This window comes from Humulus lupulus, chromosome 1, assembly GCF_963169125.1.
Source record: "Humulus lupulus chromosome 1, drHumLupu1.1, whole genome shotgun sequence".
NCBI lineage: Eukaryota > Viridiplantae > Streptophyta > Magnoliopsida > Rosales > Cannabaceae > Humulus > Humulus lupulus.
In genome coordinates this window covers 236064813-236208991 of record NC_084793.1, presented here as the reverse complement: position 1 = coordinate 236208991, position 144179 = coordinate 236064813, and the positions used below count along the sequence as shown (strand labels likewise).

The window sequence follows — 144179 nt, the reverse complement described above, 5'->3', positions numbered from 1 at the left end:
AGACACCTCAGGAGGAAGAAGATATGAGAAAGTATCAATATGCTTCAGCGGTTGGGAGTCTAATGTATGATATGTTGTGTACTAGGCCCGACATATGTTATGCAGCTGGGCTTGTTAGTCATTATCAATCAAATCCTGGTTTGGAACACTAGATTGCAGTAAAGCACATTATCAAGTATCTTAGGAGAACGAGAGATTATATGCTTGTATATTCGGGGGTGAGCTAAAGCCCACTGGATACACTGATTCTAATTTCCAATCAGACAAAGACAGTCGAAAGTTGAAATCTGGGTTAGTGTTCACTCTTGGTGGATGAGCTATTGTCTAGAGAAGCATTAAACAATCCAGCACAGCTGACTCAACCATGGAAGCCGAATACATAGCGGCTTGTGAAGCAGCTAAGGAAGTGATTTGGTTGAGGAAGTTCTACACTGATCTGGAAGTAGTTCCAGATATGGATAAGCCACTAATCCTGTATTGTGATAACAGTGGAGTAGTAGCTAATTCCAAAGAACTGAGAAGCCACAAGAGAGGAAATCATATAGAAAGGAAATATCATCTAGTAAGAGAGATTGTACACCGAGTTGATGTGACTTTTATGAAGATAGCATCGGAACAGAACATGGCTGACCCGTATACCAAGACACTTCCTGCAAAGTCGTTCATGGGTCACATGCACAATATGAGATTAAGGGAGATGTCTCACTTGCTTTGAGGGCAAGTGGGAGATTGTTAGGATTAATGCCCTAAAAGCATGTAAAGACATTTGATTGGTTTTAAATAAAAGTACAATTTTATTATATTTGAATGTTATAATTATTGTTTGAATTAATTATATGATAATATTAAGAAAATTCACTATTCATTCATGAGAATATGATCTTGTATTAGTACGAGAGAATTAAGATCATGTATAATGAATAAATAGTCAGTAACATATTAAAGTATGAAATCTTTAATGAATGGTTACTAGTATGGTTTGCTAAGCATACGAGATGCGATTGATCTAGATTCAGATCACTGATGTGGATATACATCTTAGTAAATGTGTTTGTATATAATAGAGATTATATATGACATGGCCGATGAGAATTAATTATCTTTATAAATGTAGCGCACCAATTTTTTTTTATTTGATTAATTATGTGCTTTAATTTTTTTTTATTAATTGTTAAGTGTTAGGAAATCAGTTTTATTATTGTTTGAAATATTTGGTAGAAATTGTGTAAATATAATTGTTAATTATTTTATTTATTTATTAATTTAATTTGTGAATAAAATGAGTTTTGATTGAATGCACCAACATGCATGGTAGGTAGAGATGCACCTTAGCAATTTGAGTGTGTGCATGTGCATGGTTGCATAGTGTGTATGCAATAGTTTTCTAGACATTAGTTTCCTTTTATTGGTTTATTTTTCTTTAATTAAGGGATTTAAAAATAAAATAAAAAGAAGGAGAAATAAAGAGAGAAGGCTCTAGAAGGCTTGTGTTCACACAAAAAAAAATTTGGGAAACAAATGATGAGAAGGGATAGAGTTGTCATTTTTGAATTCTCGTAACCCTAGAGCTAGCCTCAGTAAAATGGGTATAACTTAGGTTGCGAATATCCAATTTAAACAAAACTGGTACTGTTAGAAAGATAATGAAATTATCTTCATTGTTTGTGAATAGAATTTTTCCTAAAACATAACAGAAACGGGTCAAAACCCAGATCCAAGTCGAAGGACCCTAGAGTTACGAGAATAGCATAATTTCCTTTATTAGCCATGGATAGCCAAGGAAGACAAGAGAGGAATTAGTGTGCTGTCAATTATTAAATGGATTGATTGGTTGAGTATAATTCTTAATTGATTTATATGTTTGGTTTAGGGAAAATAAAGGAAAATGATAATTACCTTTTCCTTAGCTAGGTTTTGGTGATTGGGGCATTTAAATAGAAAATAAGAAAGAGCTTGAAGGCTCATTTGGCTTGGTGGCTGCCGTGTGCTTAGAGAGAAGGGAGAGAAGAAGAACATGAAGGAGAAGAGAAGGAGAAGAAAGAAGAGGCCAAGGCTAGGGATCCTAAGGTATGGGTTAAGGTTCATGGCATTACATTTTGTTTCCTCTACATCTTGATTCTAAGCAAGGCAAAACGATGGTGATGATAGGTTTGGATTTTGTTGCAAGAGGATTGGAGGCTAGGGTTCTAAATATCTAGGGTAAGTATTTGGGTTCATAGTGATGTTAATTTCTACCTCTTCTTGAATCTAAGATCATTTTTTTTCTTTTCTTTATGTGGGTTTCGAAACCCTAGGCTTGAACAAGTGGTGGCCATAGTTTGGGTTCTTGTCACTATTGTGTCCTTGAGTTCTAGCAAGAGAGGTAATGATAACCTTTTTGTCTTATGGTTGTTGTTCTTATCTTTTGGTTATTGTTGTTTTGAGAATATTGTTTATGAATGATGGTATATTGTTTTGTTCTCTTTTGATTTGTTGGTTGATTGATATTATGGATTTTGGGTTGAAGGGTTGTTTTGTTTGATGCATGAAGGGTTTGGCCTTGGGTGTGTGGTGTATATAGGCAAGCATGAATAGAAATTTTTGGTTATACATGAAATAAAAAAAATCTTATGGTTATGTTTTCATGGTTGTTTTGAATCAAATGGTTTATGTAATAAGATTGCAAGGATGGTAATGGATACATGCTAGGGTATGAGTTTTGGATTTCTTGATTGAGGCTTGAAGGTTTCGGCTTGAGAAGCATGAATTAAAAATGAATTTTATGATGAATTATGCTTGCTAATTTTTTATGTATAATTGGTGAGTAAATTGGTAAGACAATGATTTGCATGCATAATTTGATGTCTCTAATGAAATATTGATTTTATGTAAATAAAATGGTGTTTTATTTCACATTTAAAATGTCATTTTACTCAATTAATACCTACATTTTTTTATATATATTTTATGAAGAAAATATAGTTTTTAATCAAAGTTTATGATTTTTGAGTGATTAAATAGTTGTTGGAAGTTTTGATTAAAAATAAGAAATGTCCATTAAATGAAATAAATAATGTGAGTATATTGAATAAGTTATTTCCCTAAGTTATGTATATGTTAAATTGATATTTTTAAAATGTAACCATGAATTTTCACATTATTATTAAGTGCAGTTTTTCTTTATTTTTAATAAAAAAAATGTTTGGGTTTAAATTCACTTATGATTTTTAAACAAAATAACTAGTTGCTGAAAGTTTATGTTATTGAGTTAAATATAATTATTTTGTTTAAAAGTAATGGGTTTACACTTACATAAATTAAGTCTTAAATTATACATGTAACACCCTGCTAATTAGGGTCCGTTACCCTGTGTGTTTAAAATTAGTGTTGGATTTGCTAAACGAGTCATTTGGACTAAACATGTGATTAAGCCACTAAGGGTTCAAGTATTTAAAATTTTGGTCAAGTCATAAACATTTTCATTAAACAAAAACTTTGGTCTTTACATGGGATCCCAAAATACAAGTTTAAAAGTCGGTTACAATTCCAAGTTTACAAAATAAGTCGACTTAGGCAGCAAAACTGGATCCAACCCTAGCTTCCTTGAAATCTCTCGGCTGTGGTGGTCGAGCAAAATGCATATGTACACGTCACTGCTATCGCTCTCCAACTCATGTCTGGCCAAGTTTCTCCTTACCCTTACCTGCACCACAAAGCACCCGTGAGCCAAAAGACTTAGCAAGAAAACATATTCACACAATTCACGGAATAATACAACAGGCTTAGCAGTAATAATTGGAACTAAGCATAAACAATATTCAGATTAGCAACCATAGGTTGTACAAGTATGTGTTTCACTCCCTTTTTATTCTTATGGCATCCGAGCCGTTCAAGTGCTTGGTGCACTCCTAAGGTGGCTCAGCCATAGCGGCCTGCGCTCAACGCACGTAATGCTGGTCTCAGCTCATAAGCCGAGTCTTGTAGATCCTCGACTTATAAGTCGAGCCTCAAAGACCCTTGACTTATAAGTCGAGCCTCGAAGACCCTCGACTTATAAGTCGAGCCCCTTAAATCAAGTATGCCCTCGACTAGTAAGTCGATCCTTAACCAAATACAACAACAAGTCCTCGACTTATAAACCAAGCTTCCTAGCCATAGCAGACAATCACATAATATGTTTATCACACATACAGGTGCAATGCATTGTAATACATTAAAACATATTTACACAGGCATAATCATGATCATGCGTATTTACAGGGTCAACGTCCAAATCAAGATTATGTTCAGCATTCGGGATAAGCCCTAATCATGGACATCATATTTTGGGTGCAATTTTCTTACCTTTGGTCCAAGTGCAAGCTACCAATGAACAACCCTTGAATACGATCCCTGATCCGAGCCCCTAGCGACGACCTAGTCACAACCATGATAAAGAATCCCGTCAAAATGAGTGAATAAAGGCTTCCAGACCGAGTCCTAGCCTCAGGGACATCAAATTCCACTAAACTGGGTAGTAGGACCGATCTTTAGCCCTTAGGGTTGAGTTCCCGCACTCAAAAACCCTCTCGGGGTTCAAAACCCCTTAAGCACCGCAGCCCCATGCCCCAACGCCGTGACCTACCCAAAGTCAGAGGCTCAGCCTCCCATTTTACTAAACACGCACTGCGACGCTGTCTAACAGGCGTCGCGACGCGCCCTCACGACAAAGCCTTCCTTGACTCCCTGGGTTCAAGAGGGTCGTGACCCGACCCCTTCGAACCCAGAATTCTTGGGTTTTTTCTTCAACCAAACCCAACCAAAATCATTTCAAAACAACCTAAAACCTCAATTCAATTCCCATAACCAATTTAACACCTCTCCAGCAATGAAACCTAACTCATAACTTAATTGAAAACTCATAAAAATCCAAAATTCAATCTTCAAACCCTCTCACATGCAAACTCTAAACTTTCTACAGAACAACAGAATTGACATAAAGAAACTCGAGTTCATATCCTTACCTCTGAGATATTTTCACCCTTTAGCTAATCCCCAAGTTCAACAAGTCTAACTCTTCAATTTCCTAAGCTTTGTTCCTTCAATTTTCTCAAAGTTCTCAAGCTACCAAGGAGAGAGAGAGCTACGGGAGAGAGAGAGAGAGAGAGAGAGAGAGAGAGAGAGAGAGAGAGAGAGAGAGTTTTCTTCTTTCTTTCTTTCTTTCTTTCTTTTTGAATGGTTCTAAGGTTCCAGCTGCCTAAACCAAACATATCCCCTTTTTGCCAAAAAGTCCAAAATGCCCTTATAACTAACTTAGATCCTCTAGTGACCTTAAGGGCAATTCCATCAATTGCCATTTCTCGTAAATCCTCGAGTGTTCCTCTAAATCCCCAGCTACCTCAGAATAATAATCATTTAATCTCTCATTACCCGATAAATCCCGGTAATGTACTAAATTACCAAAATACCCCTAGGCTCACCCCAAGCCGGGTATTTAATCCCCGTTGTGACTTTTCCGCTAACTTGCTCACCAGGATCGCCTCACGTCGAGTAACCCAAATATATCCACATAATAGTGTGATCTCAATCACACACATGCATATTTACAATTATACCCTCAATGGTTCAAATTACTAAAATGCCCTTCTTATAAGAAACGGACCCACACACATATTTAATATTTCTAAACATACAAGCAAAGTTATATTATAATATAATTCACATAATGACATGCTCATACCATATTAGCACATAATTAAAATAATTCTTGCCTCTCGGCCCCCTAATCCAGGCACTAGGCCATATTAGGGAATTTAGGATGTTACAATACAAGTGAAAATATATTTTTCCCGCACTTAAAATTATATTTTCTCACACTTAATCTTGTAATTTTATTAATTTAGAATAAAATGTTATTTTCTAAAGGAACCATGAAATTTTATAAGTATTTCTAAATAATTACAAGTTTTATTGTTTCTAAGAAATTTAAAATAATAAATGAAGATATTATTTTATGAGAAATTTAGAGAGGTTAAATGAATTATTTTAATCAACTTTGAGACTTAAATAAATAATGGTAAAAAAGAATATGTTGCTGAATTTTTACTTGAAGATGTTAGAAATGAGTATGTAGAAATTATCGTTTTAAGCGTCACTTATTAACAACGCTCCCATGTATGCATGTCGCATGCAAATATACTTTTACATTCAAATATATGCCTATTATTCAAACATATAATTTTTACTTTGTAACCATGAATGGATAATAGGTAGAATTTGCATTATTCTTTTATGATTTTATGAGAAAATGTGCATGTTTAGAATTAATAGACAATTTGCACCATGTGTGCATGGCCCATGCACACATGGGGTATATGTGTTGGGCACAAGAATTTACATGTGATTCTAAAGAGAAATATTTGATAATGATTATAGGCTCGTTGTGAAGTTTTTCTCATTTTGCTTTGCTCGGACTTGAGGTAAGGAAGTTAGATAGAATTTTTATATTTATGCTATGAAACGGTAAGGTTGGTTTGTATGAGGATAAAGATATGCTATGTATGATGATGTACCATGTGATATGAAGTATGGAATGCTATTTTGAGGTGATATAATGAATTTGATGAATCATGTATTTCCTTTGTGTTGATATGACTGGATTGCATGTATTTTGTATGTTGTATTGATAACTCTACAAAATAGAGTTATTTTACCACATTTTTAATGCTAATTATTGTTTAGTCTTTGAGTTTTTAAGTAACTTATTAAGTTTTTAAGTAATTTTGAATTTATTAGTCTTATTGTAATTGTTTAGATTTTTATATGTTTTTATAGATATTTTATTATAATATATTGTACTTTAATTATTTGAATTAGTGCTGTTAGATTGAAAGTTAAAAAATGTGATTTAATTGAACTTAATTTCCAAAGTAAATTAAATTTTAATTAATATTTTCATGAACTTAATATGATTTATTTTATAATTGAAAATATTTGATTATAATTTAATGTTTATTTATTTTGTAGGATGTGCTTTGCATTTTCTTATGCTTGAAAATAAAGAAGGAAAAGTGGTATTTTTGAGAAATTAAAAAGCCAGCCCTGCTGCCCAGCCAGGCCCGCTGTAACGACCCAAATTTACTAATAAGACCTAAGGGCCTTGACTAGTGTGCCGGGAGGGCATAATTGGATTATATGTGATTTAATGATTTAAAAGCATGTTATATGACTATTTGAATATTTGTGATGCATGACTATGTGTATTAGTATGCATGTAGGCCCTGATTAGGTTAGAAGGGCATAATCGTAATTTTGGCCCGTTGAGGGCATAACTGTATATATATGTGATAAACTGTCGAGACCACATTATTATGTGGATATATCTGTAATCTGTGACTCGAGACGATCCTAGTGAGCAGTTTAGAGAAAAAGTCACGACGGGGATTTATACCCGGCCCGGGGCGAGCTTGGGGGTATTTATGGGAATTTAGAGAATATATTGGGGTCAATTTTGAAATTGAGTAATATGATTGGTGATTAGTTAGGTATCGGGAAGTAAGTGGTAAATATTAGAGACACTCGAGGAATTAGCGAGAATTTGGTGAAATGACCAAAATGCCCCTAGGTGGATTAAAAGGCTTAGGAAATATGGGAGGGTATTGTGGTCATTTGGCTTACAAGAGATAAATGCTATTAGGCTTTATACTTAGTGGATTGTGTAGAAAGGGCTGGAATTCTGAAGGAAAGAAAAGAAAGAAGAGAAGGAAAAAGGGAAATTGGGAGTCTTTTTCTCTTTCATTCGGTTGGAGGTCTTTTCTCCATTTCTTGAGGTTTCTTGGAGCAAAACTCAGAGGGAGTCTAGGAAGGAGCTTGAGGCTAAGGTCTTTGGTATGGTTTGAGAAATTGGCAGGGGATACTCATCATTTGAGGTAAGGTTCAAGGTAGTTTTCAGTTTCTAGTTCTTGGTGTTGTTGTGGATTTTGAGCTGAGTTTTGGTGGGGAATTCTAGGGAAATTGAAGTTGAGCTTTGAGGAGGTGAAGGCAAAGCTAGTGAGGAGGATAACCTAGGCTAAGCTCATCCAGCAAAGGTAAGGAATTCTAGTTCAAGTTCTGTGGTTTCAGCTACTGTTTTGTTAAGTTTCTGAGCTTTAGGTTCAGCTATGGTGAATTCTTTGTTTAAGGATGCATGTGATTGAGTTATGTGTGGTTGGGATGTTTGGGATGAGTGGATGATGTTGGTAGACTTGTTTTTATGTTTGGTTGAAGTTTGTTTTTAGGTTCTGTTTGTAGCGCTGTAGCGCTGTAGCTCCCTCCAAAGAGCGTTGTAGCACTACCCTGTTTCTAGCAAAGGGTTTTTGGGTTATTTTCAAGGGTTTTTGCCCGGGGTTTCGGGGTTTGGTTCCACCACCCCGTTTGGTGGAATTAGAGCTTTCTAAGGGCTCGGGATTGGTCCTGAGGCTAGGTTTTGGACTTGAGGTTTGGTGATGGTTCTGATCTATGGTTGTGACTAGGTGTGCGCTAGGGCTCAAGAGGAATCGTTCTTGAGGATCAATTGAACAAAGCTAGTGAATCTAAAGGTAAGAAAATTGCACCCGGTTATGTGTTTATGATGGGACTAAGTGCTCTCGATATCTGTATAATGTCATATATGGTATTACGCCATGGGACATGTGATAAGCGGCCTAAGGGTGCCGTAAATTATACTTGCGCACAGGGCGCGACTCGGCCACTGGTAGCCGAGGACAGCTTAATATTCACTGAGCTCGGTTTAAGAGTGCCGGAGTCAGTGGGATAAATAGAGGGTGTGGCTTAAGGGCATTAACTCTAGTTATCATATGTGGATTGATTGTTGATATGAAGTGATATACTTGGTATGCTGAATACTTGATTAACATGAATGCTTAAACTGTTGAGTACATGCTTATGTGATATGAGTTATCTGATTGTCTATTGAATGATTGTGCTCCGTTATTGTGTTTTCTTGCTGGGCCTTGGCTCACGGGTGCTTCGTGGTGCAGGTAAAGGCAAAGGCAAGTTGGACCAATCCTAAGATGGAGGTCTGCGGGGTTGAATGTACATAGTCAGCTGTTCGGCCACCACGGCCGAGGAGTGGAACAGGATGGGATATGCTTAACTGTCTGTTTTGCCTTAGTATGGCTAATCACTGTATTTAAATCTTGAATCTTTTGTAGACAGTCTTAAACTTATTACTTTTGGGATCCCATGTAAATAGAAAATGATTATTTATAAGAAATGTAGCTTTTGAGACCAAAATATTTTAACCCATAGTTCAACTATAGTTTCAGTAACACGTTCTAAACTAAATGACTTGATTAGCAAGTCTTGCACCTTTATAAACACACAGTGTAATGGTCTTGGCTATCCAGGGCGTTACAACTTGGTATCAGAGCGTCCTAGATTTAAGGGTTCCTAAAGACTGGCTCGACATGTACATTCTCTACGAAAGCCAAGATCGACTCAGGGTTTGGTAAATTGTGTATACATGATTATGTGTTTAAATGATCTGAATGAAATATGATTGTTGATATCTGCTTGATTAATAGGGAGCATGAGATACTGATAGGGCCTGGCCCTTGACTATTGCATGATGGTGTTGAGTCATGCTTATCAGCACTGCTATGCATGTTAATGAATATATGGATGAATATTTAGATGAATTGTTATAACTTGATTGCTTGTGAATGATTGGAGTTCCAGTGATGGATCATGAAAGGATTATTACCCTGTCATCATAGTCTGATTGCCGAGTCGTTGATTACAGATTGACTTTGATAATTATGCGTCCAAGAAAATATACACGACTAGCTGGTAGGTTTGAGACTAGAGATGATGATCAGGGCCAGACCCCTCCGCCAGTCCCTAAGAACTGGCAGCAGCTTATGGCAGACATGCAGGCTCGGCTACAGAGCCAAGATGAACAGATCTGAATTCTGCGGCAGCAAGCTCCATCAGGGAGTGTTGCCCCTATTATGCCACCTGCATTGGTACCCGTTGTACAGCCAGTAGAGGTTGGGAATAGATGGGAGCCGTTGTATGAGTGGTTCAGGAAGCAGCAACCCCCGATCTTTGAGTGAGGACTTGATCCACTGAAGGCTGAACAGTGGATGACCATGATTACTACCATTATGGACTTTATGAGGGTAGAGGGTTATGACAGAGTGGCCTGCGCCACATATATGTTGAGAGAGGATGCCCGAATCTGGTGGGAGGTGGCATCACAGACCAGGGATGTTACTGCTTTGACTTGGGAAGGATTTAAGGACCTATTCATTCAGAAGTATTATAATGTTGCCATTAGGGCAGCGAAGATAAATGAGTTCATGGGGTTGGTTCAGGGCAGCATGACAATCACAGAATATGCCCTAAAGTTCGATAGACTTGCGAAGTTTGCACCAGACCTTGTGCCTATTGATGCAGCTAGGCAAGATAGATTCATTAGAGGGCTTAATGCTATGATAGCCCGAGACGTGAGGATTACCACAGTACCTGGAGGGACAACTTATGCCCAGGCTGTGGAGAAGGCTCTTACCACCAAGGAAGTAGAAAATAAGATCTGGAGAGAGAGTGCAGCAAGGCAGGAAGGCCGCAGGCCGGTGCCTCCATATTCTGGTTCTGGTAGGGGCGGAGGCCCCAGTGATTTGAAGAGGAAGACCCCTGATGCTTCGACTGTTCCTGGTCCTGATAGGAGAGGTCGGGGTGCTTAGGGTGGCCGTCAGGGAGGCGGTGATGCATGGAGGACTTATCCTGAGTGCACGAGGTACAGAAGACGCCATCCGGGCGAATGTCAGGCTAAGGCATGTTATGTGTGCGGGGTGGTGGGACACCTCAAGAAAGATTGCCCGACAGTGAAGAAGGGAGATGCGGGGAAGGTGGACAGCTTGACTCCAGCTCGAGTGTTCACCCTAACGCAGGCGGAGGCCGAGGTTAGTCCCTCGGTAGTGACAGGTCAACTTTCTAGTGCTGGCACTTCCTTTACTGTATTGATTGAATCTGGTGCTACACATTCGTTTGTTTCCAGTAGGGTGATTGATAGACTGTGTAGACCTAGTGAGTATTGTACTTCAGGGTTTGGGACTATTTTGCCTACAGAGGAGCTGGTAGTATCTAGGAGATGGATTAGAGCATTGCCAGTGATAGTTGATGGTAGAGAGTTGTCAGTAGATTTGATTGAGCTGAGTATGGAGGACTTTGATATGATTTTGGGTATGGATTGGCTGGTTAGATATGGAGCTACTATTGACTGCAGGAAGAAGATGGTGACTTTTGAGCCAGAGGGCGAGGATCCCTTTGTTTTTGTGGGAGCGATGTGTGGACCCCGCGTACCCTGGATATCAGCGCTGAGAGCCAGAGATCTTTTACAAGGAGGGTGTATAGGTTTTCTGGCTAGTGTGGTGGATACCACTAGGGTTTCGCCAGTAGGACCGGAAGAGACTAGATTGGTTTGCGAGTTCGTGGATGTGTTCCCTGAGGACTTGCCGGGGTTGCCGCCGCGTAGAGAGATTCAGTTTGTCATTGAGTTGGCGCTGGGGACATAGCCAGTGTCGAGGGCACCATATATGATGGCACCAGCATAATTGAAAGAATTGAAGATACAGTTGCTGGAGCTTCTAGATTTGGGGTTCATCAGGCCTAGTTACTCGCCATGGGGTGCTCCAGATTTGTCTGTGAAGAAGAAGGACGGGACTTTGAGAATGTGCATAGACTACAGGGAATTGAACAAGTTGACTATCAAGAATAAGTTCCCCTTACCAAGGATTGACGACTTGTTCGATCAGCTGCAGGGTAAGACGGTGTTCTCAAAGATTGATCTTCGATTTGGTTATCACCAGCTTAGGATCAAGGACGAGGACATACCGAAGACAACCTTCCGAACGAGGTATGGGCACTATGAGTTTCTGGTCATGTCGTTTGGTTTGACCAATGCCCCAACATCCTTCATGGACCTAATGAACAGGGTGCTCAAGGACTTTCTGGATCAATTTGTTATTGTCTTCATCGACGACATCTTAGTGTATTCCAGTTCATAGGTAGAGCACGAGCTTCATCTTCGACATGTTCTTCAGAGGTTGAGGGAGCATCAGTTGTACGCCAAGTTTAAGAAATGTGAATTTTGGCTACCAAAAGTGACATTCCTTGGACATATCGTGGGTGCAGATGGGATTAAGGTTGATCCATCTAAGGTGAAGGCAGTTAGGGATTGGCCGAGGCCAAGGAACGCCTCGGAGGTGCGGAGTTTTCTTGGTCTAGCGGGTTATTACAGACGGTTTGTGGAGGGCTTCTCAAAGATAGCGGCACCGATGACAGAATTGACACGGAAGAATTTGAAGTTTATCTGGTCGGACAAGTGTGAAGACATTTTCCAAGAGCTGAAGCGACGACTTATTTCTGCGCCTGTGTTGAGTCTTCCTTCGGGGGAAGGGAAGTTTGTAGTCTATTGCAATGCATCGAGGTTGGGTTTAGGTTGTGTGTTGATTCAGAATGAGAAGGTCATAGCTTATGCATCACGACAGTTGAAGGAGTATGAGCAGCGGTATCCTACCCATGATTTGGAGTTAGCGGCGGTGGTATTCGCACTGAAGATTTGGCGACATTATCTGTATGGGGAGAAGTGCGAGGTATACATTGACCATAAGAGTCTAAAATATTTCTTTACACAGAAGGGCCTGAACATGAGACAGAGGTGTTGGCTAGAGTTGATGAAAGATTATGATTGTGATATTCTTTACCACCTGGGGAAAGCCAACGTAGTAGCGGATGCATTAAGCCGGAGGGGCCCAGCTCAGTTATATAGTTCCACCCGGATCTCGAGAGAGTTAGCTAATGAGATGGTCAGAGCGGGAATAGATTTGGTAGTGGGCCGGTTGGCCAATATTACTCTGCAGTCGACCCTTTTAGAGCATATTAAAGAGGGACAGTTGTAGACGCTCAGTTATAGGAGGTTAGAGAGAATGTCTTAGCGGGAGTAGCTAAGGACTATTCTATTTATGAGATTGGTTTACTTTGGTATCAGGGGCGGATTTGTGTTCCAACTGATGAGGGGATCAGACGAGAGATACTGGATGAGTCTCATACGACGCCGTACTCACTTCATCCGGGTACCATAAAGATGTACCAGGATCTACGGGCATTATATTGGTGGCCCGGGATGAAGAAGGATGTTGTGGAGTACGTAGCCAAATGTTTAACCTGTCAGCAGGTGAAAGATGAGCATCCGCGACCGGCAGGGTTGCTTCAGCCTTTGGGTATTCCCGAGTGGAAATGGGAGGATATTACGATGGATTTTGCGGGAGGTTTACCAAGGACTGTAGGGCTTCATGACTCGGTGTGGGTGATAGTGGACAGGTACACCAAGTCAGCCCATTTTCTTCCAGTGAAGTCGACATATACTGTGGATCAGTATGCTGAGTTGTATGTGAGGGAGATCGTACGTCTCCATGGAGTTCCTAAGTCTATAGTGTCAGACCGGGATCCTATCTTTACTTCTAAGTTTTGGGGAGGTTTGCAGAACGCTATGGGAACTCAGTTGAAGTTCAGCACAACCTTTCATCCTCAGATTGATGGACAGTCTGAGAGGACGATTAAGGTATTGGAAGATATGCTTAGAGCGTGTGTGATCGACTTTGAAGGGTCATGGAGTAAGTATCTCCCGTTGATTGAATTTTCGTATAACAATAGTTACCAATCAACAGTTGGAGTGGCTCCCTATGAGATGTTATATGGGAGGAAGTGCAGATCACCCATTCACTGGGATGAGATGGGTGAGAGAAAATATTTGGGGCCAGATATGGTTCAAAGGACAAGCAAAGATATAGAGAAGATCCGAGCTAGGATGCTCACCTCACAGATCAGACATAAAAGCTAGGCTGATCCTAAGTGTAGGGACGTGGAGTTCCAGGTTGGGGACCATGTGTTTCTTCGAGTTTCACCATTGCGAGGGGTGAGGAGATTTGGAAAGAAGGGCAAGCTAAGCCCTAGGTTCATTGGACCTTTTGAGATCCTGGAAATGGTCGGTCAGATGGCTTACAGGTTGGCCTTGCCACCATAATTGTCAGGAGTCCATGACGTATTCCATGTTTCTATGCTCCAGAAGTACGTCTTTGATGTGACTCATGTGTTGAGGTATGAAGACTTGGAATTGCAGTCAGACCTAGCTTATGAAGAGCAACAGGTTCAGATCTTGGATCGGAAAGATAAAGTACTACGGAATAAGACGATTCCTCTTGTCAAGGTATTGTGGAGGAATATTAGGGTCGAGGAAGCGACCCGGGAGCTTGAGACAGCAATGCGGGATCAGTATCCCGAGTTATTCAGGTAAATTTTGAGGACGAAATTCTCATTAGGAGGGGATAGTTGTAACGACCCAAATTTACTAATAAGGCCTAAGGGCCTTGATTAGTGTGTTGGGAGGGCATAATTGGATTATATGTGATTTAATGATTTAAAATCATGTTATATGACTATTTGAATATTTGTGATGCATGACTATGTGTATTAGTATGCATGTAGGCCCTGATTAGGTTAGAAGGGCATAATTGTAATTTTGGCCCGTTGAGGGCATAACTGTATATATATGTGATAAACTGTCGAGACCACATTATTATGTGGATATATCTGTAATCTGTGACTCGAGACGATCCTAGTGAGCAGTTTAGCGAAAAACTCATGGCGAGGATTTATACCCGGCTTGGGGTGAGCCTGGGGATATTTCTGGGAATTTAGAGAATATATTGGGGTCAATTTTGACATTGAGGAATATAATTGGTGATTAGTTAGGTATCGGGAAGTAAGCGGTAAATATTAGACACTCGAGGAATTAGCGAATAGGGTGAAATGACCAAAATGCCCCTAGGTGGATTAAAAGGCTTAGGAAATATGGGAGGGTATTGTGGTCATTTGGCTTACAAGAGATAAATGCTATTAGGCTTTATACTTAGTGGATTGTGTAGAAATGGCTGGAATTCTGAAGGAAAGAAAAGAAAGAAGAGAAGGAAAAAGGGAAATTGGGAGTCTTTTTCTCTTTCATTCGGTTGGAGTCTTTTCTCCATTTCTTGAGGTTTCTTGGAGCAAAACTCAGAGGGATTCTAGGCAGGAGCTGGAGGCTAAGGTCTTTGGTCTGGTTTGAGGAATTGGCAGGGGATACTCATCATTTGAGGCATGGTTCAAGGTAGTTTTCAGTTTCTAGTTCTTGGTGTTGTTGTGGATTTTGAGCTGAGTTTTGGTGGGGAATTCTAGGGCAATTGAAGCTGAGCTTTGAGGAGGTGAATTCCAAGCTAGTGAGGAGGATAACCTAGGCTAAGCTCATCCAGCAAAGGTAAGGAATTCTAGTTCAAGTTCTGTGGTTTCAGCTACTGTTTTGTTAAGTTTCTGAGCTTTAGGTTCAGCTATGGTGAATTCTTTGTTTAGGGATGCATGTGATTGAGTTATGTGTGGTTGGGATGTTTGGGATGAGTGGAGGATGTTGGTAGACTTGTTTTTATGTTTGGTTGAAGTTTGAAAGAGTTTTGGTAAGGTTTGGCTTGGGGAAAATCGAAGGAGGAAAAATGCTGGAGTTGCTGTGCTGTGACTAGCGCTACAACGCTAGTCACTGGGCGCTGTAGCGCTAGGCTGAGTGTTCTGGGACGTGTTTAGGTTCTTTTTGTAGTGCTATAGCGCCCTCCAAAGAGCGTTGTAGCACTACCCTGTTTCCAGCAAAGGGTTTTTGGGTTATTTTTAAGGGATTTTGCCCGGGGGTTCGGGGTTTGGTTCCACCACCCTGTTTGGTTGAATTAAAGCTTCCTGAGGGCTCGGGATTGGTCCCGAGGCTAGGTTTTGGACTTGAGGTTTGGTTATGTGTATGATCTATGGTTGTGACTAGGTGTGTGCTAGGGCTCAAGAGGGATCGTGCTTGAGGATCACTTGAACAAACCTAGCGAATCTAAAGGTAAGAAAACTGCACCGGGTTATGTGTTTATGATGGGACTAAGTGCTCTCGATATCTGTATAATGTCATAGATGGTATTACGCCATGGGACATGTGATAAGCGGCCTAAGGGTGCCATAAATTATACATGCGCACAGGGCGCGGCTCGGCCACTGGTAGCCAAGGACAGCTTAATATTCACTGAGCTCGGTTTAAGCGGGCCGGAGTCGGTGGGATTCATAGAGGGTGCGGCTTAAGGGCATTAACCCTAGTTATCATATGTGGATTGATTATTGATATGAAGTGATATACTTGGTATGATGAATACTTGATTAACATGAATGCTTAAACTGTTGAGTACATGCTTATGCGATATGAGTTATCTGATTGTCTATTGAATGATTGTGCTCTGTTATTGTGTTTTCTTGCTGGGCCTTGGCTCACGGGTGCTTCGTGGTGCAGGTAAAGGCAAAGGCAAGTTGGACCAATCCTGAGATGGAGGTCTACGGGGTTGAATGTACATAGTCAGCTGTTCGGCCACCACGGCCGAGGAGTGGAACAGGATGGGATATGCTTAACTGTCTGTTTTGCCTTAGTATGGCTAATCACTGTATTTAAATCTTGAATCTTTTGTACACAGTCTTAAACTTATTACTTTTGGGATCCCATGTAAATAGAAAATGATTATTTATAAGAAATGCATCTTTTGAGACCAAAATCTTTTAACCCATAGTTCAACTATAGTTTCAGTAACACGTTCTGAACTAAATGACTTGATTAGCAAGTCTTGCACCTTTATAAACACACGGTGTAACTGTAATGCCCTGGTTACCCCAGAACAGTTACGGTGAACGGTGAACCGGAAATTTGACCCGCTACCCGAGTCCTTTGGTTAAAAACGTGATCTAAGTGTTGTTATCAGGTTAAGGTGGAAAACCAGTAAAAAGGAAAGGGTACTTTTCATTAAGTAAATAAACTGCTCATGAGCCTTTCAAAATGTTTACAAGTAGTTTGTAATACAAAAGAGTTGATATAGTTCCAAATATACAATTCCCGCCGGCCTAAGCGGCAAAAATAGGGTAAACCCCTAGTCCCTCTGAGAACTCCTTGACCGTGGCGGTCAAGCGGCCCTGTATGTACATCACATTGCCCAAGCTCTCCACTCAAGGCTGGCCAAGCTTTTCCTTTCCTTTACCTGCACCACATAGCACCCATGAGCCAAGGCCCAGCAAGAAAACATAATAAAACATGATATAATATCATCAACGATCGTAATAACCATTCAGGACTATTAGTCCAACAAATTGGTGACAATAGCCAAAAATCACAATAACGAGCAACGCTCCCTCTAGCCATGTGACGGTAGGGTCACCAGGGCTTAACTGATAAGTGATTCTCTCATATAATCGATCAGGACAGGTGCATGGTGATTAGTCACCAACATAACCTTCCTCACGACTCTAGAGTCGAAGCTATGGACAACGTCCCTTAGCCACGTGACTAACGGTCACCGGGGTCGTATACCTTGGCTATAGACATCTGGTCGTAGACCAGACAAGCGCTTATAAGTTCATCGACCTTAGGGCTGGTCCTGCATTAATGCCATAGAGCCATTCAATGCGTGATCATCGACTTTAGAGTCGGTCCCTGACTAGTCAGTGTCTCAAACAGGTAATCAGCATTCATTAGCACTTAATATGCAATCCACGTTCACATATATCAACCAACATGTCTCAATATCAAACCATGCATGTCATATACCTGTACAGGGTGCAACTGTATTCATACACTGTTTTCTTACCTCAAGTTCGAGCGAGCAATATGATAAAGACGACCCCTGAGAACGATCGATCCTTTAGTTCCTTAGCGGTTACCTAATCACAACCAATTATAACCTCCATTAATGAGAATCCATAATAATAAGGTCTTAACCTAAGCACCACCCTCGGGACCTCGAAACATGCCCACACAGTGAGTAGAATCGATCCCGGGCCTTAAGGATTGAAACCCCAAGTCAAAAACCCTTAAAAACACTCAAAACGGGGTTTGGAAGGAACAGGGTAGCGCTACAGCGCTCAACCCCTAGCGCCACAGCGCTCTACTCAGAACCTCCCAAAAGCCAAAAAGCCTCCTGAGGAGCGCTATAGCGCCCTAGGGTGGGCGCTGTAGCGCTACCTCCAGCCCAAAACACCCCTGAACCGACCTTCTTCATCTCCTTCATTTCTAACTCGATCTCCAATCTTCCAAAGCCTATTCTTGATGCCAAATAAACCCAAAAACCATCCCAACACATCCCAAACATCACAAGCATGGGAACCCTAGCCAAAACCCCCAACAAAAACCATGAATTCACCCTAGTAAACTCAGCTACAGAACAAAACTAAAATAGAGCAAACCAAAGAAAACCATGGTTAGAAACTTACCCAAAGCTTGGATTATGGTGGTCTTCAATAGTGGAACACACTCCCAAACTTCCAAGGCTTGCTTCCCAAGCTAGAATCCTCAAAGTTGGCTCAAAAACCACAAAGAAAAATGAAGAAAAGAAGGTACGGGAGAACTCCTTTTTGCATACTCTGTTTTCACTACTTTCTTCAGCCAACAAGTGATATATCTATCCTAGGGGTGAAATGTCCATTTTACCCCTATGTCAATTAATGGTTTCTAAAGACTCCCAAGGGCATTTTTGGTACTTTCCTCCTAACTCGTTAATCATAATTAACGCTCTCCAATTCCCGCTATTCTCAAAAATCATAAACACCAATAATTCACCTCCCGTTACCCTTTATCTCTCGGTAACGCTCTAACCATCAAAATCACCCCGAGACTCAACCCAAGTCCCGACACTTAAACCTGTTGTGACTAAACCGCTAATCAATAATCTACGATCGTCTCATGTCGAACAGCTCAAACAAACCCACATCATAATGTGGTCTCAACATATATCACCGACATGCATACAATTAACATTATATTATAATATAATTCTCATAAACATGCATAAACACATTAAATGGCATAATTAAACAATTATGGCCCTCCCGGCCTACAAATCCAGCCGTTAAACCACATTAGGGAATCCGGGGCATTACAGTAACGGTCTTGGCTATCCAGGGCGTTACACCCGCGCCACCTGCCAGGCCCGAAGCCCCTTCAGTCAGCCCAGCCCGCCTGCTCCCAGCCAGCCCATGCCTCTAGCCAGCCCAACTGCTCCAACTATCCCACTTGCCACCAGCCGCCAACTAGCCACCTTCCCCTTATCCTTGAGCCCAACTTGTCCCTTTGTCCCCTTATCCCTTTGTCCAAAAATAAAAAATTTTTACCCAACTTTTCTACAACTTTTTTTTTACCCAAAATCATCATCACCCCTACAATTTACCCCTACTTGCCATATTATTATTAATTTAATTAATTTAAATTGATTATTTTAATAATCTCATTTTGGCTATAAATATGTAATCTCAAGACCATATTGGGGTGCTTAATTTTTGGAGTAACCATCATCTTTTCTACCATTTCTCTCTACCATTCTCTCTTTCATTTTAGTGTTTTTCAAGAGCATTTTCAAGTATGTATTTTATTTATTTATAATTTCTATTCTAGTTATGTGCTTCTAATCTTTTTCATAAGATTATTAAGATCATGATGAAGCAACTTGTAACTAGATAATATTTATGTTGTATATTGATTTTCCTTGTAGTGCAACAAAATTTATGGATTTTTCTACTTCATATATGTCTTTCATCTTTAATACCTCATATTTTGGATTGTTAGATAATATTGCACTTTGTTCTTCATTTTCCAAAACATAATATTCTTTGTGTAAGATGTGTCATTAAATTGTACACATCCAATGCTTAGAACAAAAATATTATGTTTTACCTTATAAATAATGTTATTTGATTTTTTTTTGTTTCATTAGGTTGATTCACATTAAATACTTTGAAATTATATTTTTTTTTGAAAAGTAAAGAAAAATCCTATCTTTTTAGAAATAATTTGTGCGTAAAGGTATAAATCTATTTGGAAAATGATAGTTTGACTTACTTTAACTATCACTAAAACTTGGGAATCAATATACTAATAAGTATTGTTATCCAAAAAACAGGCACGGGTGACGTGGCAGGCGTTTTTAAATACGTGGCTGACACCTGGCAGAGTTCTGTTCGACCATCGACCAGTAAGATCCTCCTGGCGTAGCGTTTGAGGTTTCCTTACGACCAGCATGGTCGTACACTCCGCATATTTCAAGATGATCTTGGGGAAATCATAATCAATTCTGAGAATATCTCCGATGATTCTTGATTATCCGATTAATTAGGAGAGAATATCTGTAACAAATAAATGTAATCCTCCTTGAGCCTATAAATAGAGAGAAATAGCTCAAAGGAGGGACTTTTTTTGGCTTTTGGTTAATTAAAGTTATACACTTACAAGAGAATTAGAGCTATTGTATTACGATTGTATTGTTTATCTCTCTCAGGTTTGTGAAACTCAGGGAACCCTAGTTCTTTGATCACTCCTTTGACATCTCATATCAATAATAGCTTAAGTGGACGTAGGTCATTACCAGTTCTTGGGGCCGAACCACTATAATTTATTGTGTTCTTTACTGTTTTTGTCATTACATCCATTCCAACACATCTATCCACATCAAGCGTTTTGACTCCGTGTCAGTTGACCAAAACAAGGGTCAACATTCTGGTGCTTTCGTTGAGAGCTTGATACGAAATTATTGAAGCAGTAATGGCGAAAACAACAAAGAAGACTGGGCAGGCGGCTGGCGCTGCACCATCTCAACCGCCTCCTCCTCCAAACATGGCTGAAAATGAGCCACATTTGGAATTTGATGAGGAGGAACTGGATTCTGAGACGCTAAGGAATACCCTGGGGGTATTGCAAGATGAACTGGCCAATCTGAGGGCCAGCCAAGAAAGTGTTGCGGAGATTATGGCCCGGCAGCAACAAGAGATTGAGCGACAACGCCAGGAACTGAGTGAAAGACAGGCAGAGATGGACCGTCGTCAGAGGGAGGCCTTGGCAGCCCTCGAAGCAACCCTGCAATTGCCTAGGAATCAGGCTGCACCTGCCTCACAGCCTGATCAACCCGCAAGTGGACCGCCCCAAAGGGGTCCCAATCCTAGCTCGCCGATCCAGCCATCGAGCCCCCAAAGGCCCGAGCAACCACCAATGCCTCAGGATGATGTCTCGCCAAGGGATCCTGAAGCGCAGCCTCCATCCCAGGTTGGTCGGGGCAATCCCTTGTGGCCAAGGCAGAATAGGGCCGAGCAGCAGCTCCGCAGTCCTAGACGCCATAGGGGCGAAGAGCTGAACCCACCGAGTAGAGGGCAGCGTCCTTCTGGTAACAGAAGGAACTCAGAGATAAGCTCTGCAGTCCGGGGCCCCCCACGGCATGACAATGCACGGGGACCTACCGAACAACACAGGCCACCCTCTAACGCTCGGGAAGTTCCAGCCCGAGGAGGCAACCGAGGGGACGGCAGATCCCACCATAGCCAATCAAGATTCAGAGATGGCCATGGTTACAATGAGGCCGACTCAGGCAGAGGAAATGCCGGTTGGAGAAAGGAAGAGAGAGGTGGGGGCAGAAGCCCACCACCTAGGGAAGACCAACCCGAGAGACGTTGGTATCTCATGTCAACAAGTTTGAGTTACAGATGGACATTCAGAAAGTGCCCGAAGACGCTAGGTGCATGATCTTTCCTGCAACACTTTCTGATGCTGCACAGGAGTGGTTTTTCATTTTCCCTCCTGCAAGTATTGTTTCTTGGGAGATGTTCGTAAAGGAATTTTACGGACAATTCTATGTGGGTCGTGTGCACCTAATTGAGGTGAATCAGCTGGTAGAGATACGCCAGCAAGAAGGAGAGCCACAGAAGGATTACGTCCAGCGCTTTAAGCGAGCAGCAGCAGGAGCCAAAACAGTGGGAGATGAGGGCAAGATGATGGACCTAACTGCAGGAGTTAGGCGTCGTATTCCTTTGTGGAGTAGCCTCAGAAAGCATGGAGTTAAGACTACTCAAGAATTCTTGGATCAAGCTGATCGGTACATCAAGCTCGAGGATGCCATTGCCAGCGAGGGAAAGCCCCCAGGCAAAGATAAGGGGACTGCCGAACCCGCCAAAGCCGCCAATGGGTAAAAACCCAATGGCAAGAATGGGGGGAAGAGGTCCCATAGTGAACCTTCCACCTCCGAGAATAAGCGCGCTAAGGGCAACTGTTACGAACCACAGTTCACTAACTACACTGCCCTTATCGAGTCTCGAGGAGAGGTGTATCAGGCCATGAGTTCCAGTGTGCCTTACAAAAGACCCGCTCCCATTCGAAAGGATATTTCGAGGAGAGATACTACAAAGTTCTGTCGTTATCATAACGACTACGGACACGATACAAATGAGTGCAACCAGCTAAAGGATGAAATCGAGTTCCTTATCAGACAAGGACAGTTGAGGAGATACGTACGGGCCTCGGGAACTTCCCAAGGAGAGGCTCCAGGTGGCAACAAGCAGGCGCCCGCATGCCAACGTTTGCCACCTTTGCAGCCTGATCTCGTAGCTGGCACTTTACTCACCATCTGTGGAGGCCCGCACCTTGTGGGAAGCAGCGGAAAGGCAAGGGAACGATATGCTTGGACCCTACGCCACGACTAGGACATCGAGATGATGACTGTGGAGGACTGGGCATCAAAGAAGGCTCGGTCAGAGGATGGTGAAATAACCTTCTCTGATAGCGACGCCCAGCATGTCCGGTTCCCACATTCCGATCCGCTGGTCGTGGATGTTCAAATTGCCAACATGATGGTGAAGAAAGTGCTAGTCGATACAGGAAGTTCAGTAAACATCCTGTACAAGTCTTCGCTGGAACGCATGAAGTTGTCTGTCAAGGACTTGGAGCCCTGCAACCAAACAATTTACGGCTTCTCTGGTGAGGGACTCGCCCCAACGGGATCAATCAGACTTTCGGTAACAGCAGGTACAACGCCTGCTACCAGGACATTACTCGCTACTTTCATAGTAGTGGATTGTCCTTCGGCATACAATGCTTTAATCGGAAGGCCCGTACTGGTTGACCTTCGGGCCGTCACCTCAGTATGGCACCTGGCCATGAAATTCCCGACAGACGTAGGGGTAGGACGCATGTTGGGAAATCAGAGGGAAGCAAGGGAGTGCTACAATGCCTCAGTCACGAAGGCAAAGAAGGGAACGTCGAAGAGCACTCCCCCAGAGAGGTTGCAAATGGCCATTGATATACAAGCCCAATCCGGTGATGGAGTCACCAAATAGGGTGTTGCCCAAAGTGAGGATAGAGATTTAGATCCTCGCTTTGGGGATTTTGAGGAAGATGTTGGACCCGTTGAGGACCTTGAAGAGGTCCAACTTGACGAAAAAGATCCGACCAGAGTTGTAAAGGTCAGTAAAAATTTAGAAGCAACAACGAAGCACGCACTGGTGGAATTTTTGAGAAAGAACCAGGAAGTTTTTGCCTGGTCACATAAAGACATGGCTGGGATAGATCCTGCGGTCATTAGACATGTCCTGAACGTTGACAAAAGTTTTCCACCCATGCAACAGAAAAGAAGTTTGCTCGATAAGGACAGATTGAAAGCCTTAAAAGAGGAAGTTGAAAGACTGAAGGAGAATGGGTTCATCAGGGTGGCGTTTTATCCATCATGGGTCTCTAATCCAGTATTGGTTCCCAAGCCTAACGGCAAATGGCGAACCTGTGTGGATTTCACAGACCTTAATAAAGCCTACCCAAAAGATTGCTTCCCACTCCCAAGGATCGACCAGCTGGTCGATGCAACTGCAGGACATGAGATCCTCTCTTTCATGGATGCATACTCAGGATACAATCAGATTAGTGTGCATCCCCCTGACAAGGATCACACTAGCTTTTGGACCGATACAGGGTTATACTGTTATAAAGTAATGCCCTTCGGACTGAAAAACGCTGGTGTGACTTACCAGTGATTGGTTAACCACATGTTTAAGGAGTTGATCGGAGTAAACATGGAGGTGTACGTGGATGACATGCTGGTAAAGTCAAAGAAGGCAGAAGGACATGTGAAGGATTTACAGGAGTGTTGTAATGTTTTGAACAAATATCAGATGGAGCTAAATCCTCTCAAATGTTCCTTCGGAGTAGGATCAGGGAAATTTTTGGGGTTCATTGTCAATTCAAGAGGAATCGAGGCCAACCCCGAAAAGATCAAAGCCCTGATCGACATGAAATTACCGGTGAAAATCAAGGATGTGCAAAGTTTAACTAGAAGGATTGCCGCACTCAGTAGATTTATTTCAAAGTCGACATATAAATGCGTCCCTTTCTTTAATCTACTTAGAGGCAACAAGAAGTTCGAGTGGACTGGAGACTGCGAACAGGCTTTCCAAGCCTTAAAAGCCCACATGGCACAGCCTCATGTTTTTATCAAAGCCTATAGATGGAGAAACTTTGTTCATTTACCTGGCGATCACCGAATATGCTGCTAGTGAGGTGCTAGTACAAGAAGAAGAAGGCATACAAAAGGCAGTTTATTATGTTAGAAAGAGGCTAATCGGGGCCGAATTGAGGTATCCTCCCATCGAAAGATTAGCCTATTGCTTAATTTTGGCCTCAAGGAAGTTACGTCCTTACTTCCAAGCCCATCCCATCACAGTCTTAACTGACCAGCCCCTTCGGCAAGTTCTACAAAAACTGGAGGCAGCTGGACATTTGTTAAAATGGGCAGTCGAACTCGGACAATTCGATATCGCATATTCACCGCGAGCAGCAATAAAAGGACAAGTCTTGGTTGATCTTATCGATGAATTCACTGAGCTCCCAGACAAGGAGCAGTGCAAAAAACCTAGTGCGCCTGAGCCCCAAGTTGAAGCTCCTTCGTGGAAGTTATTCACGGAGGGATCGTCCAACGAATCTCATGCAAGAGCAGGAGTGATATTGATAACGCCAGAAGGGCATCGATTTGACTGCACTATTAGGTTCAATTTCACCGCTTCAAACAATGAAGCCGAGTATGAAGCACTCCTCTCTGGGCTAAGGTTGGCCAAAGACATGAGTATAAAAGTGCTGGATATTTACAGTGATTCACAACTGGTAGTGAATCAGGTCTTAGGGGAATATCAAGCACGAGGCCTGAAAATGATGGCCTATCTGAACAAAACCAAAGATCTGTTGGCGTAATTCGAGAAGTATACCCTCCAGCAAATACTCTGAGATCAGAACTCAAACGCAGATGCCTTAGCAAAACTCGTGAGTGCTAAGGATGCTGACACTTTAAATATAGTGCCAGTTGAACGGCTACGCGAGCCGAGCATACGAGCAGATGAAGAAAATATGGAGATCCAGTTAGAAGATACATGGATGGCACCGTACTTGGAGTATCTCACGAATGGTGTACTACCAGCAGATAGAAACAAAGCAAGGACTCTGCAAAGACAGGCTGCTAGGTACATACTAGTCGATGGTGTTCTGTACCGAAGAGGATACTCCATGCCATTGCTCAGATGCATTACACCAGAAAAGGCCAAAGAGCTGATGAAGGAGGTACATGAAGGCTTCTGTGGGGATCACGCTGGGGGGCAGAGCTTATCGAAGAAGATTCTGAGGCAGGGTTATTTCTGGCCGACTATGAACGAAGACTCAATAGAGTTTGTGCGAAAATGTGATAAGTGTAAGAGGTTTTCCAAGATCCCACGCACAGCTCCCAACGAATTAAAGCAGATGCAAAGTTCATGGCCCTTAACAATATTGGGTATCGATTTAATTGGATCCTTGCCAACGGGAAAGGGTGGAGTAAAATACGCGGTTGTAGCAGTCGACTACTTCACCAAATGGGCCGAAGCAGAGCCACTCGCTATCATAACGACAAAGAAAGTTCTTGGCTTCGTCATCAAGAACATTGTTTGTCGATATGGATTGCCTCGGAAGATTTTCTCAGACAACGACACCCAGTTTGACAGCGACCTATTCACAGACTTCTGCGAAAGACATGGAATCGTCAAGAGCTTTTCTTCAGTCGCGCATCCACAAGCAAATGGGCAAGTCGAAGCAGTGAATAAAACACTTAAGGATACCCTGAAGAAAAGGCTTGAAGAAGCTAAAGGAGCATGGCTAGAACAGCTGCCTGAAGTACTCTGGTCGTATAGAACTTCTCATCGAACAGCAATGGGTCATACCCCGTTTTCCTTAGCATACGGGTATGAGGCCATGTTGCCAGTCGAGTTAGATCCGCCCTCACATCGAAGAATCACATACGACCAAGACCAGAATAACCAACTGTTGATGGAGTCCCTAGACTCGCTTGAGGAGAAACGAGAAAAAGCCCAGCTCTGAGTGGCTGCGTACCAGCAAAAAATCGCCCGGTATTTTAACTCAAAAGTAAAAGAAAGAAAATTTGACGTCGGAGACCTAGTACTTCAACTAGTTTTCTTGAACACCCGCGACCCGGCTGCTGGAGTACTCGAACCAAACTGGGAAGGACCTTACCAGATTGAAGAAGTCCTTCATCCAAGCACATACAAACTTGCACGCTTAAATGGAGATCTCATTCCGCGCTATTGGAATGGAGAACACCTGCGCAAGTATTATCAATAAATAGTCCTTCTTAAAGGACTGGCTTGTATTATTTTTTACTTTTTACAAGTTTTGAAAAAGGGTTAGTCATGTCATATGGCTAATCTCTTATAACTGTAAGATCTTTTTAAAAGATCACTCGTAAAGACATGTTTAGTCCATTTTAATACGAGAATTATAAGGGACTGTGCGTAGCCAGTCATTCTTGCCAAACCTTTGTAAATTTTTTACAAGTATTTGTTCATTACGTGTGTTGTTTTGCTGTATTATAAGTGTTGCATTTTATACCGAGCAGTAATGTTCGTACAGGTCGTGGTCAAGGCAAGTGACCAAGGACCTAAAGCTCCTCAGTCACTTGGGGGGCATATAAGGTACATCGATAGCAAAGCATACCATGATGTATGTAAACACATGAAAAAAATAAGTGAAAGCATGCTACGGTACTTAGAGTATTTTTCAAATTTTATATTTTGTTAAATCAAGCCAAAGTACTATGCTAAGTTCGGTCATGCGAACAGATGTTATAATAAGCATAAATATTATAATATCAAAGGGAATTCTTTTACACCGCAAGCAGTACTGCTTGGATGTAATTGTTCAAAAGTAAAAGGAAAATATGCTGCCCATGCAGCAAAATTAAAAAGAAATCAGTCTTTACATCACGACCCGTAAGTCGTGTAATTAAAGAAAAACAAAAGAAAAAACCTCATGGAGCTTGAGGAGCAGGAGGATCCTGTGGAGCATTCTGGTCGACCACATCCCCGGCAGCTTCTCCTCCCTCCACTCCGGCGGCCGGCAGAATGTTTGGGGAAGCAGGGACCCTAGCTCTCTCTTCGGCAGCCAACCGAGCAGTGCAGCGAGCTAGCTCGGCCATCCTAGCATCCTTTGGAAGGTAACTGAAATTGGCACTTTGGTTGTGTTTCCAAAAATCGTAGAAACATCGAAGTGTGGCGTTCTTATACCTCTCCAGGTCCTTGGCATTGGTAAGCTTAAGCTGCTCCACCTGGCTTTGAAGGACAGCAATGGTCGTGTCCTTAGCAAGATGCTCCTCCCTAAGTTTTTTGACTTCACGCCATTGGATTCGGCTGGACTCCTGGTAATCATCCCTCTGCTTCCTGGTAATTTCCAGAGAAGCTTTCTTCTCTGCCAGCTCTGCCACTAAGGCATCCTTCTGCTGGGTGACCACCTCCAGCTCCCCAGCATACCTAGCCTCCGCGGCTTGAAGCTCCTCAATAACCTTCGCCCGAGATTGCTCGATGCTGGCACCAGCGCGAGTGCGAGCAGCGGTCATTGTCAGCATGGCCTGCAATCAAAGAATAAGATTTAGGCTATCTTACAAGAAGGAAAAATAAAACCCAAGATCGCAAAAAGAGAAAGAGTGCTTACACTGGCCACTTCATTAAGAACCCTGTTGAGGATCTGATCGACCCCCATGTTTTCAGCCTCAACCATTGCCTCCATGCAACGATCGTGCTTCAGGATATGAGCGAGGCGATCCTTAGCTGATCGCAGGGAGCGGCTCGAGAGTTTGGCCCCAGGAAGTTCGGCTTGTTGGGCCTGTTCTTTTGGAGCCACGGGCGAAGGATTTGTGGCAGCAGGCGGGGTCTCCTTATCAGCAGGAGCGGATGGTTGAGCAGAAGGTTGGCCAGAGGGCCCATCCTTTGGAGGATCAGTTGCTTGACTCTTCTTGGCTGAAGGTGCTTGGCTAGACTTGCCATCTTGTCTTCTGGCCGATTTCCTCCTTCGGACCAGGGGAACCTCCTCCTCCTCCTCCTAAGTGTTGTACAGGTCGAAAATGTTTGCGGAGGCCATGTCTGCAGAAAGAGATAAACAGGCAGATAGTAAGCCAAAAATAGATGACAAATTATGGCACATCAGAAAAGAAGTAAGGAAAGTCACAAAGTCCAATACCCGAGCTACTACTACTTGTCGCTACACTACTGACTCTACTAGTCATACACTCACTCTCTGGCACGAAGAAGTCTGGCCCTAGATTTGGAGTATACGTAAAATTTTCGTCCCTGTCAAATAAGTGATAAGGAATTGGCAAGCTATTTAAAAGAGAAATAACAATACCATTTTCGTCTGAAGACTCATCCAAGTCTACGACAGTCTCTGCTGCCTTTTGTTTCCCCTTCCCTTGGGGGGCAGAAGGCCTTTCTGCTGAGGGGGCGCCAGTTGGTTCCCTGATCATAACCCCAGTCAGTCTCCTTCGAGGAGGGGACACTGGGGGTTGTTGCTCGGGATGCCCCTCGGCAGTGGCGTCTGCCACCGCGGGTTCCCTCATTTCCTGATGAAGGGTCAGGAGGCCAGACAGCCTCAAGTTTTCATCAGTGACCAGAGACTTAACGCTTTTTTCAGCATCAGTCATCTGGGCCAGTGCGTTGGACCTCAACACCATGGTCCTGAAAGGCACAAGATACTTTAGAGAAGTACAAAGAAATTTGCTAAGTAAAAGTAGCGACCAGTGGAAAAGGACATTTACCTCCTCGAGCGAAGGCCAAGTTGTTTGTAGTCATGTCGGGCGTGAGGAAATACTCCTGGCTGTATTTCCCCACGTTGGAGATGTGGGTGGTGTCACTCAGGAATGTTCGGTTTGTTTCTTGGTGACAAAAATGAAAAGAGCCCGTCCCAAACTGTTGAGGGTTGGACTTAAGGTCAAAAAGGAAGTTGACCTCGTGAGGAGTAGGCTCTGGCCATTTTTTAAGTTTGTAAAGGATATAGAGTGCAGCGAGCATCCTATATCCATTTGGAGTAATTTGAAAGGGGGCAACACTGAAGTAGTTTGCCACCCCCTGATAGAACGGATGTAGAGGAAGGGTAGCCCCCGCCTCTATGTGGTACCTCGACCAGGCGCTGTAGACGCCCCCAGGCAAGTTAGCCCTTTGGTCAGCAGCGAGAATCTTGAGATTGACCCCAGTGAGAGGATACTACCTAAGATAATTAGCAAGCATCCTGGGGGTCACCTGGCTGAGGGGAGAAAGATACCACTCGACATCAGGAAGGTTTGAATGCCGAGGGCGAGCCCTGACCTGAATGCGAGGGTCCGGGGAAATGTTTTCTCGACCACTGGTCGAGGGAACCCTAGCCTGCGAATCAGGCTGGGCAAGAGGATTTGGATTGTTTGCAGGGTTTGGTTTCTTTTTTCCAGGAGATTTAGAATGGGCCATTTTAGGTGGGGATGGTTGAGGTCTGGAAGAAGAAAGTCTTGAGAATGGAATCTCGTGAACACGCTGAGCCGGATGTTCTTCACCTTCAAGCAGTTGTGCAAGAAGATCGTCTTCGATTGGCCGCTCACCTCCCCACAAATCTGGCATTAAAATCTGCGAACAGAAAAATGGGGAGGTGAGGATGGAGAGTCTAGAAAGTTGGTTAGAATAACGCTGGTTGTGTATAAAAGTCAAACTTTTATACAACAACATTCTAACAAAAAACTATTTTTTTCACACGAACAGTTTGAAAAACAGATCAAAAAGTGAAAGTAAAAAGTTTTTTGAAAAAGCTTTTTCAACTCCTTTAAGGGCGGGAAAAACTCAGTTTTTCAACTAGCATAAAAATCGAATTTTTACTTCGGTTTTACGTCCTAAATTTATGATCTCGATTATCAAACTGATTCATAACTCCGAAGTGGCCAAGAAACATCATCCTATCTAGCATGACCCGATAAATCCCCTACTTTCATGCATCTCAAACCAAGAACACAGACAACGCCAGAACTTAACAGTTAACTCACAGCGGCATGCATAGCGAAAATAAAGAGTAGAAAGGTTCTAAAACTTACCAAGCAAGGATCGTGGAGGTTTGAAGGAATTTCAAGCATAGACGAACGGACGGCTAGTTCTTGAAATGCTGAAAGATGATCTTCAGAGAGAATGAAGGTTCTGATTTAGGGTTTCTTGAAAGAGAAATAACTTGCGTAAAAAGACAAAGAAGGCTCTGAGAAGGCTATATATATTTTGTCTGTGGCATGAAAGAAGAAGTAATCATCAGTTTCCTCTTTTCGAAGCATGGGGAAGGGTGATAGCTGCCAACAGGTTACTTGGGAACCGAAAAGCCGTGAATAGACAGGGGTAGGTCACTTTTTCCAAGAATGCACGAACTACTCTGACAGATCTGGTGGGGTAATCGAAGAGTCGTTTTCCTTAAAGTTTATTTATTGTTGGTCATAATAAATAAACTTAGGGGGCAAATGTTATCCAAAAAATAGGCACGGGTGACGTGGCAAGCATTTTTAAACACGTGGCTGACACCTGGCAAAGTTCTGTTCGACCATCGACCAGTAAGATCCTCCTGGCGTAGCGTTTGAGGTTTCCTTACGACCAGCATGGTCGTACACTCCGCATATTTCAAGATGTTCTTGGGGAAATCATAATCAATTCCGAGATTATCTCCGATGATTCTTGATTATCCGATTAATTAGGAGAGAATATCTGTAATAAATTCATGTAATCCTCCTTGAGCCTATAAATAGAGAGAAATAGCTCAAAGGAGGGACTTTTTTTTGCTTTTGGTTAATTGAAGTTATACACTTACGAGAGAATTAGAGCTATTGTATTACGATTGTATTGTTTATCTCTCTCAAGTTTGTGAAACTTAGGGAACCTTAGTTCTTTGATCACTCCTTTGAGATCTCATATCAATAATAGCTTAAGTGGACGTAGGTCATTACCAGTTCTTGGGGCCGAACCACTATAATTTATTGTGTTCTTTACTGTTTTTGTCATTACATCCATTCTAACACATCTATCCACATCAAGCGTTTTGACTCCGTGTCAGTTGACCAAAACAAGGGTCAACAAGTATTATTAAACTTACATTTTGTGGATTCTAGTATCTTAATAATCTTTCTTTTACAACTTATTTTCAAATCATAATTGGTTTATTTTTATTCTCTTAAATAACTTTACTTTAAATATTTTATTTTATGTTCATGACATTAAATCTCATCAATCTTTGGAGCTAGGTTAGAATTTATTAATTTTGGTTTAAAATAGTTTTCTTTTTTATTTTAGACAACTCATTTGGGTTCGACCTCGTGCTTACACAAACACTATACTTCATATATGATTCGTGCGCTTGCGAGTTATAAATATTTAAAAAATTCCCATTTTTGGTCCATCATGTATGAATAAGCAAATGGTTTTTAGCATGTTGAACATGACACAACAAAGGGGTTACTAAGGATATAAGACGTAACCCGAGTTACTAAGGTATGATGTAACATATAGGGTGGACGCGCTGAGGTTATTCAAGGACCGGAGCCTCCTATTTACCTCAAGATGTGACATGGACAAGAGAGAGGGCCATGTTCACAAGGATGTGATGAATGATGTTTGAATATGATGATGATGATGATGATGATGATTAAATATATTAATGATGTGTGAATATGATGATGATGTATGATGATGACGTTTATGAATGATGTATAATGATGACTTTTAAGTATGATGTATGATGATGTATGGATATGATGTTTGTAACGCCCTGGATAGCCAAGACCGTTACACTGTGTGTTTATAAAAGTGCTAGACTTGCTAACCAAGTCATTTAGTTAAAATCGTGTTACTGAAACTATAATGTACTAGGGTTAAAAGATTTTGTCCTAAAAGTCACATTTCTTATATATAACATTTCCTGTTTACACGGGATCCCAAAATAATAGGTTTAAAGCCATTTACAAAAGATTCACGATCTAAATACGATATTAGCCATACTAAGGCAAAATAGACAGTTCAGTGATCCCTATCCTGATCCACTCCTCGGCCAAAGTGACCGAACAGCTGGCTATGCACATTCAGCCCCACAACTCTCCATCTCAGGACTGGTCTAACTTGCCTTTGCCTTTACCTGCACCACGTAGCACCCGTGAGCCAAGGCCCATCAAGAAAACACAATAACAGAGCATAAGCAATCAACAGATAATCCAATATCTCATATTGCATAAACATGTTCTCAATCATATAAACATTCAGAATAACCAAGTATTTAGCATATTAACATATCAACTCGTATCATATATCAATTTACAAATGATAACTAGGGTTAGCGCCCTCAGGCCGCACCCTCTGTTATCCCACTGACTCCGACCCGCTTAAACCGAGCTCAGTGAATATTAAGCTGTCCTTGGCTACCAGTGGCCAAGCCGCGCCCTGTGCACAAATATTGTGTATGGCACCCTTAGGCCGCTATGACATGTCCCATGGCATAATACCACCAATGACATTATACAGATATCGAGATCACTTAGTCCCATCACAAACATATAACCGGGTGTAGTTTTCTTACCTTTAGATTTGCTAGCTTTGTTCACTTGATTCCTTGAGCACGATCCCTCCCGAGCCTTAGCGCTCACCTAACCACAATCATAGGCCAAATTCATCATCAACCCTCAAGTCCAAAACCTAGCCTTGGGACCAATTCTGAGCCCTCGGGAAGCTCCAATTCCACCAAACATGGTGGTGGAATCGAACCCCGAACCTTTGGTCAAAAACCCTTGTAAATAACCCTAAAATCCCTTTCTGGAAACAGGGCAGCGCTACAACGCTCTAAGGAGGGTGCTACAGCGCTACAAGCAGAACCAAAATCCCCCAGAAAGCATGGCCTAGCGCTACAGCGCCCAAAGGCTAGCGCTGTAGCGCTAGTCACAGACAGTCAACATCACATTTTCCCTTCCTGCGATTTTCCCGAGCCAAACTTGACCAAAACTTCTCCAAACCTTCACCAAACTCAAAAGCAAGCTTATTAACACACTCCACTCATCCCAAGCATCCTAAATACTCAAAACCCAATCACATGCATCCCTAATCTCAAAATTCACCATAGTTGACCCTAAACTCAGAAACTCAGCATAAACTAGTCAAAACATCAAAGTTTAAAGCTTAGAATTTATACCTTTGATGGAAATTCGATTTCAAGTTAACTTCCTGACCTCCTTAGCTTTTTTTTTCCCCAGTTCCTTGGCTTGAATTCCCCTAAAATTCCCATCAACTCAACTTAGACACCATAGCTTAAACCAGCCAAACCAGAAACTGAAAACTCTAAAAGCTTACTTCAAATATTGGTGTGTTCCTGCTAATCCTTTGCCAGCCCTTCAAGCTTAGCTTAGTACTCTTGTTGCTCAGCCTAACCTAGCTCCCTTCTGAGTCTTGCTCCAAGAAAATTGAAGAGAAATGGTGAGAGAGCCACAAACCGACCCTTTGGAAAAACTGCTCTGTTTTCTCTCTTTTCTTTTTCTTCCTTTTCCTTCTTTTCTTCCTTTCCACAACCTTCTACCTTTTTCTATAATTCCCACTAAGTATAAAGCCTCAACATACTTATCGTTGAGAAGCCAATTGACCATAATGCCCTCCCTTTTAATCTAAATCCTTTAATCCACTTAGGGGCATTTTGGTCATTTTACCCAATTCCCGCTAATTCCTCGAGTGTCACTAATATTTTCCGCTTAATTCTCGATACCTAACTAATCTCCAATTATATTCCTTAATACCAAATAATTGCCAATATATTACCTACGCTCCTAGAAATACCCCCTGGCTCGCCTCGAGCTGGGTATAAATCCCCGCCATGACTTTTTCGCTAATCTGCTCACTAGGATCGTCTCGAATCACAGGTCACATATATATCCACATAATAATGTGGTCTCAAAAATTATCGCATATATATATATATAAACAGTTATGCCCGCAATGGGCCAAAATTATGATTATGCCCTTCTCTCCTAATCAGGGCCTACATGCATACTAATACACCTAATCATGCATCATAAATATACAAATAACCATATAAACATGCTTTTCACATAATCATGCATTTTACTCATTTAAATCACACATAATTCCCATTATGCCCTCCAGGCACACTAATTAAGTCCCTTAAGCCTTATTAGCGAATTTGGGTTGTTACAATGTTGTATGAGTCTTATGATGTGATTATGTTATTTGTTATGTTTTCTTTGTATGCTGCTTGTACTTCCTTATTGAGCTTTTAGCTCACCCCCTTACTTTCCCCTTTCAGGTAATAAATCGGGTTTCTTTTTCGCACGCGCAGTGATGTGAGGAGTTCTGACGTCATAGTATGTATGGCGTGGGGGTATCCTATGGATGAATAAACGATCAACTTAAACGCCAGATTTTAAAGAATGATGTTATGGACTTAAATTTTAAAACTATCAATGAGACTTAAACTTTATTTATTTTAAACGTTGCATAAGTACTCTTATTTTTATTTTAAACAATTGGGCCCAACTTGCATGTTTTATCAAGACCCCACTAGATTTCATATGTTAAGTGGTTTTTCTCTATAATTTTATGAGTATGGATACATTTGCAAAGTAGTAGTTTAGGGCGTTTTAAAATAAACTTGTTGTTGACATAAAGATTTAATTCTTATCATAATAGATGATCATTTGTAGATTAGTCTAAATTTGGAGTATTCATGAACTCTTGTTTCTGTTTATTGGATATTTTGATTCACTTGTTAAGGTCTCTTAGAATAATGAGGCTAATGGCTTTTGTTTTGGAGATTCAATATCATGGATGGTTGAGAACATGAATTACAATATTGGAATCCATGCTTTCCTAACAGATCAAATATTGATTTCCTTAAGGGCTAATTCTGGAACTTAATAGTTATTGAGCTCAAATCTATAATTAGATTATAGATTAATTATTCTCTAGTGAATTAATGGTACTTAAGCATCAAGAGGTAATTAAAAGGGTAAAACGGTAATTTTGACCAGATGTTATTAACGAACCAATAACAAAGGACAAAACTATATATATTGATGATATCAATGGACTACAAGAGAAAACTTTGTAAATATAATTCTATAAATACTTAGAGTGCAATTCCATATTTATAGTGGAGTAATCATGGAATTAATAAATAAGATTATTAGATTAAAGAGTTTGATTAATAACCTGGTTCATTGGAGCTTCGTATTATAGGTCCATGGTCCCCAGATCACCTTTGTCCTACACTGTCAAAGGTAAGGATGTCAAAAAAAAGATTTGTAGAGACAATGACTAAATTGCAAAGGTATTAATTTTCTAGGGCAAGGAAATAATTATGTGATAATTATGGGTAATTGATTAATTGTGAATTAATTAATTATTTAACTATGTAGTTTTTATTTTGAAAAACTATAAGTTAAAATTAATATTAATCTTGTTTGGATTAATATAAAGAGAGAGAATAATAAATATCTTATTTAGAATATGATATTTATTTATTTAATTTAAAACTCATATTTTAAGATAAAGTTAATTTTGAATTAACTGATATTTATGTTGCTATAAATATATTGCCTTAAAAGTTGATTAAATAAACAAATGAGAAAATTAGGGAAACCTTAATAGGGCTGGGCGACACACACTGTACAGTATAGTGTGTGGTGCCTAACTCAAATATTTTAATCCCTGGTATTTGAATTTTAAATTTCAAATAAATCTGTTTAATCAGTTATTTAATTATTCTTTTTAAATATGATTTAAATAAATAATTAAATATAAATATCATATCAGTTTTAATTTGAATTTTATTTTAATAAAATAAAGATTATTTAATTAGATTAAATAATTTTATATAAGTCTGATAGTACGCGACTTTCAGAATAGGTCTTTCATTATTTTTATGAGATTAAAAATATAGACTCTCTCTCTCTAAAGAGATAATTTTCTCTAAACCTGAAAACTATTCTAAACCTCTTCTCTCAGTCTAACCTCTATCTAGATCTCATGTGTTGAGTACATCTAGAGAGTCACATAAATCAACCTTTTGAATCCTACGTGCCCACACACGTCCTTGTGTGTTTGAGGATTGGTCTGGAAGATCAATGCGTGAAATTTCAGATTACTGGATCGGAAGATTGTTGATTTTATACAAAAAGATTCATGGACACTTGATAGGCTACAAGAGGTAATCCCTGATCTGTTTTGTATGTGATTTAATATTCACATATGTATATGATCCTGACTGGTATTAATATTTATTAAAATGGGTTCATATATTTCGCTGTGCACCTTTGATTTGATCATTTAATACCAACAAGGAGTTGTTCCAGTCCGCTGAGTAATGTAAGTTTCTTTACTTTACTCTGTTTTGTATCAATTTCATAGGAGTATGTTCTATGAATTTACATGTTTGTTTGATAATATGTAAATTACATGAAAATAAACAAAGATCATGTTATATGTATTTCCCATAGAATATTTATCCAACATATTAGATCATTCATGTATATATAACATTGTTCATTATCATATCACAATGTTATAAATATGCATCATATTTGTAGAGATTCATTATATATGACTATGTTCAACCCAAAATTTAAAATTTAAATATGAACACATGAATGAATATCTTCGATAATATCAGTTTTCATTTGCAATAAAGATGGTATTTGAGGACCATATATTTGTTGCATTCTTGTTACATGTTCTTTAATATTCGCATCAAGTGATCATATACACAATAATTCTTTATGCATATGAAATACTTTGGAAATTCTCTACTCATAATCTAATTTATGAACAAACAATATATTTTATAACCCTCAATCTAATAGTTTGCTCTTCAATAATTGTATGATATAATCACAAGCTCTTCAGAAGACTTTTACGAAATATAAATTATAAATTCATATTGCATAAACAATCTTACTTGTAATTACAAATAATTATTCACCTAGATGTCTTTAATCTATACAAAAATATCGTTGTTATATAATGCATGTGACTTTGAATTTATATCTCTTAAGACATGCTAAATTGTTATGGAATTTTTTCGGTAAGGCATATTTCAAATTCTCATATTACTAGTAGCTCCAAATAAATTTTTTGTTGCAACGTTTATGTGACACATATCAATTCTTGTAAAACATATATACTCCAGGCTATAGTCAAATATTTATTATATTTTCTGATAACAATATGTATATGCCTTTATTTTAATCAATCTATTGACTATGTAAATTTTGTACAATAATTCATTTGTGTACAAATATACAAATTTCTCATTAGAATTACATTTTCTTGTACAAATATTTATTTGTACCGTTGTAGGTTTTACTTCATTTTATGTGAGTAAATTTTATACTACCTGTATTGCGTTATATGATTTTGGCCAAAATTATATGCACGTCAATAATTCTTGACGAGTTTAATATCATGATCCTTGTTATTTCTTATTAGTTTATTGCATATGCAAACATTTAATATTTTCGAAAATAATTCATAATATGATAATTTCCTCCTATATTGACATAACTTATAGAGATCTCATTATTTTCAACATACTTGTCAAACATATATATTATTTATGAGTACCTATATAACCACTTCAAGGGCTTCAATGATTATCAACTTTGTTGTGTCTATAACTTCTTTAGGGAGTCTCTTCTAGAGCACCATTTTTATTTATTGTTCAAATTATCAAATACTTTATAATATTAAGGTATCTTCATGAGTACTTCTTGCTTACTACATCTTTAGGATGAACCAAATGGACATTTGGTGTCATAATTTCTACTTTGTTCACTTATGCTTCAAGCGTTACTAAACTCATTCTGACTCAATTTAAATAATATTGATTTGCAGTTGTCATACATATATGTATGATTTTATCATTTTGAACTTCTGGTTCTTATTTTGTGCAAGGATCATTTTTTTAAAACATTCATCGATCCAACTGCATTTCTCTCCCCTTGATCGAGAGAATTTTTAAAAAATTAATATAACATGTAGGGATTTTAATATATCACAATAAATCAATATTTTTTCAAACCCATATATATTATTGAGTCATTGAACTTCAAGTTAAATAAATCACAATTATGAACTTATTTCATTATCAAGAATGAGTCATATATATGTATAATTAGATATATACAAACTTATAATTTTTGTAAGTCCATGATCATATGATCCTATTACATTGATAAGAAATTTTGCAATAAAAATCCAACAATGATTCAAGAAAAAAAAAATGAAATATAATTCAACGTTCGTTATCAAAATATAATATAATTTTTTTTCTCATACGTACAAATAAATAACTATATATAGCAAAATGCAAAATAATTTTCAGAAGAAATATAATTTCAACTTATAAAAAATTATGAAAATGTTGAGAGATGAATACACTAACATTCTAATTAGCTGTTTTAGAATTTATACATGTAGTAAGAAATTTAACAATAAAATTGCATAAGTTAAAATATTGTTGGAAAATAAAATATTTGAAAACTAGTTTAAATATACATATTTTTCTTTTTAAAAGTTCAATATATTCAAATTTGTTTCCACTTCCTATGTGCAAAATATTGCAATGACCCAACTATTTCCGAGACATTGGACCATTAAAACTACTAGACATAGCTACTACTTTGAAAATAACATACATAAGAAATAATCACGACTTTATTAAAACTCCAAAATAAATATTGTGCAAATTACAATATAAAATATAAAATGTGTTATGGGTACCTATTGTTTAATAAAGCATAAAAACATAGCTTTAAATCAATTGTTCAAAAACTAAATGCGGAATTACAAAAGAAACATAATTCAAAAGACTAAAATAAACGTCATCCTCGATCGACACGCAGTCCACTCAGTCCATTCATCCTCAACACACAAGCCAAGCCACCAAGAATCATTCCGCCTCCGTATCTCTTTTCCTGCATCACACTAAAAATAAAGGAGTGAGCCTAATGCCCAGCAAGGAAAACCTACTAACAATCATATAACATAAAACATAAACATAAGACTATATCAAAAACATATACTATAAAACATATATCATAACTCTAACCCATGATCATGGTAATCTTGGGGTTTGCTATCTAAGCAACTATAAGCCCCAAGCAACATAAAAACATTGGGGTTTGCTAGCTAAACAACTATAAGCCTCAAGTGGCATAAAAGCATTGAGGTTTGCTAGCTAAGCAACTATAAGCCTAAGGACTACAAGACATATTCACATATATATATATAACATAACATATCATAACTTAAACATATTATAACATAACATAACATATAAGCATATAAAATCTATCCTATTTTCCTTACCACAACCGGGATATTTGAGAACAAGAGCGGGATTAGAACACTCCTAAAACCAAAAGTAAGAATGGTGAGTTTCTAAAGAAAAGAGATGAAAAGAAAACTAAACCATCAATGAAGAAACTTACCGATAAGAACCTTAAATCAAAGAACTTAAAACCTAACCACAAAACCATAAACAGAAGTTAGGATATGAAAGAAACTTAAGGAAAACTAAGGAATCATAAAGAATAGAACTTATGAATAATATTACCTTGGATGAACTAGAACCGATCTACACCGCAATATCAAAATCACACTTTATCTCACTACCCAAGTGTTTATAAAGCTTAAAATGATAAAGCTTATATCCCAAAACCCAAGTGTATCTCTCTATAGAAATCCTAGCAGCTTGGAGGCTCTGAACACAGCTTGAAGAATGAAGAAAATGGTTGAGTGCTAGGTCCTATTTATAGAGTTCAAGGAATGTAAATATCTCCTTTTTGGCTTGAATAAAATAATGAATATTAAATGAAAAATATTTGAATATTTGATCAACAGCTGCTTAAGACTTGGTCAAAAACGTTCAGAGGCAAGTCAAGAGGTTAAGGGATGAATCAAGCTCGGATTCCTCGGAGTTCAAAAAACTACACCTAGGGCCGATATATCGCCCACCCTAGGCGATATATCGCCTGACCCTATATCCCGAGTGTTCATGGTTTCGTTCGTGCGAAGTTAACGTGTTTTCTGTATCTCCCGTTTGGCGATATATCGCCCCTATAACTACGATATGTCGGCATATGTAGATATTTTAAACGCATTTTTGCACAAATTTAGGATAATTAGAGTTGATTAATCAGCTTTGACTGAGTAATACGTGATTCCAGCAGGTTCTGGAAGGTTCTAGAGCTTCTAGATACTTCTATTATTGAATTATCCATTTAAAATGCTTAAATCCTCAAATAAACAAGATTGTGACAAGTGTCATGCTCTTAAAATTATATCTAAACCTTAGATTATAATTAAAATATTTCTATGACCAAAATCCACGAAATGTAAAATACTACAAATTACTACTAACTACTATCTAGCTAGCTAAGTAAACATTCTGGGACCCTACAATTCTCCCCTACTACAAAGAATTTCATCCCCGAAATTTACTTACCAAACAATTCTGGATACCGAGCTTGCATGTCCTCCTCCAACTCCCACGTTGCCTCCCGTTCAGAACAATTACTCCATAGGACCTTGACTATCAGAAAACTCTTGGACCGTAATTCCTTCATCCCTCTATCTAGGATGCTAACCGGTCGTTCCTCGTAACTCAAGTCTTTCTGGAGTGCTATCATATCATACTTGAGGACGTGAGATGGGTCTGACACATATCTACGCAACATCAAGATGTGGAACACATTATGGCTATCTGCTAGAGCTGGTGGTAGGGCTAATCTATATGCAACTGCTCCCACTTTGTCCAATATCTCAAAAGGACCTATAAACCTGGGACTAAGCTTGCCTTTCTTCCCAAACCGCTTCACACCTTTCATAGGAGATATCTTTAAAAAGACTTGATCTCCAACCTTGAATTCCACATCACGCCGCTTGGCATCCGCATAACTTTTCTGATGGCTCTGAGCAGTGAGCATACACTTTCTAATCAGCACTACTGCATCCTGAGCTTCTCTAACAGCTTCGGGTCCAAGAAGTTGCCTTTCTCCTACCTCGTCCCAATGTAACGGTGATCGACACTTCCTTCCATAAAGTAAATCATAAGGTGCCATCCCGATTGTTGACTAGTAGCTATTGTTGTAGGAGAATTCTATTAGCGGCAAATACTTACTCCATGATCCTCCGAAATCAAGTACACAAGCGCGCAACATATCTTCTAAAATCTGTATGGTACGGTCGGACTGACCATCTGTCTAAGGATGAAATGTTGTACTAAGACTTAACATGGTACCCATGGCTTGCTGCAAGCTTCCCCAAAATTTCGATGTAAACACCGATCCTCTATCGGATACTATTATCTTAGGGATTCCATGCAATCTGACTATCTCTTGAACATAAATGTCTACGTACTGATCTGTTGTTTATGTAGTCTTGACAGGTAGGAAATAAGCTGACTTGGTTAGTCTATCTATTACTACCTAAGCCGAGTCGTGCTGCTTATTTGTTCGTGGCAAACCCGTCACGAAATCCATGGCTATGTCGTCCCATTTCCATTCTGGAATACTAAGTGGTTGCAATAAGCCTACAAGCCGCTGATGTTCTGTTTTCACTTGCTGGCACACTAAGCATTTAGACACATACTCCGCTATATCTTTCTTCATTCCTGGCCACCAATATAATGCTTTAAGGTCGTGAGTCATCTTGGTCGACCCTGGGTGAACTGAGTATGGGGTATTGTGCGCTTCTTCTAAAATCTTCATCTTAATCCCTTGATCATTCGGCACGCATACCCGATCTTTATACCTCAAGAACCCCTGTCCTGATATCGAGAAATCTGTGGCCTTGCCTTCCTTAACTGCATCCATATGCGCTACTAATGTGTCATCATGCCCTTGCCCTATTCGTATCTCTTCTAAAAGACTTGAATGGATGGACAAGATAGCCAACTTACCAATGACTACTTCTATTCCAGCAATGATCAGCTCCTACTGTAGCGACTTTTCTATTCCAGCTAACGTTGCTAGACTTCCATAACTCTTTCTACTTAGCGCATCAGCAACTACGTTTGCCTTTCTCGGGTGGTATAGGATTTCATAGTCATAATCCTTTACTAGTTCTAACCATCCGCGCTGCCTCATGTTAAGCTCCTTTTGAGTGAAGAAATACTTTAAGCTTTTGTGGTCCGTATAAATATCACACCGTTCTCCATAAAGATAATGGCGCCAGATTTTCAATGCAAAGACCACCGCTGCCAACTCCATATCGTGCGTTGGATAGTGTTGCTCATACTCCTTTAGTTGTCTTGAGGCGTAGGCTATTACTTTGTCATTTTGCATCAGCACACAACCCAACCCTTGCTTCGATGCATCGCAGTAGAATACAAACTTGTCATTGGGTGTCGGCACACAAAGTACTGGTGTGAGCATAGCTTATCCTTAAGCAACTGAAAGCTCTCTTCACACTTATCAGTCCAGTTGAATCTTTGTTGTTTCCAGGTCAGGTTGGTAAGCGGAGTGGCTATCTTAGAAAAACCCTCTACGAACCTCCGATAATAGCCTGCTAGTCCCATAAAACTTCTAACCTCTGACGTGTTCTTAGGTCTTGGCCAATCCTTCACAGCCTCTACCTTAGATGGGTCTATAGGAACTCCTTCCTTGGATACAATGTGGCCGAGGAACGCAACTTGCAAAAGCCAAAATTCACACTTCTTGAACTTGGCATAAAGTTGATTCTCCTTTAGTCGTAACAAGATCAACCTTAAATGTTCCTCATGCTCGTCTTCGTCCTTTGAGTACACCAAAATATCGTCGATGAATACTACGACAAATTTGTCTAAATAATCCTTGAGGACCTTATTCATTAAATCCATAAACGCGGCTGGAGCATTGGTAAGACGGGAAGACATAACTAGAAACTCATAATGCCCATAATGAGTTCTAAAAGCTGTCTTAGGAATATCCTCTTCCCGTACCTTGAGCTGGTGATACCCAGACCGTAGATTAATCTTTGAGAACACGACCGCTCCTTGGAGTTGATTAAACAAATCGTCAATCCGGGGTAGCGGGTATTTATTCTTAATTGTCACCTTATTCAGCTCGCGGTAATCTATACACATCCGCATGCTTCCGTCCTTCTTCTTCACAAATAGAACCGGTGCTCCACATGGCGAATGACTTGGTCTAATGAAACCCAAATCCAAGAGTTCTTGTAGCTGCATCTTTAACTCCTTGAGTTCGGTAGGTGCCATCCGGTATGGTGCCTTGGATATAGGCTCGGTTCCTGGTACTAGTACAATTGTGAAGTAAATTTCCTGAGTCGATGGCAACCCTGGTAAGTCCCGGATCATTTCAGACTTTCCGAGATTGATTCAGGAACATTCGAGAAAAAACCTTTCCTTCTTAGTTCCCGACCAAGGCTCTTGGGATCTCCATTGATCCCAGAACTAGGTCCGGAGGGGACTTCTCCAAGTAGTTTTAGGAGAAACCCCTATACCTTAACAAATTTTCTTGGGTTTTGGTGCTAACTGCTTGGTTTTTTTTTTCCTTTATTGTCCCCAGATTCCTGATCATGAGTCACGATGTCACTCTTCACCCAAAGGATTTTGTACAATCGAGCCCCATCGTCCTGGAAGGGTGCAAGCCTCCCACGGGCAACACATGGGAAATGGACGGTGAGAAAAATGAGTTCTGGAACTACTGGATGCTGGACACCTTGGAGAAGTACTTGGGAGTAGAATCGACTCCCAGACTCTTCTACAACCAGCTGGCCTGGAAGGAAGAGAAGGCCAGCACCAGCGTGGGCGAGTTCGAGGCTTGGAGAGTAGGCCATATAAATGCGGGAGCGTATTCATAACTACTTCGCGCAATTCCTAAAGTTCATGAGAATCGTGCCGTTCCAACTCCTGCCCCAGGCCTACAAGTTGTTCACGAGGTGGTGCGTCTAAGGAGATCTGGCGCCCACCCCCGTGGAGGTGTTGTATTTTTACAAGCTGGAGCCGCAGCTTAATGTCAAAGACAAGACCCGGGATGACTTCTTCAGAATGAAGCCACGCGGTAACTATCAAACTCCCTATAGCACCTGGAAGCACCCTCCGGATGTCAGACACTACTGGTTCATGACATTCGAGTTCCCCCTGGAGAAAAACCCCATGCTGGTGCTGGACTTCCAGTGCGTGGGTAAGTTGTTTTCCCCCTTGATTCTTTTGGTTTTCCTTTTATTTTGTCTGTCTCCCACTCACATTCCTGGGAAACAGGACCGTACGCCCAGAATCTCCTCACCAAATCAATCCTAGACCAGAAGAAGTACTACGCCACCCTTAGCGCCGATGAGTTTGACGTGGGGGGCTTTGTGACCACATACAATCTCTGGCTGGTTGGGATGCTTGTCGCCAACCAGACAATAGAGGCCCCTAGCCTCCAAGGGCTACAATGTGAGAGGGATCCCACCCTGAGGGAGGAGTTTTCCCTCGTGCATATCGAGGCTGTGGAGGCCGCGGCCAGGGCGGACGCGGAGAAGAGGAAGAAAGAGCAGGCCTGCCAAGCGGAGAGGGTCGCGTCCGAAGAGCTGGACGCCCTTATCGAGGGGGCTCATCCTAATACTGGGGCTCCCGGAGCCAGCATCTTGAGGCAAGGTAATTCACCTTTGCTTTTAACTTATGCTCCTCAGTTTGAGGACTTAGTTAGGGATAGGCAAATGTACCGAGACTACCTGATCGGGGCCATCAGAGAAGTGGGGCTTCCATGCCCCATTGTCCTGGATACACTAACCCTCATGTATTCGTCTGGGTTCTTATAGTACGGTAATTTTCTGGACCTGGACGGCATGGGGGATCACATTCATTCCTTCGCCCTAAGGGAGTTAAGTCATGTCCGTTCTTAGATAAGGGTTCGTCCAGGAGGACTTTAGACCTTGATATTTTCTTTAATTTTTGACTCCCGTCCCCCTTCATACGCTTTGCTGATTAATTTCTCCATTTATTTTAGGTGATCCAAAAATGTCTAACCCCGTGGCCAAGATGAAAGAGATGATCGAGGCCAGGGCGGCCGTGGCCAAGGCGTTGGCGAAGAAAATCGCCAAGGGCCCGACCGTGAAAAAGGTCATGTAGGTGGTGCTCGGGGGTTCTAGGCCAGTCCCAGATGTTTCTGAGAGGGCTTCAGCTGTGAGTTCATCCCCAGTAGCGCACACCGAAATGATCCCGCCCCAAGCTGCTTCTCTCTGAGTTATTAACTTGGATCAGGAGCCATCTGGAAGGGCAAAGAAGAGGGCAGCGGGCTCTGTCACCATAGGATCCCTGAAGCGGGCCAATAGGGTCGGGACCAAGGATCCTGCCTTGGCCGAGGAGCACTCCTCAGGGGAGAGCCTGATCATTATGCAACAACTCCTAGATGCACCCAGGCTATTTGTCAACCCAGCTCTTCCTGAGGAAGGGGATTTGCTCCTCCAGGAGGAGAGGACGAAGATGGTGTTCCGAGCTTTGGACGAAGGCCGGGACAAACGAGATGAGGTGTACCGGGCCCTGACCATCTAGCGGAAGGTGGAATTTTCCAATCGTTCAGAGGCTTTCAATGCTCCCCAACCTATTGTGGACAGACTGGTAGCCGAGACCGAGTTTTGACCTAAGCTGGGCCAGGACACAGCTCTGTTGGCTGCAAATTTGCTGGCTCAGGTGGGAAATACCATGTCTACCCTCCAATTGAAGTGGTACGCTTCCTTGGCCAGCTAAGATGTACTGTTCATCTCCCAGGTGCGTGTGAGCTTTTACTTTACCATACTTATTACTTGTATATTTTCTAACTTTGGTTTGTTCCAGGATGCCCTGTTGGCTCATAGGAACGCGGATCTGGTGGCCGAGATGGCGATGAAGCTGGAGACGACCCAGATGGAGTTGGAGGGGGCCCTGAACCAGCGGGAAGCTGCTAAGGAGGTCCTGGCCAAGGAAGTTTCTCGGATCAAGGTTGACTGCGAGGAGGCTGCCTGTATTCAAGCTCAGCACGAGGAAGCTTTGTTCAGGAAGGACGCTAACCATAAGAAGTTTGTCGATAGCTTGGAGGCGGAGTTTGTTCGTGTTTGAGGCTCAGAGGCATCAATAAAGGTCCTCCTGGAAGCAGCTGAGGCCCAATCTCGCCAAGATCAGGAGAAGGTTGCAGCCCTCAAGTCCCAGGTTTAGGCCCTGTACAACCTTCTTCAGCTCGAGGTAAATCAAAACGATGAGGTTCGCTAAGAAAATGAGCAGGTCGATGCTTTGCTGGAGGCCACTTTCGATGAGGCCCTTTACATGGCCTGGATCCAGGACAAGGACATGAACCTCCGCATTTATCCCGATCCAGCCGTGAAGAGAGCTGAGTTTGAGGCTAAGGAGAAAGCTGATGCGAAGCTTTCGGCCGGGGACGAGCAAGACGAAGCCTAGGCCTGGGCCTTTAAGTTGTAATCAGGGCTTCTTTTTTGTTTATATTTGTATCACTTTTGTGGACGTGGATGTGTCCAAGACAATTTTTCTTGTTTTCTTTTTTATATATTTATTTTCCAAATCAAGGCGAAGCCTAGGCCTGGGCCTTTAAGTTGTAATTAGGGCTTCTTTTTTGTTTATATTTGTATCACTTTTGTGGATGCGGATGCGTCCAAGAGAAATTTTCTTGTTTGATTTTTTATATATTGATTTTATTTCTTACACAACGTTTTCCCTTTTTTATTCGTTTATTTTTCCTCCAAAATTTCCCTAAGTTTTTTTACCACTTTGCATGAACATGAGTCGAATGTTTGGTCCCGGTTCCAACGGCTAGGTCAACTAGAGAAAGGTTGTAGAAGGCATTTAGCCTGTCTGGGGACCTGTGTTCGGGTCTTGATGGCCTGGACCGTTAAAGATTCCTTTTGGATACGACTTAATTAGTTAACTCGCTTCAATCCTGACGTTCAGGTTCCAACGGCTTGGACCGCTAGGGAGTTATTAACAATCGTCAAATTTATTTGTCCTGAATTTGATGTTCAAGTTCCAACAGTCTGGACCATCAGAGATTAGTTGATTAGCTTATTTCGAACCTAGGGGTCAGGTTCCAACAACATGGGCCATTTATAAGTCTAATTTTAAACAACTTAGACCTAAGACTCACGTTCCAATGGTTCTGGGCCATTATAGAGGAGACATGAACAAGGATTCGGTTACTTGAGACCACACTGGGTCAATCATTTTTTAGGTATTTTGTACTCCTGGACCGTGTATGTCCGAGTTAGGACTGGATTTGAGCCATACATCCTATTGGGTTTTATACCCCCCAGACCATGTATGTCCGGGTTAGGACTGGGCCTGAGCCTTGTGTCCTGTTGGGTTTTGTACCCCTCGGACCATGTATGTCCGGGTTAGGACTGGGCCTGAGCCTTGCGTCCTGTTGGGTTTTGTACCCCCGGAGCATGTATGTTCAGGTTAGGACTGGGCTTGAGCCTTGCGTGCTGTTGGGTTTTGTACCCCACCGAGCCATGTATATCCGGGTTAGGAATGGGCCTAAGCCTTGCGTCCTGTTGGGTATTGTTGGGTTTTGCTACCCCCAGTCTATACGGTCCAGAACAAAATTAAACTTTACGTTTTGCATCCTGTTTTGTTTTTATTCCTGGACTTGTTCGTATGGATGGTCATACCCCCCAAGTGATCGAAGATTGTAGTCTTGGGTCACTTGTCATAAAAAGAACAAAGACGGACGCGAACTTTCATTTCCTTACAATATTTCTTTATGATGTTTTGTACACACCACTTTTATTAAGTAAGAAATCGCCCTAGGGCGTACATCGTTTACCAGAAAAATTAATAACAGAATCAGGCCTTCCCATCTACTGATAGTACTGGTGGAGGTGTTATGCGTTCCAGGCCCTTGGGACCTCTGTTCCGTCTAGTCGCCTTAAGCGATACGTTCCCGGACATACTTCATTTTGGATTTCGTAGGGTCCTTCCCAGTTTGGTCCTAGAACCCCCACTCTCAGATCTTGGGTTGCAGGGAAGACTCTTCTAAGGACTAGCTCACCGGTTTCAAATTTTTGACTTTTAACTTTAGAGCTAAAGTGCCTAGCGATCTTTCCATGATACATCTTTAGCTAAACCTGAGATTCTTCCCAAATCTCTTCAATAAGATCTAAGGATTCTTGGAGTAAGGCGTGTTCTGGATGGGATCATACGTGTCTCGTCTGTGAGACAGGACTGTTGTCTCCACTCGGATGATCGTTTCACATCCGTATACCATTGAGTAGGGAGTATGTCTGGTAGATGTTCTTTTTGTGGTTGGGTATGCCCATAGGACGCGGGGCAATTCTTCCGACCACTTGCTCTTGCAGGCTTGAAGCTTTTTCTTTAATTTCCCCTTCAAAATCTTGTTCACGGCCTCTGTTTGCCCATTTGCTTGAGGTCTGGCAACCGCGAAGAAGCTTTTGGTGATGCCATGTCTTTCACAAAAGTCAGTGAAGTTGACGTTGTCAAATTGCTTCCTGTTGTCGGACACGGTTTTGTGAGGGAGGCCGTATTGGCATACAATTTTGTTGATGACGAAGTCCAAGGCCTTTTTGGAGGTGATGGTGCTCATTGGTTCCGCCTCGACCCACTTGGTGTAGTAGTCGACAGCCACGATGGCATACTTTACACCACATTTCCTGGTCGGGAGTGATCCTACCAAATCGATTCCCCACACTGCAAAGGGCCAGGGACTGGTCATCAGGGTTATTTCTGTTGGAGGGGCTTGCGGGATCTTCGCGTACCTTTTGGCAGTGTTCGCACTTGCGGACGTAATCAACATAATCCTTCTTCATCATTGGCCAAAAATATCCTTGCCTTAGGATTTTCTTGGACAAGTTGAGTCCGGCTGTGTGATCTCTACAGAAACCTTCGTGCACTTCGTGCATGATTGCACTCATTTCCGTCCCGGACACACATCAGAGATATGGCATGGATAACCCCCTATGATATAGTTTGCCATCTGTCATGACGTATCTAGGAGCTTGATACTGAAGCTTCCTGGCGGCCGCCCTATCCACGAGCAACCCCTCGTGGTTAATTAGTGGATGAGAGGGCCCATCCAGGACGTGGAGTAATCTATGGCGTTGATTGCGAGGGTCTGATTACTAGGTGCGGGAAGATGGTTGATCGGGACAAGCCCTGAGAGTTCAGCTTCAACTTTCGTGGCCAACTTTGTCAATGTGTCTGCAAACACAATTTGTTCCCTGGGGATTTGGCAGATGAGATATTTATTGAAGGATTGGAGTAACTCCCAGGCTCACATCACATAGGCGGCCATCCTTTCCCCCTTTTTTTGGTATTCCCCTGAAATTTGCCTGAACACCAATTGGGAGTCGTTGTAGACTTCTATACTTGCTGCCCCTACCTCCCGAGCCAGACATAATCTGGTTAACATGGCTTCGTGCTCGGCCTCGTTGTTCGACTCTTCAAACTGGAAGCGTAGGGCACTCTGCAACTGATATCCTTGGGGGGATATTAAGATGATCTCGACCCCGGCCCCATTTTCATTTGAGGCTCCGTCCACAAATGCATGACGGGTTCTTCATCTTCAGTGATCCCGGTATACTCCATGATGAACTCGGCTAGGGCTTACCCCTTGATGGAAACCCTGGGGACATATGCAATGTCGAACTGACTAAGCTCCATGGCCCACTTCAGGAGTCTTCCCGATGATTTCGGTTTTTGTAATACTTGCCACAGGGGATGGTTCGTCAATACCTTTATGGTGTGGGCCTGAAAGTAAGGTCTCAGCTTTCGGGACACAATCAGTAAGAAAAATGTTAATTTCTCGATTAACGGGTATCTGGACTCCGTGCCCAACAACCTTTTGCTCACGTAATAGACCGGGAGATGGACATTTCCCTCTTCTGCACTAGTGCGGCACTGATGGCGTGCTCAGTCACGACTAGATATAGGTATAACGGCTCTCCATCCACTGGCTTCGACAAGATTAGCGCTTGGGCAAGATGTTCCTTCAACTTCTAGAAGGCCTCTTCACATTCATCCATCCATTCGAACCTTTGGCTTCTGCGAAGGATATTGAAGAACGGTATGCACTTGTCCGTGGACTTCGAGACAAAACGACTTAGGGACACTATTCTTCTCGTCAAGCTCTGAACGTCTTTATGCTTCCATGGTGAGGGCATTTCGATCAGTGCTTTGATATTGTCTGGGTTGGCTTCTCTTCCTCGTGAACTTACTATGAAGCCCAAGAACTTTCCGGATGCCACGCCAAAGGTGCACTTCCTGGGGTTCAACTTCATCCTATACTTCCGAATGATGGCAAATGCCTCTGCCAGATCATCAGCGTGTCCCTCAGAGGTCTTGGACTTGACCAGCATGTCATCTATGTAAACCTCCATGTTCCTTCCCAATTGGGTCCAGAACATCCTGTTGACTAGCCTCTAATAAGTGCTCCGACGTTTTTGAGCCTGAAGGGCGTGACAATGTAGCATTACACACCCTTGTCTGTCTGGAAGTTGGTGTATTCATGGTCTACTATGTGCATTGAGATTTGGTTATAGCCGGAGTAGGCGTTCATGAAATCAACACTTTGTACCCGGATGTTGCATCTATCATTTGATCGATCCAGGGCAGAGGGAAACAATCTTTGGGACAGGCCTTGTTAAGGTCAGTGAAGTTGATGCAAGTTCTCCACGTCTCGTTTGGCTTTGGTACCAACACCGGATTGGCCAGCCAAACGGGATAAAAGGCATCCTGAATGAAGTTAATTGAGGACAACTTCTCAACTTCCAATTTTAGGGCCTCGACCCTCTCTGCCCCTAGAGGTCTCCGCTTCTACCAGACTGGAGTTGCATTCACGTCAATGTTCAGGGCGTAACATTTGACGTTGCAGTTGATTCCGATCATGTCTGAGTGGGGCCAGGCCAACACATTCTAGTTCTTTTTTACTCAGGCGACAATAGCAGCCCTAACTTCTGAGTTCAAGTTTCTCCTGACTTGGATTACTTTGGTCGGGTCGCTGTCACTGATACACACCTCTTTTACCTCCTCCATGGGTTCAAGTGCCCTGTCTGCTCCTATTCGTGGATCCAATTCATCTTCCTCTAGGACCATCCTCCGTGCCGGTTGTGGGGGCAGGATTGGATAAGCATTCTCTTCCTCAAGAGGATCTTTGCAGACCATGTAAATTGGTCGGGCAAAGATGTGATAACATTTCCAGGCGCTCTTCTGATCTCCTCGGACTGTTCCATCCTTCCATTGTCGCAAGGGAATTTCATGCAGAGGTGGCAGATGGAGGTGATGGCGCTGAAATCGACCAGTGCGGGACGACCAAAAATAATGTTGTAAGCAGTGGGGCAATCCACCACTACGAACGTGCAAAACTTGAATGAGCCCTGAATCTCATTCTCCAATGTTACGGGTAGTTGGATCTTCCCCATGGGGAGTTGTGAATCTCCATTGAAGTCGTAGATCTGCATTGGACATAAGGCCAGATTTGCCTCGGTCAATCCAATTGCAATGAAGGCCGCCTTGAACAACACATTGACGGAGCTTCCGTCATCTACCAACACTCTGGACACCATTCCGTTGACGATTTGGGCATCGATGACCAAAGGATCATGGTGCGGGAAGTGGATGTTCCGGGCATCCTCTTTCATGAACGTGATGGGTAAGTTCATCAACTTAGGGCATTGTGCCAGAGTCTGAACCAAGGCGCATACCTCGTGGTCGTGGTCGAGTTCACTAAGGTAGTGTATCTGATCATTCCGTAGGGGTGCGGGTCCGGAAGGATAGGGCATTCTGGGCCTGGGTGCTTGCACAATCGGGGCCCCCTGAGGGGCTTGTCCTCCCGAACCTATGGCGTACCCTCCTTGGGGAGGTTGTCCGAGGGCAACTGGCAGTCCCGGAACTCCCACTGGCAGTCTGACCCATTGGTGGAGATGCCCTAACTTGATCAGATTTTCTATTTCGTCTTTCATTTGACGACATTCCTCGGTCGTATGACCCACGTCCTTTTGATAGTCATACCTTTTGTTGGTGTCCCTTGAGTTATTTCCACCTTTGAACATGAGGGTAGGTTTCTCGTAATAGACCGTACTCTTTGTCGCCAGATATATGTTCTCCCTCCACCAGGTTGGTATATTCTGTATATTGGGGTTCGTAACCCCTTATCCCTTTTTGGAGGGCTCGGATCGGTTCTGTCCTTTGCTCGATATTTTCCCCTGGGAGGGGTTCACGCTCGCCTTCGTTCCCCCAACTTGAGACGGTTGGGCTCCGCCTGGGGCAGCGCTGTATTCGATTGGCGCCATGCCGTACCTGAAGAATGGGGCAGATTGTGCTGATGCATACCTCGATGAAGAGGGACCATAGACCGTCGGGGTCACGAAGGTCATTCCATGAGTGCCAATTGATCCTGGCACCGCCGGGGGTATCCGATAATGGTTTGTGGGATACTACATACCATATCAGGGAAAGGTCTGGGCACTCGATTGGGAGGTCGGCTACCACTTGAAAGCTTTGATTCGGGCCTCCTCCCAGTTGATAAAACCTTGTGCATCCTGATGAATTCTTTGAGGGTGGTCACCTTGCTGCGTTACATATCGTCCTAGAGTGGGGATCCGGCCCTGATCCCGGCCTGGAGAGACACCAGGCGCTGTCCATCGTCCACTTTGATTTTTGACGTTTCTTCCGTGAAGCGCTGGATATGGGCCCTGTGGGTCTCTGTAGGATGTATCTTGACATTCGCAAGTGTGTTGATCTACATATCTATCCTCATGACGACCACAAATTGTTTGTGAAAAGCTGATTGCAATCCAGACCAGGACTGGATTGATCCTGGTTTAATTCTTTTCCACCACTCCTCTGCGGGTCCAGCTAGAGTGATTGAAAAGCATAGGCATTTATCGTTGTCGCAGACGTCAGCTACAATCATCAAGCAGTTGTAGCGGGACAAGTGGTCCCTGGGGTCTGCGTTCCCAGTGTAGGCAGGTAGATTCGACATTTTGAACCCTTTTGGTAGCACCACATCTAGGATGTGTTTAGCGCATGGCTCTTTTTCCTCCTCTTCGGAATCGGAGCCTCCTCCTTCTTGTTTCCGGACCAAGCGGTCCGTAACCTTCTTTAATGCAGCCAAATGTTACATGAACTGTTTGCCCATTCCATCATCCATGGGGACTCTTTCGTTCCTCCTATCGTTGAGGTTATTCCTCATATCGCCCCCTCGGGGGAAAATCTTCTACTTGCAAGCCTGTTCCTTCCGGGCATTTAGGCCATCACGCAAGTCTATCCAAGAATTATCGTCTTCCGAACTGATGACTTCTGGATCTTCTGCGCGCTGGTGTCCTCTGTGATCCTTGTTCACTGAGGCACTGGGATGAAAAGGTTGTTCCCGCTTGATCTGTCTAGGGACAGTCCAGGGTTTGGCACCCTGCGGGCGCTTCCCTTGTGGATTGATTGGATGATCCCGTCCTAAGATAGGACGCATCCGTTCTTTCCTAGGGAGCTGCCCTGGGTTCGCCTCGATTTTTGGAACAGGATGAGTTTTTCCTCTGTGGGTTTGCTTTTCCCACAGGATCAGCCATCTTGGCTTTTCCTTTTTCTTGAGCCAGATTCGATGGGTCGTCTCCACGATGTGGTCTCGGAGGAGGGATTGGGCTTGTGTTCTTAGGCGCGCCGGTCCTAACTGGTGGGGCCGGCGGTTGCATTCTTGGAATCATAAAGGTTTGAGGGTTAGCTGCCAATCCTTGGGCAGAAATGAAGGCCTGAAGAGCCAGGAGGGACTCTTGCATTTGGCAAGTGGCCTCTTTCTGTTCAGCTATCCTGACCTCTTGATCCAGGACTTGTTGTCTCAGACGGACCACTTTTGGGTCCTCCTGTTCGGGATTCATCTCTTCTTCACGGTTAACAGGATCTTCAGCATTGTGATCCTGGTATTCCCCTTCTTTTTCTTCGTCTCCCTCATAGTAACCCTCCTCGTAGTCAGCCCCGTCCTCAAAATTTTGGGAATCGTTGGGTAGAGGCATTTGATAAGGTGTATCCTCAGGTTGGTCCTAAGGGAAAGGTTGGTTGGGAAATGGTTCCTCATTGCCTTGCTGTTGTTGTTGAGTAGGATCGAATACAGTGTGCCTGGTGTTCACCATTGTTGCAGACGTTCAAGATCCTTTCAAGCTTTCTTCAGCTCTCAATGAAAGCACCAAAATGTTTACCGAGTTTTTCAGAAACTATAATTATGAGAAGTAAGAGAGCTAAAAAGAAGGGATTGAAGATAAACAAACAAAGTTTTTATGTGGTTGGGGCTTTAATGAGCCTTAGTCCATGAGTTTATTGTATTAGAGCTTAGAAAGCTTTTACAATGGAGTTTTCTGCAAGTCTGAGTAGAGTAATTGCTTACAAGAGAAAATTCGGGGATCCATTCTACAGTGCACAACTGGTCCTATTTATAGGCAGTTGGACGCAATGGGCTTAGGTCGGACTAATCCGAGCCCAATAGGGATATAATCATGGTTTGCTCGCTAATGGAGGCTTAATACAAAGGACTTTGCTAAATAATACACATTAATCAGGGCCCATTGGGCTGGCTTGCGCATAACCAAGCTTTACAACTGACAGCGGTACGTAGCCTCAGACTGGTCCGCGTGGGCTTCTAAGAAGATCCTGGGGACAGGATCCGCCAGAGTAGTGGCAGTACTGTTCCCCAATAATGGCGTACATTCCGTATGTAACCTCTTCTGGAAGTTAGTTGAGGAGACCAAGCTCTGTGTTTATCGAGAATGTGTCAGCATCAGGGAAGTTCAATCCTGCCCACTCGGATGCCAGATCCGGGTTCATTTACTAATGTCTCGGTCCGTTTACCAAGACCCTGGTTCGTTTACCAAAGCTTGGGTTTATTTTCTAACATCCCAGTCCATTCTCAGATTGTTGAGCCCACCACCCTTACTCGCATCCCGGATGATGGCATTAGGTTGGAACCAGGAAGATGAGTTGGGTCTGCACCTTGGTCCCGATTCCCTCGTTATGGTGGCGCCCATCGTACAATGTTGGGCTTACTAACGATTGGACCACTAGGACTTTCTTCTTCCTTTTCCATTGGGCTTTGGCTGGGCCTTTGATCTCTTCGAGAGAGCCCACGGACCCATTATGTCGTGCCACACATCCAGGGGAAAAACGGGGATAACACTTTGTATTTCACAAAAAATTTCAGTATATACATAACCACCATAAGTTTCATTTCCTTTTATACTAGAGAATGAAACGATTTCAATATCCTTCAAATCATATAATAGCACTAATTCTTTAGGAATCATAAGTCTCCATTCAATTTTTGTAATATATTATGTTCAACAACATTATATTTCACCATTTTCTCTATTCAATGGTGTGTGAGCTTAAAAACACAATTGTTTTTTCAAATATAAACAACTTCATCATTAATTCAAGTTAATACACGATGATAATAATCATATTTGTTATAGTCAAATAGATATACTCATAATATAAATATATCATTTTTTTTTCTTCATCTTTTTCCAACAAGTGGTCAAATTTATTAATGAAATAAATCATTCATTCTTATGACTTAATATATTATATAAATTTATATGTATTATATATATATTATATTTAAATGTACGATTGTTACATATATGATAAGTCATTTCTTATCACATTCACATTTAGATGGAAATTGTACAATTGGTACATAAAAATATATTTCACTTTAGCTATCAATTGTGTTAAGGTTTCATTAGGAACCTTTTCAAATAATCTTTGTAGCTTTTCCAAAAATTTGTGGAATATTTGAGTATCTTTCACTTCAGGGAATAATATTGAAAAGATAGTACTTGCTTTTTAGCAAGAAAAATTACATATATGATAATATGACTAATATATGAATCTTAAAATAAAGTTTTATTTTCTATCATTCTCTTCAAGGAATGATGTTTAAATATTTTAAATGTCAACAACATTGAAATATTTGTTAACTTCTTCATTATACAATTCAATAATCAAAGGTATTTTTACTGGATCAATTTGCCTTTTTCTTCAATTATATTTTAATTATTTCATATTTTGATGTTTTGATGTAATTTTCTAAAAATTAATTTTGAGACTTCAAAAACCAGTCTCCTATTGCATCAATCATAAAACATTTTAATATTTTTTTAGTTGTATTCATAGATGTAATATTATTGACAATTATGAAATAATCACTTTAAGAAATATTTGCTAAAATATCACAAATCTTTAGCAATTATATTTATTTTTCAATATTGTCAAAAAACAAAAATATATATATTTATCTTTAATAATAAATATCTTAATTAATAATTATAATGATTAATATCACTTTTGCATAATCTTCGGGATATATGCAAAATCTTATATCAATAATCTATAATAATTTTTTTTTTCAATATGTCATAAATATTGAACTTTACTACATCTAATAGAGTAAATGGTGGCTAAAATACTAAATGTTTTCAAAAAGTTGCATTTTTATACCCAATCTTTCTTTTGGCGGTAAATATACTCAATGTCTTCAAAATTTTGCACTTTTATACCCAAACTTTTTTTTGGCAGTAAATATACTCAATGTTTTTAAAATATTACACTTTTAAACCTTTTTTTTTTATTATTTTGATAAATAATAAGAAAGTGAAGAAAAATATAAAATTTTAATTGTTTTTTAAGTTTAATTTAAAATGATTTAAAATAATTAAAAACTTATATATTTTCATCAATTTAAAATATATATTTTTTTAAAAAAGTAAAGGAAAAATATAAGTTTAATTATTTTGATTAATTTTACTAATCTTAATTTTTTTATTATTTTGAAAGTGAAAATAATTTAAAATTTTAAAAATAACGAAAATTCTATATTTTTCATTTACTTTCTTATTATTTCTCAAAATAATTTTAAAAATAGGTAAAAAAAGTGCAACTTTTTAAAAATATTATATATATTTATCGCAAAAAAAAAAGTTTGGGAATAAAAGTTTTACATTTTGATGACATTAAATATATTTATCGCAAAAAAAAAGATTGGGTATAAAAGTACAACATTTTAAAAATATTTGGTATTTTAGCCGCCATTTACTCTTTCTAATATAAACATTGTAAATAACTATAATATTAACACATACATATAGATATAATCATATTTATGATAATAAGTAGTTAAACCATCTCATACTATTATAATGGTGAAATAATAACTCACATATACAAGTTTTATTATCAAAATATATAGTACATACCTTTGCAACAAAAGAGTTTTACCTCAATGAAATATGACGATTAGAAACCTGATAATGAAGTTTGATATCAACACAAGATAGTGATTGAAGACTGAATCATCAAGTTTAGATTTCAACGAATGATCATGGCTAAAGACACATGATAAAATTTTGAACCTACAAACAATAATAGTTAGAGAATCGTGCTGATAACGTGTTATAAAACTTTTAAGATAAAAAAAAATAGACAGAGTAATAGAAAGAGAGAGAGAGTGAAACTCTTATACAAATAAATATATTCTAAGATAATCAAGTAAGTAACACAAATACAATTAAGAATTAATGTTAATATTTAATTTTGGGTAACTTGGTGATCTCTATTATGATAGACATCCATATATATAATATTTATAATAATACCGAATAAATTATTATTTTTATAATATTTTGTGGTATAACTTACTGAAGGATTGACTATTGAAAATTAAAATATGATACGATTATTATACTTATTAGAAATTTAAATTTAAACTCTATATGAAATACGTAACACTATGTCATTAATACATAAGTTGTTTATCAAATTATGCAACGCACAATTATGATATGAATTTCCAAAGAGTTTAATGCCTAAGACTACCCTGTTCATTTTTTATTTTTTTTTGCTAGAACCCTATTCAATTTAACATAATTATTTATGTAGAGAATTTAAGAACCCTTGAAAATTTGGGTAAAATTAAGAGCACTAGGATTTCAAGTTATGCCAAAGTAAAACTTAATTTTCATAAAAAAAAAAAAGAACTCCATTTTACTAATTGTAAACTTTGTTATTTAAGCTGGATTTACTATGGTGAAGCACAAATAATGAAAGGCAAAATTAAAATCTAACTAGATACATTATCATTTAAAAAAAAACAAAATAAATAGATACATTATCAAATTGATATGCAAATTAATATACATGTATATATATATAAATATATATATCTTCTATATAATTAGTGTGTAATAAGTGTGTAGATAACGAAAATTCTTAATTTTAACGATTTTTTATTTTTGAATGTTAACTTTAACGGAATATTCTTATATTTAACAGAATATTATTATATTTAACGGTAGTTTGTAAACACTTAAACTTAAATAATTAAAAAAAATTAAAATATGATATTTTTGAGATATTTTACAATGATAATTATTTGAAAAATAATAAATAATTAAACAAATTAAAATATGATATTTTTGAGATATTTTACAATAATAATTATTTAAAAATAATAAAATCATACGTTTTATAACTTAAATAAAATTTAATTAAACTTAAATTCACTCATTAGAATAATATCATATTAAATATATAATATAATCTACTATCAATTAGCAACAAATTGCTTTTTTAAAAAAACTAGCAAGAAACTTTGTTACACCCAGATTTCAAGATAAGAGGTTATGACCCCAAAAACTGGGCTCGTCAGGTGTGAGCTCGAAATGTATGAAAACATCATATGGTCCAGCCGTAAAACCTCTGAAGAAAAACAACGATCTCGAAGATGAGTAACCTTGAATATTCTCTGAGCTCATGATGGGCAACGGCATGACACTTAAATATATTTTTCATCAATTGCCTTCAGGCGGGATAGCCCGAGCTCGGGTAGCGCAAGCTCGGGTGTGACAGCCTCGTCAATACCTACCTATCGCGAGCATAACGTGAAATTGGGTGACAAGTTCGTGACTGACCCATAAGTCTTGACAGATTCAATGCCGGTTGCTGATCTCGAAGACCTGATGAATCACCTAGGATAGCCCATTATGTGTGAACATGTTTATTGTTGTGTAATCCCAATATTTAAGGGATATCATTTAATCTGTTATCTATTCCCGACCTTCATGGGACGTTTCTGTGTATATAGGAGATAATGCATTTAATATCATTATTTCAATTGATTTACAGAATATCTTCCCGAAATATGTGGGAAATGATTTCTGCGACATTCTCTATAAATAGAGAAGGAATCACCACTTGCCGATTTCTGATTTCTGGAGAGAAAACTTTGGGTAATTCATCTTTGAAGAATTTCCAGAAAACTCCCAAGTCTTAATAATATAGACTCGTGGACTAAGCAGATTAACTACTGAACCACGTAAAAATCCTCTTGTTTTTCTTCATCATTCATTCGCTTCATTGTTTAATTGTTTAATTTCTCTACAATTTAAGTTGACGAAAAACAGCGTCAACCGTTTGGTGCTTGCATTGAGAGTTGTTAAACAGTACGTGCGTGAGTCTGTTCAGTCAAAGAACCTCCCAAATCAACAATGGCAGCAGAAGATCCCAATGTTCCTGAGGAGGAAATTTTAGATGAAGCTGTCTACCCCCGACGCCCTGGAAAGCAGCCCATGGTGAACTCGGACCCTGATGAGAGGAGTGGTTCATCCGATTCTCGGGGGCCACCAGCCCCTAGGGATGAAGAGGACATGTACTACAATCCTGAACAATATGTCCCGATAGTGGAACTCGAAAATCATCAACTGCGAAAGCATTTGGCAAAGGCCAAGAAGCGCAATGAAGAGCTAGCCAGACTAGCTGCTGAGGCGCAGGCGGCTCAGGTCCCACCTCCGCCAGAGGATCAGGCTCCGCCTCCGCAGGACGTTCATGTTCCGCCACGTAGGCCTCGAGGGCGGCCACGCAAAAATGCTGCCACCCGAAGAGTGGAGCGACCTCAGCTGCCAGCAGAACAGCCTGCTCCGCCGAGAACCCAGAGAAGTAACCGGGCTGTAGGTCCTGCCAACCCAACTGCGGAGGCACCGGCCGGAGTAGGGAATAACCGAGCCCCCTTGGAGGCTCAGACCCAAAATCCTGGTACCGCGTAGAATGTTATAGAACCTGGTCGGGAGAACTCAAGACCTTCCAGGCCCCGTAATGGATGACAGCCACCATCACCAATAAGGCACCCACCATCGTGAATAAGGTATCCTTCACCAACTACTCAGAGGAACACACAACCGACCCATGGTGATAAGGAAAGGCGATCTGGGCGAAGGCGTGGAAATGGGGAGACTGCTAGGGAGCATAGAGGTACCCAACCCAGGAGAAGCCAAATGTCTCGGTCTCACACTATTGAGATGAGGCAACCGGCAAGGAACCCATCTCGAAACAACCGCGCAATGATCCATGTCAGTGAAGGCTTGGAAGACACTAGATCGGTCAGTATGTATGACCAGGGATGTAGAAATACTCGGAATCGAAGGGATCGCCCAGATTTACGAGAACACTTGAACTATAATCGGGGGAATGATAATCCGTCGAATCAAGATCTGAGAGATCATCTCAATTGACGCAAGAACCCCGTATCGAGGCGCGAAGCTGGGGTTGTGATCAACGATAACCAGTTCCCACTGCTTCAAGTCAGAACCCCCGTGGATCCAGTCCAAGAAAGGATTGAACAGCTGGAAAGAGCATTCTGGATCTTACAAAATGAACAAGGTCGGGATCGGGACGAAGAGTTCGACGAAGAACTCGAACCCTTCGCCCCTCATATTTCCAGTACCCCATTTCCTCAGGGATTCAGAATTCCTCATGTCCCACCATTTGATGGGAATTCAGATCCATACAGTCATTTAAGTACGTTCAACGCAATCATGCGAGCCAGTAATGTGGGCTACGAGCTCAGATGCATGCTGTTTCCAATCTCGCTCACGGGACAAGCAAAAAACTGGTTTGAAACGTATAAGAGGCATTCAATTGATTCTTGGGATCAATTATCTAGGGATTTCAAGAAGCAATTCAAATCCATGGTCGGAATTAGGCCCGAGGCATCTGCCTTGACCAATGTCTGACAGCAGCCGAATGAAACATTGAAAAGTTACCTCACAAGGTTTAATTTGGAAGTCGCCTGAGCACGTGATGTGGACGACAGCGGCCATTTAATGGCTGTTTGTGCTGGAGTAATGCCTAGAAGTCCTCTCTGGGAGGATATGCAGAGGAAGCCTGTAAGGTCCTTAACTGAGTTCAATCGACGAGCTCAGAGGTTTGTTAATGTAGAAGAGGCGAGGTCAGCATTAAATATGACCTCTCAACCCATAACTACAACAACAAACACAAACTCTGCCTCGACCTCGGTGGATCCTACGACCTCAAAACCCCCCGGGGACAACCCTTCTAAAAGGAAGAAGAATGAAGGGAATAACCCCGAGGTGGAAGGAGGAAAGAAGAAGAAAGGGGAAAGATATTTCTCCGTATACAAAGTGTATACCGAGCTCAACGAGTCTCGAGAGAATATCTACCTAGCTAATGAAAACCAGGTCCCTTTCAAACGCCCTGACCCCATGAGGAACCAAAAAGCGAAAAGAGACTCTAGCAAGTACTGCAGATTCCATAGAGATATAGGACATACAACTGATGAGTGCCGGCAATTAAAAGATGAGATTGAAGGCCTGATCTTGAGGGGATATTTTAGAAAGTATGTTAGGAATTAAAATCCCAATCCGACTTCCACCAGCCAGAGGCTAGTAGTAGCACCACCTACCCAGAACAACAACTCCCGAGTAAGGGAAGACGAACGACCCCCTCCGATTGATGGAGAAGATGTTATAACCATCTTGGGGGGGCCACATATTGCAGGACTGGGCGGGAACGCCCAGAAAAGATATGTGAATGAGCTGAAAACAGGTGACGGGTCTCCTTACGAACCCGACCCTAGAGCTCCAAAACACTAAAGGGTTGAATCTCAACCCATAACTTTTACTGAGGATGATGCGTCTCATGTACAATTCCCTCACAATGACCCGCTGGTCATCACCCTTCAGCTCATGAATAAGAGAGTACACAGAGTCCTGATTGATAACGGGAGCTCAGTAAATATCCTTTATAAGGCCACCTTAGAAAAGATGGGACTTGCGCTTCGCGACCTAAAGGCCTGTGCAATGACGTTGTACGGTTTTTCAGGAGAAGGGATTGCCTGTGTGGGATCCATCGAACTCCCCATGACCTTGGGAGACTTCCCAGCCTCGACAACCAAGATGATGGAGTTTGTAGAAGTGGATCTTCCATCGGCCTACAACGTACTGATCGAGAGACCCATCCTAGTAGGGCTGGGGGCAATGTCGTCTGTTAGGCACCTGGCCATCAAGTTCTCAACTTCTAGTGGCATCAGGACGCTAAAAGGGGACCAGCTCGCAGGGAGGGAATGTTATAGCATTTTCGTTAGAGGAAAGAAACAGACAAGTGCACAAACACTTGTCATAATTCAGAATAAGGATGTGACAGTCTTTGAGATAGAAGAAGAAATTGATCCGAGAATAGAAGAAATAGCTGATCTCGAGCCGTTAGAAGAGCTCGAAGAGGTCAAGTTCGAAGAAGTTGACCCCCCGAGAACTGTGAAGGTGGGGAAAAACCTTCTGGAAGAAACAAAATAGCAATTAATTTGCTTTTTGAAAAAGAACCAGGATGTTTTCTCGTGGTCACATTCGGACATGGTAGGGATAAGTCCGAATGTGATACGCCACGCTCTTAATATTGACAAGAGCTTCTCCCCGAAGCAGCAAAAACGAAGACTCCTAGATGACGACAGGAAGAAGGCCCTGAAGGAAGAGGTCGACAGGTTAAAGGAAAATCGATTCATACGAGATGCCTTTTACCTGGACTGGGTCGCTAACCCGGTGCTAGTTCCAAAACCTAACGGAACATGGCGAACATGTATTGATTACTCAGACCTCAATAAAGCATGTCTTAAGGACTGCTTCCCCCTGCCTCGGATCGACTAGCTCGTAGATGCCACAGCTGAGCCTGGACTTATGTCGTTCATGGACGCTTATTCTGGATATAACCAGGTTGCCATGCATGCCCCGGACCAAGAGCATATGAGTTTTGTGACAGATAAAGGACTATATTGCTACAATGTTATACCGTTCGGACTCAAGAATGTTGGAGCCACTTACCAACGGCTTGTAAACATGATGTTCTCTGAACAGATAGGTAATAACATTGAAGTTTATGTTGATGATATGTTAGTTAAATTTAAACATAACAATAACCATGTGGACGACCTTGAAGAATGCTTTGCCATGCTATGGAAGTACAACATGAAGCTCAACCCCCAGAATCGTTCTTTTGGAGTATCGTCGGGGAAGTTCCTAGGTTTCATTGTAAATGCTCGGGGAATAGAGGCAAATCCTGACAAGATCCAAGCATTAATTGACATGCCCTCACCTCAAAAGCATAAGGATGTCCAGAGTTTGACTGGATGGATGGCGGCATTGAGTGGAGGGAAGTTGTTCGAAAAGAAAAATCTATGGACCGCTGTCTTCCATTTTTCAACCTTTTGAGAGGGGGAAAAAATTCGAATGGACAGAGGAATGCGAGTTGGCATTTCAGGAGCTCAAAAAGCACCTCACGGAACCTCCTATCTTGTCGATACCTATCACAGGAGAAATTTTGTACCTATATCTCGCTACAACCGAGCACGCCATTAGCGCCGTGCTCGTCCGAGAAGAACAGAAGGTGCAAAAGCCAGTATACTATGTCAGCAAAAGGTTACTGGGGGCAGAATCGAGATACCCTTAATAGAGAAGTTGACTCTCAGCCGAATCCACTCATCTCAAAAGCTCCGACCCTACTTCCAAGCGCACCCTATCCATGTGATGATCGACCAACCACTACGACAAGTCTTGCCCAAGCCAGAAGCCTCGGGCCGATTGTTAAAATGGGTTGTTAAGCTTGGGCAATTCGAGATCACTTATCATCCGAGGACAACCATAAAAGGACAGGCCCTGGCAGACTTCATAGCGGAATGCACTGGAATGACTGACAATGAAGTTATAACCCTAGCCCATGAGCTGTGGAAACTTTATGTCGATGGGTCTTCCAACGAAAACGGATCGGGGTAGGAATAATACTGATCACCCCAACTGGAAGTCAATTTCACTCCGCTTTGAGATTTCATTTCAAAGCTTCAAACAATGAGGCTGAATACGAAGCTCTACTGGCAGGACTTCGAATAGCCAAGGAACTCAAGGCTAAGGCGATACATTGCTACAGTGACTCCCAGTTGGTAGTCAACCAAATTTTAGGGGAATACCAAGCTCGTGGGACAAGAATGGCTGCATATTTAGAAAAAGCAAAAGTAGCTCTCGAACATTTTGAATTCTACACAGCAGAGCAGGTTCCCCGAGAACAAAATTCGAATGCAGACGCCCTAGCCAGGCTTGCCACATCCACCGAGGTCGACGAGCTGAGTATTGTGCCAATTGAGCATCTATCAAAGCCCAGTATAAGCGAGCCCAAATAGGAAGATGTCTGCATGATTAACTTTGAGCCAACCTGGATGACCCCAATAGTTGAGTACCTTGAAACCGACATTCTCCCAGCAGAACGGAACAAGGCCTGAAAACTGATGTATCAGATTCCCAGGTACACTATTGTGGAAGGAAGGCTATATCGAAGAGGATATTCTATGCCACTACTCTGATGTGTGACTCCACCCGAGGCTAAGAAGATCCTAGAAGAGATACATGAAGGATTCTATGGGGACCACACTAGGGGGCATAGCCTATCTAAGAAAATTATACGCCAAGGGTACTTTTGGCCCACTATCAAACCAGACTCATTTGATTACGTCAAGAGATGCGATAAGTGTCAACGGTTTGCCACAATCCCACGAGCTCCACCTTCTGAGCTAACTATGATGACCTCCCCATGGCCATCGCGATATGGGGAATTGACCTCATAGGCTCGTTGCCAATAGGCAAAGGCGGAGTTAAGTACATAGTAGTCGCGGTAGATTACTTTATGAAGTGGACCGAGGCTGAACCTCTGGCAACAATTACATCAAAGAAATTCTTGGACTTTGTGGTGAAAAATATAATCTGCCAATATGGAATGCCAAGGAAGATAGTATCGGATAATGGTACTCAGTTCGATATCGAACTGTTTACCAACTTTTGTGAGAAAATGGGATTATAAAGAATTTCTCCTCTGTGGCCCATCCCCAAGCGAATGGCCAAGTCGAGGCTGTGAATAAAACCCTGAAGAGTTCTATGAAGAATAAATTGGAAGAAGCCAAGGGAAAATGGCCCGAAGAATTGCCCCAAGTCTTGTGGGCATATCGGACCACAACACGTACTTCAACAGGACATACCCCTTTTTCTCTGGCGTATGGATGCGAGGCTATGCTACCAATTGAGGTCAAAATACCCACCATTTTTAGCAACGCTTATGATCAAGCCTCGAACCAATCCCAGCTCGAAGTAAGTCTAGACCTGATCGAAGAAAGATGGGACAAGGCTCAACTAAAAAATGCAGCATATCAGCAGCGAGCTGCCCGGTATTTTAATAAAAAGGTTCGAGACAAAAAATTCAGTTTGGGAGACTTGGTGCTAAGGCGTGTGTTCTTAGCTACGTGGGACCCGACTGCTGGCGTGCTCGGGCCTAATTGGGAAGGACCTTATCAGATCGAATCGATTATCCGACCTAGCATCTACAAATTGGCAAGATTGAACGGGGATTTGGTACCACAAGCATGGAATGGCGAGCATCTACGACCTTACTATCAATAGTGTAGGAATGATGTCACCTGTAACCGTGCTTGTTTTTCTTTACTATTCTTCTGTTAATAAATTGTTCAATTCCGAATAAAGTTCATTTTCATCTCAATATGCTGTATTTTTGCAAACTCTCTTAATTTAATAACCTATGGTCACACTCATAGGATATTAAGGGGGAATTAGTGGTATATATCCCGTAAGCTTGAAAAAAAAAAGAAATAGCATACACGAAAATAATAAAAGTGTTTGGATTTAACCAAATACGCGAGCTAAGATAGTTTGGACATAACCAAACTATTAAAGAATAAAAGTGTTTGGATTTAACCAAATACGCGAGCTAAGATAGTTTGGACATAACCAAACTATTAAAGAATAAAAGTTTTTGGATTTAACCAAATACGCGAGCTAAGATAGTTTGGACATAACCAAACTATTAAAGAATAAAAGTGTTCGGATTTAACCAAATACGCGAGCTAAGATAGTTTGGACATAACCAAACTATTAAAGAATATAAGTGTTTGGATTCAACCAAATACGCGAGCTAAGATAGTTTGGACATTACCAAACTATTAAAAAATAACCAGATTATTAAAAGGAAAGTATTTGGATATAACCAAATACGCAAGCAAAAATAATTTGGACATAAAAAGTAAAGTATTTGGATATAACCAAATGCACGAGCCAAGGTAATTTGGATGTAACCAAATGCGTGATCAAGATATAACTAGATCAAAAATGTATAACTATATGGATTACGAACCAAAAACATGACCTAAATAGGTTTGGAACAAACCAGCTAAAACTAATCGACAGAAAGTTGGAATATAAATAAACCTACTTCAAGTTAAGTCGAGATCGAAGTTGGAATATTTTTCAAAAAGATAGTTTTGACCTCATAACTTTGGGGAGCTACCCGAGGACGAGGGAAAGTAACTAGAAAAGCAGGATATAACTAAACCACCTACATTACATACCATATAAGTACTTTTTAGTGCATGGTAAAAGTAAGTTTCGACATTGATAAGTAATGAGATCGGATACGGATACATCGAGTAAACTGTGCATGAATGCATTAAATCTCGAGCTTAAATCCACCACGTGTTTGTATGAATAAACAAAGATAAGGACACTTAATATAAATTGCTTAAAATATTTCCACTTAAGAAATGTAAAGAAAAAATATTAAAGTAAAGTCAAATATTGTATTATAAATATCATAAGAAAATATCTCTTTTACGAGCTATAAATTGTCTTAGCCCCAAGGGCATAAAAAACAAAAGATAAAAACTATTATAAAGGTTTCAAAGGGACGCAGCCCCGGATCGAGATTTAGGAGGAAGGATCACCCTCCTTAGCCTTCTCAGCATCCTCCTTAGCCTTCTCTGCCTCCTCCTGAGCAGCCTCCTCCACTTCAAGCCGAGCTTGCCATTTGGCCACAAGCTCCTCCTCAAAAGAGTCTAGGAAGCTGGTATCGAGATCGGCATTGCTGGCCCAGATCCTGTACATGGCCAGGTCAACTGCTCGGTCCTTCCTCTGCTTGAACTCTTTGAGGAGACGAGTTTTTTCCTCCTCCATTATCTCGAAGGTGGCCTTTTTCTCCTCCTCAAGATTGGCATTGATCTTCTAAAGCTCCTCAAGCCTGGCATTCAGCTTCTCGAGCTCTGCTATCCTGGACTTCATCTGCTCAGCCTCAGCCTTAGCCTCCAGTTTTGATTTTTTTTGGCTTTAAACTCGTCTGGGAGCTTGAGCTGAAAATCCCTCGCCTCCTTAGCATATGACATGCTCGAATGGATCTCGTTGTTCAGCTTGTAATTTAGCTGAGCAAATGCAGTAAGGGACTGACACACAAACAAATCAAGTTAGAACATACACCAAACACAACAACAACGATAATAAGGTGAGAGAAGTTACCGCAGCAGTGAGCTCGGCACTCTTGTCATAAAGAGTGGTGCAGTCCCGAGCATTTTTCAAGAACTTCCACTGAGGAGCCTCGAAGCTGCTAATGCTCTGGCCTACCCAAGTCAGGACGTCCGAGCCTAGTGTAGCCCCATGGGTCCTAGCATCATTGTCGACAACATACTCATCAACATGAGTAGAAATCGACAACAGACGTCCTTTGGACGTTGGTTTCTTTGGAAGAGGGCCGAGCTTGGGGAGAATCTTGACGGCAGGAGGTAGAGGAGGAGCATTTGTGGTGGACACATTAACTTGGGAGGTGGGACCCACAGCTGGGCTCGTAGCAATGGGAGTTAGGGGAGGAGGAGTCTTCTTGGTCCTCTTAGAAACCTTAGTAGGTCGATCAGACTTCTGGGAGGCTATCAGGCGCTTGCTCTTCTTAGCCCCCTCACCCATGGCGAGCACGGTCTCGAGATCAGAATCCATAGTGCCTGCATAATCACACCACATTATAAGAAATTTCAAGACACAAAAAGTTAGCATAATGCAGACAGTCAAGGAATAAAAGGACAAGTAACGAGGAACCTAACTGGAACTCTCCCTGAGCTCATGCTCGGCGACCACGTAATTCCCCCATCTTTGGAAGAGGCAGGGGAAGTCCCTTCCCTATATGTGGAAGTCAACCTCGAAAGGTCACTATAATCATTCGTCCCGTAACGGACGACTATTCTATCCCAGACCTCATTCAGACTATACATAGTATCGTACTTCCCTAACCAGCTATCAAACCTATGAACCCTCTTATCTACCCAGGACCATACACAAAAGTGGTTCCTATCATCTTTGCACAAGATTAAGGTGTCGGGCTTATGCTTAAGTAGCGAAGGAGACCATAAGGTCGAGCTAAGGATGACCATACCTCTGTCACTCGAGCTTGAAGCCTTGTCATTGGCCTCGTTTCCCGAGCATGGACTCCTGCGATGGCGAGCTGGGGATCGTGCCTTAGAGCTTCGCCTCAGAGGAAGGCTGCCGGTTGGGAGAGGCATAAACTCCCACTTGGTGTACTTCTTGTTGGACCAGTCGTTTGTGGATTGATCCTTTTCGAAGAGACCACAGGCCCGAATATTATCTTCATGAAGAAGATAAGACAAGGAGCGCCTGCCATAAGGGAGTTGAAGCAAAGTCTCCTTATGCTCCTTCATCTCACCAGTGGGACGATGATAGTTGGCTGAAGAAGTAAATGTATTATGAGTGGTTCGAGCCTAAGCAAGAATTTGAACACGAAAAAAAAAGGTCGTATACTTACGGATTCGCCTGAACGAATAGTGTCTGGAGGGAGCCAGATCCTCCATCCAAAAGAAGGCCACCTTGAAGTTGGGAGGATGGTTTGGGAGATCCTCAAAGATTTTCTTCTCATGAGGATAGCTCGAGAGATAATAGAAGCCATCTCCTCCCCGAGCTCGGGAGAGATTGCTTTTCAAGCAAAAAAGATATAAAATCTCCTTTGGTGAAGGTCCTTCCGACTTTAGCTCGTGGTAAAGCGACCTCAGGGCTGAAAAAACCCTGTATGAGTTGGTGTTGAGTTGGAAGGAGCAAGCCTGAAGAAATCCAAGAATTCCTTGAAAAAGGACTTCAAAGGCAATAAGGCCCCTGCCCTCATATGTTCATGGCTCCAAGCCGCATATTTTAACTTACTGTCGAGATTACCATCTCCCGGGGCGCGACAGCTTCGCTCGTGGGAGGTTGGAGCTCGACACCTCAGCGAGCCTGATAATCCAATTCTGTGGAGGGCCAAGATGTTAGAGATCTGCCCTATTGAAGAAATTGAGCTCCAATAATGCTCGGCCTCAAAAAATTCTCCCCTCAAGGTGGGAATAGTTGTTGGCTGCGAGGTAGATGGATCTTCCATCAGTGAAAATTTGAGCTCGCCTGGTGTACGCCCTAATTTTCCACGGGCTATTAGTGAGCTGATATATGGCATAATTATATCAGCCACGTAGCCGGAGCTGCTATTGTCAGGTCGTATATTTTTAGCTCGAGGTAGTCAAAAGTTTATTAAAGATTACTTAAGAGTCGAGTCAGAGACATGAGGACCGTGGGTCAAGAAGGCATCCAGCCCGAGGTACGAGCTGGAGTTGGCAGCTGTGACCCTTTATAAAGTCAACCACGCAAGGTAAACGTGCATATATCAGACATCACGTGTCTGATATATCCCTGAATTCTCGGACACGCAGCATGAACGTGCGTGTTCAGGCACCCACGACTGGGTTGGGCCGTGCGGCCCATTATCCCCCTTACCTATTGATTAGACCACACTTCATTTGTCAGGTTTTAGGAATTAATCATGAATGTCACAGAAGTGACATGATGGGTAAGAAGGTCACGGGATGACCCCCCTTACCAACTCCCAGGTGCCCTCTCCTATAAATATGGAGACCCTGTGAGTTACAAGGGGTTGGATTCTATTGTGTAACGAAATACCCTGTAAGGAATACCAGAAATATAGCAATAATATAGGCTGGTGGAGTAGAAGGATTTTAACCTTTGAACCACCTAAAAACATAGTCGTATCTTCAGTTCATATTAAGATCATTCATCTGTTTCGGTTCATCACTCAACACTAATCCCTTTCTCTTATTTTCTTAATTACTTGTTGGCGAAGAACCGCGTCAACAGTTTGGTGCTTTCATTGAGAGCTTGTTAGATTGGTGCTATCGCAAATATCCAACCATGGTGATCACTCGATCAAGACACGGTAATGAGGCAGACCAGCATGATGGGCAGGCGGCCCATCATGCCGCCATCTCCGGTGAGCAAAACCTTGAAGTTCAGCAGCGGTCAGGCAAGCAGCCAATAGGCCAGATGACACTGGAAGTTCGGCATCCTGGCCACCTAATCCAAACCCGGACTTTTACACGGCAGTAGAGATGGAGAATGCTCAGCTAAGGAGTCAGCTGGTGAAAGCTAATCAGCAGATTAAGGAGGTGTTGGGCCGACTACCCCCTCTTACAACCGATGCTAACGTCGGAAAGAGGCAAGGCGAGACTCATAAGTCCCGCCAAGGTAATCGGTCCAGGCCTAGCCGCTCGGCCAGACCTCCAACATCCAACTCTACTCCCTCATTGCACCGCCGAGAGGCAACCTTCGAAGAACTACCCAGGGCAGAGCAACAGTATAGCCGCTCAGTCCGAACTTCAACTCCCAGCTCACTGCCAGCCTCGAGCGCACCCAGGAGGGCTCGAGGGAATTCTAGAAGGAGATCCGGGGAGGGCTCACAGAGACAGCCTGTCCCGGCCAGCCGTCCTGCGCCCCGCTCAGATTGCCAGGCGCAAGGCCCGCAAGTTGGCAGGGCCGAAAGGCCCCTACCTAACCTGATCCGCCCTGACGGAACCAGGATTGCATCCCCGGTCAGACATCCTCCTTCACCGATAAGATATATGTCTCCTCCTCGGCCTGTCCGAGATATTCCAGCTTATGGGAGCAGCAGGAGAAACTCACCATCCGCAGGACCGTCCCATTGTAGCAAGGCGCCCAGAGAAGTCCCGGATCCTCAGCCCCAAAGGCAGGCTCTGAGATTTTCTAACGGGAGCTACTGGACCGGAAGTCGCCGAAGTGACCTTTCTAGCGGAGACCTGCGCCAACGCCTAAGCTCGGCGCAAAGTCCTCAAGCCACCCCGAGGGGTGACCTACGAGATCGCCTTAACTCTCATAGGGGGGACCCGGTAGGAAGTGGCAGCCATGCTCGCTCAAGGGGAGACCTGTCCGAGGTACGTGACGGCGGGAATGTCCCAAATAACCTATCTCAAGATAGGAGGGGCAATAACCCACCAAACCTATACAATGGATCCGGAGCTGTTGAACAACCCCGGAATAACCAAGGAAATCAGGACAAAACCCTTGAGCACTTGGCTCAGATGGAGGAGTTAATGAGGAAGCTCCTGTCAGAAAAAAAAGGACAAATATGATTCAGGGGACGAACTTGAGCTCTTCGCCCCCAACATAGTAGCAACGGCATACCCTCCCGGTTTCCGTATGCCGCACCTGTCCAAATTCAATGGAGACGGAGATCCGTCAGATCATCTGGGTATGTTCAATACCCTGATGATGGCCCACAACATTGGCCCCGGGCTGAGGTATTTAATATTTCCCTCCACACTGACTGGGTCGGTCAGACAATGGTTCAAACAAAGCAAGAAACAGTCAATCAGCTCTTGGAAAACTTTCTCTGTTGACTTCAAAAGAGCATTACGAGCCTCCCAGACTGCCCGCATCAAGGCTGCCTCCCTGGATAACGTGAGGCAACAACCCGACGAGCCTTTGAAGGCTTACCTGAGCAGGTTCACTAATGTCACTGCACGAGCCAGAGACGCAGATGACAGCTCCAAGCTCATGGCGTTGAGAACTGGAATCCTCGTCGGAGGGGGACTCTGGAATGAGATACAAAGGAAGGGAGTCAGCTCAGTAAACGAATTCCTAAATAGGGCCCAGGGATGGATCAACTTGGAGGAGGCCCAAGCCTCAGCTGCAGGTGTTAGGAAAATAAGTATTGCCTCAATGGAAATGGTAAGATAATGTTACAACTCTATGCAAAATATTACAATGGACAAGGTAGATTAAATAAAGTGTTACAACTCTATAACTGAAAATACAAATAAAACAAAGGAAATAAAGAAGATGATGAAGAAGAAGAGAATAGTAAAATACAACTCAAAGAAAAAGGTTACAAATAAAATAAAGTGTTTGGACCAAATGAAAAGATTACAACTCTTAAACAAAATATACAAGTAAATAGAACAAGAGAATCAGAAGAAGAAAAATAGAATAAATAGAAGAACAGAAACACAAGTAAACTCTCACTTACACAACCTAAGTGAAGAGGGTTGGGGACCACCAACTTGAACAAGGTTTAAAACCTTTGTCCAAAAGCTTATTTCCCCCTAACTCAAGCACTAAGGGATCTCTCTCAGATATTGGAAAAGCTTTCTGGAATTATCAAGCCTCAAGGTGTTTCTAGCCAAGTGCTCTAATGGATAGAAATGTTGTGTCTTACAAGTGAGCATTAGGCTCCTATTTATAGAGTTTAGAGACACCCTTTGAATTTCAAATTCCACCAACCCCCATGGCTGTTACCAATGATTAATTGGGTGTTTTATGGAATTAAAATAGAGATTTGGGAGTTACTTGGCTGTTGGAATCGTTCAAAATTGGATAAAAACGGAAATTGTATGAAGTTGTCAGCCACTAGGGCCGCGACGCTTGTTTCAAGCGCCGCGGCCCTTGGTCATTTTCAGCAACCAATTTTTAAGTTTTTTCCAAAACGTTCCAATTTATTCCCACTTAATGTTGTAACTTCCATACACAATATGGGAGTTAAAATCACATCTCTATCAGCCATTTCTCATATGGCTTTAAGAAATTCATCTCAATATTGTGTAACAACAAATCTACACAATAATGGGTGATATTTAGGAGTTACAAATTTGTGATGAATTTGTAACACCAAATATGTTACATGTTTGGATATTTCACATATATCCAAATAATGTAACTCTCTATTATATGTTACAATATGTGACACTCTATGTCACATTTATTTAATCTAAAACATTATATTTTAAAATAATATAATATTACATTATATTATAAAATAATATAACATTCCCCCACTAGATTAAATAGTCATCTATTGTAACACTTATTTAATCAATCATTATATTTAAAATATAACATATCTCCCACTTGATTAAATAAGAACTCTCTCTTATAGGAGTCATTGCATTAATGCATAAAGTAAATTGTTTTTCAACTTGAACTTAACTGTAGTGTAATTATCACAAAATTTGTCGAAAATTTGGTTGCACTAGGCATTGAACCATCTTTTCATGATGACAAATCAGTGATAATACACACACATTTGCGATGTTCACTTGAGACCTCTATGTCTCGCTTTGCACCGTTAATGGCCATGTGCACTTTCCATTCATGGACGTTCTTGAGAATACTCCCAATTCTCATGAGAGGCGGCACCGCCCCTAGGTCCATATAGGTAGAATTCTTATAGTATTTTGTTACCAAAAATACTTGTCTTTACAAGACTGAATTCTATTAAAAAACCTTTCGGTTTTAACCCTCCACTTGGTAACACACAAGTACTCAATATCTCAAATGGGACTTGTTTTGAGTACAACTAATATTCACTTGATTGACTTGTTATTACCTATTGAACCTAACACTAGTTGAATAACTAGTGTTAAGATAGGTTACCATCAATCGTGAATCTCCACTACAACAATATTGAGTATATATTACATTAAAGTATAGCATATTTTTAAAAATGCTATTATTAATGGGGGATTAAAATATTAACACGGCTGATGAATAGGGGGGATTAAAATTTTTGGCGCCATATCACTAAAATCCCAGGCGGCAAAATGAATTTATGCCAAAATTCCCTTTCTCTTTCTCAAGCCTTTCTCTAACTCACGAAGCCCTCTCTCAGCCTTTCTCTCACTCACGAAGCCCTCTCCGCCCTCTCCGCCCTCACGAAGACTCACCGCCCTCAACTCATCTCTGCCTCCGCCCTCACGAAGTCTCTCCGTCCTCACCGAAGTCTCTGCCTCACGAAGCTTTCCATTTCTAAAGTGAGAGTAAAACTCATTATTTCAGGTGATCCATGTTTACCCTGTTTTTGTGGTGGATGTTCCACTAATCACCTTATCTCATTCTTCAAAAAAAAATTTGCCCATCCCCAGATTGCACCTTTCGATATTGAGTTTTCAGTGACACACAAGGAACTTGACTTCTCTCATTTGCTGGTTAGTTCCTCCAGAGCTAAACCTTTTGCTGCTATTCTTAACTAAAAATTTCATATAATGGAAGGAAGGTCTCAATTGTTGTTGAACTGTATTTCCAGGATCATTTAAGACGGCTACTTAGAGGTCAAGTCTCTCTATTTGATTGGTCTAGATCTTCTTCCCTGGCGAGGACCTTATCACCCAGAGTTTTGGAAAGTCAAATAGATGCTAAGAAGGTTTGTGATTCACTTGCAACTATTTATGCTGTTATTATTTTTTAGTGTGTAATACGTATATACATACAAGTATATAATTTTTTTTAAATTCTTAAATTTATTTAGAACTCTGTTCAGTTCTAATCTTGCCAAAACAAGTTAATATTTTCTTTCTTATCTTCTTCCATACTGAAAAATAATTAGTATCTACAACTTCAGTACAATTACTATTACTATTATATTATTATGTAAAAAGTAAATAAGAAAGAGAATTTAAATTTGAGTTTTCATGTATCTTAATCAAGAAAAGTATTGATATATTAAAAAATAAAGTATACATTACAGAAAATAAAAAATTGGAGGAAGCTTGCAATGCTTGAAGCAGTAGTGAAATTTAGAAGTATAGAGAAGCAGTAGTGGATAAATATGATCGGAATTACATGATGGTAGCTACACGTAGCTCTATAGAAGAGATACACACTTGATTAAAAAAACAGTTCTATAAAAATAGTGAAAAGTTGTCACTGACATAGCCCTTCATATTTGGAATCTAGAGATGACCAAAGAAAAAATGTACAAGGTATGTTACTTGTTTTGTAGCCGATAAAGAAAGGGTCAAATTGAAAATACAATATTTTTTGAAGCATGATTTCTACTAGTATTCAGGTTGTTGAATAAATTGTTCGGACTAATGTACCCTGCCACTTAACTTTTGAAAGCTATTCATGATTTAATACGAAAAATAAAAGCCTAAAAATTCTTAGCATTGATCATCCATATGGCCACTCAATGTCTACATGGCATCTTTTTAGAAGAGAAAATAAAATGTATAACTTAAAAAAAAAAATTTAACAACAATATACACCTCAAAAATATTTGGAACTAAAAGTTGCATATAGATATTGTTGCATTTGATATGTTTACATTTGGAACTGAAGTAATATAACTCAACCACCATCAGAATAGCTTCAAATGTATTAGAAAATGAATTCAAACGTGAACCATAAAAGTTTAAATCAATATTGACTAAACTGTGCCTAATCTTGCTGTTGACTAAAGGTTAGCAATCTCCTCAACCTTTTTCCCTTCTAAGAGCTTTGCATCTCCTACCATTTTGGCCACTTTCTGGTGTACCAAGATGCCATTCAGGCTCTTTGTTTTCACTCTTCTTCTCTTGACGAACTGAAATCAGTTCCAAGGAGGTATATGTAACTATTATGATGATGTTTTAGGTGGTCCTTGTTTTGTCTCCTTCATACGCTTTATATAAGATATATATTTATAACAGAAAATAATTGAGCATGTTTGAAAATTGCATTGATAATCTTATGTGTAAAATAAATATCACATTAGACAAGTTATTGAAAAAAAACAAGAAAAAGTGGGGGTTTCTAGTTTGAAATGAGAAATGAGGCAATGTTTTAGAATGTGTGCTTTGACTTTTTTGAGACTTTGAAGTGGTGGAAGATGATAGTAACACTTCTTTCCATATATCCTTCTATGTTTTTGGCTAACAACCTTTCTAGTTTAGTTTTTAATAAATAGGTACCTGTATTATTCATAAGGAGAAGCTTTTTGTTGTCCCTTGACAGGTTCATGTAATTTTTGGTAACTATATTTTTGGTAATTGATCTCTTTTTATGTAGTTCTTTAATAAAAAGGGCATTCTGAAACCTCCAGGTATCTACATATTATAGGATTTGTGCTATGAAAAAGGTTCTCATTCAAACTAGCTATTGCTGCTAATGTTCCATTAAAATAAACCAGATTTTTTTTTTTGGTAGGTGCATATTTATGTATATTTCTTGTTTAGATGCTATGGATTGCTTGTTTCTTTAATAAATGAAAGTCTTTTGTTCTCATATGTATCTATATATGTATTTGTTATAAAAGTGATAGAATAATGGCAAGCCATCTACATGTTTTCAAAGAAAGTTGTTCCATATAGCCTTCAAGTCATCTTTCAACATCTCACTAATGAGATTCATATCAGCCCTTTGTTTCTGAACATTAGAAAAGAAGAAAAAAGAAACAGGTCACAGATCTTAAGAAATGAAAAAGTTATAACCAAAAAGAAGAAAACAGAAACTATATTCAATGTTCAGCAGGATTCAAACTATTTATGTTAACCACAAAAGAGATATATACCATTAATTCTGAAGCTACTCCTTTTAGCATTATAACAACCTCCCTTCTAGGTTCCTCAGTTGATGATAAAAATTTATACCGATCAACATTTTTTATTTTCAGCTTTAGTGATGGATTTTTGTATTTTTTACTTATTACATGCCAGACTGCAGTCACACGAATTTTATCTCCAGAAACTGCGTTCCCCAAGGGCCATCTCAGTCCACCCTTAACTTCTCTATCTAAAATAGCTGAATCAATCAATTCCTTAATGCCTTGCAGTTCATCATCCTGCAAAAGCACATAGAATGTATTCTTAGAAATTAACTTCATGACATAATTACCAGATATTTCTCATGTTCTAAACATCAAGTTTTAGCCTTTTCTGGTGGGGTCATTTGGTAAATACAAATGATATTTAACAATAATGGTACCTTCATCAGAGAGAAAGATCTCAAACTTTTGAATTCTATAATAGTAGGTGCATGGATATATAGGTACATCAGCACTTGAATAGAGAGAACTTACAGTAAGTGTAGTAACAGGTCTTCTGGTGCATAGATCCAGCCTCATGTCCAAATCTTTTTCAAGGCAAGATATGTCCCTGAGCATGTGCCGCACATAAGCACGTTTAATCTAAAACAAAAATATGGTCACTGTTAGTCTCAATAAGTCTAACCCCATAAAAACCAGAAATCTGTATATGCTCACTAACAAAATATAAGAAGTGGTTAGATGGGAAGCCCAAAAATCTTATGCATCACATTGCTGTAGCCTCCTTGGCAGCTGCTGTCTATGGTATTTGGTGTAATAGAAATTCCTGTTTTTTTGCTCATAGTTTAGATAGTATGATTAAAATGAGTTTGAAAGCTAGATTTCTTGGTAGTTTGAGTCAAAAGATTCTGGACAAGAATAGAGCTCTTGCTGAGTTTGTTAGGAAGTTGTGAGCTGGTGTTGTATGCTGCTCTGTTTCTGAACTTGTTGATGTAATCAGTGTTTTGGTGCAATATATTTCCTTTTTCGATCAAAAAAATATATATATAACGTAGGAAGAAAAAACTTGCCTCGTATATTTGAAGTTTTGCATCTTCTTTTAGTACCCTACAATCGCAAAAAATATCTTCTCCTGATTGATTGAAATCAGAAAGCTACAAGGAAGAAAGGAAAAAAGAAGAAGAAGTAAAAAGAAAGAAAGAAACATGTTACAAATTTGATTGGCAGTTAACTTAATTCATACTTTGCATAAAGAAAAAAAAATGGAATAAGGAACACTAGCTTACAAACATATGATATGCTTCTTTGTCTTTTGCAAATTCAAGTCCATTCTTTGAGAAACCTTCCTTTGTTATGTAATTGACAAATGAATCTGGAATGTTTGTGTTAAATGATCTTCTCAACGGCCTTAGTTCGTCCTCAGAGAGCAAACTAGGCCTCCTAAACATTCCAGATTGAATTCAAGCACATTTCTTACAACATATGCAAATATACTTTTTTTTTTAGTACGGTGCCATCAACTTTAATTTATATAAATACGTTTCTTATAACATTTGCATGAACACATACAAATATGTGCCAGGTTTTTAACTTATCAATTATTTTTATACTATAATTTCCAGCTTTACTTTTACTCATAAATGATCTTTTGCCAAAGATGCATCCATCTACATGAATTTAGTATTGTCCCCATATGTATTCCATTTTGTTTTTCTGAGTTTTTGTTTGTTTCTGTTTCTGTGTCTGTCTGGTGGAATGTGTACGGTTTTGCATAGCAGAAAAAAACAGAAGATTTCAAAGATAAAAAGTGTGTTTGATGATGCTGATAATTTGGTACAGTTTCTTTGGCTTCATTCTCTTATTTACCTTTATGTTTGGAAGATTTAGTTACAGTGCTTAGAAGTCTAACAGCAACATAAAACTAACCAACAACATAAAAAAACCAGCCTAAATTTCTTTTGTAAGTATAACAAGACAAATAATTACTTGTAAGGAATGCTCAAAGTTGGGTAGAGTTGCTGTAACTTGTTCATAACCCTTGAACTGTGTATAGTACATGTCCAACTAGACAATATCTTCCACACTAGCTGAAACAATTGCTTGGATAATTGCTGAAACAATTGCTTGGGTAGAAACAATTGCTTGGGTAGAAATAATTGCTTGGTAAAGATCTTAGCAGAATGATTGCTTGGTTTTCCTCATCCACTTCATTCTTGGACTTTCTTGCTGCATAAATGTTAGGATCTTGATCTTCTATCCTTGATCATGAAACCTGTGTCGAAAACCCTTTGTTTTCCAGTTTCAAGATCCTGAAACTTTGTTACTTAATAACAATATCAAAGTAATATTAACAAACACATAGAAAACTTAACAGAAAAATAAAACAAAGAAAGAACACAGTTTTTTAATGAGATGAAGCTTATTTATATTTATATATATATGGGCCTTAGCCTTATTTGAATTAGTTGCCAAAAAAAAAGAACTGTTTGAAAACAATTGGAGGTTTTTTCTCAGCTTTTTTTCTCTGTTTTCACTCTTCTTCTCTTGAGTTTTTTTTCTTCCTCACAATACCCAACTAGCTTTATAAGACAGCTGGAACATTTATACAATGTGTAGGATATAACTACCATAACTAACTTTATAAGCCAGCTTTCTAACAACACTAGAAAGATATGTTTACTCTAATTATTCCACATGTGGCTTTCTTAAATAGAAATTATTTTATGTATGCTGATACAAGTGAATGAACGAAGGGAATAATTAATTTTTATGTTTTTTCATTTGTTTAATTTTGGGTAATTGGGATTATAGTGTAATTGAGCTGGTTGTTTTTCTTGTTTGAGTGTCTTAATACGGTTATTGAATGATAAGGGCATGTAGCCTTTGGTTGGGCGATGTCTTATCTGTATGTCTTGGTTGATTGGATTTCTTTGTTTTTATAAAATTGGTTTTGTTTGTTAGGTCTTGCCCCTGAAATTCTTGAAGATCTGTACCATCTTATTAAGAAGGCAGTCTCTATTAGGAAGCATCTAGAGAGGAACAGGTCGATTGATTTTGGTTGGGAACACTTTTTGTTTTTGCAACATTTATCGAGTTGTCAGAATTGGAGGGAACTTTATTTGCAGCAGTTTGCAAGAGGTATGTTTTCTTTTATTTTTGTTAAAATACTTTGCAAATGTTAGAGGAGTTTGAATATCTTAGATATTCATCCATAGTGAAGTAGGTTCTGAGATTATTATTATTGTGTGCTGCGGTGATAACGGAAGGTTGAGAACTTGTGTGTATTAGTGAAGTAGGTTATGAGAAATTTGTGTGCTGCGGAGAGATAAGGAAGAAAACTTGTGTGTTGATTGAATATTTTGAATTGATAATGATTGATGGTTGGTTAATAAATATGGCTGGAATGTTTTCTGATTTTCTGTTAGTTATTTGATGTATATCTAATAAACTTCAAAAACCATAGAAATTTGAAAGTAGAATCGAAACCCATGTGGGGAAAATCGAAACCATAGAAATTTAGTCATCAATCAACTAACTACAAAGTGAACTTGAAAAATCTTAAGGTGAACTAAAACCATAATCCATAACTGCTTAAAACAACTCATTTTATACTTTGCATCTTTGTTATTATAATAATAATGACAAGTCTTAGATTTGCATATAAAATTAGAAACATACCAAGTTGGGAGAACTAAAAATTGGTGACTGCTTGAACCAGAAAATTGAAAGACTAATAAGGAAAGCAGCCAAAAAGATCCTGACAGAAAAGTTGTAAAATGTAAAATTAAATAATAACAAAACAGACTTAAATGACCATAAAAAACACATACATATTAAGTAATTAACTTTATGATTTTTTAAATTTATTATTTATTGTATGTTGACTTAAGAGATAGATTTATTATAAAATGAAATTTAAAGAGAAGGGTCAATAATTTTTAAAATCTCATGGGGGATTGTATAATTTAACTCATTTTGTATTTAGTTTAGATTATGTATGTCAATTTGAAGTTCATATCGATATGGGTGCCATTATTCAAATTTTGCTCCATTGAATTGAATCCAAAGCCATAAAAGGTGGTACTCTTTGTGTGTATCTTATAAAGATATGTGTTGTGTGTGTGTGTACAAGTATAACTTAACTAGCTTCCATTTATCTTTTAGATCTTTTCTCCCTCACAAAGCTGGCATAATTAAAGTCATCACCTATTTCAGAAGGCTGCTAATGGAGTTTGTAGAGATAAATAAGAAAGAACTATTATAGAATTAGAATAGAATACTAGTACAGATAAAATATGTATCTATTTAGTTGTATCAACTCAGATGAGGATTAAATTTCATCGAATCGATACCAAAATTTTAACCTCCCTCTAGAAACTCTTATTAAAAAACATAAACTAGTACTTTATAATCACTGGGACAACAATTTTGAACTATATAAGATTGGTAGATATACTGATATATATCAGATGATGTGGGTTCAGTTGAGACAAAATAATCACTTGCAAGGGGTGAATGTGCGTTGACAGTACCATGACCCGAATTGGACAAACATATACTAACTCCTTACCATCATAAATTTTATCACTTTTAACCATAAATAAAAAATAAGTAGGATAGAAAAAAGAATAGACAAAAAGAAGGAAACTGAGGCTTTTTAGTACTTTTAATTACTTATGGTTATAAAATTCAGAACTAAATAATGGGTTTATATGAATAATAAATTAGAAAAGTTCCTTCATTTTTCTTTCCTATCCATAGATCGATGAACCAAAAAACAAACAACACCCCTTTAACTTTTTTCTTCCACTTTTTTGGCTACCAATCAAACAACTTTTTATTATTCTGCCTCTGTTTTTTTTTCTTTCCTCTTGTGTTTTCTGAATACAAAACATACATAGTCATAGTGTATCTTTATAAAATATAAGACACGTGAATAACACTAATGCCAAAATGTCCTCTAGAAACTACCAAAAGTGCATGCATGGCTGGATAGCTCAGTGGTTTTCTATATCGGATTAGCATATATGATCTAAAATCTGAATGGCGTTATATTTAAAGAAGAAAAGAACAGTGTATTATTGTTATTATTATAACAAAAGTAAGCAACAGATAAGAATTGCAATGAGTGCTTTTTTATTAGGTTCAATCAATGATAAGAATATAAATGACTACAATTACAGTTGACACTTTCGGGGCTTTTGAACTTCTCACCTGGTTGTTTTGTAAATGTATCCCATATACTAACTCCTTTATTTCCCTCATCAGAAGCTCCCTCAAACTACCATATTGAAATAGATATCAAATTCTTGAACTGACAATACTCTTTATATATATATAAATATATATATAATATTTCTTTGAGATGAGGATTGGAAATGCCAGAATTATCTCAAGTTTAGCAATAAGACTAAATAAACAGCTTAAATTCATTTCTGAACTCAAAATCAAGTAATTTTAAAAATCAAATCATATAGTATATTTTGGTTGATACAATTTTGTATTTACCATTACATAGACTTATCAAAATTTTGCTTTTTGTTGGTTAGAACAGGACAACTAAATTGGTGATCATGTTGGATAAAAATTGGCTACGCTTCAATAGGTAATAAGAACTAGGGATTTAATTAGTGCTAGCTTAGTAAAATTAGTAACTTACTGTATTTGTTACTAATATATTATAAATATGAACTTGTCTTTGAATTGTAGAGCCTCGGATGAGTATAGAGAAGGCGCTAAGAATTTTGTAGAAATGTCAGAAAAGCTAGCTGGCTGAATTGCAATAATAACTAAGATTCATGTTTAATTTTTTGGTTAGTCTTTACTTTTGTATTTTTTTTAATTTTGATGTTGAATTCATGTCTTTCTATCTTACTTGTAAATAGAATACATCTTCTCAGAACGAGGAGCAATCAAATGTCAATGTTCAATCAAATTCTCATGTTCATTCCACTCAGGTAATTATGATACTAATTATATGAAAATGATAAAATCTAAAACATATAGTATTCAATATAAAATCATTTACTGCTGCTGAATTTGTTATATTGATATATTGTTAGAGTGTCAAGAACCACACATTTGGCTCAAAATGCAAAATATTAGATTGGATTGGATCTGGAGAAATTATTGCAGAAGGTTATTTTATCTCAAGTGACCCAAAGGATGAGGTTCACCATGTTCCTCTTGGGCCTAATGCTATGAAAGTGGGGATAGATCTTGTGAGAAAGAATGATGCATTTCTGTGGAGGCCTTCAACAATTATGTCTACTATAGAAGATGCTGTAGGTAGTATAATTGCATGGCCAGCTGATAAAGTTATAATTAGGTAATTAACGTTTTTTATGTACTCTTTTAGTTTACTATAACTTTAAGTTGAAGCATTACTTATTTAAATTTTGTTGTAGCTAAACAAATGGACTCACAACAAAGACAAGTGCACAAATGATGATGAATTGAAGGATGGAGCAAGTTTCACGCATGGTTTATTTTTGTGTATCTTGTAATGTTTCTATTTTTCATTTTTGAAGTAAAAATTGTTCAAGATTATAAAACTTTATTATGTTATGCTTTCAAACTTAAGTTAGAACTAAGATCTCATGAAGTAGACACATTCATGGTTTGAATTAGTTATTGTTTAATGTAATACTTATGGTTTATCAATCTATTGAGAATTACATTTTATGATTAATTTTGAATATTTTTATCAAAATACAATAATGAAAATCTTTTAATTAAAAAAAAAACCATATAAGTATACTTATCAAAATAAAATTTAAAATTTTATTACTATATGTTATGATTTAAAAGCATATTATAAGCGTAAAAAATCGTTATGGTTTATATAATATAACAAACTAAAAATGTTATCAAAATAATCAAATGTAACAGTTGAAAAGTGTTATGAAAAAAATACAAGATTAAACTTCAAATTTATAATCAAAAACTCTATCTAAATGTTATTATTTGAATATTATAGCACCTAAAAATGTGTTATTGAATAGTTTAAGATAACACCGAACATAACATTCAAAAAATGTTATAGAAAAGACTGGACTTTTAATAACATGGGCTACGTTAGCATTTTCAGAAGTGCTATCAATAGTCCCAGATAGCACTTTTTAAGTGTTATGAATACTGTTTTTTTTTGTAGTGCTCTTTAGGGAGTTTAAGTCCCATCCCTCGAGATGATGCAATTACTAAATCCCTCGTTAGTGGCTTAGTGAAAGGATCTGCCAGATTTTCACTTGTTCTCACATAGGATATTGAGATGACTCCTCTTTGAATCAATTCTCTTACATATCCATGTCTTAGACTAATATGTCTAGACTTCCCATTATACACTCAGCTGTATGCTCTAGCCAATGTTGCTTAACTATCACAATGTATCGATATAGTAGATACATTATCTTTTATTAGGGGAATCTCTATCAACAGATCCCTTAACCATTCGGCCTCTTTGCCGGTAGCAGTTAGAGATGTGAACTCTACTTCCATAGTGGAATGAGATATACAGGTTTGTTTCTTGGAGCCCCAAGAAATTGCACCTCCACCAAGTGTAAATACCCAACCAGTTGTGGACAAGTTGTCCCTAAGATTGGATATCCAACTTGCATCTGTATATCCTTCTAATATCGAAGGAAATTTGGAGTAGTGAAGACTTAGTCCTTTGGTTTTCTTGAGATAACCTAGGACTCTTCCAATTGCCTTCCAGTGATCCACACTTGGATTACTTGTAAACCTACTAATTTTACTTACCGCAAATGCTATATCAGGTCTAGTACACTTGGCAGTGTACATTAGACTCCCTATAGCACTAGCGTACTCCAAATGAGCCACCGCTCTTCCTTCATTCTTCTCTAGTTTTACACTATGATCGAATGGAGTATTGGCATCTTTAACCTTGAGATGGCTAAATTTGTTCAATACTTTCTCAACGCAGTGGGCTTGCCCTAGTGCAAAACCCCCACTATGTTTCTTTACTTTAATACCGAGTATGGTATCAACTTCTCCAGATCTTTCATCATGAAGGTTGATGATAGAAACCTCTTCGTTTCTTCTATCCCTTTCATGCTATTACTTAGAATAAGCATGTCATCCACATATAAGCAAACAATGATCACATATCCCTTACAAGTTTTGGAATACAAACACTTGTCTCCATTGTTATGTCTAAACCCATTAGACATAATGGCTTGATCAAATTTCTCATGCCATTGCTTAGGAGCATGTTTCAATCCATATAAGGATTTTACAAGTCTACACACTTTATGTTCATATTTTGGTAGGACAAACCCTTCGGGTTGTTCCATAAAGACCTCCTCATTGAGGTCATCATTAAGGAATGTCGTTTTGACATCCATTTGATGAACATACAAGTTGTGTATAGAAGCTAAAGCGAACAAAATTCTTATAGAAGTTGTTCATGCAACAGGTGCATAGGTATCGAAATAATCGATACCCTCTTTTTGCCTAAACCCTTTAGCTACTAATCTAGCTTTAAAGGTTTGGATAGTGCCTTCAGTGTGGTATTTTCTCCTAAATAGCCACGTACACCCAATTGGCTTAGACCCCGGTGGGAGATCTACCAATTCCCAAGTGTAATTAGAAAGAATGGAATCCATCTCATCATTGATGGCTTCTTTCCAAAATGCACTATCTCTCGATTGCATAGCTTCTCTATAAGTCTTAGGATCATCCTCAACGAGAAGTACAATAGGAATTTTCCTAATGACTTCCTCTCTATTTCCTTCTACCATGTAGAATGAAATTCGTTGAGAATCTTTCTCATCCACTACTAGACTTTTATGATTTTTAAGCCTTTGACTTCTTCTAGGTTCAAAGGGTTGCTTTACATCCTTTTGAGAATTCTCCTCTTGAGAATCAACTTTGGATGTAGAAGCTTGATAATTGTTCTCATATAAAAAATTCTCCTTTAGAGATGTTGAAGCTTAAGAATTGTTGTCACATAACATATTCTCAAAGAATTCAACTTCTCTAGATTCAATCATAATATTAGACTCTAAGTCTAATAGCCTATAAGCTTTACTATTGTTGGCATAACCAACAAAATCACACTTTATGGCTCTTGAACTTAACTTTGTTCTATTAGGTTCGTTTTTCTTGCAATATGCAAGACACCCCTACACTTTGAAGTACCCTATGTTGGGTTTTCTTCCTTTCCATAACTCATATGGAGATATCTAATTTTTCTTCATCGGTATTCGATTAAGAATGTGACAAGCGGTTAAAAGCGCTTCACCCCATAAGTTAAAGTTCAACTTAGAAAACACCAACATAGAATTTATCATCTCTAGATAAGTCCTATTTTTCCTTTCGGCAACACCAATGTGTTGTGGTGTATAAGGTGCAGTGTACTCATGAATTATACCATTTTCTTCACAAAATGTATTGAATTCATTAGAGAAGCACTCTCCTCCTCTATTACTTCTTAGCACCTTAATCTTTTTATTTAGTTGATTTTCAACTTCTAATTTATACAATTTAAAAGCATCAAAAGTCTCATCTTTATGCTTTAAAAGAAACACATAGGTATATCTACTAAAATCATCTATAAAAGTAAGAAAATACCTTTTACCACCTCTAGTTAAAACACCATTTAATTCACAAAGATCACTATGGATTAAATCTAGTAAATTAGATGATCTTTCTACACTAAGAAATGGTTTCTTAATCATTTTAGACTTAACACATGTTTCACATTTACCATAGTTTTTAATATTGCATGCAATCATACCACATTTTACTATTCTTTTCATGGTTGAAAAACCTATATGTGATAGTCTAAGATGCCACAAAAATAATGAATCATACTCAACAATATAGGCAGAATTAGCATTTTTATTGATAACATTGAAAGTTACATCATTGGTGCACAATTTAACCATACCCTCACAAAAGTACCCCTTTCCCAAAAATACATTTGATTTGGTAAGTATAAGTTTACCTGACTCAAAAACGGCTTTAATGCCGGGCTTGCCAAGCAAATCACCACTTACCAAGTTTCTACTCATTTCGGGAACATAAAGTACATTCACTAATGTAACTTTCTTGCCGGAGGTGAAGTAGACATCAATAGTACCTTTGCCAAGTACCTTGGATTTGCCCTCATTGCCCATTTGTATCTCATGGTTGCCCTTCGACTCTACAAAGGTCTTGAACAATGATTTGTCATAGGTGACATGGAGGGTGGCACATGTGTCATACCACCACCCTTTCACCTTGCCTTGGACCGCATTCACCTCACTAAGGGTAGCAACTATGTTTTCCTCTTGAGTTGCGTTCACCTTAGGTCCTTGTTGGTCTTTTCTATGTCTACACTCTCTAGCATAGTGACCCTTTTTCCCACACACAAAGCAAGGACCTTTCTCCCCCTTAAACTTGTTTGGGTTGGTTTTTGGACCCAAAGGTTTCTCATTACCCTTTTTCCCTTTGTTTTTGGGATGTTTTGGTTGTGACACCGCATTTGCTTTGGAAGTCTCTCCATTAGACCCCTCCACAAGTTTATCTCTACATATCGATTCCTCTTCAATTCGAATATGCTTTTGGATCCCCTCCAAAGAATAATCCTCATTTTTATGAAGGATTCTTTTCCTATAGCTCTTCCAAGTTTGTGGTAATTTAGCCACTATAGCACCAACTTGAAAGGCATCGGGAAGCTCAATCTTTAACACTTTCAATTTATTAACAATAATTTGCAATTCATGAATTTGAGGAAGAATAGGTTTATCACCAAAAAATTTGAAATCGAAGTATTGAGATATCAAAAACTTTTTGGTACATTCCTCTTCCGCCTTAAACTTTTTCTCAAGTGCATCCCATATCTCCTTGGCCGATTTGGTCTCGGTGTGTAGGTCATAGAGCCTATTGGATAGGGTGTTGAGGATATGACCCCTACAAAGGAGATTGTCCTCCTCCCTCTTCCTTCTCTTCTCCACCTCCTCAGGAGTGTCTTTGTCGGATGGCTCGGCTAAAGGTGCCAAAGAAGACTCAAGGATGTAGGCGATTTTGAGAGTGGTTAAAAGAAACCTCACCTTGTCTTGCCACCTAGTAAAATTGGATCCATCAAACCTATCCAATCTCACTAGGTCTTGGCTCATGATCTTGATTGTCTCCCCTTCCATTGAAACAAAAAAGAAATAAGCTTTTGAATGTTAGGAAAATATGTATTGCCTCAATGGAAATGGTAAGATAATGTTACAACTCTATGAAAAATATTACAATGGACAAGGTTGATTAAATAAAGTGTTACAACTCTATAACTGAAAATACAAATAAAACAAAGGAAATGAAGAAGATGATGAAGAAGAAGAGAATAGTAAAATACAACTCAAAGCAAAAGGATACAAATAAAATAAAGTGTTTGGACCAAATGAAAAGATTACAACTCTTAAACAAAATATACAAGTAAATAGAACAAGAGAATAAGAAGAAGAACAATAGAATAAAGAGAAGAACAGAAACACAAGTAAACTCTCACTTACACAACCTAAGTGAAGAGGGTTGGGGATCACCAACTTGAACAAGGTTTAAAACCTTTGTCCAAAAGCTTATTTCCCCCTAACTCAAGCACTAAGGGATCTCTCTCAGATATTGGAAAAGCTTTCTGGAATTATCAAGCCTCAAGGTGTTTCTAGCCAAGTGCTCTAATGGATAGAAATGTTGTGTCTTACAAGTGAGCATTAGACTCCTATTTATAGAGTTTAGAGACACCCTTTGAATTTCAAATTCCACCAACCCCCATGGCTGTTACCAATGATTAATTGTGTGTTTTATGGAATTAAAATAGAGATTTGGGAGTTACTTGGCTGTTGGAATCATTCAAAATTGGATAAAAACCGAAATTGTATGAAGTTGTCAGCCACTAGGGCCGCGACGCTTGTTTCAAGCGCCGCAGCCCTTGGTCATTTTCAGCAACCAATTTTTAAGTTTTTTCCAAAACGTTCCAATTTATTCCCACTTGATTTTGTAACTTCCATACACAATATGGGAGTTAAAATCACATCTCTATCAGCCATTTCTCATATGGCTTTAAGAAATTCATCTCAATATTGTATAACAACAAAATCTACACAATAATGGGTGATATTTAGGAGTTACAAATTTGTGATGAATTTGTAACACCAAATATGTTACATGTTTGGATATTTCACATATATCCAAATAATGTAACTCTCTATTATATGTTACAATATGTGACACTCTATGTCACATTTATTTAATCTAAAACATTATATTATAAAATAATATAATATTACATTATATTATAAAATAATATAACAGCAGGAACCAGCCAGGTCTCCGAGCAGCCTGCTGGAGTGGGAACGGAGGTCGTAACAACGACCCAGAACATTACACAGAATAAGCAGTTTGGTGGAGGCAAGAGGAAGGGGAACAACGAGGGCAACCAGCACGGCCCCAAGAAGAATAAGTCCGTGGAAAAATTTAAGCCGGTCTACGCGACTTATACGAAGCTCACCCACTCTAGGGAGAACATCTTCCTAGCAAACTCTGCTCGTCTCCCCTGGAAGAAGCCGGAGCCGTTAAAGCACCAGAAGGGGAAGCGAGACCCCTCCAAGTTTTGTCGTTTCCACAACGACGTTGGTCACAATACCGATGATTGTAGACACCTGAAGGATGAGATCTAGACTCTCATCAGAGCCAGCCCCTTGGCTCAGTATGCGCGGAATAGAGTTCCCGCAGCCGGTCCGACTCCGGAAATCCCGACCACTCAGCCCGAGTCTCAGGTAGATCAGGACATCCCTCCTCTAGTAATAGGAGGAGAGATTTCCACAATCTCTGGAGGTCCTCATTTGGCTGGAACGGGCAGAGGTGCCCAAAAGAGGTACGTCAACGAACTTAAGGCTCATAATGGAGTAGAGTTCGTCCCCAAAAGACACATGCCAAAGCAGCAGCGATTGGAAAGGCAACCAATCATTTTTACCGAAGAAGATGCCAGTCACGTTCAGTTCCCTCATAACGACCCTCTGGTCGTAGCAGTACAGCTCGCCAATCGGAGGGTTAGGAGAGTGCTGGTCAATAATGGGAGCTCGATAAACCTTCTATTCTGATCCACGCTGGAGAAGATGGGATTGAATGTCGCCGAGCTGAAGGCTACCTCCGTGATGCTTTATGGTTTCTCGGGAGAAGGATCCGCAGCTATAGGGACGATCGAGTTGGTGATCACCTTAGGAGAAGGACCTCGGAAAATCTCAAAACTCTTTGAATTCGTGGTCATCGACTGTCCCGCCGCATACAATGCCATTTTGGGTCGACCTACACTTATAACTTTTGAAGCCATCACCTCCGTCCGACACTTATAGCTGAAATTCCCTTCTTCCACAGGGATATACACGGTCTGTGGCGATCAGCTTGCTGCCACGGAATGCTACAGCATTTCCATGAAGGGAAAATTGAAACCCGGGCAGTTAACAATGGCCATTCAAGGTGGAGAAGAGGAATCTCAGGAACCTTTGCCTAATCCTGAGATTGAAAAATCTCAGAGCGTCGAAGGGGAAAGTATCATCCTAAGTGAGGATATTGACCCCCGAATAGGCGAGGATAAGTCCAAGCTCCAAGCTATTGAAGAGCTCGAGGAAGTAAATATCGATCCACAAAATCCCTCACGGATGGTTAAGCTCGGGAAAAACCTCTATGACAAGAGGAAGGCGAAGCTGATCAAATTTCTCCAGGAGAACCTGGATGTGTTTTCGTGGTCGCACGAGGACATGGTGGGAATCAGTCCAAATGTCATCATGCACACCCTTCATTTGGATAAGAGCGTTCCTGCAAAGTCCCAGAAACAGAGGCTTCTGGGAACAACTCGGGCTGAAGCCCTAGAAGAAGAAGTAGCTCGGCTCAAGAAATGCGGCTTTATCCGTGAAGCCAAGTTTCTGGTTTGGGTCTCCAATCCTGTGCTGGTCCCGAAGCCCAACGGGAAGTGGCGGACCTGCATCGACTTCTCCAATCTGAATAAAGCCTGCCCCAAAGATTGCTTCCCCTTGCCAAGGATCGACCAATTGGTGGACGCCACGGAGGGGCACGAGCTCATGTCCTTTATGGACGCATACTCAGGCTATAATCAGATTGCCATGAATCCGGCGGACCAGGAGCACACCAGCTTCATGACCCCAACTAACGTCTATTGTTACAAGGTCATGCCATTCAGACTGAAGAACGCCAGTGCTACATACCAGAGATTGGTGAATAGAATGTTTGCCAACCAGATCGGAAAGAACATGGAAGTGTACATTGATGACATGCTGGTCAAGTCAAAGACTACCGATAACCATGTCTCCGACCTGGAGGAATGCTTCAAGATACTAAGAGAATACAGCATGAGGCTTAACCCGCAGAAGTGCACTTTCGGGGTCGCATCTGGAAAATTCCTGGGTTTCATCGTCAATACCCGAGGAATCAAGGCGAACCCCGATAAGATCAGGTCATTGCTCGAGCTTCCCTCACCTAGGTCATGTAAGGACGTTCAAGGCCTAACAGGAAGGGTGGCAGCCCTTAACTGGTTTATTTCAAAATCCACCGACAAGTGCCTACCATTCTACAACCTGCTCCGAGGGAATAAGAAGTTTGAGTGGTCAGAGGAGTGCGAGTGTGCGTTCCTCGACCTGAAAGCACATCTGCCCGAGCCGCCCATATTGTCCAAACCAAAGGCAGGAGAGCCTCTTTTCCTTTACCTAGCTATCACAGGAGATGCAGCTAGTGCCGTATTGGTCCGTGAAGAAGACCGGGTTCAAAAACCAGTCTACTACATCAGCAAGAGGCTTCTCGGAGCCGAATCCCGATACCCGTTGATGGAAAAATTGGCGTTCTGTCTTATCACGGCCTCCCGAAAGCTCAGGCCGTATTTCCAGTCCCACTCAATACACGTCATGATTGATCAACCTTTAAGGCAGGTTTTGCAAAAACCTGAAGCATCGGGACACCTGTTGAAATGGGCTATCGAGCTCAGTCAGTTCAAGATTTTGTACACCCCACGAATTGCGATAAAAATTCAGGCCCTGGCCGATTTTGTGGTAGAGTGTACAGGATTCAGAGAAGATTCTGTGGAAGATTCACCATAGGTCACCTCAGCCCAGACGTCTTGGAAGATCTTCGTGGACGGCTCATCCAATGAGAATGGCTCTGGGGCTGGAATCATTTTGATATCCCCGGAAGGGCATAGATTCCACTCGGCGCTGAGATTCAGATTCAAGGCCTCCAACAACGAGGCCGAATACGAAGCCCTGCTGGCCGGGCTAGGGGTAGCCCAGGAGCTGAAGGCGAGCTCCGTTCAATGATTCAGCGACTCCCAGCTTGTGGTAAACCAGGTGCTGGGTGAATATCAGGCACGGGGAGCCAAGATGGCTGCTTACCTGGCCAAGGTAAAAGTCGAACTGTCCGCATTTGAATGAGGCTCAATCGAGCAGATACCTCGAGAGCAGAACGCTAATGCAGACGCCCTCGCCAAGCTCGCTACCTCCTGGGAGACGGAGGCTTTGGGGTTAGTACCGATAGATTTCTTGGAGAAACCAAGTATAGAAGAGGTCGGGGCGGAGGTCGAGATGATCAACGCCAGACCGACCTGGATGACCCCCATCCTCGAGTATCTCACCGAAGGAAAGTTACCCGAGGGGCGTAATGACGCACGGCGGGTACTGTACCAAGCTCCAAGGTATGCGATATTAGATGGGGTGCTGTACCGACGTGGGCATTCCCTACCCCTCCTACGATGTGTTCTGCCAGGCGAAGCAAAGTCCATCTTGCAGGAAGTGCACAAAGGTTTTTGTAGGGATCACACTGGGGGGCAAAGCTTGGCCCTAAAAGTCTTAAGGCAAGGGTATTACTGGTCCACTATATCAAAGGACTCGAGCTCATATGTCAAGAAATGTGACAAGTGCCAGCGATTCGTCACAGTTGCCCGAGCTCCCCCAGCCGAGCTGAAGATGATCTTGTCCCCATGGCCATTTGCGGTCTGGGGAATCGACTTGGTTGGCGCCCTCCCTACTGGAAAGGGCGGGGTCCACTACGCTGTGGTGGCTATCGACTACTTCACAAAGTGGGCTGAGGCAGAACCTTTGACAACAATCACTTCCAAGAAAGTCCTCGACTTCGTGGTCAAATTATCTGCCGGTTCGGTCTGCCAAAGAAAATCGTATCTGACAACAAAACTCAGTTCGACAGCGACCTCTTCACCAAATTTTGTGAAAGGTACGGCATTGTGAAAAGCTTCTCCTTCGTGGCCTATCCCCAGGCAAACGGCCAGGTCGAGGCTGTCAATAAGACGCTAAACGCTAAAGGCATACCGGACCTCGCATCAGACTCCTACGGGTCGTACTCTTTCTCCCTGACTTTTGGGAGTGAGGCAGTCCTCCCTGTCGAGATTAAGGTATCTTCGCATAGAGTCCAGGCGTATGACCAGGACCGCAACCACGAACTACTTTGCGCGTCCCTCGACCTGATTGATGAAAGACGAGAAGATTCGCAACTTCAGCTCGTGCATTACCAGCAAAAAATCACTCGTTATTTCAACTCAAAGGTCAAAAAACGCGCCTTTAGCATTGGCGACCTGGTCCTCATGAGAGTCTTCTTAGCCGGTAAGGATTCCAAAGATGGAGTATTGGGACCGAACTGGGAAGGGCCATATCAAATCACCGAGGTCATAAAGGAAGGAACTTACAAATTAGCTCGGCTCAATGGAGAAGCAGTCCCACGAACTTGGAACGCCATCCATCTGAAGAAATATTATCAGTAACACCCTTGTAAGGCTTATCTAGAAAGGACATTTTTTTTAAGCAATGAAAATCAAATCTTTTGTCATTATTGTGTATATTTGCAAATGTAATCTCAAGTAACCACGAAAGACCCTTTCCTAATTACTTGGGGGGGCATATGGTGCCTGGATATAACCAGGTCGCCTTAAAGACTTAGAAGTTAATTCAAAATTGATTAATCGTTGTTTTTCTTAAAAAACGTGAGATATTGATAAAGGATTAACACAAACTAAGTACTATCCTGGATATAACCAGGTCGTCCTAAAACTTAGAAGTTAATTCAAATTGATTGATCGATGTTTTTCTTAAAAAGCATGAGATATTGATAAAAATTAACGCCAACTAAGTTTTCAAATTAACGTCCTGGATATAACCAGGTCCTAAAACTTAGAAGTTAATTCAAATTGATTGATCGATGTTTTTCTTAAAAAGCACGAGATGTTGATAAAAATTAACGCCAACTAAGTTTTCAAATTAACGTCCTAGATATAACTAGGTCCTAAAACTTATAAGTTAATTCAAATTGATTGATTGATGTTTTTCTTAAAGAGCACGAGATATTAATCAAGAATTAACGCGAACTGAGTTTTCAAAGCAATGTCTGGGGTACAACCAGGACTTATCTTAGAAGTTGGCTCAAAATTGGTTATATTTTCCCCTAGAAAAGCATAGAATGTCAATCGCAGCATCAACAAAAACTAAGATTTACCAAAATGCATAAAGATAAAGTGATGCCAATCAATTAAAAGCAAAAAAGATGGTAAAGCCAATTGTCTCGAGGTGAGAAAACCTCATACAAAAGTTACAAAAAAATATATATGTTCAAAAAAGAAAAAAAGAAAGAAGGCCCTAGGCTCCACCGGGCTGCTCCGTTGAGGTCACCGTATCGCCCTCCTGCTCGGCCGCTGTGGAGGTCTCCCCGGTCTCAGAGGGCGCCTCTTGCTGAAGACGAGCTTTAAACCCCTCCCGGAAGGACTCCCAAGCATCCGCTCCTAGAAAGGAGAAGTCACCATCCGGGTTGAAGACCCAGCAGTGGTATAGCATATCCTCCATGGCGGAGCTGGAAGCCGCCTTCTCCGTTGCCAAGGCAGCCTTAGCCACCTCGGCCTCAATTTTCGCAGAGTCTAGTGTGGCCCGGGCAGCCCTGGCCTCCTCGATTTCGGCCGTTACAGTGGCTAGGGCGGCCTTGGTAGCCTCGGCCTCTTGCAGCTTGGGGCGGGACGCGTCCAGCTCAGCCCGCGCGGCCGCCAAGGCATCCTTGGCCTCCTGTTCCTGCTTTTGGGCAGTCTTCAGGGCGGCCAATGTAGTCTGCTGGGCGACCAAAATAGCCTGATGCTCACCCCTCATGTCCTCGAGACGAGCCTTGGACCTGGATATGCTCCGGTGAAGAGCCAAGGCACCCTACAAAACAAAGAGGCAACTGCCTTAGAAAAAAAAAAAGAGGAGAGAACGTGCGATGAATGGTAACCAAAGAATACAAAATGCAAAGCCAACTTACCGTTAGAGCCATTCCCAGTGAAGACTCCATCGCGCTCTCCGGGCTCCTTGTTTCGATCGCCCGCAGGTCTCTTTCGGTGGCGTTGTAGTAGTGGTCGACTGTGTAGATCGCCGTCTCGTACACCGTCCCCCGAAAGATGTTAGGAATTTTCTCCAAGGCTTGGGGGTCCACCGGAACGTGCACCTCGGGAGCTGCGGTTGCCAATGTCCAGGGCTCCATCTCCATATCCCGAACAAAGGCGGGAGCTCGTGGAGGGGGCAGGGGCATCTTCGCCGCTGCTGCAGGAGGTGGAGGTGCCTTGGCCTGGGCAGCTGGGGACTGGTCTTTCCCCTTTGCAGGGGACCTGGATGTTGTCCCAATGGCTTTCTTCGCCACCCGGAGCTTCTTCACCATGGGCCCAGAGGCCCTAGCAGAAGAGTTCCCTCCGGTGAACATAGCTCGCAGGTCATTGTTTCCGGGCTGAGACATCTCCTCTGGAAAAACAAAGACAACATTAGTATACAAGTAAGCATTTATGCAAGAACAACAAAAATAAGAGGGAAAAAGCAGAACTCAAGTATATATTGAAAGGGATCCTACCCCCCGAGCTAGAAGAGGAATCTAAGGTCACGACCATCGGCCCCGAAGCTTCTGCGGGGGAATCTAAGACAATGACTTCGCGAGCTGGAACAGGTTCTGTTATATTATTTTATAATATAATGTAAAATTATATTATATTATAATATAATGTTTTAGATTAAATAAATGTGACAAAGTGTGTCACATATTGTAACATATAATAGACAGTTACAATATTTAGATATATGAGATATATCCAAATAATGTAACATATTTGGTGTTACAAATTTGTAACTTCCAAATATTACCCTTTATTGTATAAAATTGTTGTTACACAATATTGAGATGAATTTCATAAAGTCATATGTGATATGGCTATTAGAGATATGATTTTAACCCCAATAATGTGTTTTGGGAGTTACAAAATCATTTGGGAGGGTTTGGAACCGTTTGGAAAAACAGCACAATTTTTTGTGTTGAAATTGGTCAGTGGCCGCGGCCACCAACATTCAGTGGCTGTGGCCTGTGGGACAGAGACCAGTGGCCGCGGCCACCATTGTCTTTGGCCGCGGCCACAGGCCAAAAAACTGACCAATTTTCAGTTTTTTCAATATTTGTTGAACGGCTCAAAAAAACCAAATAACTCCCAAATCTCTTTTTTAATTCCATATTAATCCAATTAAACATTGGTAACAACCATGGGGGTTGGTGGAATTTGAAATTCAAAGGGTGTCTCTAAACTCTATAAATAGGAGCCTATAGCTCACTTGTAAGACACAACTTTTCTATCCACTAGAGCACTTGGCTAGAAACACCTTGAGGCTTGATAATTCCAGAAAGCTTTTCCAATAACTGAGAGAGATCCCTTAGTGCTTGAGTTAGGGGAAAATAAGCTTTTGGACAAAGGTTTTAAACCTTGTTCAAGTTGGTGATCCCCAATCCTCTTCACTTAGGTTGTGTAAGTGAGAGTTTGATTGTGTTTCTGTTCTTCTTTTTATTCTATTGTTTTTCTTCTTATTCTCTTGTTCTATTTACTTGTATATTTTGTTTAAGAGTTGTAATCTTTTCTTTTGGTCTAAACACTTTATTTTACTTGTAATCTTTTGCTTAGAGTTGTATTCTCACTATTCTCTTCTTCGTCATCATCTTCTTCCTTTTCTTTGTTTATTTGTAATTTTCAGTTATAGAGTTGTAATCTTATTTAATCTATCATTATTTATTTGTAATATATTGCATAGAGTTGTAATATTATAATCATTTCCATTGAGGCAAAACAATATTTTCCTAATAGGTTCTGGGTCCGAATCTGGTTCGGGACTAGACTTTTCTACATACTGCCTAAGACCCAAAGCTACAGTACCCTCCCGGAGAGAGGGCCACGACCGGAGATTAGTCCCATACTCCTCAAAGAAGGCCGACCTAAAGGCTAAGGTGTTCTCTACGACTACAGTACCCCTAGGGCGGCTACTCTCGTAATCCAGCACGAGCCGGTCGACACACTGGAGTAGGGTTATGTCGAGGTCTGGGTCGTTTCGATGGCGTTGGATGGGCTGGTTGGTATTAAACCTAGCAAACCGAGGATCGGTGGTGGCCCTATCTAAGTCCCTGAACATGTAAGGATTACCTTGCCCAGAGGGACCTGCGGCTGCTCCGGACCGGATCCTCTCCTCGCCCGTTTCTTGGGCGACCTCCAGTGCCCGCTTCCTCCTCGTCCTTACGAGGGGCACCTCGTCCTCCTCGTCCTTGTCCTCTTCTCCTCCCTCAGCCTCCTCCTCGGGGATGGGCCTCATCTCGCGAGCTGGGGGAAGCCCTCGCGGTCTCCTCAGAGCCAAAGTCTGGCCTGGAGAGATCAGTTTGCATGCCAACATCGTCTCTTCTGTCATGAGCTGGCGATAGTCCTTTTCACCGGGGGGCAGACCCGCTAGGGTCTCGTACTGACTCCCGAGGATCACAGACTTGTCTGTCCTCGCGAAAATGGCTGCAGAATTGTCCTAAGTCAGAAACTGATAAAGGAGAGTTAATCAATACTTAACTTATGAGTTAAGAGCAAAAGGTACTTACGAGTACGGTTGAAGTAATGAAGTTCACAGTTGCGAAACCCCTTGGACATAAAGAACTGATCTTTGAAGTCATTGGGGTGCCTGGGAAGCTCGATGACCGCAGCCGTGTTTGGAAAACGGGTCAGGTAGTAGAACTCGTCACCTCACCCCTGCTGCTTCGGGCTGGCCTTGAGGCAAAAAAAATATAAGATATCTGCCGGGGTGGGGACCTCCCATTCTTGTTTCAGGAATAGATATCTCAACCCCACCAACAAACAGTAGGAGTTAGGGGGGAGCTGGAAAGGAGCCAACTTCACGTAGTTGAGGAAGTCGGCGAAGTATTGGTCCAGCGGGAGGAAGGCCCCAGCCTTGAAGTGCTCGTCACTCCAAGCCGTGTATTCCTCGTCGAGCGGCGCGCAACTCCGCTCACCTTCTAGGGGAGGTCAAGCGATCAGGGCACCCCTCCCCAGCTTGATATTGTGGGAAAGGAATATTTTATTCACTTTCCCCTGGTCGGTGATCTTCGAGACGATCCTCACGGCCTCGAAAAAAGCGTCGGGCGCCACCTCGAGCTCCCGCTCCACGGCCGACCCAAAAACGGGGATTGGGGAGTCTGTCACCACCTCCTTTCCTTTGGATTGTTGGGAGGACGAGCTGCCTGCGGTCTTCTTAGGGGCGTTCTTCTTGGGTCCCATCTGGTCGCCTAGTGAACAAAAGAAGAAATTTTAGAAGGGGCGACCTAAGCATAGGAAAGAATCTGAAGAGAAGTGTTTCCTTTGCACGGGCTGAGGTAATCTCAGCCCGTGGAGAGTGAGACCACGTAGTTCTACGAACACTCGCCTGTGCTCCCAACGGATCCCTGATTACTCGGAATTCGTGTGTTAGGAGGGTCAGGATAAAAGTTTGCCTTGGAAGGAAAGTTTCGGTAGGCAAGAAGTGCAAAACCGCCTGTGAAGCGTGTCCCCTAAGCTACCCGGTTTGCACCCAAAAGGCTGGATATTTTAAACAAGCATACCAAAAAATCCTACCCAGAAGATTTCCCCAGAAAGTGTACCCTATGAGCCAGGCTCCTAAATGGCTTTCTTCCACGGTCGATGCCCTAAAATAAAAACCTACACCCTTCATACTCACAAAAAACCAACAAAATGTTGCATGCAGCTACAAGAACTATTTACCTAGGCTACAGTGAAAAGAAAATTTAAAGCATGCACAGTCAGAAAACTTACGGAGTGTTTTGCTGTGGAGGGGATGAAGGGATCGTCTGGGTTAGAGCCTCGTTGGAATAGCTGGTACCTAAGCCTCAAAGGAGCCCTTGCAACTGAACTTCTGGAATGCTGGGAACGGTAACCGGAAGAAAAAGAGGGTTTTTTAAGGATGGGAAGAGAGAAGAAGATGGGAAATTTAGAAAATTTTCAAATAAACGGGTGGCCCATGCGTAAGGCGGCCACCCCTATTATATACGTGAAAGGCCGTGTGAGGAGGGCCGTTGGATTGCCCTGATGTGGGATCCGAGGCTCTCTACTCGAAAGGCAAAACGACGACCGAGTATAGGCTAGGCCATTTAATGTGGTTCTCGGAAGACGTACCGTCACCAACCACAATGCTCCACGTATTCGGTGCCTTCATGATGGGCGGAATGTGGAGAGTCCATAAGGAAGCCTGAAAGCCCCCACTGTGGCCCCAGATGACGTCGTGTGCCACGAGCAGAGGCTTGGGGGGCAAATTTACGTCCTAATTTTCCACGGGCTATTAGCGAGCTGATATATGGCATAATTATATCAGCCACGTGGATACCACGTAGCCGTAGCTGCTGTTGTCAAGTCGTATCTTTTTAGCTCAAGGTAGTCAAAAGTTTATTAAAGATTACTTAAGAGCCGAGTCAGAGACATGAGGACCGTGGGTCAAGAAGGCATCCAACCCAAGGTATGAGCTGGAGTTGGCAGCTGTGACCCTTTATATAGTCAACCACGCAAGGTAAACGTGCATATATCATACATCACGTGTCTGATATATCCCTGAATTCTCAGACACACAGCATGAACGTGCGTGTTCAGGCACCCACGACTGGGTTGGGCCGTGCGGCCCATTATCCCCCTTACCTATTGATTAGACCACACTTCATTTGTCAGGTTTTAGGAATTAATCATGAATGTCACAGAAGTGACATGATGGGTAAGAAGGTCACAGGTTGACCCCCCTTACCAACTCCCAGGTGCCCTCTCCTATAAATATGGAGACCCTGTGAGTTACAAGGGGTTGGATTTTATTGTGTAACGAAATACCCTGTAAAGAATACCAGAAATATAGCAATAATATAGGCTGGTGGAGTAGAAGGATTTTAACCTTTGAACCACCTAAAAACGTAGTCGTATCTTCAGTTCATATTAAGATCATTCATCTGTTTCGGTTCATCACTCAGCACTAATCCCTTTCTCTTATTTTCTTAATTACCTGTTGGCGAAGAACCGCATCAACACCTGGTTTGAATGCGACCGTCACTTTAAGAGTAGGGTCGAGAGGGATCGGTCTGGGCTTGGGGTCCGGGTCTGGATAGATTGCGACCCTGATTTTTTTTCCTTTTTCTCTCCTCAACCTCATCAATTTGGCGTTGGAAATGAGCTCGGGTATCTTCTTGCTCGCACCTAAGTTCGTGCTCCCGTATCAAGCGCTGGTTCCGAGTAAAAGGTGACTCCGGGCTCGGAGTTGCCGGTGAGTAAGGAATCGCAAATTTTGACCCCCACCGCTCTTCCGAGTTCTGCGGCATCTAGCAAGAGAACAAAAGGGTGAGGGCCAGATGAGCTAGATATTAAGAATGAAAATCAAGATGGCCTAAGCTCGAATGATCGAGACTATGGAACAAGATCGATCCAAAGAATGAGATCAGGCTCGGAGCGTGTATTCCACGAAAAAGGGGGAAGGTGGATTTATTTTTTAGGATCCCGGATTTTCAGGGAAAAAGTTGGCGGTTACTCAAAAAGTGATATTATTGGGAAACGTGCAATTTGAAAACCCTAATTCTATACCCCATTCCTTGGTCTACACGATATGATATCTGAAATCTAAATAACACGGTAAAAGAGCCATATTTGCATATTTTATGCAAAATCTGGGTTTGAAAATCCATAACATCAAATGAGCCTACAAACTACAAGATATTGACTAAGGAGTCCTAGTACTAAGCTAGTGCCCAAAGTGCAACAATAACATAAACGTGCATGGAAAAACAAAATATATACACGAACAACCGAGGTTAAGAACAAATACTTACACAATGTAGCTGGTGAGTACAAAGAAATTGATGACTGAAGGAGTGGTTGCAAAGAAGATCTCACGGAGTCGAACAAGCCAACGATGTTTTGTTTTCTTGGTTTGGAGAACATGCAAGAACTGGGCAAATTCAAATTATGGTTTTTCTTCATTTTCCTCTGAAAACACAAGGCGAGAAAGTGAAATGAGGAAGATGATGGGGATGTATTTATAGGCCCCTGGGAATGTCAAAAGCCGAGCTGATCTGAGCCATTGGCCAGATTTCGTATCCGACCTGACAGTCAGGGACAAATGAGATGATGGTACCATAAAGTTGGCAGGAGAACGAACGTGGGCATGGTACCAAGGCACTCAAGTACTCTGATTAGTCAATACCTGGCTGATGCGTGTCCACACTCTAGTGAAATTGATGATACAGTTTCCAAGAGGGGCAGTTCAAAAGTTTTCTTCTCATAGGATTCGAACTGATACTTTTGAGGGGGCAAAAAATTACACCCAGATTTCGAGATAAGAGGTTATGACCCCGAAAACTGGGCTTGTCAGGTGTGAGCTCGAAATGTATGAAAACATCATATGGTCCAGCCGTAAAACCTCTGAAGAAAAACAATGACCTCGAGGATGTGTAACCTCGAATATTCTCTGAGCTCGCGATGGGCAATGACATGACACTTAAATATATTTTTCATCAATTGCCTTCAGGCGGGATAGCCTGAGCTCGGGAAGCGCAAGCTCGAGTGTGACAGCCTCGTCAATACCTACCTATCCCGAGCATAACGTGAAATTGGGTGACAAGTTCGTGATTGACCCATAACTCTTGACAGATTCAATGCCGATTGCTGATCTCGAAGACCTGATGAATCACCTGGGATAGCCCATTACGTGTAAACATGTTTATTGTTGTGTAATCCCAATTTTTAAGGGATATCATTTAATCTGTTATCCGTTCCCGATCTTCATGGGACGTTTCCGTGTATATAGGAGATAGTGCATTTAATATCATTATTTCAATTAATTTACAGAATATCTTCCCGAAATATGTGGGAAATGATTTCTGCGATCTTCTCTATAAATAGAGAAGGAATCACCACTTGTAAATGACTGATTTTTTATTTCTGGAGATAAAACTCTGGGTAATTCATCTCTGAAAGAATTTCCAGAAAACTCCCAAGTCTTAATAATATAGACTCGTGGACTAGGTAGATTAACTGCTGAACCACGTAAAAATCCTCTTGTTTTTCTTCATCATTCATTCGCTTCATTATTTAATTGTTTAATTGCTCTACAATTTAAGTTGACGAAAAACGGCGTCAACAAACTCAAATTTAAAATCCAAGTATAATATTTAATATTATATTAAACATATAATATAAAATCTCTTGTTGTCACTCCCAAATTCAAAAACTAAAACAAACATAAACTTAAACAAAAATAAATAAATTATTTAATTAAAATAGAATATTTATTTAAAATTTATATGAAATTAATACAAATTTAATAAAAATAATTAATAAATTCTATAAATAAAATATCTCAAAAATATTATATTTTAATATGTTTAATTATTTATTATTTTAAAACAATCATCATTGTAAAATATCTCAAAAATATTATATTTTAATTTGTTTAATTATTTATTATTTTTTAAATAATTATTATGGTAAAATATCTCAAAAATATTATATTTTAATTTTTTTAATTATTTATTTTATTTTATTTAAGTTTAAGTGTTTACTACTATTAAATATAAAAATATTAACTTAAAGTTAACATTAAAAAAAATAAAAACAAGAATTTTATTATCTATTCACTTAGTATATATAAAAGAGTTATATACAGATGTATGCACGCTTGATGATATAGCTAAGTGGCTTTCACTTACATCCACATATTTGATCTTTTAATCTTAAATGAAAAGTCTTCAAAAGCCGATCCACATATATTGGTTGGATTGGAATTATGGTTTGTGTAAAAATGAAGCGATGCCCCACATAAGACAAGTTTGATGTTATTGTCCAATTTTTTTATTGTATATTCTTTTTTTTTTTTAAATATCATTATACTATGATAATTTAAATATTCTCAACATGTGAGAACCAAATACCATTTCATGTTTTAATTTTTTTTTCCCTTTAATGTGCGGTACAAATTCTTTGTGTAATGATTTGTTATTTAACGAATTAATTAAGGGTCAATATTATTAGTGCTCATGTATCATGCTATATTATCCTATCCTTCTTCTCACACCACTACCCACATGGGTATTTTTATGTATAAATAATGAACATAACACATGGGAATATACATGTACCTCTCTCTCTATATATATATATACTAAATTTGCACATTTATTTAGTTTTATTTATAAAATTTATTAATTATTTTTATTAAGTTAATATTAATGTTATATAAATTTTAAATAAATATCATATTTTAATTAAATAATTTATTTATTTTTGTTTAAGTTTATGTTTGTTCTAATTTTTGAATTTGGGAGTAACAATAAGATATTATATATTATATGTTTACTGTAATATTAAATATTATAAGTAGATTTTAAATATAAGTTTCTTGCTAGTTTTTTTTTTAAAAACAATTTGTTGTTAATTCACAGCATATTATATTATATGTTTAATATGATATTATTCTAATAAGTAAGTTTAAGTTTAATTAAATTTTATTTAAGTTATAAAACGTATGATTTTATTATTTTTAAATAATTATTATTATAAAATATCTCAAAAATATCTTATTTTAATTTTTTTAATTATTTATTATTTTTAAATAACTATCATTGTAAAATATCTCAAAAATATCATTTTTTAATTATTTATTTTATTTAAATTTAAGTGTTTACAAATTACAGTTGAATGTAAGAATATTCTATTAAATATAAGAATATTCCGTTAAAGTTAACATTAAAAAAAATAAAAATCGTTAAAACCAGGAATTTCTGTTATCTACACACTTATTATATAGAAGAGATATATATTTATATTTATATATGTTTACCATTTATTTTAAAACACAGCACACCATTAACTTGTTAGCCGTTGGAGCTTCCAGAATATTTAGGAATAAAAATAATGAGGAATAATATATCTCTTCTTATATAAAAAGATAACAAATTTTTTTGTTTTTAATAGTTTATTTTGTTAATTTTAATAGAATATTATAAATATTTAACGAATTATTCATTTCAAACTAACTAAAATAAATGTTTATTAATTATGTTAATATAAATTAAAATATTATGAAATATCATTATTATAATAATATTTAATATAAAATTACATATATAATAATTATATTAATATAAATTTAAATTCAAATATTATAAAATATCATTATTATAATAATATATAATACAAAAATAAATATTTAATAATTATATTAATATAAATTTAAATGTTATAAAATATTATTATGATAATAATATATAATCTTAATTTTTTACTAATTATATTAATATAAATTCAAATATTATAAAATATCATTATAATAATAATATTTAATATAAAACTACATATATAATAATTATATTAATGTAAATTCAAATTCAAATGTTATAAAATATCATTATTATAATAATATAAAATATAAGCTAAATATTTAATAATTATGTTAATATAAATTTAAATGTTATAAAATATTATTATGATAATAATATATAATCTTAATTTTTTACTAATTATATTAATATAAATTCAAATATTAAAAATTATTATTACTATAATAATATTTAATACTTATATTAATATAAATATTATAAATATCATTATAATAATATATAATACATAATCTTAATTTTTATTAAAAATATTATCAAATGTATATTTAAAAAGATTATAATATTATATATATTTAAAAAAATTATAAATAATGTTTTGATTTATTTTTTTATTTAATATATTTATGTCATTCTTTTATATATATTATTATTTATTTATTTAAAATTTATATAAAAATATACTATAATTAAAAAATTCTATAAATAAAACTAAATAACACCTTATTTGTATATAATATTATTAAAAAGCAGTGAGGAAAATACATCTTGTTTCCTAGCAATACTTTTATAAATGGTCTACAAAACAGTATACATCCTTGTGTAACACCCAACTTTCCTAACAAAATTTAATTAGTATTGTCTTTATCAAACTAGGGCTTTGAAGAGTTACAGTCTGCCACTCTAGAGCAGCATCTCCTGGTCAGAGAACAATTAGTTTTCCTCAGTTTTGAATGAGAAAAAAAAAAGAGATGCCACCAATGGTCTTTAGCACAATTTCCCTAGTTAAATATTGCTAAGAGTATGTTTTATTAGCACAATTATTCTTTGTAAATCTTTTATATGCAATTGAAATTAAAGTTAATACAGCTTAATAGGACTTACCCAGAAAGAAGGCAAAAAAGATGTATTAGTGACTTGGGGACCAACTGATTTACCATTATCATAAATTTGCTTTATATAGACAAACCCAATTTTCTGTGGATAATGCCATACACCATGGCTATTTACCTTAGAAGTCGCGTTACTTTTTTTTTTCTTTTTCCCTGGAACTAATATATTACTATATTAATTCAATCGTAATGGATAGACTACTTATATGCAAGTGTTTTTTTCAGAGGCAAATAAGATATAAGAGCGTCCAAAATAGTACTTTATCTGCTGGGATAATAAGATTTTTACTATGCAATGATTAATAACTTTATTAAAGACAATAATGAATTACTGGTAAATCCATTAGGAGATAATTATGATACTAATTTTAGGACTACACGTTGCTAACAACCAGAACAGAATATGAGTGTTAATAATTAATAAATAAATAAGAAAAATAATACAACTTCTGCACGTGTCTTTACAGCTCACAAGGGTCAGCCACGGTGCTAGTCACACTAATATTATATACACATACTGTATACTAAAATGAAACACAGATATCGTATGTCTATATCATGTAGCATAATGGTAATTTCAAAATAATTTTATTAAATATTCCAAATGAAAAGCATCACATTCAGATTGGAAAAAAAATTCAAAAGCCCATAAATTTTCTTCAACATCAAGATGCTATTCACAAACTCAAAACTATTCCAAACCAAATTTTGAAAAGTTGAATTAGTAAAAGAAGAAGAATAAGTGTTTGGATCCCAATTTCTCTCACTTGGGGCTTGGGAGAAAAGAAACAAAATTTTATTCATAAGATTTTTCTTTCCTTTTTAGAATTGGACTTAGAAGCCACTTCTTTAAAAGCAAAGCTCCACAGGACTCTCAGTTGTGAAAATACAAGCCATCTCCTTGTTCTGAACAATTATTAGTTGGACGTCTCTTGATTTCTGTTTGTATAGATCAGTACTGAAAAAAATAAAATCTTTTTGGTCGACTACCAAATCAATGAAGTTTCTGACTCTCAAAAGGGCTAACACTAAAACTTTCAAGCCCCCCCCAAAAAAAATGTAATCAAAATCACAGATTTATGTAAGGCTGATGGAAGTGGCATAAGATTGGAGAAGGGTTAGAGCTTGCTCTGTAATGGCTCTATTTCTAGCTCTCCTCACCCAGTCACCCACTATTTCTGAGGCTTGGCTGCCTTGGACACCTTCTTCAAGAACATCTGCTGCTTCAGCAATTTTCCCTTCAGCCAAACAGGACTCAACTTTATTGATGAGAGATTCAATTCCGTCACCAGATTGGTTAGTTTCCTTCACCTGAACAAAATTTCAATGCAAATATAAAAATTATCTACTAAGTGATATATAGGAGGGGAGGGAAAAGAAAGCTAGATATTGTTTCTTCATACTAAGTGATATATAGGAGGGGAGGGAAAAGAAAGCTAGATTTTGTATCTTCATACCTTCAGCCAGGATGCTACATGCGCCAAAGAATGAGTTAAAACACCACCGCCATCAGGAGGGATTAAACTGAAGTGTCGCAGTGTCCCTTTTAAGGCATCAAACTGACAAAAAATTACTTAAGTTAGCAGATAAGGCTTACCACTAAGATTCATTTATTTGGTTGTAATTCTTGAGTATCCAACATTCAGATCTTAAAGACTTCATAACTTGCATTTTTATACATATTCAACAAAATAAAAATACTGTCATAACAATTAATACCACCGAAATCATTAAAAATTCTCCGCAGTAGGAATTATGCATACCATACTTGAAGCAAATAGTTGGTGTAAATAATAAACATTCAAGAACCATGAAAATGAAACAGAGAGCAAGCAACCAATATACCCCCCCCCTTCTGATATTATTAGCTGAAAGGAGAAATGGAACAAGTTCTAAAAGATTTTGACATAAGATAATAGTTAATTGAATAGGTAGATGATAGTAGGAGTAATATAGAATAATAGACCACAAATAAGTTACCTTCCGGTCCAATTGCAATAAAGTATCTGTGCCAGTGTTTCTTGTTTCTTCAGGGAGAGATGATAATACCAGATCTAAAATTGAATCTTTATCAATTCCTTCAAGATAATTGTGCAAAGCCACTATTTCTGACTGAATTGGCAACCCTTTTGAAAGTGCATCTTCCAATGCAAGTGCTCCCTACAAGGCCCAAGGTCTAGAATATGAGTTATAATAATTTGATGGAAAACATACAAATGAATTTATTGTTATTTTTTTACCAAAGCAAGCTTGTGAGCAGAGTGACTCCGGCGAGCCTCCTCTGACCGTGCATAAAATGCCATACACAAGGCATTAATCTGCAAATGGAAGATACTAAACCATGTCAGCTTTCATTAGAGATCAATTTAGAAAGGATATATCATACTTTAGAGGTATGCATTATCAAAGCTACAGCCAGATATTCGAATACCAAAAGTTATACTTAACCTAGTCGTTTTCAAAGGACTTATGTGGGTTTCCTTGTTTCCTGCCAAACATTTATATAGCAACTATTGAAGCATTTAAATGACTGTAGTCACTCTTTTTCTTTTCGGAAAAATATCACTAGCAATTCTATTCTGCCTCATAATTTCATTGACCCTTCCTTCTTCAAACATATGAAATTAGGAACAAGAATCAACATGTTGTAAAAGAAGCAGATCTTACATTAAGATTTGCTTCTGCTATTTTTTCAATCTGGATTGCCTTCTCACTAGCAATTTTGGCAGCCAATTCTGCTTTCGCCAACTCTTCCACCTTGTTCAATTTGAATTCAGCTTCATGTTCCTGCAATTGTAAATTACAAACTTCAATTAATAGTTATCACTTACACATGCTTGAACACTGATTAAAACATTTTTGAAGCAGATTACGATTTTGTACCAACTGTTCCAGCTCTGTCTTGTATTTCTCTTCAAGTTTTTCTTGAAGTGACTTGAGCGCAGCAGCTGCTTTTGTTCTTTCTCTCTTTAGTTTCTGAGACAAAATAAAAGCTGTAATTTTCAGTAATCCAAAGCTGTTATACTCTCTAAAGAGTGAGCAAGTACCAGTAGTTCTATATATTCAGATTCCGTTTATTTGTTCATTTTTTAAGGTTAGGGATTGATATCAAAGAAAGCATTGCATTATCTAAAGTAGATATCAACTTGTATAGCACATTTGCTTGTAATTCTTCTTTAAAGCTTGTAGAACTTCAACATTTTGAAATTTATTCCTAACAATTCAAATTGCAAGAAAATAGGCCAAACCAAAATCTACCATATGCTCCATAATTTATCTTAAGCCACCAGCCCCTCTATGCTCTAAGACTGACAGGCATGATTACAAAATTCTCCTTTTTCTTTTACTTTTTTGCAAATATTTTCCAGTAAATAAGAGGGTCTGTCATCGGAAATGAATACACATATTCTTCCCAATCAGTCCCCAAGAAAACTGAAAAACAACCAACAGAAGACAAAATAAAAATTGAAAACAAAAAAAAACTGTAAGGGAGATAAAGAAGCAGATGCACAGGGATGAAAGAACTGCAACCTTGTCTAGCATTGCTGCCTCTTCTGCAAGCATCATTTCTCTTACTGCAGCATCCTTCAACTCCTTCTCATACTTCTCCTGTAATAATGAACCTTGTTAGTTAGATGGTCAATCATAAGAACTTGTTTCACAATGATAATAGAGCAAAGTCCAGACCTTTAATGCTCTCTTTTCGTCCATATACAAACGAGCATCTAATTCAGCTTGCCTACTTTCAGCTGCATGAATGGCTTGTAAAAAGTCAAGAACTAATTTTCCATCTTTGGTTATGTAGCCATCGTCCAACTCCTCAAGTGCATTACTTAAGGCCTGTTCATCCAGATAAGGGCATTACGATTGGACATCCTTTTGGATATTTTAGAATGGGAATAAGCAGAAAAATAGTCAAAGATATAATATATATACATATATATATGCAAATTTTGAACCTCTTTTTCCTTGGAAAGGTTATTGTAGTCACCACCATGTCTATGCAAAGTCGTTTCACTGTCCCCGGCCTTATCTCCTAAATGATATTCCTCGAGGAGAGAACTAGATTCTTCTACATCTTTAACAATTGCATCCTACAAATGTGTAGAACAAGAAAGAACTTCAAACTTTAAAAAAGATGGGAAAATTTTTCATAATTGAATTTTCAGGTACTTATAGAAGTTCAAAAATATGCAAATAAACAGAATTTATATTACAGAACACAGAACTCTTAATTGTAGCCACCACAATGGCTTTAGTTCCAAAATGTTAATAGTTGAAATCTTAAAATATCTTAATGTTCTTAAAAATGGATTGGAGGCTGTTTCTAGGTTTCGATTAGATGCACTAGGCCACCTAGATCATACAGCAGCATCACCGTTCCTTCCTTTGATATTAGAAATCAATTAGTTTATGGAAAATGGGATTGAAAAGCATAAAGGAACTTCAGTATATTTTCAGGAAACTAACACACAAGCAAAAAAGATCAATGAAAAATTCTAGTTTCAAATCTCAATGTTCAGCTAAAGTTTCATGTTTTCAGTTTTCACTCTCAACAGTAATCCAAGAATTATGTTTCTCTCCAAAAAATTCAGTCAACTCCTATAACATCATTGCAGATCAATCATTTAATAGGCATTGACATTACGGTGTAATAGTTGATTAAAATAAGCTAAAACGACATTTACCTCCTCCCTTTCTTCTACTGTAAAGCGCACAGGTGGCACTACTTTAGCCTCACTTTCTTTCTCAGCTTTGCTAGTCTCAATAAATACTGGAGAAGTTTGGACCTCCTCATTTGATCCCTTGTTACTGTTTTCTTCTGCACTCTTTACCCCCACACTCCCCTCAGAAGCAATCCCAGAATTTGATAGATGATCCTCAGATGCCGAACTGCTTTGTGGATAATCCGTCACATCTCTCTCTTTGATGGCATCTTCTTCAGGGTTCGTCTTGGGTTTTTCTTGCACCTGAGACTGAACATCACCTTGACTATCACTTAAAGCTTCAACAATGGGATGATCTGACGGAGTTTCAATCTTCTCAGAGGCATCATCCAATTCCTTTGTTTCCTTACCATCGATAAAGTGATCCACCAACTTTTGAATATCTTTGTCATCCTTGTTCTCAACCTCATCCTTAACTAAATTTAGAGAATCCTGCTGATCCTTACGACCAATATATTGGTCCAAATATCCAGTTTGGTAAGCCGCCAGAACAGCAGCACCAACAACAGCACTTCCAAAAACAACTTTTGATAAAGAGCCACTGGATTCTGGAGGCTTGCCAGTGGAGTTAGGTTGAGGGGGCGCATTTTTCTGGGGTTTAGTCGATAGCTCCCTTCTTAGAAAGATGGGTATCTGTTGTAATTGTATAGATACAAAATTAAAAACGAAATAAATGAAAAACACGAGAGAGTTTCAAGTAAAATGATAATTTCTTTCGAAAAATCGTATGTATCTACATGAATGCAGAAAATTAAAAAATGCATCCACCCAACTGTTCAAACGAGCAAAAACAATATGAACTGTGTCATTATCTATTCCAGTGCAACCTAATCGACATTAGCAAGAACTTTGCAACAGCATCTTGCAATAAACTGACATTATACCAAAACCCATATTACAAAATTTGAATCAACACAATTTTCATGCCTGAGTTGTAATCTGCCTTGGAATTCTTCTACCCGCTCGATGAGACGAAAACTGCAGAATTGACCTGAAAAAGAATCATGCAATCGGGACATCAAATTCAATAACGGCATTGTAATATCATTACTGAACAAAATCTAGGGTTTTCGAAATTGAAAAAATTGTATTTAAGTATGTACCTGAGCAACATGGTTAGAAGTGTTCGACAAAATGACTGAGTGAACCAAAGAAAGGAAAGTTCAACTCCAAGTACTAAGAAATCGTAGAGTTCCTAAAAGAAAAATTGGAGAAAATGGGCGGTCCTGTAACGAAAAAAATATAGTAGATGCTTAGGAGGAGCTTCTGTGGATGACCAGAACCATCACCTGTTGCCGAAGCCCACCGCGACAGAGGGAACTGTCTGAAAGAGTACAGAGAGCGAATGACTCCGCTTAGCCTTTTACAACAACGAGATGAACACAATGTCGTTTTTAAACTTTGATGTCGTTTTCCGATAGCAAATATGTCATTTTCAATAGGGTCGGTCAATATTATAATAATATAAAAAAGAAACGGGCACAGCGGCATCTCTTTACCTCTCTCTCTCTCTCTCTCTCCTCTTCTCACTTTGGCTTAACCCAAGTTGTTCTCTCTCGTTTCTAGCGACGGCTTTGGTTCCCTCTGCGTCTATCATTTGGAGACATACAGAGTTTTTTCAGGTAAATTTAAGTCTTCACACGAGTTGGTCTACTTAAAAGTTGTTGATGGAATTGTTTTCGCTCACCAAGTGTTTGTGTAAATACCTAATTGGAAAACTCATCGAGCTACAACTAAAATTATTGATTTGCTTTTGATTTTGGTTTCGGTTTCGGTTTCGGTTTCTAATGATTTTATTTTTACATGCGATTATCGTTGTATATGCTGCCATTTATATATAAACTTTTTGATAATAAATACGCAGGAGGAAAAATAAAATGTATTGTACTTATTTAAATGGTTGTTGCACTGTGTAAATTTCAACTTTGTTTGCAAAACTTTTTTATTCTAAATGCGCATTGCCATATTGGGATGATGTTTGTATAAGCCTTCAGATTCTTTTGCTTTGGAAAATAGGTTATTGTTTATGACATAATTACCGCTCTATGGTTATAGGGCCCAGTATATGAAATATGGGAAATGACAGTGGTTGGTTGGCCCCTTTTTGATTGGGGATTGTTTTTAATTAAATGTATACTCCTGTTAGAGCAAAAAAAAATGGAGGTTTCACTTTCACAAATTTAATTTGATATGTAATTATAATTTGTGGGTTTGGTTCAATGTTCTATTTAGCTCATGGGTGATAAAAATAATTTCTGTACAGAGATTAGGGTGTGGGGTGTGGGGTGTGAATTGTTGAGTAGAAGATGAACTCTTCCAGTGGAGCTTCTTCAAAGCAGAAAGCTGGAGCCTCACAACCTCCTGAAACTTCGTCTAAACGCAAACGAGGAGTCTTTCAGAAAGATTGTAAGCTATGAATGAGAGATATATAATCACTGCAGATTTCCCGAACCAATGTCTGATTATTTTGGTGTTGTTTGTGGATCTACAGTGCAGCATATGATGTATGGTTTTGGAGATTGTTCTAACGTGAGTTTCACCACTGGACTATATAACTTCAATAGAACCTACCTGCAATGCATAATTGTTCATCTTTAGTATGAAACTTCTGTTATTTTGTTGCAGTAGTTTTGTTACTTGTGATGATACATCCTTTTATTGAGAGCAATATCAGTAATAGCGAATTCAATGTTGCCAATTTTGAATGAGAGCAATATCGTTTAGACCATTCCAATTATTTTTATCTTTTTGTGTTGACAGCCTCTACCGGAAAGCGTGGCACTTATGGAGGACATAGTTATGGACTATATCATAGATTTGGTAAGCTTTTCTCTGATTATGATTTGTACCAAGTAAGGTCTTTATAGAGGGTGCTAGACCATTTTCTTAATTTTACTGCAGGTACATAAAGCGCAAGATACTGGTTCAAAGCAGGGAAAGCTATCAGTTGAGGACTTTCTTTACTTAATGCGGAAGGTGTGTGTTTAGTAGTTATATTTGGTTGTATTCTTTTATAGCTCATCCTATGTTTTTGGATTACAGGGATGATATCCTACCCCATTTTTAAGGGTTATTTTTTATCATTAGGTTTATTATAGAGCATGTGTGGCATTATGTTTGGTTGGGGTAATAGAATAGAATGGATTGAATCAATTTTTATTTCATTTTTTTGTTTGGTTGCATTTTAGGGTATTGGAATGTCATTCCAATGGTTTTTCTGGAATGACTATTCTATTTGAAAATGGGTAGAAAAACCATTCTAATGCAAAGCCACGCTCTTTAAACACCCTAAGAAGCATAAGTCATCGGTTGCAATCCGATAAGGGGCCTTTATCTTTTCCACGAAACTCCTGTCTTAGTCTCATTTTTCTGCAGAGAATATAGATATGAAGAAAAAGGGGATAACCGTAGAAATGAAAAAAAAAGGGTAACCGCCTGGCCGGTCGTTTTTTTTTTTCATTCACTTTTTAGTGGAAGATAATTTTTTTTTCAATTTTATTTATTTATATTAATTTTTATTACATTCTTATTTCTTTTCCCATTTTCATTCATATTCCTCCATTTTCATTCGCTCCAACTCACTTAAGTGTTTCAAGCTATAAATTACTCTTGATTTTTTGGTTCTTCTATAAATTACTCTTGATTTTTTGGTTCTTCAGTTTCTTTGTTTTGGTTGCTAGAGAAGTGATAGTAAGATAACCATTTTTAACCCTGCAGGACTTTCGAAAGCTTAACCGATGTTCAGAATTGCTATCGATGAATGAAGAGCTAAAACAAGCAAGGAAAGCTTTTGAGACAGATGAAGAGAAGCTAAGGAAGGCTTTTGAGGCAGATGAAGATAATAAGTTGGTGGGTTCAACGGAGTGATAAAAGAGGGCTATGTTCTCGCAGCTTCATGATAGCTATTGATGAATGATGCTCTGTGCTGGTCCTATTTGTTAAGGATACGACGAACAAGTTACATTTTGTTGTGGAGGTAGAAGAGGCACAAAGCATTGTTAAGAATTTAGATTTGAATATGTGAGCGACTGTAATTTGGTTGGTGATATTGATAAGTTTCTAAAAAAAAAAAAGGTTATATATCTTTTTGGACTCTGTATATTCCTGTGTTTTGACAAATTACTTTTTGGACTATATGTTTTGTAAAATGGTTAAAATAGAATCTTAAACTCAATTTTGATGAAGAAAAAATTGAATATAACAACGCAGTTTTTAAGCATAATGATTTTATTTTTGTTCTGAATTGTTAGTTTGGTAAATTATTTGTGATTTTAGTTGAGAAAATATTGACTAAAATCGGGTTTAGGGTTCTATTTTAACCATTTTACAAAACATAGGGTCCAAAAAATAATTTGTCAAAACACATGGTCCAAACAGGTAATGAAAAAAAACACATGGTCCAAAAAAGTATAAACTAAAAAAAGATAAGAATATGTGATTTTACTCTTTTGCGTTTTGTATAGATACTTGCATTCTTGAAGTTTTAATAATACAAAATATACTTGTATGTTTTAACAATAAGCAAAAAAAAAAAATTGTCAAAAAAAAAAACAATAAGCAAAAAATGCTCTCATAAGTTTAATTTTGATCAAAATTAAACTTAATATAACAATAATATCTTTTATTTATTTGAAATTATTTTTTAAATATTTTATTTAAATAAAACATAAAAAAATTTCTTTTAAAAAACATAATTTACTTTTTGAAGTAAAAATCAATTCGAAAGAGTTCTAAAGATTTTTTTAAGAAAAAAATTGTCCTTTTTATAACAAATAATTTATTTAATTAGAATAAAAAGTGAAAGAATATTTTTAACGATTTTATAAAATATTAATATAAAAAATATTTTTAAATTCAAAAAATAATAATAGGTAGTATAAAAGATACAATACAATTAATGATTTTCTAACAAATAAGTAATTTTTTATTTATTTTTTCAATTTTAAGATGCCACTTTTTGTTTTCAAAAATATATATATATATATATATTTATATATATATATTCAGAAATACAATCATCAACTATTTGTTGTTCTCTTTGAATAGTTGATGTTCAATTTTCCTATAAAAGAGTTGATACTATTACCAATTGTCTCAAGAAACATTCCATGTTTTATTTATTTTTAAAATGTTTTAATTTTTCTAGGAACAATTGATAATTTCACAAAAAAAAAAATTTCCTAAACTAAATCTCGACAACATATTAAACACGAGCAACACATCAACTAAAATAAAACTATTAAAAGCATTACAACTACTAAAAAGAGTAACATCAACCAAAATTTCTAGTTAACTAAAAAAATTGCACAAATCAACATATACACCTTGAGAGGAACTGCTACCGAAATCTTTTGAACATATACCAAATATTCTTCAACTCCTTTTTTAACAATTTGTCAATGCCCCTAAATTTTAGTTTTTCAAGAGTTCTACTACCCCAATTGTAGTTGCATAAGATCCCATCAAAGTCAATCGATGAGCTGCATTTCTTTTTGGGGATGACTAAGTGTAGAATTGGTGTTGGGGAGGTCACTTTGGTGACTACACTTAACTGCAGCTTTCCCCGTTCAAATCTAAATTGAGGGAGCATCTCTCCAGTGATCAATCGATCAAAGAGTATTTCAACGAGGCAGCAAGCATCAAACAATCTTAGTTGAAGATGGCTTTCAAAGGTTGCGATGTTAGCGAATATATTTGGAAGCTCGGTCTTTGTTACTCAGTAGAAGGGGTATTGTTTGTCATAGAGAATACTCATTGGATATGTACGGATATGTTGAAGATGGTGGAGAACTTTGAGTATTTTTTCAACTTTCATTGGGTAAGTTGCCTTTTGAGAGGACATTGTAGGGTTTGATAAAGACATAATACACCAGCACAAACTTTACTGGGCTAAAGTGACAAAGGAAGCAGACTCGACAAAGCATATACATAAAGAAGAAAAACACATAATGTATGATTATGCCCCCTAGCATTACAATATTGGACATATGAGGTTGTCATTGATATTGTGGATGCCAACATCCAATTATTTGTAAACAAGTGGTGTGCCAATTTGTTTTACCAAAAATTGTTACCTTCAATTTGAGATTTGTTTAGTTTATGTATTTATATATTTAACACTTTTTTTTATTCAAAACTTTCAGTAGTGTTTTTGAAAGTTAAATGTGAGAAAGGTGGTCGGGATTGAAGGTTTTGGAAGTAGGACTTTCACTTGGATTTTCATTATTTTTACTGGGCCCAGGATTTGTTTCTTGAACAAAATTTTGAACATGACTTCGAACATCCTTATTAATACTGGGACTAGGAGGTTGATCAATAATTATATTCTTCGAAATAAGAGTAACATAAAGTAGAATCTTGCATTGGATAGACATGGATATTTCATCAATGAATACGAACACTTCCTCATCGCTTGTAAGAAGAGCAAGAGCTAACGGACGTCCACCACATGTACAAGACTTCCAATTTCAACTTAAATAATAGCCCATTGACCGCAAGTACTTTATAAAGTGTCTACTAGTTGTAAGTAATTTACATCTCTTGTCATCACAGTTAGGATTAGTTAAATACATAGTGAAATTAGTTATGCACAAAGAGGTACAAAATCATAACGATTTCACTAAAGTCAACATGAGCGGGTTGACTTTTGTTGTTGGCATTTTAAAATTATATTTTCGGCAAAGTGTTACTTTGGAGCATATAAGAGTACCCAAAAAGTTTGGTGGAATTTGGAGGTATTTTGGGTCGATGTACAAGGTCAAAAGTCAGTGCAGGCGTTGCATCGCTTGTCTTATGATAGCCCAGACAAGCGACACATCTCTTGCCAGGTGATTGTGTGGGCTGTTCGTATAGTTACATGTTTTGGCTCCAAAACTTAGTTTAAAATGCTCTAATCTCATTGGTTAACCCTAATGACAGAACCTACTCTATTTAAGGGGTTCATTTGAGACTTTGGTGAACTGACCACTCTCATCCCTCTCTCTCTCTAACTCACAAATGTTACTAGTTTTCTCCAAGATCTTCATCAAGAAAGCTTGACTTGTTTGAAGACCAAGGCTTGTTAATCCCAAGACTCATTCCACCATTGCAGGAATAGAGTTTTTTGGAAATCTCTTATGGGAGGCTAGGAATAGAGTTTTTTGGAATACAATTCAATTGTGTCAAGCCTTCATGTTTAAGAGATTATCTAGAGTTAGATTCCTTTGAATTATCATATTCTAAGTTGTGTTGATAAACCATAATCCCAACAATAATAAAACTCTATCCCCAAATCCTAGTTTTCTCTTCTAAATATTGTTTATATCTAAGGTTCTTATTTCAATACTCTAACTAAACACCATGGAAGAAAGTGCATCTATCTCAGCCCTCAAGTTCATGTCCTAATATCTAGTTAGGCTAGATTGCTTTGATGGCTCTAGCTTTGTTCGATGGAAAGACAAGATCAAGTTCCTTCTTACAAATTTGAAGGTCTACTACATACTAGATAAAGAGTTGAAGGATTTTGTTGCACAAAAGGATGATGATTCTCAAGAAGTGATCAAAGAAATGAAGAAGCGTGAAGAAGATGAGCTCATATGTCGTGGTTGCATCGTCAAGGCTCTCTTGGATTGTCTCTATTATCTCTACACCAACACAACATCAGCAAAGGAAATTTGGGAAGCACTTGAGAAGAAATACAAAGCCAAAGAAGAAGGTACCAAGAAATTATGGAGTTTAAATTTTTTGATGAAAAACCCTTACTTCCACAAGTTATTTACTCTTAAGATAACCTTGCTGGAGTTTTTTATTATGGGTACTATGATAGCCAAGTTGCCTCCATCTTGGAGGGGCTATAGGAAGAAGATTCTCCTTAAGAATGAGGAGATATCTTTGGAAGAAATCCTTCAGTACCTAAGGATTGAAGATAAGTCTCGTTCTAGAGACAAGTGTATGGAATAGTCCAATGGTGGGACATCCAAAGCTAATGTCATAGAGAATGCCTCTCAATCTAAAGGGAAGACCCACAAGAAGCCCCAATCAAAGAAGGACAATTACCTAGTCCCAAAGAAGAATAAAAGACAATTCAAGGGTGTCAAGTGCCCTTGTTTTGTTTGTGGCAAGAGTGATCACTTGGCTAGGGAATGCAAATTCTTGAAATCTACCAATTTTTGATCCAAAATCAACACAACCGAATAGGAGTTGGTTGCAACCTTGAGTGAGGTGAATGTCATCCAAGGGAAGGTGCACAGATGGTGGTATGACACTTGTGCCACCATTCATGTGACTTATGATAGAGGAATCTTCAAGACATTTGAATAGACCAAAGATAGCCATGAAATCAAAATGGGGAATGAGCATAGATTCAAGGTGATGGGCAAAGGCAATGTTGTTCTCTTCTTCACATCCGGAAAGAAATTTCTTCTTACAAATGTGTTGTATGAATAGGACATGAGTAAAAAAATCCTGTAAATGGAAACTTGAAAGCAAACTGGGCATCAAAGCGGTGTTTGAGTCCGATAAGCTAATTTTGTCCAAGGGTAATTATTTTGTGGGAAAATGGTATGTTTGTGATGGTATGATCAAGTTGTGTACCTACATCATCATGTTATATGCTTGACATTAATTATATTACTTCGTGGCATAATAAACTTGTTCATATAGGTTATAGCACAATTAAAAGAGTTATCAAATGTTGTTTAATTGTATGTAATGATGTTGAGCATGACAAATATGAACTATGTGTTAATTCTAAAATGGTTAAAAAACCTTATTCTAGTGTTGAAAGAGAAACTAATTTGTTATATTTGATACATAGTAATTTATGTGAATTGAATGGAATGATAGCAAGAGGAGGACATAGATACTTCATTACTTTTATTGATGATTTTTCTAGATTCACATATGTTTACTTACTTAAGAATAAGGATGAAGCCTTTAGCATGTTTAAAATCTATAAAGTCGAAGTTGAAAATCAATTGGAAAAGAAGATTAAAGTAATAAGAAGTGATAGGGGCGGTGAATACTTTTTCAATGAATTCAATTTGTGTGTTTGTGAGATGCATGGAATAATATATTAATTTACAACCCCTTATACATCCCAACAAAATGGTATAGCGGAAACAAAAAAATAGAACTCTTGTTGAAATGATAAATGCTATGCTATTACATGCAAAGTTGAGTTTTACGTTATGGGGAGAAGCTTTGGCCCTGTTCGGTAAAAATTTTTTAAATAGTTTTTTGATTAAATAATAAAAATTTTGATAACAACACCGAAAAACATATTCAGTGAGTTAAAGTTTTTTTAAACTTATTTTTAATTTTTTTAAATTTTAATTAAAATTGACCAAATTTTGAAAACACCATTTTCATACTTTCAATATTTTTTTAAACCAATTTTTTTTCTCCCATCTGAAGCTCGTGTACAGAGACCTCTCTCAAGCTTCAATGGCTTCTCATAGGTCTCTCCAAATTTTCTTCAGGTACACCATCTCTTTCATGTCTCTCCCTCATATGATTTCTTCTTCTTCTCAATCTCTTTTTCTGATTTTGTTTGGGATTAGGGTTTTTGATTTTCCTCTATTTTTTCTCTTGTCCAATATAATTGACACAGGACTCTGAGATTTTAGCTAAGCTTAGCGTATTCTTATTTCACAGGTACATATTTGTTCTTTCTTTCTGGTTTGAACCTATTTTGGATTCTTGATTTATGTTTTTTTTGAAATTGTGTATTGTGGCTCTTTACTCTGATATGTTGTGTGCAAAGAAGATATTGACAATTAGCGTAACTGGTTTTTCACTTTGTAAGGAAACGCTTCAGATGCAAATTTATGTTTCATAAAATAACTCCAAAAAAAAGGATGTTCAGACTTGTTTTTGGTGATGTTGATATTCGAAGTGTGGATTGGACAAGGAATGATAGGGTAGGAAGAGATGCTTTTGGTTTTTCTCTCTTCTCTCTTCTCTCTTCTTTGTTGAGCGTACTGTGAGATTATGGTTGTTTAGGTTTTCCATAACCCCTTTGGCCTCGGACTTGGAAGAAGGGTGCACTATGACCTCACTGGTCATGGTTCAGAAAAACTCCATTACCCTACTAGTTTTGGATGAATCACTAGATATGATATTAGGGACAGTGGAGCCAGTAAACATTACTGGCAAGTTATGATATTTTAATGCCAAGGAAAGATTAAGGTTGGAGAATATTGGCAAGTTAAGACTACTTGCAGTTACTACTGTAACTTTAGTTTAGTGATAGATTCTACTCCTCTCTTGATAGATTAGTGCCAAATAGGGGGAGAAATTGAGCTTTCTTAGAACTCCTAATAAAATAAATTACCTATCTATTGGTTAGCTAAAAGTGAATCTAGCTTGATCATATGTTGGAATGAAGGGCTATTGACTTATATTCTGATAATAGAAAATTATATGGAAGAGTGAATCTAGATTGTCTTTAGGGGCTTTCTTCTTCCTTCTTTGACCAAGTACATGCCAGTGTGGTGTGCAATTCTGGTTAGTTCAGTTGTCTTTACCATGGCACATTTCAACGTACAGAAGATGCTTCCGCTTATTTTTCTTGGGGTTGTGATGGGTGTTGTCTTCGCACGGTCAAGAAATCTATTGCCATCAATGCTCTTGCACAGCCTTTGGAATAGCTTTGTCTTTCTAGACTTAATGAAGTAAGCCGCTCTTCTCCATTATTAGTTAGTTTTACACTATGACACAATGAGAACATTTCTTCTTATTAGCTTATTCATTTTGGTGTTGCTAAGCCATACCAGCAACACTAGTAATGTCTCTTTGGGTTCACCACCACTCACTGCACAACTTGATAAAAACGAGTCATGGCTATCACCATCTGGTGAATTCGCCTTTGGTTTCCAGCAAATCCAAAAAGGTGGCTTCCTTCTTGCTATCTGGTTCAACAAAATACCTCAGAAAACCATTGTTTGGTCAGCCAATGGAAACAATCTTGTTCACCAAGGCTCCATCGTTGAACTAACCAGCCTTGGCTTAGTTTTGAGAGACTCAACAGGAACAGAAGTATGGTCTAGTCTGGCCTTGGAGTTGACCATGCAGCCATGTTCGACACTGGGAATTTAGTGCTCGCCAACCAGAATAATGTCAGTCTTTGGGAGAGTTTTTCTATCCCAACAAACACATTGTTGCCTAGCCAAATTCTTGGTCAAGACACACAACTCGCTGCTAGGTACTCTGAGTCAGATTACTCAAAAGGGAAGTTTTATTTTAAAGTTGACAAGGGAAATCTAGTGTTCTACGTTAGACAACTCTCAATGCCTAGTGAAGATGATATTTCTTACTGGTCGGACAACCCAACCCCAAGCAACGGCATAAGGGTGACTTTGGAATAGCATGTGAGAGAGACAGACAGAGAGAGATAGAGAGAGAAGGATAGAATAGTTTGTAAATGGGTTTTTGTTTGTTTTGCTTTTTCTTATGTGGGTGGATCTTACTTGGTGGTTTGGTAACTTAATATTATTGTAACAGATTCTGTTAGTGTTAATAAAAGATTAACTTAATATTATTCAAATTCTGATCTTAATAATGTTTAGGAATGTTTAATCATTCAAATAATATTATTTTAACAGTTTCTGTTAGTGTTAATAAAGGATTAACTTAATATTATTCAAATTCTGATCTTAATAATGTTTGGGAATGTTTAGTCATTCAAATAATGTTCTTGAAATGGTTGTTTCTTTAGGAATAGTCTTATATTTGCATTTAGAATTCTTATTGAATCTTTAGGTCTTACCTAGATGGCAGGTGTTGATAATGAAGTTCTTATTATTGAGAATAATGATGAGGCTTCTGTTTGGACTCAAAAGCATGAAGAAATTTTCATTGAACTTATGGAAGAAGAAGTGTTAAAGGGAAATAAGAATACCACAACCTTTACCAAGCAATCATGGAAATATATAAAGGAGGAGCTTTGTGGACTAGCAAAAAGAAATTATAGTGATATGCAACTAAGGAACAAATACAATCAATTAAAGCAAAAGCATAAGGATTTTAAGTCTTTACTAAAAGAGACTGGTATGGGATACAATGCAGTGACTGGAGAAGTTAGTGCGACAGATGAAGTTTTGGATAAACTTATTCCGGTAAAAATTATTTAAAATGGATTTTATGCTTGATTTATTTTGATAGGTATTAGTATATTTTATCAAGATAATTTCATTTCATGTAGGTTAACAAGTCTGCTAAAAGATTTAGAAAGAAAGGTTGTAAGTTTTATGAGAAATTATGCACTATCTTTGGTGATACTCCTGCAATTGGTTCCAATGCTCATCCTTCAACTCGAAGTCCTTCTAATGATGATGATGAAACGTCGATAAGTCCTTCTACTATGAATGAAGAAAGTGGTTTTGATGAGGATGGTAACAAAAGAAGAGGTAAATCAACAGCCACTTCAAACTCTCGATCAGTAAAAAGAGCAAAGTTCTCATCAGCTTTGGCAGATGCACTGGCAACATATAATGAAACTGCAAAGCGAAAGATAGAATTGATAGAGAGATCAATGGCAGCATCTGTATCACATTACTTATTGGATGAGAGTGTTGAAGCTCTTAATCAAATTGATGGAATTAGTGGAGAAGTATACGCAAAAGCTATTGAGAAGTTTGAGAACGAGGTGTCCAGAGCATTGTTTCTAAAGATGCCAGAGCATAGAATAATAGATTGGTTGCTGAATTTGAAGTGAAAAAGTTTAGACTTTGTTTAGCTATGAACAAGATGACTTTATTTAGCTATTAACTTTAGTTTTGTTTAGCTTTTGACTGGATGACTTTGTTAAGCTATTGACTGGATGACTTTATTAAGCTATTGACTGGATGACTTGTTAGATATTGACTGGATGACTTTGTTTAGCTATTGACTGGGTGACTTGTTTTGTCTATTTTGTTTTATGGTTTGACTTTGACTTTGAGTGTTTATATATTTTTATATATTGAATGTAAAATTTAAAAGTTTTTTCTACTATCAGGATAAAATGTCTTTAAACGTTGCTCGGTTCAACAAGGATAATTTACTGGACGATTCAGATGATGAGTTTGGAGAGATTTTGCTATATTTTGCTTGCGAGGAATATAATCAATTATATCTATCTAAACAACCTTGTAGAAATTCAGCTCTTTCAGGCCATGAATACGTTATGGAAGTGTTGCATGAGCATTGGAGTAGGTGTTATGATTTGTTCAGAATGAACAAAGATGTCTTCAAACTATTTTGTGGTGTTCTAAAAGAATTTTTTTTATTGAAGAACTCACGATATCTGTCTGTTGAAGAACAAGTGGCTATGTTCTTATTTGTGATTGGCCATAATGAACGACATCGTGTGGTTGCTGAATGAGTTCAGCACTCTATCTCAACCACATCTCATTATTTTAGGAAGGTTTTGAAGGCATTATGTCGTCTATCAAAAGAACTAATTACTCCACCTTCATTTGATGTAACTCCTCCACAAATTTGATTCGATCCAAGATACTATCCATTTTTTAAGGTACAAAAATTTGAATTATTATTTTTTCCTTTCTTTCAATATTCAATAAAAAAAAATCTAATAATTTATTTTGTATTTTAGAATTGTGTTGGAGCTATAGATGTGACTCATATTTCTGCGCATGTTCCAATTGATGAACAAATACCATATCGAGGTCGAAAAGTGGATACAACTCAGAACGTTATGTGTGTATGTTCATTTGACATGAAGTTCACATACATTGTCCCTGGATGGGAAGGATCAGCTAATGATGCACGGATTTTTCTAGAATGTGCCAAAAACCCAGATTATGGATTTCCAATGCCGCCCCAAGGTAAGTATTTATCAAACTTATTATGTTGATTGACATTATTTTATATAAATATCTATAAGTAAAAACTAACATGAATTATCGTTGGATTAGGAAAATATTATCTTGTTGATTCTGGTTATACAAACATGCCTGGTTTTCTTTCGCCATACTGAGGGGAAAGGTATCATTTAGGCCAGTACACAGATCTTAATCCCATAGGAAAAAAAAGAGCTTTTCAATTATCGACACTCTTCCTTGAGAAATGTCATTGAGCGATGTTTCGGCGTGTTGAAGGCCCGTTTTCCAATCCTAAAGCAAATGCCTTCATATGATCTAAGAATACAAAAGTACATTGTCATTGCTTGCTGTGGGATTCATAATTTTATAAGGACAAATGCAGAAGCAGATGTATATTTTGATGGAGGTGAAGGAAATTCTGAAGTACAGACCACTACTTTACAAATCATGGATGGAACTTTGACTGATAGTGTAGAGTTCATTATTTCTAGAACTGATATACGTGAAATGACTCATGTTCGTGATGAAATTGCTGATCATATATGGGGAGCTAGTCGACAATAGTGAGATTAAGTAAAGACATTAGTTAATTGTTATGACTCATTTAATACTTTACTTTAAGTTTGGACAATTATCAGTTCATATGTTTTTATTTTACTATGTAAACTTTCTTGATTTTGTGTTATCTCGTGGATAGATATTAAGTTTTGAAATTTGAGATTATATGAATATTATTAATATGATCTTTTTTTACTATAATTTTCTTATTTTTTATTTTAAAATAATAAATAGTGGTCACAAAAAATATTTTTATTTTTTAGTTTAGAAAATGAAAATAAAAAAAAAAATTTTAAAATTTTTTTTTACCAAACATGTTTTTTATTTTTTATTTTTTTAAACAAAAAATAAAAATAAAAATAAAAGTTACCAAACACATTTTTATTTTTATTTCAAAAAAACAGAAAACAAAAATGGTTATCAAACACATTTTTATTTTATAAAAATAAAAAAACACAAAACAAAAATATATTTTTATTTTTGCGTTTAAAAAATTTAAAAACAAAAATTTTACCAAACGCAACCTTTGTTATTCGCTTGTCATATTCTAAACCAGATTCCTTTAAAGAAGAATCATATTTCACCATATGAGATATGGAAAGAAAAGATGCCCAACCTAGGGTATCTCAAAGTGTGGAGGTGTCTTTCTTACTACAAGAGAACGAAACCTAAAATGACTAAGTTGGTCCTAGAGTGATAAGGTGTGTATTTGTTGGCTATGCCTCAAATAGTAATGTCTATAGACTATTAGACTTGGAGTCTAATGTCATACTTGAATAAAGAGAAGTTGAGTTCTTTGAGAACTTGTTGTATAGTGATAACAAACCTCAAGAACTGATCTCATTGGAAGGAACTCAAGAGGAGCTACCTTCAAGGGTTATAGAGCAACCATTATTGCCTAGAAGAAGCCAAAGGCTTAAAGAGGTAGGATCACAAGATAAAAACTCACAAGTGGATATTTTTTACTTAGTAGGGGGTAATCACAAAGGAGATACTTGGAAGTATCCAATATTACTCAAAGTAAAGGATGATCCTAAAACCTTCCAAGAAGTTATGTATTCAAGAGACTCCACATTTTGGAAGGATGCACTAAATGATGAGATGAATTCAATTATTTCTAACCACACTTGGGAAATTGTTGATCTACCACAATGATAAAAACCAATAGGTTGTAAGTGGGTACTTCAAAGAAGATATCACACAAATGGGACCACCTAAGCCTTTAAAGCAAGGTTGGTGGCCAAAGGTTTTAGACAAAAGGAAGGTGTTGACTATGTTTTTAGCCAACGACGTGAGAACGTCAATAACGACAAGCCTTCAAGAGAATTTAAACGACACAGACGGTTTAATCAAGAAAAGTAAATAACACAAGAGATTTTATAGTGGTTCAGCCCCGATTGTCGGTAATAGCCTAATCCACTTAGAGTTGTGATTTATAGATCTGTACTCAAGATCAGATGGACTGAGCCAACTGAGTTTCTTCAGTACAGATTGCAAAAATACAAGAATTCTCTCAAATATCAGCACTTTCTCTCTCTAGAATACTCAGACCCAAATTTCTCTCTCTAGAATACTCAGACCCAAATTTTCTCTCTCTAGAAAGAAGACGCAGAAGAAGCCCTTCTCTCATCCCATAAGCCCTCTATTTATAGGCTTAGGGTCATACATACGGTATCCCCTAGAACCGGGATATTTTATTATATTTATTACATTTAAATTACAAAGAAACATTCAAAATTCAAAATGTAACAAACCCCCCATTTGTGGGAAGAATGAGAGATTCCCGCATATCTTGTTGAAGTTGTTTCTGGGAATCTTGACTTAGTCTCCTCTAGCTAGTTGATCCACCTCCTACTGACCACCCATGCAAGTGCTGGTCGGACATGTGCATGGTGGTAGGACATACACTTATTGGTCGAACGTGCATGGTGGTAGGACATGCACTTCTCTCCTCATCCTTGGGGTCTCCTAGGTCCACTCTCTTGAGTTCTCCTCGGACCAAGGTCTCTTGGGCTCTCCTCCTCGGACCTCATCCTTGGGGTCTCCTAAGATCACTCTCTTGGGGTCTCCTAGGACCACATCCTTGGGGTCTCCTAGGACCACTCTCTTGAGTTCTCCTCGGATGCACTCTCCTTAGTTCTCCTAGGATGCACTCTCCTTAGCTCTCCTAGGATGCAGTCTCCTTAGCTCTCCTAGGATGCATTCTCCTTAGCCTCCTAGGATGCACTCTCCTTAGCCTCCTAGGATGCATTCTCCTTAGCCTCCTAGGATGCACTCTCCTTAGCTTTCCTCAGACCAAGGTGCACTTGGCTTGGTTATGACATCTTTCAAGCAGTCCAAATTCTTCATCAGTCTACCGGGTCCTTTTATCACAACTCTGAGGAGTCAATGTATTTATTGACTATTAATGTGTCTTTTACTGATCATGCACTGCCACTTGTCACCTTTATTGCCACGTTATTGATATCCAATTTTTGGGTATAACAGAAGGCATAAACTATTTTGATACCTATGCACCAGTGGCAAGGACAACTTCAATTAGAATGTTGTTTGCCTTATCATCAATAAATAACTTATATGTTAATCAAATGTATGTCAAAACTACATTCTTAAATGATAATCTCGATGATGAGGTTTACATGGAACAGCCGGAATGATTTGTTTTAAAGGGAAATGAACATAAAATGTGTAAGCTTGTTAAATCATTATATGGATTAAAACAAGCACACAAAAAAATGGCACGAGAAGTTTGATGAAGCCAATGTTTCAAGTGGGTTTAGACACAATAGTGCAGACAAGTGCTTATACTCTAAGACTTGTGATGATTATGTCATTCTAGTGTGTCTATATGTTGATAGTAAGTAATGACATGAAATACATAATAGAAACAAAGATGTTTCTATCTTCTACTTTCAAGATGAAAGACATTGGAGAGGTTAATACCATACTAGGTATCAAAGTTAGAAGAAGTGTGGATGGATATGCCTTAGGTCAAGCTCACTACATTGAGAAGATACTTAACAAATTAGTCATCTTAATATCAAAGAGGCAAACACGTCCTTTGATTCAAGTCAAAAGCTTGAAAAGAATGATGGGAGAGCGATGTCTCAATTAGAGTATGCAAGTGTAATAGGAAGTCTAATGTATGTTGTAGATGTTGTATAAAACTTATAAAAGATCTTGTTTATTTTCATGTAGATCTTACATTAAACAAATTAATATAATAAAACCTTCTAAAATTGAATTCAAACAGAAATAATGATAAGAACACTTACATTATACGCAACAGAATGAATGAGTCATTCCTTCAGTTTCTCTAACCCTTGTATCCTTTTTGTCGCAGAGTATTACCAAGAAACTGAATCGTTCTTCAATTTTATTCACAGCCCTCCAAAGAATCCTTAGAATCACCTAGACTAGGGTGGACAATTCTCAACACATGAGATAGATACAGAGAGAAGAAAAGAAAAGAATAACGAGGCTTAGAAAATGACTTATGTTTGTAAAGAGAATCTAAAACCTACTAGATCTTCTCAGAAACTTGTGTTTCAAAATTTGATTTCAACTCTCACTTAACATTCCTTTTATAGACTCAATTATGTCACTTATTTAATTACAAAATCAATAAAATAATAGCCAATAATCAGCCCTAGGTTGAAGTTATCATGGGCTTTAGCCCCGTGAAATTTCCCATTTAATTATAAGTCTGTTGGACATAAGATCAAGGTCTGTATTATTTTATATTGATTTAATTAATTAAACAATTATTTAAATCATTTATCAAATTAATTATTTATAATTTGAACCTTGATTTAAACTTATTTATTAATTTAGATACCAATTTATCTTAATTAATAAATTTTCCCTAATTTCTCTTTTCTTCTCTAAATTGTATAACTCTGTGAAACTATCAAAAATTGACCTGGTCAACTTTGATAATTCTAATTGATAATTAAATCAATTAATTGAGACTATCTAGATGATTTTATCCAAGGTACAGTGGGGACCATGAGCCTATGAAATCAAGCTCCAATAGGTTATCATAAAACTAACAAATAAATTTACTAACTTATTAATTCCTCGTGACTCCACTAATGACTCAGAATTGCACTCTTGAATTCATAGAACACTCTATTACAAATATATACACGTTATTAATTATCCATTGTTACAAACATAATTGTCACTCAATCCTCTATAGACGGTCTACAATGAGATGAGACTAAAATACCATTTTACCCCTCATTGTATTTTATCCTTAAAACACTTAGTTCCTTGTAAATGATATTTTAGTAAACTAATATTAATTACTGAAATGAGATCTCTATCATTTAGCTCCTTGAACCAAACTAAAAGGGAACAATCGTTTCACTTCTTCATCAGCTATAAATGTTCATATCTATGATTAACACTCCCACTCAATTATACTACCGAGTTCCCAAGATGTAAGTATGATCTAGTTCGTAGGGTTGGTAACGAACAAGTCAAAGAACTCAAATAATACAATCAGTTAGAATACTAACCACTCAGAATTGAGATTAAATTGACCTATGGTCAACTATATGATATGACTAGAATAGATAATAACGGTATGTCTACTTATCCTATCTACTGTCAATATCGGTCTAGTCCGATGTAACAAATACATCCGATCTTATCTACTTTGCTAATGTTCTGGAAAGAACATAACACTGCGATGTGTAAGTAGTTAATATCGTAGATTGGCAAGTTAGTGTAAATCCTGTGCACTGACTAATCTTAGGACTAACTTATTTTGAACATATAATCATATTTATATTCCACTGTGATTACGTCACTATAAATATGATTAGCTATATGCTTGGGATTTAATAGAAGTTTATATTAAATAAATAATCATGAAAATAAAACATGTGAGCAAAGTGATTGACCAAGTCAAAAAGGGATTTCTATTCTTTTATTGATAATAAATGAGATTACAAAGAAATCGGGTTTTAATTAGGGCATAAAACCCCAACAGTACATTGTATTAGAGCTGATATTGCATTTGTGGTTAGTGAACTAAGTATGTTACTAGCAATCCAAGTATTAAACATTGAAAGGTTGTAGAAAGAGATTTTGGATACCTCAAAAGGACCAAAGAACTATACATCCAATATGCGAATTTGTTGGTATTAAAATAACAAATCAGAGTGATAGCGGAAGGGTGGGGTTTTTTAAAAAAAACATTAATACCAAGCCAGGATCAATACACACATTAAATCAATGCACATAGAAATCTTGAAGCCTATAAAGTATCCTAGCTATCTTTTTGTATATTCAAGCGATCATCCAACCCACATATAGATCTGATTGAGACTCACACCGTAGTCTTCCAAGTCGATCCTCAAACACACAAGGACGTGTTCGGGCACATAAGATGCAAATGTTTGATTTTAGGCTCTCTAGATATTCTCAACACATGAGATCTAGAGAGTTTGGAGAAGAGAGAAGGATTAGAGAATTTCTCAGTTTCCGGGCTTAGAAAATATATCGAAAGATACGTCTTGTTGACGCAATTTTTCGCCCATAGTGTATTAAGAAATAATAAGGCAAATTAGTGCTTAATGGTAAACCGTAATGGAAAATAATCAAAATTCACTCAAGAACACAGAACTTTTACGTGGTTCAGTGGTTAAAATCCACCTAGTCCACGAGTCAAGATTATTGTTGTTTCTCTCTCTATTTTGGCAGAGTTTCAGTATTACAGAATCCTTCCTCTTTCCTGTCCAATATTCCCAATATTTATAGGGGAATTCCATGGACAGGTTTGGGTAACCGCGTGAGTCAATCACACATTTACATAATGTCGATATTCAATACAAATAATTCCCATTTATATTGGGATATAATTTGATGACAAAGTAAATATGTCATGTTATATTGGATAATAAATATGACAGCCTGGTCATGAATAAGCGTATAAGAAAATCCCGAATCTCTGGGGATCCTTTAGTATGCAGTATGTGTTATATCTGAATCACCCAAACTGTGTATCTTCCACGGGCTTGCATTCTGACAGCTATCCGACCCCGAGCTAGTGCTTTGATGACTTATCTTATTCGTAGTTCGTGGTACAGTTAGGACGCCTAATACTAGGTCTGACCATTACGAACCTCGAGCTGTCTGTATAGATAATAATAAGATATTCTACTTGACTACTTTTCCACGTAATTATCTACCAGCTATACCCGAGCTGAGTGAATGAACTCGTGCAAAGATTAGGGTACAACATTTGCCCCCCAAGCTCCTACTCGTGTATGACGTCATCATTTTCTGACCTACACAGTAGGGGCTTTTAAACTTCCGCTACATAAAACCATGCCTGCCTATTACTCGAGTACTAGACACGTGGTCTTCTACAGTTGGTGTCTGTTCGGGTTTCAAGGACTGCAATAATTGTCTTGTCAACTTTTTGCCGCCATTTGGTCTATTTAATCTTGGCCTTTGGATCTTGATCTAACCAAATTGGATGGCCCAGATTAATTTCTGAAATTTACGTATAAATAAGATGACCAGATTTCAAACCTCACCACATTTGCATTTAAAAATTTCCCTTTTCTGAACATCCAAGCTTCCCTTCTTCCCCAGAATCCCCAAAATTGTTCATCGTGCCCAGACATTCAGAAGCTTTATAGGATCTTCCCATTGCCGAGTCTACCCCCTCTAATCAATGAACGTATTTCTTATAAGTATCTTTTCCCTTAATTTGAAAAGTTTTCCTTTTTTTTATTTCATCCAATGAAATTTCTGTTCTTAACTATGTTTGTCCACAACACTCATTGTAGTTACCATTAGGCTATTTCTAAATGTTCATAGGGAATAGGTTTCAATTTAGGTTCAATGGGTGAGTCTAAACATGTTTTATAAATAAGACGTTCATAAAACTGGGGAAATTTCTGGGTAAATCTGGATAACCCTAATGGTAAATTGGTTTAAAGAATACCCATTCGGGGTAAAGAAACTGAAGGGTCTTTAGTTTTAAAACCAGATAGCTTAGGGGTTACATTTTCTTGGGTGGTTTTGCACTAAACTGCTTCCCAAGGAAAGTAGTGGTCTGACATTTCTGACACACAGATCCCTAAATATTAGAGGAATGTTAAGAAATCGAGGCGCGTAGCTTTGGGTATCGCGTGGCACCACGCGATGGGTTTCGACTAACTTTAGCTCGTATAACAAAAATAACCCATTTCCCCCGTACCTTTGTGAAATAGTTATAGATCATCTCAGGTCGCCTACTAACTAGGCCACTTCGTCGTCAGTCGATTTGATGGCCCCCCCAAAGAAGAAATCCACGAGCTCATCTACCCAACGCAAGGATAAAGGGAAGTAGGTCGCCCCTGACTCTCCCATTTCGCACTTCGGTCCGGTAGTGGAGAAGGAAGTTCCCATTGACCCCAACGCGTTCTTCGAGGCCGAGCACATCATCTCAAAGATCAAAACTCAGGGGAAAGTGAATAAGATTATGTTGAGCCACAACATACCGATCGAAGATGGGACTCTCCTCATCCAACCTACGTTCGAAGGGGAACAGAGTTGTGCCCCTTTCCAAGACGACTATGCGACTTGGAGTGATGAGCACCTGAAGGTTAGGGCCTTCCTTCCCCTGGACCAGTATTGTAACGACCCAAGCATAATTGGAGGTTAAGAGAATTAATGGTAAGAAAGCATGAATATGGGTATTGGATAAGCAATGCGGGCCCTGTTTGGCTGGTAAGGGCATAATTGTGATTTTGGCCCGTTAGGGCATAAATGTGATTGTGTGTGTGTGATAAATTGTTGAGACCACATTATTATGTGGATAGGTAGATATATATATATATGTATGCATGTGTGTTTGTAGCTTTCGGCACGAGGCGATCCTAGGGCAAAGTCACAACGGGGATTAACAGTTGACTTTGGATAAGTCAAGGGTATTTTAGGTATCGGGCAGTTATTTAGACTATCGGGTTATGAAAATAAATATATGGAGATATATTTGAGGTTAGGAAGTCTAAGCGGGAATATTGGGGAATTTTACCGTTTTGCCCTCGGGGACGGTTCCGGCATTCCGAGCCTCGGGTTTGACCTAAATGATAAGGTTAGACTTAAGAAAACAATAGAACACAAATAAACTGACCTTTTTCTTTCTTCTCAGCTCTTTTCTCTCTCTCTCTCTCAAGGAAATTAGGCAAAACCACAAGGAAAGAAAAAAAAAGAAAACCAAGTGGATTGAGCTGGGAATTGCTGAGAATCCATGGGGATTTAGAAGCTCAGTTCAAGGATTATCCAAGAAATCTTTAATCAAAGCCAAGGTGAGAATTAAACTGTGTTTTGAAGTTAGAAGCTTTGAGCTTTTGACTGAGTAGTAAGATGATTGCGTTGTTGATGTTTAAGGTTGAATTGAATCTGATAAACTTGGGAATTAACTGGGATTCTACTTAGAGAAGGGGTTCAACTGAAGAGGTAAACTTTAATTCATGATTAGAAGCTTAAATTTGAGTTTTGTTTGGTTGGTTTTAGTGTTTGAAGTTCTTGAGTTTCAGAGATAGAAACATGGATTTTAATGAGTTTTAGGTTGGGTTTTCTGTTGAATTATGCTGTTAAAGTTATCTTAAAAGTGTTGGAAATGATTGATATTGAAATAGGGAGCTTTGTGATGATTTTGGGTAAGGTTTAGAGGTTGGAAATGTTGGAAATTCTGGGCTCGAAGGGAAGGGCCGCGGCTTTGTTCTAGAGCACTGCGGCCCTAGGATGAAGATGAGCCAGGAGGGCTCGGCCAGGGATGAGTGCCGCGGCACCCAAAGCAAGGGCCATGACGCGAGTCTTCTTCCAGGGAGGGCTTAGGTTCTGTTTTAGGTTAGGGCCGTGGCTAGGCTTCAAGGGCCGCATCCCTTAGATGTATACTTGAACATTTTGGGTTTTTAAGCACGGGAATCTAACCTAAAGTGCTTGGGATCGATTTCACCACCGTGTTTGGTGGAATTCGATTTCCCGGAAGCTAGTTTTGTACCTGAAAACCTATATTTGAATATTAATGGAATCCATTATCTTGGTTATGACTAGGTGATAAGCTAGGGCTCGGGAAACAGATTGTGCTCGGGGGTCGTCCTTTCTAATTAAAGCACTTGGAATTAAGGTAAGAAAACTGAACCTATGTAGGTGGATAGGATGGGACTAAATGTTCCCTATATTTGTATGTGTTGTTATGTGATTGTGATAAACCATGTGAATATGTTGGGATTAAGAGTTCCCTATAATTGTATGAATGTCATGAGGTGGTATTATGCCACTGGGACATGTGATAAACAACCTAAGGGTGCCGAAATCAATACTTGCGCACATGGCGCGACTCAGACACTGGTATCCGAGGACAGCTTATTAATCACTGAGCTCGGTTAAGCTGGCCGGAGTCAGTGGGTATGTCACTAGGCTTTGCCTAAGCGAGCCAAAGACAGTGAATTAAATAGAGGGTGCGGCCTGCGGGCATTAACCCTAGTTATTGCTTGTCATATGTTCTATTGTTGATTATTGTGTATGACTTGATGAGTATCTGGAGCTGAATTATTGGTTATTGGTCAGTGTGCTGCCTTGAATGTATTTTATGGTTTGCTGGTAACTGATTAATGCCTTGTAATTATTGGATTATGCTCTACGAGCTGTTTAGCTGCTAATACTGTTATGTTACGATATTATGTTTTCTTGCTGGGCCTTGGCTCACAGGTGCTACATGGTGCAGGTAAGGCAAGTTGACCATGGGTTGGAGAGCTCTGGGGGCGAGGTGTACATTGTCAGCTGCTCGGCCACCATGGTCGAGGAATTATTCAGGGACGGGAACCTAAATCGTATATTTTGCCATTAGAGTGGCTTGGTTATTTATTTGTTATTGAGAATTTTGTATTTACGTTATTTAAACCTTTATTTGGGATCCCATGTATCAAACATGTATTTTAATAAAATTCAATTGTTTATAACCAAAATTCTTTTTAGCCTAATCTGTTTATGTCATTAGATACACATTTTGATTTAAATGACTTGATTAGCAAGTCTTGCACTATTTCAAACACACAGTGTAACAGTCTTGGTTATCCAGGGCGTTACAAGTATTTCGTAGATTTCTTAAACTACATAAACCTGTCTTCTTTTCAGATCCCCCCTCCAAATTCATATAGACTTTTGGCGGGGCTGAAATATCTGTTCTTAAGACATGAGTGGGAGGTCCCCACCCCGACAGACATATTATACTTCTTCTGCCTCAAGGCAAGCCCCAACCAGAGGGGGCGCGGTGATGGGTTCTACTACCTTACGCGGTTTCCAAACTCCACCTCCATCATTGAGCTCCCCAGCCATCCAAACGACTATAAATATTTATTCTTTATGTCAAATGGCTTCAGGAATTGCGAACATTGTTACTTCAACCGACCTCGTAAGTCTTCCATATTTGTAAATCTAGCTCAGGAACTTTTATTTATTTTAATTAAAATATTTTTCTTGTACGCGTCTTGATTGACTTTGCTTTTCATGTAGCCATATTCGCCAGGAAGAGAAAATCTGTGACCCTCGGGGGTCAGTATGAGAAGCTGTCCAGACTTCCCCCCAGTGAAAAGGACTATCGCCATGTCGTGAATGACGTCACAATGCTGGCCTTTAAGTTGATCGGCGAGGGTTAAACACTGGCCCTGAGGACCCGGGCTCCTCTTTCGGTGATCCCTGAGCTTCCCTTCTCTCAAGAGGCCTTGACAGCCACCGAGGACACTGAGGAGGAAGAGGATGAGGTGCCTCTCGTATGAAAAAGGCAGGCCCCCGAAGCAGACCAGAGACCTGATCTTGACCGAGCTGCTTCTAGGGCAGCAGCCGGCCCCTCCGGCCAAGGTAACCCATACCTTTTTAGGGAATTATATCGGGCTGCTACTAGCTTTAGGTTAATTTGTTTCAACCCCAACCAGCTAGTTAGTTTCCACCCCACCAATCTGGACCTAAACATAACTCTCCTCCAATGCGTGGACCATTTGGTGGTGCGCTATGACCATAGCTACCCCAAAGGCACCATTGTTGTTGACAATACACTGCACTTTAGGTCGTCTATTTTTGAAGAATATGGAACCAACCTTAGGACTTGGCCCTCTCTGCTCCAAGGGGCATTTGCTCCTAGATTTAGGTAGTATGTAGACGAATCTAGCCCTGAGGAGGGACTTGAACCCCCTAGGATTTTAGAGATTGTACCCCTAGATCCCCCCCCCCCCCCCCTTTTCTCCATTACTCCTAGAGCTGGAGGTCAGAATGCTTAGCCTTGTTCATACACCCAAGCTGGTGATTATAGATTCCTCCCCCATCTCGGAGGGTAGGATCTTTATCTCCTCTTTCTTTATATATGTGTTTGACAATTTTTGTGAATTAACCCCCTTTGTTCTTTATAGGTGAAGAAATGGAACAAGCAGGAGCTTTCGACCTATGGACTGCTTTTCAGGCTAAAAAGCCTGGAGCGGGCCCCGTTGTGAAGAGGCCTAGGGTGGTGAAGAAGACCACCCCTGCAGCAGGAAATACTTCAAAATCCCCTGCTAAGGGTAAGGACACAAGCTCAGCTCGGGAGCCAGCTTCGGTGACCTCAGTCACCATTGGGCAGGTTCCCCCTCCCCCATCTTAACTCATGCCTCCTCCTCGAGTGATACAGGCCGATGCCCCCACCATCCAAATACCGGTTGATCCTCAGGACCTGGAGAGGATCCCTGAAGCCTTTCGGGGTATTATTTATGAAACAACATCTCATATGGTGGGCCACGCTTATAAAGCCAGTGTGAGGGACCTGGAACCATAGAGGAGCGCAGCCCGAAGAATGTCTTCGAGTTCTCCATGGGGATGAACCTCACCGTGAGTTCTTCTCCCACATATGGTGATGATTTTTTTTTACTATGTTCTTTATCCTATATTTTTGACTTGTTTTTTTATTTTGTAGTCCGCCCTGGCCTATTACCGTATCATAAACTCGTGCTAGGGCCATAAATGAAGAGCTCCAAGCCGAGCTGGCCACTGCCAAGGAAGGTGAGCAGACCGCCAAAGCTTCCTTGACAACTGCTCAGAAGAATGAGCAGGCTACCAAGGCTTCTCTCACCTCTTCCCAAGAAAAAGAGCAGGCTGCAAAGACCGCACTATCTACCTCCCAAGCTTAGACTGCAGAGGCGAACCATCGTGCTGAACTACTTCAGGTCGAGATTGGTGAGCTCAAAGCAAAACTACTTGAGGCTGAAATTAAAGCCAAGGAGGAAAAGGTGGTGTCATCATTAGCCATGGAGGAGATGCTATACCACTGCTGGGCTTTCAACCAGGATGGGAACTTCTCTTTTATGGAGCCCAGGTTGTGGGATCCGTACTTTGCTAAATTCAAGGCCTGGTTCTTACAAGAACCCTCAAAAACTGGTGAGGCTTCTGGAGTAGTGGAGGGAGATGGCGAGGAGGTCACCTCTGTGGGGCGAGCTGACGGGACCCAATAATTTTATTTATGATTTTCTTTGTAATTGTCAACAATCTTTTGATATTAAACAATTTCCTTCGGGCTCAGTTCGAGGTTATTTATCCTCGATGTGACAATATATTTGTTTGGCTTTTTAATATATCTCTAACTTTTGATCCATCTGTCATTCCTTTATTATCTTCTCATGCTTACGAATCTTTACTCTTGTACATTCGAGATTTTAGGAATCGACTTTTAGATCGAGTTAGATCTAATCGAACTTGGTTATATCCAAGTTTTTGTTTGCTTATTTGTATCATACCTGTTAAGAATCAAGCCTCGAACCTGGTTATATCCAGGGTTTTTAATGATTTAAACTTAGTTTGCAATAGGTTTAATGAAAACTCGAGCTTTAAAAAGCCGTTGAATAATAAATTTTTCCAAACTTCTAAGTTTCAGACCTGGTTACGTCTAGGGTTTCAAATTATTTAAACTTAGTTCGCGCTAGGTTTAATGAAAACTCGAGCTTTAAAAAGCGTTTAATAATCAATTTTTCCAAACCTCTAAGTTTCGGACCTGGTTACGTCCAGGGTTTCAAATGATTTAAACTTAGTTCGCGCTACGTTTATTGAAAACTCGAGCTTTAAAAAGCCGTTGAATAATCAATTTTTCCAAACTTCTAAGTTTCGGACCTGGTTACGTCCAGGGTTTCAAATGATTTAAACTTAGTTCACGCTGGGTTTATTGAAAACTCGAGCTTTAAAAAGCCATTGAATAATCAATTCTCTTGAAAATCGGTGCATTCAGCCATAAAATCAGCAAGGGCATGGCTTTTAACTGAGGTCCATGGCATGTAAAATATCTCGAATTGGCTAAGTTTGATGGCCCATTTTAGAAGACGTCTCGATGTCTAAGGATTTTGCAAAACCTGCCTTAAAGGCTGGTCTGTTAAGACGTTGATTGAATGGGACTGAAAATATGGCCGGATATTTTTGGAAGCCAATATCAGACAGAATGCTAGCTTCTCTATCAGTGGATATCATGACTCGGCTTCGAGAAGTCTCTTGATTACATAATAAATTGGTTTCTGAGCACGGTCTTCTTCTCGAACTAATACGGTGTTGACTTCATTCTCTGTCACAGCCAAATAAAGGAACATAGATTCTCTAGACATAGGTCTAGATAATACCGGGGGTTTGGCTAGATGCGTTTTTAGGTCGTGGAATGCCTGTTCGCACTCCTTGGTCCACTCAAATTTTTTGTTTCCTTTGAGCAAATTGTAGAATGGAAGACACTTATCAGTGGATTTTGAAATGAAACGATTCAAAGACGCCACCCTTCCAGTTAGAATTTGAACTTCTTTACGTGACTTGGGTGAGGGAATTTCTAACAACGATATGATTTTCTTAGGATTCGCCTCAATCCCCCTTGTGTTGACTATGAACCCTAGGAATTTTTCAGATGCCACTCTGAAAGTGCATTTATGGGGATTTAGCTTTATGTCATACCTCCTTAATATTCTAAAACACTCATCTAGATCGGACACATGGTTGTTGGCAGTTTTTGATTTTACAAGCATGTCATAGACATATACTTCCATATTTTTCCCGATCTGACTAGCGAACATCTTGTTGACCAAGCGTTGATATGTAGCCCCGACATTCTTCAGCCCAAAGGGCATAACTTTATAACAACATGCATTATGTTCGGTCATGAAGCTAGTATGTTCCTCGTCTACAAGATTCATCGCGATTTGGTTATATCCAGAATACGCGTCCATGAAGGACATGAGCTCATGACCTGCCATGGCATCTACCAATGGATCAATCCTTGGTAGTGAGAAACAATCCTTGGGACAAGCTTTATTTATATCGGAGAAGTCGATACAGGTCCTCCACTTCCCATTTGGCTTTGGGACCAGCACGGGATTGGCGACCCAGATCGGGTATTTTGCCTCCCGAATAAACCCACATTTTAATAATCGAGTTACTTCTTCCTCAAGAGCTTCAGCTCGGATCGTTCCCAAACGTCTTCATTTTTGAGATTTTGCAGGCACATTCTTGTCCAAATTTAAGATGTGCATGATTACATTTGGATTTATTCCCACCATATCTTCATGTGACCAAGCGAAAACGTCCAAGTTTTCCTGTAAATCTACCAGCTCCTTCTTTCTTTTATCGTTAAGATTCTTCCTAATCTTTAAGACTATTGAAGCATCTTTGGGGTCGATGTTTACTTCATTGAGCTCTTCTATGGCTTGGAGTTCTGATTTGTCTTCGCCTATCCATGGGTCAATGTCATCGCATTGGGCGACGTCACCATCCTCTATTTGCTGAGGTTCTTCCGTCCCGCGAGTAACTTCTACTTCCCGGGATTTCTCACCTCCGTCATTTATGACCATCGCTTGCTGCCCGGGTTGTGATTTTCCCTTCATAGAAATGTTATAGCATTCCCTGGAGGCGAGCTGATCACCTCTGACGGTGCATATTCCCACGGCTGAGGGGAATTTTATTGCTAGGTTGCGGATAGAGGTTATGGCTTCAAACTCCATCAGCGTAGGTCGACCCAAAATCGCATTATATGCAACCGAACAATCGATTACCAAGAACTCAAGTAACTTGGAAATAGTTCGCGAGTCTTCTCCCAATGTCACCACCAATCCGATTGTCCTAATGGCTACCGAAACTTCACTAGAAAACTCGTACAGAGTCATTGAGGTCGCCTTCAAACTAGTCACAGATAACCCCATTTTTTCCAGGGTGGTCCTAAAAAGTAGATTCACAGAACTTCTGTTATCCACTAGTGTTCTTCGGACCCTCCGGTTGACGAGCTGAACGGTTACGACCAACGAATCATTATGTGGGAATTGGATGTGGCTAGCATCCTCTTCTGTGAAAATGATTGGTTGCTTTTCCAATAGCTGTTGTTTCGATAACCATTGTTCCGAGATGAACTCCACCTCGTTATGGGACTTCATTTCGTTAATGTACCTCTTTTTGGCCCCGCTGCTCGTGCCTGCTAAATGAGGTCCTCCCGAAATGGTGGTTATATCTCCCCTACTATTAGAGGAGGGTCGACCTGATTTGCTTGAGCTCTGGTTTGACCTACTGGAGCTTCGGGGACTGATTGAGGGTTTGGTCCAGCAAGCTGATTAGGGACCACCCGATTTCAGGCGTACTGGGCCAACGGTCCGACTTTAATGAGAGTTTCGATCTCATCCTTCAGCTGTCGACAGTCATCGGTGTTATGACCGATGTCATTATGGAATCGGTAGAACTTTGAAGAATCTCTCTTCGCCCTCTAGTTCTTCAACGGTTCTGGCTTCTTCCATGGAAGGCGAGTAGAATTTTCCAAGAAAATGAGCTCCTAGTGTCCGTTAGATCGATATAAGTAGCATAAACAGGTTTGAACTTCTCCATAGACTTATTTTTCTTTGGCCCGCTCTGGTTGCCCTCGCCATTTCCCTTCCTTTTGTTATTCCCCATTGGTTATTCTGGGTAACAGTTTGAGCTGTAGCTACAACGTCTGTTACCGCTCCAACGGGCTGAGCAGGGGTTTGGTTGGTTCTCACAACAGAAGATCGTGCCTCCTCTAGGTTATTCCATTCTTGAGCTTAGGCCAAGAATTTGTCCAAACTGTTAACTCCTTTTATTTGGAGTTCCTGCCACAGGTCGCCCCCGACGAGGATTCCTGTCCTCATTGCCATTAGCTTAGAGCTTTCATCAACATCCCTAGCTCATGTAGCGACATTGGCAAATCTACTTAGATATGCTTTCAACGTCTTACCAGGTTGTTGCTTTATATTGGCCAATGGATCAATATCAACCCGAGTTTCCTGTGAAGCTCAGAATGCTTTTTTGAAGTCAGAGGAAACTTCTTCCACGAGCTTATGGAATGCCTCTTATATTGCTTAAACCATTGCCTGGCTGGCCCGACCAGAGTTGCAGGGAATAAAATACACCTTAGATCGAGCTCGACATTGTGAGCCATCATCATGGTGTTAAACATTCCGAGGTGATCTGACGGATCTCCATTTCCATAAAATTTTGATAGGTGTGGCATTCTAAAGCCTGTAGGATATGTGGCCGCCATAATATTTGGAGCATAAGGCTCGAGCTCCTCATCTGAGTCGCAATCGTCTTTTTCTTTTCCAGATAAAAGCCTCTTCAATTGCACTTCCATTAAGGCTAGTCTTTTGAGGGTTTGGTCCTTAGTCCCTAGGTTACCTGGGGGATGTTCGATAGCTCCCATCCTATCGTATGCGTTTGACAGGTTATTGTCCCTCCAAGCTCGAGCTTGGTTTTGTGGGGCATTCTTGTTATCACGTACTATGGACGGACCTCCTTCTGGTCGAGTATAGCTACTATCTTCATTCTGAGTTGGATTCCTTCTCTGTGAATTCAAACGATCGCGTAACTCGGGTTGTGGATCGTACCGAGGGCTCTGTGTTAAACTCAACTGATTTCTTAGGTCATCCTTGGACTTACTGCTATGATGACTTTCGGTCCAGTAGCTCCCATTTGCGAAGCTTACAGCTCGCGGTTGGGGCCGAGGATCTGGATTTTCGACACGTGTTTGTGGGATGTAAGTATTGGAAGATGCAGGAGGATTTCTCCTACTGTCTCCATAAGCTGGAATGTCCCGTTGAGGACGAGGTGGTGTCAGATGTCTTATAGTTGAAGGGAGATACCTTATTGGTGAGGCTATCCTTGTTCCATCAGGGCAGACTAAATTAGCCCGCCTATGTTCTACTCCAATGTCTTTAGTTCTTTGTGCCTGGTGATCCGATCACGGCATAGGAGGGTGATATCACCCAATAAACTCATAAGCGGTCGTAGTAGTAACCGAACTATGTCGTATCCACAGAGAGGTAAAATACAAAAAATAAAGATTAGTAAATTAGAAATGATAAACTTTGAAATAATGTAACTTTGAAAAAAAATATATTTTTTAAACACTAAATAAACAAAATTGAGGAATTTAGAATCAGAGAGAAAATATGGAAGACATAAGTTTCATTCATGCAAACATATATATATATATTAATAAAATTGATTAATTTTACTAAACTATAATTCTACACCATTAATTATAGTTGGAAAATATATATAATAAAGCTCAACTTAAAATATGTTCATAATTAAATTATACTAAGTTCTAATTTTAAAATCCTATCATATTATATACCTTAGAGCGACAAAATACCAATGTCAGAATGCAGTCAAAGCAAATAATATAACAAATATCCTAAATTAAATCAAGAGCCTAAATTACATAAGAAGACCATGACTAGACTTATGTAAAAGACACTAATAAATTTAGAAGAAAATAAATTTAATTGTAACAAAGATATAGAAATGAAGAACAATATAAAGAATCAATATATTAAAAATATAATGTGAAACATGAACTTCACTCTAGCCTTTCCACAAGAGAATTTAGCCTAAAATAGACATTGTTTTCACTCAAAGAAATGAAAGAAAAATAAGAAAAAAAAATGTTTTTCTCTCTAAATATACTCTCCACACTTAATTCCACCATCTGATGATTTTTTCCTCCATTTGGCTCTCTATTTTATAGTGGAAATAGGACCCAAAATGTGTAAAATCGTGTACAAAATAGTGGGAAAGTGGCTACAAAAACTGAGGCAAAATGGGACAAGTGGGACACGTGTTGGGCTCAGATTGGCTTTGGAAAGATGTTGCTGGTGGAGTGGGGGACAAGGAGGGCGATGTGGCGCGTGTTGATTGGATTTGTAGTGGAGTGGCAGCTGTGTTGTTGGGGCGTGGGGAGTAGCTGCCAGGCGCGCGTCAGACGACATCAGGCGGCGTGGGATCGTGTTAGGAGGCGTGGCAACTAGTGGGACCAGTGGGGAGGCGCGTCAGGTGGTTGACGGCTCACGACAGCAGCTTGGCTCGGCTCCGTGGCTCGGCTTGGACACGTGGGCACTGCTGAAAGCTTGGGCTTGGGCTCGCCCTGGGCTTATTTGGGCCATTCCATCTTCAAAAATGCCATTTTTTCATGATTTCTTCAATTATAATTCTTTCTTTTTCTTTGTGTCAAAATACGTTTTATTTCCTGAAAATTGAACACAAATGAAATTAAAATTAATATTTTCAAATATAAAATATATGGCAATAAATCCATGAAGATATTAATTAAAACTTAATTAATTTTAAACTTTAAGACTAATAAAATGATACTTTTGAACACTAATCACAACCCCCAACCAACTTATTGCTAGTCTCTATCAATTCAAGCGCAATAATAAATGTCAACATGATATATTTACAGTAAAAAATTATAAAAGAACTTAAGTATTAACACAAAATGCTAGTAACAAGTCAACAAGAGTTATCAAAATTACTTTGAATAAATCTAGAGTTGTGAGTGTGTGCACCAAACTTGAACCTTCTTGCTGCAAACCATAGAACATAAAGCCTTCGAAATTATGCCAAGTAAAAGTCTCAACTCCATTAACCTCTCATGTAATTGAAAATATTTAAAGTTAAGAGTTTCTCTCATGGAGTTGGAAATAAAGAAGTAAGCACTCATCACATGGATATATATTTAGGACAAAATTTTAAATAATCATTGAAACGAGGATAGGAAATAAACTATTTGGACAACCACCATAAAGAGTACCACAAAATCAGTTTTTTGGGAATTCTAAGTTAAATAGACAATCTTTACATTTATTATAAGAACCATAAAATAAAACATAAAATTAATAAACAAACTTTTTTTTGAACAAAAGAGACAACATAATTGAAAATGATAGAACTATTGCTCTTGTGTTTTTATTTTATTATTTTATTATTTTTCTTTTTTTTTTCATCTTTTTTTTATGAAGAACATAATAAAAGGTTTTCTAAAAAGATTTTTCTATAGAAAATATTATCCCTAAAACATCATCCATTCATACCACAATACCTTGTCCAAATAATTATAACAATTTCTAAGAATCAATAAAAAAATTTAAGTTGTTTTCTCAAGTCTCGCCTCTCATAGAAAAGAATGAATTCTTAAACATGGAAAATTCCTAAGCAAATATGTGCTAACAACCATCTTACCACAATGTTTGGCATGTGCATTAGGTAACTCTAGAGAAACTCTTAGTAATACAGATAACAGAAATTGACTCAAAAGTAACATTTTGCAAGA

At 39.1% G+C, this 144179-nt stretch overlaps 5 protein-coding genes and 1 long non-coding RNA gene across 7 annotated transcripts; 4 read left to right on the top strand and 2 right to left on the bottom strand.

The window, feature by feature from the left end:
- The first annotated feature begins 1901 nt into the window (after positions 1-1901).
- Positions 1902-2725, top strand: LOC133804450 (uncharacterized). The gene is made up of 3 exons (XR_009878484.1): positions 1902-2067; positions 2149-2199; positions 2295-2725. It is a non-coding gene; the product is annotated as an uncharacterized LOC133804450 (long non-coding RNA).
- Positions 2726-76740: 74015 nt separating this feature from the next.
- On the bottom strand, positions 76741-78384 carry LOC133831090 (uncharacterized). The gene is made up of 5 exons (XM_062261261.1): positions 78223-78384; positions 78007-78090; positions 77471-77578; positions 76964-77233; positions 76741-76818 (listed from the first exon to the last, which is right to left on the bottom strand). The coding sequence occupies exons 1-5, from the start codon at positions 78382-78384 to the stop codon at positions 76741-76743; spliced, it is 702 nt and encodes a 233-aa protein (XP_062117245.1).
- A 27724-nt stretch (positions 78385-106108) lies between these two features.
- Positions 106109-111714, bottom strand: LOC133804429 (MICOS complex subunit MIC60, mitochondrial). The gene is made up of 12 exons (XM_062242596.1): positions 111314-111714; positions 111138-111201; positions 110172-110843; positions 109443-109577; positions 109171-109323; positions 109015-109092; positions 108367-108459; positions 108151-108270; positions 107724-107801; positions 107464-107643; positions 106941-107042; positions 106109-106794 (listed from the first exon to the last, which is right to left on the bottom strand). Exons 1-12 carry the CDS (start codon positions 111322-111324, stop codon positions 106561-106563), a joined length of 1920 nt encoding a protein of 639 aa, XP_062098580.1. The 5' UTR covers positions 111325-111714; the 3' UTR covers positions 106109-106560.
- Positions 111700-114309, top strand: LOC133804436 (transcription initiation factor TFIID subunit 13). Of its 2 annotated transcripts, none has more exons than XM_062242605.1 (6): positions 111700-111832; positions 112474-112616; positions 112702-112739; positions 112971-113030; positions 113112-113186; positions 113928-114309. In XM_062242605.1, exons 2-6 carry the CDS (start codon positions 112517-112519, stop codon positions 114075-114077), a joined length of 423 nt encoding a protein of 140 aa, XP_062098589.1. In that variant the 5' UTR covers positions 111700-111832; positions 112474-112516; the 3' UTR covers positions 114078-114309. The 2 variants fall into 2 exon arrangements, with proteins under 2 accessions (XP_062098589.1, XP_062098587.1); XM_062242603.1 differs by having other exon boundaries at positions 111711-111832; positions 112481-112616.
- Positions 114310-121906: 7597 nt separating this feature from the next.
- LOC133829760 (L10-interacting MYB domain-containing protein-like) lies at positions 121907-123056 on the top strand. The gene is made up of 2 exons (XM_062259552.1): positions 121907-122305; positions 122392-123056. Exons 1-2 carry the CDS (start codon positions 121961-121963, stop codon positions 122902-122904), a joined length of 858 nt encoding a protein of 285 aa, XP_062115536.1. The 5' UTR covers positions 121907-121960; the 3' UTR covers positions 122905-123056.
- Positions 123057-123192: 136 nt separating this feature from the next.
- Positions 123193-124167, top strand: LOC133831084 (uncharacterized). Its single transcript, XM_062261254.1, has 3 exons — positions 123193-123540; positions 123784-124015; positions 124106-124167. The coding sequence occupies exons 1-3, from the start codon at positions 123193-123195 to the stop codon at positions 124165-124167; spliced, it is 642 nt and encodes a 213-aa protein (XP_062117238.1).
- The last annotated feature ends 20012 nt before the right edge of the window (positions 124168-144179 follow it).

Excerpts from the sequence above, each read along its gene's own strand:
- LOC133831090 (XM_062261261.1), bottom strand. The coding sequence starts at position 78,384 with ATGTTTAGGAGGCCTAGTTTGCTCTCTGAGGACGAACTAAGGCCGTTG. Across the intron at positions 78,091-78,222 it reads AAGAAGCATATCATATGTTT|CTTTCTGATTTCAATCAATC; the intron begins GTAAGCTAGTGT and ends TCTTCCTTGTAG. Across the intron at positions 77,234-77,470 it reads GACCTGTTACTACACTTACT|GATGATGAACTGCAAGGCAT; the intron begins GTAAGTTCTCTC and ends GTGCTTTTGCAG.
- LOC133804429 (XM_062242596.1), bottom strand. Across the intron at positions 109,324-109,442 it reads ACCTTTCCAAGGAAAAAGAG|GCCTTAAGTAATGCACTTGA; the intron begins GTTCAAAATTTG and ends CTGGATGAACAG. Across the intron at positions 107,802-108,150 it reads TAGCAGAAGCAAATCTTAAT|ATTAATGCCTTGTGTATGGC; the intron begins GTAAGATCTGCT and ends TTCCATTTGCAG.
- LOC133804436 (XM_062242605.1), top strand. The coding sequence starts at position 112,517 with ATGAACTCTTCCAGTGGAGCTTCTTCAAAGCAGAAAGCTGGAGCCTCA. Across the intron at positions 112,740-112,970 it reads GTTTTGGAGATTGTTCTAAC|CCTCTACCGGAAAGCGTGGC; the intron begins GTGAGTTTCACC and ends TTGTGTTGACAG. Across the intron at positions 113,031-113,111 it reads TGGACTATATCATAGATTTG|GTACATAAAGCGCAAGATAC; the intron begins GTAAGCTTTTCT and ends ATTTTACTGCAG.
- LOC133829760 (XM_062259552.1), top strand. The coding sequence starts at position 121,961 with ATGGCAGGTGTTGATAATGAAGTTCTTATTATTGAGAATAATGATGAG. Across the intron at positions 122,306-122,391 it reads TTTTGGATAAACTTATTCCG|GTTAACAAGTCTGCTAAAAG; the intron begins GTAAAAATTATT and ends CATTTCATGTAG.
- LOC133831084 (XM_062261254.1), top strand. The coding sequence starts at position 123,193 with ATGTCTTTAAACGTTGCTCGGTTCAACAAGGATAATTTACTGGACGAT. Across the intron at positions 123,541-123,783 it reads ATAATGAACGACATCGTGTG|AATTGTGTTGGAGCTATAGA; the intron begins GTTGCTGAATGA and ends TTTGTATTTTAG. Across the intron at positions 124,016-124,105 it reads ATTTCCAATGCCGCCCCAAG|GAAAATATTATCTTGTTGAT; the intron begins GTAAGTATTTAT and ends TCGTTGGATTAG.